Source organism: Corvus cornix, chromosome 3 (assembly GCF_000738735.6).
Source record: "Corvus cornix cornix isolate S_Up_H32 chromosome 3, ASM73873v5, whole genome shotgun sequence".
NCBI lineage: Eukaryota > Metazoa > Chordata > Aves > Passeriformes > Corvidae > Corvus > Corvus cornix.
Window position 1 is genome coordinate 57852106 of NC_047056.1, and position 144179 is coordinate 57996284.

At 39.3% G+C, this 144179-nt stretch overlaps 2 protein-coding genes across 4 annotated transcripts; both read left to right on the plus strand.

Moving 5' to 3' along the window:
- Positions 1–17597: 17597 nt before the first annotated feature.
- HBS1L (HBS1 like translational GTPase) lies at positions 17598–78558 on the plus strand. 3 transcript variants are annotated; one of them, XM_039568080.1, is made up of 18 exons: positions 17601–17750; positions 20333–20398; positions 22175–22312; positions 24467–24661; positions 53123–53231; positions 61437–61693; positions 62164–62329; positions 63377–63494; positions 66086–66232; positions 66885–66959; positions 67723–67840; positions 68027–68095; positions 71309–71413; positions 73420–73510; positions 75095–75203; positions 75800–75900; positions 76796–76940; positions 77894–78558. In XM_039568080.1, exons 1-18 carry the CDS (start codon positions 17639–17641, stop codon positions 77903–77905), a joined length of 2133 nt encoding a protein of 710 aa, XP_039424014.1. In that variant the 5' UTR covers positions 17601–17638; the 3' UTR covers positions 77906–78558. The 3 variants fall into 3 exon arrangements, with proteins under 3 accessions (XP_039424015.1, XP_039424014.1, XP_039424016.1); XM_039568082.1 differs by lacking the exons at positions 17601–17750; positions 20333–20398; positions 22175–22312; positions 24467–24661 and adding an exon at positions 35352–35432; XM_039568081.1 differs by lacking the exons at positions 53123–53231; positions 61437–61693; positions 62164–62329; ... (9 more) ...; positions 76796–76940; positions 77894–78558 and adding an exon at positions 25324–28305 and having other exon boundaries at positions 17598–17750.
- Positions 78559–80927: 2369 nt separating this feature from the next.
- ALDH8A1 (aldehyde dehydrogenase 8 family member A1) lies at positions 80928–93187 on the plus strand. Its single transcript, XM_010401292.4, has 7 exons — positions 80928–81119; positions 85671–85818; positions 86191–86346; positions 88086–88235; positions 88900–89156; positions 89967–90128; positions 91537–93187. Exons 1-7 carry the CDS (start codon positions 80982–80984, stop codon positions 91987–91989), a joined length of 1464 nt encoding a protein of 487 aa, XP_010399594.2. The 5' UTR covers positions 80928–80981; the 3' UTR covers positions 91990–93187.
- The last annotated feature ends 50992 nt before the right edge of the window (positions 93188–144179 follow it).

A 144179-nucleotide genomic window follows, 5' to 3' on the forward strand; every position in this document is an offset into this window, starting at 1 on the left:
AAGCAATCTTACCCACTAGAGCCCACTAGCATGCCTGTTTAGGGGCTTAAAAGGAAGAAGAAAACTAAATCACAGGTTTTTGATATGAAAAACTACCCAAACCATTTATTCACAAGAAGAAAAAAAGTTTTCGAAACAAGTACAGATTGTTATGATTGTTATCAGAGTTTTAAAAACGGCAGTGAATCATCAGAAGTCACTTACAGTGACTCATACTGTGGTCAGAGTTTTCATATGTCAAACAGGTATTTTTCTCAAAGAATACCTTCTGGTGTTTCTTTGTTTATATTCAGTTATTCAGAACATTGCTTCGTCTCTAGTCTTCTCCATGAGTCCATACTACGAACACATACACTTCCATCTGTCAGACTAGCCAATTGTGCAACACTATGTTCTGTACCTCTTCTAGTTCAGCTATTGCAAGCTTTGGATAGTCAAAGGCAGCTCAGCTGACCTTTCGATTACAGTGCGTAGGTACGCAAGAAGAACTCTTGCTGATTGCTATAGGATGGGTTGTGTGGCTTCTGCCCAAGCACGGAGAGCAGATTCTCTACCTCCTGCAACCTGGGCCTAATCCAGTGCCGACTGAAGCCCACTCATGTTTGACTTCACTGAGCTTTGGACCTGGATACTCCTGTAGAGTGTAGCAGCCATATTGTTATTTGACAATGCCCTCTATAACATAGTCAGGATGATTTTTGTTGTCTGCTGGAGCAATGTTAAGACACTTTTAAGAAGAAGGATGCAGTTGTGCTCCAGACTTCCTTCTTAGCTCCTGCCTTTACTAACCACCAGTGCAATGGCAGTTCTTAGAGGTTCAACAGCAACTAGGTGGGTAGGATTTCATTTTCCTGTAATGCACTGTTTAATATGGTACCATGCTACTTCCTTCAGGATATACGCCTAAAACCACTTCACCCCATTTTCAATAACACCTGTTAATTATTCGGTAGAATTTTTTATTTTGACTGTACTCAGTCTCTAGGGAAGAGTCTTGATGCAGATTTTAAAGATGACTTTCCACTTGGCTTGTGTTTTCATATTCTTTTCTAAGAATTTCTTTGGAATTTTTCAGTATTTTTACTATTAGTGAAGAATTGTAGCAAATAAATGTGATATATTAATGTTATTCCTTACACAAACATTTGCGAGATGTGAACATATATAAGAAAAGGACCAGAGTTTCTCTGAATACTTGTTTAGAAATTAAAACCTTTAAAAGAACAAATTTTTTAAAGTTTCTGTAGAAACTTTAAAAAAAATTCATTATTGGTTAATTTTAATGGTGTTCATAATATGGACTCATGGAGAAGAGTAAAGACAAGGAAATATCGTGAATAACTGAATATAAACAAAGAAACACCAGAAAGTTTTCTTTGAGAAAAATAACTGTTTGACATATGAAAACTCTGACCACAGGTAGTGACTTTTTTTTTTAGAGGAATTAATTGCTAGTTTAGTGATTTGGGGAGGAATATTCTTTACCAGTACAAATACAGTCTTTTACATAGGAGGCGTGATCCTTTATAAAGGTTCAATTTAAAATCAATAAAATTAAAGCTGTAATGCAGTTTTGCCGGTAGTTGCCACCACAGTCCTCCCTTCTTGCATTTTTGGAGAAATCAAGGATTTGCCATAAGGCGGAATAAGCATGTCTTGGAAACAATTCCTGGGGCACCACAGCGCTTCAGCTGGGCAGAGGAGTCAGGAGCACAGGCTAATCTACAGCAGTGACCAGGCTGACTCCCATGGCTCTTGCTAATGCTAGTCTTGTTTACAATTTTGTGCTTTGTTCAACTCCCCAAAGTTTACATAGCGTAACACTTGAAGAAGTGGCTGGACTTGAGGAAGCAGTCATTTTGAGACTCCTCTTCTGGTATGTTAGAACAAAACTGTGGAGACATGTAAGAATGTGGTCTATGGATGTGTTATCTCTGTTCTGGTTTGTGACAGGCTTTTGATCCCATGATGACTCATAAAAAAAAGACTTGGCAGAGAAGCCACGATGGGCCATGTGCCCCACTGGTGATAGCAATGAAAAAACAATGTCTTGGACTAAAAGTTTGTCTCAGCCTTTGTTTCAGAAGATACCTTTTTTTATCACTCTTTGCTTTGAAACGTACATTCTTACAACTAATTATGCTCAATTTTGGTCTTGTACTAATATATTAAAATGCTTCTGGGACAGTTATTCTTTTTTAATTGGACTTGAGATTTTTGTCAGTAGTCTGGAGAAAATTGATCATGCTAATAAAATTGAAATGATAATCAAATTTTCGGTGTGCCTATATTCTAAGCGCTGTAATAGTATGTTATCTTTGTTTATGCAAGTAAACATTTGAATGTTTAGAACTGATGCATTTACATATAAACATATTCCTTAGCTATTTTGTACACATACTTAATTGCATTTAAAGATGCATTTGGGGTATTTCTTCATGCATATGCTTATTGAATAGCTTACTGCATGCTGAATATTTCTGATTGCTGGGAGGTTTTGTATTTGTAATTAACAGGTGGTTCTATAAGCAAAGGAATTGATGGCTTCCTACAGATTTGAATCTTTTGTGCCTTAACCATTTTGACCACAATAGCCTGTCTCAACAATAATTTTTTCATGGCTGACCTGGTGAGATTGATGAGCTCTGTGGTCAGCCAATATATGTAGGTTCACTGGACAACAAGGTAAATATTTATTATAACTGCTGAGTTCTTCCTTTTGCTCTTCTGCAGTATTAATGTATGGTGCTATTCCACTAAGGAAGTCAATTCCAAGAAACAGTTAAGATCATAATTATCTTTGAGATACTTGCCACATTTTGAAATGTCTAGAAACTGGATAGTGAAATCAGAAGGTATGGGCAGGAGACATACAAAGGAAGAGATAGACCTCTGGACACAATCAAATGCACAATCAAATGCTCATTACCTTAGGAATTCAAGTTAAAAAAGGAAGAGGAAAATTTATGACATTTAACTTACAGTATCTACTGTAACTTTTCAACAGCTTGAGGACAGAGTTTGCCCCAGGTCCATGGTTACCCTGCAATCCATGTCCTGAAACTAAGTTCAACTGAAAAAGCAACAACTGAAATGACAAAGTGTTGCATGGCTTTACTGTTGCAAACAAAACCTTCCAAATAAAGAGCAGTAAATTACAGGTTTTTTCTACTTAGTCCTAGAGAAAGCTTGATATAATAGAGTAGGGAAATCTTACAATCACATGATGATGTGGGCTATAAATACATTACTCTCACACAGTGTTTCTTTCCTCTGATCTAGCCAGAATGACCTATAATTCTCTTTGCTTGGGTTGTTTTTAACTTGAAAAAAATTTTCAAAATTTCTGGTGCTTTTGTATTTCCTTGGCCTAACTTTAGGCTTTTTTTTCACTTTTTTCTTGTTTCTAGTATTTAAGGTCTCTTAGCACCTGTTGACTGTCTCATTTCCCACACTTTGTGTCATCATGTGATAACACCAGCTGAAGGGCTGCTTCTAAAAGAACAACCACAAAGGCAGACTGTGGTTTTGAGAAAGGCACATTTTGCAGAGTGACATTGGGTGACATCCAACACTATCATGATGCCACCTGCATCTATGTTTGAAGTAGTCTCAAAAGTAATATGAATCATGTCTGACTTTGTAGAAGTGTCAGAGGTCCAGTGTAGAAACTTGAAAAGAAAATTAGCTGCTTTTATAAAGAGGTCACTTACTAGCAAGCAAAAAGCAACACATTTTAAGCATTGAAGTCAATTACCTCCATTAGGATAATTTGAAGACCTAACCATATCATCACATACCATGACTCTTACTCCTTACCTCTTTCCCAAATACAACAGCCTCAAACTCTACAGAGTTTCCCATTTCCATCTCCACATTCCCATCCTACCTTGTGATCCCAGTAGCAGCTGTATGCACAGAAAGTCTTTTCGCTTGGAGCTGCCCTTCTTCAAGTACTGTGGACATCTTTCCTAAGACCTCATTCCCTGCTTTCAGACATATTGAGTGAAGAAGGAAGTGACACCTGCTGCCTACCTGAGAAGAAAATTCACCACCCTCATGGAAGAATTATGATTGGGCAGCAACAGTCAAAAACTCCCCCTTTCCTCCCCAAACAGCCAGACAATACTAGGACGGTATCACTAGGTGTCTTTCAATGTTCAAGTACTTCAGCTTGAAGGGCTGGGTCTTTCACATCATTGCTTCCTCCTAGAGAATATAATAGCTTTTGAAAGAGAGGTACTGCCATAAGGACACCCAAGCCATGAGAAATACTAAAAAAAAAATACCCAACCAAAAGATGCATAGATGACTAATTAAAAAATACTTTCTATTATCCCCCCCACATGAATGGGAACAATGAATGGCCTCCTCTGTCCACCTGAACCTGTGAAGAAAATTCAATGACATAAAAATTAACACTACACTTGAATTCATACTGAACATAGTAGGTCTTGATATGCTCCCCAACTCACAGCTCAGAAATAAAGTTGATTCTAAGACAGCTTCAGAAGACAGCTGTATAGAGTTGTGACCACTTTGCCTCCTTCAGAATAACTCATTCTCCTGTGAATGCTCAGGATTTTCAATTCTCAAAATGCTACTTTGTCATATTATTACAATTACAGTGATCCCACGATCAATTGCACCAGTTGCTAACACTTCCTCACACCTTACTTTCCTTGCGATGGACAACACCTGTCCCTTTCCTCAGCATGAACTGTCAGCACAGCTAGCTGTTAGCCTGCTTTTAAGGATAGCTACCACACCACATATTTACTTGGGAGAATAAACAGGAAACAAAATATGCAAGAACTGGGATGTAGGTTGAAAATATAAGAGTACACATCTTGGAGATCCTGAGACCCCCAGACAGTGGTGTATAAGATATGTTTATTAGATACACAGTAGTCAAGACAAATAGATGGGAGGAGTGGAGTATCTGGAGAGGGAGTGTTGCACAAATGACAGAGAAGTAAATTGCAGATGAAGAAACCTGAGAGTGGCTGCAAGCTTAGATAAAGGTCACTGAGTTTTTCTTACACATGCAAGTAAAACAGGGTAAGAGCTCGTACTTATGCACTCTTCTGCAGTTTCTGATACTTCCAAAGTTTTAGCACACTTTGATCCTTGACAACTAGCACTACTACCCCGGAAAATGTGTGGGTATCACAAAGTGGACAGCATGTTACACAAACCTTTCCCATTAGTTTTGGTTAAAATAAATCTGGTTGGGATAGGGTGGTGGGGATTTTTGGATCTCAGTTCAAGTCATGTCACATATTTTCTGGGTCAGTGCACAGTTTCCAGTCTAGTTTACCCCTAAATGTAGTCCAAAAAGCCTGTTGTAGAAAAGGAGGCAGAACAGAGTGGTCAGGGGTTGTTGGCTTCAGGCCTCGAGGTTTTTTTTGTCTTTCAGGCATTTACTCAAGAGATCAGGATAAAACAGTATATCTAAAAGCCATGCATCAATTCAAACAAGAACTGCTTCAGACAGTTTATGCAGGAGGCCAGATTATGTGATAACATTAGACTCTTCTTGATTTATAATCTGTAAAATGATCAGTATTCCTGGACAAGACAGAAAAGAATGCTTGTCAGAAAGGAGCAGTAAACTTGCACAGAAACCAGGTAAGTAATTTGTGTGAAGATGAAACTTGTCTCAAGGTTAAAAGTAGTTCCATTATTACTGAATGCCAGTGCTAAGTTATAAATCAGCAGGAACTTGTGTGTGGGTTAAAAATGAACATAAAATATTGTCTTCCAGGTCTCACTGCTGATACCAGGAAAAGCCTTACAGTCTTCATTGGCTGTTGAAAGAATCATAGTGAAGCACAGTATTTCTAGTTAAACAAATCACACACGTTATTCTTGGTAATTACTCATTGTCTTTTGCACACAGACCGGAGGTTTCATTCACCTTTTTTGTAAATGTTTTCTTGCTTTTGCAGAGATCAGTGTTTCATTTTGTGATTTTTATAAGGGGAGACATTTTGATTTTTCAGAATCAGGTGGGTTTTGAGAGCAGAGATGGAAATACTGAAATCAACTCATTTTTGTTTCTTAGTGGGAGGCCCACAGGAAAGAACAAAAACAAGTTTCCTCAGCTCAGACAAGTTTAGCAAGATAGTGTGAGCTGAGAGCTGAGACATATACACTGATCATCTGCAGGCCATGTATTTGATGAGCATAGAGCCCTTATTGTTGATGGTGTACAAATCCCTCAGGATTGTCACACCAATATTGTATAACCAACCACTTTGTGCTCAGTAGAAAGAATTTACACTAATGAATGGGGGCACTCTTTGAGAAATACTGTTATGTGAATTCTCATGTCCATGAATCAAACAATGAAAAAAAAAATATTGCATATAGAGTTAAAAAAAAATTTATTTACTGATGGTGGCTTAGCTATAATCCTTTATCAGAAGGGATTGTTGTAAATTGTGACTGCACTGTTAAGGTGATGGTGTTACACAGCTGCCTGCAGATCACCCACATTTGTGTGTGTGTCCCTAACAAACAAATACCTGAAGGCCACACTTGCTTCTTCCCATGATCCCGTCTGCCTATCCTGTCACTGAGCCATGTCAACATTGTTGTTCTACCTCCAACCACTTTGCCACTTGAAAGGCTAAGTGTGGGCTTCACTTCTTGCTCTTCCGGGCTAAGTTTAGCTCATGAGAGGCTGCTGAAATACAAACAGGTACCATGGAACTGGAACTCACTGCAGTTGTTAAGGGTGAAGCCAAGGTCACTGACAAACAGCAGGAAAACAACAGCTGAAGTCACAAACACCATTAATATAAGAGCGTTGCAACATATGGGAATGTACCTGTAGCTGGTTATACTCACAGAGGATGGATGAATGGATAGATGGATGGATAGACAGATGGATGGATTAATGTACAACACGATCCCCAGAATAAGCATGGCAGTACAGCTTCCCTTGCTGCTCATGCCTTCCCAACTCATGCCTTCCCTAACTCCTACCATCAGAAAGTGTAATAAAGAGTAGTTATAATCTAGCATTTGCACACTCTGACAACTGAGATCTACATTTTTAAGCACAAGCTTACTTTTCTTCACTCATCTGCTGACCTGTGGTTATACAAGTCTCTCCATACTTTGTTTTTCATTAGACATTTATCCTTCAAGTAAAGAAGGGAAACAAAGTAAATAGTAAACAGCTATGTCTGTGCTGCATAGAAATAGTAAGAATGATTGATTTTTAAAGAAATGATTTAATCAATTTGCTTTTAAAAGGTTTTAAAGATTTGGATTCTTTATTATTACAATTGCCCCTTTTCCTTGAAGATCTGGTCGTAGGGAGAATGTGTACAGAAGAATCCATTATTCCCTTCTTGCCTGGGGCTGCAATTATAATGTTAGGCCAGATAGTACTTATTACCTGCCTGCTTCCTGTTATTTTTGGAATGATCTTAAACAAGGTGAAAGTGCTTATTCAGGGTGTGGGAATAGGAAGATTTTATTTCACTTACCCAAATACAAACTCTGTATTTAGTCAGTATTTTACATGACAAGCTAAGGACCAAAATCAATTTATTTTTATGCGACTCTTACAATAATGTCAAATAAATTGGATGAGATCCTGAAATAACAAGAATTACACATCCTGTGGAAATCTGCAGATGTTGCATTGTCATTCTCAGCAAATGCTGTACACCATGTGGCAGTGCCTGCAAGCAGCTCTTTTTGCACTTTCTAACCCTCACAAAGTATTTACTGTTCACAGAGTCAAGTGTGTTATGTCTGTATTAGGCTCAGACTATAAATAGTCACATTGCTTATAACTGGAACAGATTGTTTTTTAGAGCATTCTCACGAAATACAACTTTAAATCAAAGCAACACATTCACCCTTTCATCAGCTAAAACTTTCTCCTCAATACAGCTGATGCAGAGATCACATTTAAACTATATTGAAAGTCTGTCTGTGTTTTGCTTCTTGTAACTGATACAAAGCACTATAAGAGACGAATTTAGCTTCCAGAGAGACAGGATAGCATTAAAACTAGCAATCTGTTTGAGTAAAACTGAATGTAGACCTAGTTTTACAGATTTTGCCCTTGCTGAAGGAAATATATGCAGTAATTTTGACTTTCCTCAATTATTATTTTCCTTTCTTCACGTATATATCTTTATTATGGCTGTATTTTTGTCCTCCATTCTCAATTGATTGATTTCTCCCTGGTTATTTACAACAGAAAAACATCCCAACAAGGTTTCATTTTGTGCCCTGGAAGCTCGGAACCAGCATGACTAACTATGGCTTCTTTAATTCACATTGGTAAGTAATACAGTTTTCTACTATTTCACACATAGCTTAGGATTCTTTTCAGAATGAGAGCATGATGTAAAAGAGAGAAAAATCAGTTCCTCTGGGTCTCTTCCTGAATAGAATTTTTTTTAGAAAGATATGGTAGCTGTATCCAGGTTATAAAGTGAAAGTTTTAAATCCTGTAAACTTAATGTGCAGTCACATTAAAGGTGTCTGCAGAGTCAAGAAATGATGCTCATTTGAACATTAATTTATTTCAGGAGCCTACAGAAGTCATGCAATGTGTACAAATGCCACTCTGCTGTAAGACTTAGAAGTGGACTTCCAATACATTGACAGTGTTTTGACTGGTCATAAATATATGTGTGTTTATTTTCATCTTTGAGATACCAATGTTTTACTGCTATTGCTCTTGTGTGTAATTTCTGGAGAAGAATCAGGATGTTCTCAGTAGGGTAAAAATACAAAAAAAAATTACAGACAATCCTTTTTCCAAAGAGCTTACAGATGGAGACAAGCATTTTTTTCCTGGTTGAAGAATAGTTACTTTTCAACATGCAAAAAGTTTTCTTAAAAACTTCAAATCGATTGATTGTAAAATATCTCTTTTTACTTCTTTGTTTTGAGAGGTGATAATTTTTCTTGATATGCACTCAAATATAATATGTCAACTCTGCTTGAAAATACTGGAAATAGTAATGTCTTTATTGCAAGGTGAAGTGCTCATACAGGCACACAGCAGTTGCTAAGTCCCCATGTTTTTGTATACTGGCAGACTCCCTCACCTGCCAAGGAAAAAAACCCAGTACCACACCCAGGCTTCTTTAAGGCCCTTCCCTTAGGCACAGTTCATTACCTGAAATGCAAATTTTACCACGCAGCAAAGCACAAGATATTTCCCCTGACTAAGGCTCCTACAATCGGGAGTCCACAGATCAAGCTGAGTTTCTTGGTCCTTAGCAGAACTCACTTGATGCCTTCCCCTTTGGTCAAATAATGGCTCAGGACTGGCTGGTTCCGGTGCTCCTCTCCCACATCCTCAGGCTCAAAGGGGCCCTTGGTTATTTGCCTCGTCTTTGCTATATTTCATTCTTTCTTTAATACGATCTTGTGTTGCCACAGATAACATCCATTGACATTTTCTCACTGCCTGAGAACATAGATAAGAAATTTACTATACCTATTATCTTTTGTTGCTCAGCTCATGGTTTCTCTAGCAGTAATAGGGTGTCTCTCTAACACAATTTACTCCAGTGGAACTTAATGTAAAATGTTGTACTTTTGTTCTACCAAAATCCTCTTATTTATATATTTTGTTGGTCTGGTTAGTGTCAAATTGATTCATGAAAGCGAATGCAATTATCTCCATTGACTTTCTGAAGGTTTGGACCAGGCCCCAAATGAATTTCTTTAAAAAGATGACCAGCATCTTGTAGTTGGACAGTATTCGTAGAATTCTGCTGTAGCTTTTATTGGGAATGAAATGTGGATTTCCTCATGAGCACAGCTGAACTAAATATTCTAGGAATATTTCCTAGAATAAATATTCTAGGAACTTCATAGGAATATTTTCTGTTCCTATTACAAAGGATGCCCTCATCCTGCTGGTAACATTTTCAATCATTCTAAACTTTCCTTTAACAGAATTACGTGACCAATACAGAGGGCTGGCATTGCATCATAGCTGTAAATTATGATGTCAAATTTTTGAAATCCAGCAAATTACTGATGCATCTAGCTAATGCTTCACCAGCATAAGGGTTGTGAGTGGCAAGTAGACATTTTATTATTAAATTTATTGCTACAGGATTAAAATGTGTTCTTGATTAAATTTCACTGAATACACTTGCAAGGTTGATGATACTGACTTAATTCACCCACTCTAAATCCTGCAGAGTGTCAATTATTAAACACTGAATAGAAGTAATTTCATTAAGTCCTGGATATCCTACCATCAACTGATGTAATGTGGAGAGTTTGCCACAATTTCTATTAAATACTTCAGGCTACAGGAATAGTTTATGTCAAATAAAACAAGCTATTTCACAAGCAGTGAAGGGATGAAACACAGATTCTTTTGCACTGTATCTGTTGTTCCCTAACTACTCTTCTCAGCTGTAACCAGAATTGCGTCTGTATCTGTGTGACCCATCACTGGGCCCACACTATGACTAATGTGAAACTCTGCATATATGCAGAGCATGTAACATTCACTTTTACATGTTTTTCCATCTGAGAGAGCACTAATTTGAGTCCCTCTTTTGCATCTTGCCACTGAATTTTATGATGATTAAATATATGAAAATTGGTTTTTTCATAAACTTTGCTTCTATAAAAGTTTGCAAACCCCTTCCCCCCAAAACCTCCCACAAAATTTACTAATGTAGAAGGAAAATTAAGTTAATTCTTTATTTCCATGAGTGCAGGGCAAAGAGAGACTTCATTGCTGCAAGGATCCCCTCCATTTAAAGATGATGCAGTTGATGCTGTAAGTCAGAGGTGTTAGTCTCTGGGGTTAGACAGGTATTGTCTGCAGGAATGATTGGTGCAAGGTACCAGTTAGAAGTATTGTGGGAAAATATTTTATCCATAGCAGAGAGACAGAACAAATCATTGTGTCCATGCATGGTTTGGAAAAAAAATTTACTTAAATGATAACTGAATTTGGCTTACACTGCAATGCTGTTGTGTCTTTTAGGGAATTCATTCCACGGATACAAACATAAAACACACGTGGACTTCAGTACAAAGATGAAAGCTCGCCACATCTGCAATCAGCAACAAAATCACATAAAACAATTATAATTTTAAGCACATTAAGCAAACTTTTATGTAGTTAACCTGTCCTAAGAGATAGCTCAGAAACTGAGACAATGTTCTTTTCAGATGGGATATTTTGGAGGTAGTATGATATTTAATTAGAACATCCACATCAGTTCAGCTCTGGACACCAGTATTAAAATATTGATTCATAAGGCCTAAGCCATGTTTGCTTTTGTGAAGCGCAGATAGGAAAAGTGGGGAGATGAGTAAGTTATCTCCAGTTAAACTGAAATCATGCTGTCATCCATGAAGCAGCTGCTGCAGCACCTTAAGACCAAAAGCTTACATGCTCCTGTTCATAATATGTGGTGTACAAACTTGGAAACTTTGGACCGGTAATTTTATTTTTTAATTGGTGTTTCTCCTTTACACTTTGTGGCTAATGTTCTCCTATTATCGAGGTCTTGCATATTTTAAGCACCCACCCAATTCTGTGGTATTATATGTATTTTTTTACGGTCTGAGTGACAAGTACATTGATATAAGTGAATCATCATTTTGCAGGCATAAATTTTTATCAGATCGGTTTTCTAATAGATTTCTACATTTAAGACAGTGCATCTGCCATAAAAGATTAGCTCATGGAAGATAGGACGTTGTTCTAATAGCAAATGATAGAATTTTATACTTTAAACATGTGAAGCAAACTAGATAGTAAATGAGCATCTTGTTAAGTAGTTTCTGGTTATCAGATAAAGAGAAAAAAACTGAACTAAAAGGATATTATTTTGCAAGATTTCCATTCCCTGCTAGTGTCACGGCTTTGTGCTGTAGGACTGCATTTGACTCTAGGATACACCAAATATAAGCAGGTGACAAAGCAAGAAATGCAAAATAAAAGGGCATCTGAAGTGCATTATATCCTGTGATTGCAGGATGAATTAGCAATACCTGCTATGGGATTCTTCAGTGTGCAGTACGTGAGAATTGGTTGAGAGATAAAGAGGGACTTGATAATTTCTTGAAGAATCACCCTTTGAAAGTGAAATTTTTGGGGGGAGACGAAACAAGGACGTCAGTCAAAGACTGGTGTATAGTATTAGTCTGAAGGAAGCCGCATTTCTTATTCATCATATGTTGCTACCTGACACACTTAATAACACCATATGAATCTTTTCAGCCTGATGTATCCCAGATTTACAGATTCAGTTCTGAGTCCCGTGTGAAGAAATGTGACTCAGGATAACCATGGACGTAGTGGATTTCTGAGAGAGGCAAGTACAGAGGGTTTCCCTGACTCAGTGGCCCAACATGTATAGCTGTGTTTGTCAAAGGCAGGTCCCAAAACCGTAAAACTGCAGAACACAGAAAACAAAATCAGAGTAATTCTAACATAATTCTTAGAATTTCACAAGCTGTCTTCCCAACAAGCTAAGTATTATTGTGCCTCCCAGAAGCATACGTGTCAGCATTTTTTATTTAAGGTCTCTATGAAGAGATCAGTAGTGGAGTGTCCCAGTCAGATTTGTGTCATGAATTATTCTATACAGAAAAGTGAGGGACTTTTCAAACTATGTTCACCCTACTTAGATCCTGGAAAATGTCTTTTGAGAAACATCACACAGGTATCCATAGCTGCAAATCAAAGTTCCATTGTTTTTTTTTTTTTCTACTACAGATGCAGTAGAAAAAGGCCTCATTGCTGTTACTGATTGCAGCTCTATGTCCAATTATCACAGATATATTGATGAGGACACAGTTTATGGTAGTAGCCAGGATCCATGACAAACTTTTAAAAGCAGTTGATAAATCAATGTATATAATCACACACAACAGAATGCTGCCTATATGCACAATAAATATATATATGTGTCATTATAAATTGCTTTAGTGTAGACACATGCATCATATTCAACCGAGTCATAATGACAGCCTTCTGTTTTGCCTCTTCCTTAGGTCTGCAGCTCCCTTAATTTATCCTGTCAGTCACCTGTAACAAGAAAAGTAGATGGAATCTCTAACATGAAGATTTTTATGCCTTGTAGAATTTTATATAGGCTTTAAATATTTACTGTGATCATGTTTAAGTATTCTTATCATCTACACAAGGATCTAAACCATTTGAATCTTGCTAATTTTTTTTGGCCATGATAATTTCTTTTGCCCATGAACTTTATAGTCTAATTCTGTGCTGAATGAAAATTATCTACTGTTATCAGGTTAAAATTTGCCTTCTTTCAGTTTCAGAGAAATTGACAAAAGCTTTCACTATGAGGAAAAAAAAGCCCAATTGTTATTTCTGAGCCATTCCTCGTATAAACTTCGGTCATGTTCCATTTTATACGTCTTCTCTGTAAGACAAACTCTTAATCCTTTTAATCTTTCTTCATATAAGAAATTTCCCATACCTCTGATGATTCTCATCACTTATCTCTCTCTGTACCAACAATAAACTTCATAGACCAACTAGAAGTGAATGCCACTCTGTTGTAATAAAATACTATTTTTATTCAGGGGTAAACCCAATAGATAATAGGTTTTCAGTGAGTGCTTCACAGTGGCTTTAGCTACCATGCTCTTGGCAACCATGCTTGAATTTGAACTCCTTCTCTTCCAGCTGTGTAGTTCAAGGCAGTTTCCCTCTTTGCAGAGACTGACCTTCCCTTTCTGGGCCAATATTTGGGTCACTACAGATGGGAAGCAGTCTGAGAGCAAGCAGGGAGGCAGCAGGGTGACAGGGGAATTTGGGATTGAAACCAAAGTGTTTCAGAAAGTATAGATGCAGCTAAAGTCACCAAAATATTTTATTCCTTATTGTAACAGGAAGTTTACATACTTGTCAGGAACACAAATGTGGTGGACTTGACAGCGTTAGGTTTATGGCTGAATTGGACTCAATAATCTTAAAGGTCTTTTCCAGTCTTAATGATTCTATGTTAAACTATACAAATAGGTTACTTTTCCAGATTGAATTGCCATTACATTACCATTTGCCATCAGCTGCCATCTAATTTAGCTGTTAATAAATCCTGTTGAAACTGCGTAAGGTTTTGACTTAACATAAATCACTCCCTTGTGAAACTTGTTGTTCTGCACTGATCCATTCCCAAAGAAATAATAAATATATTTAACAAGCTCATTCAGACTGGGGAAAATTGGAGACACTTGCTATTTACCATATGTACAAAATAATAATTTATTAATACTCTTTGTTTTCTAACTTTTAAATCGGCATCTGACTACATGGCATCATTTTAGACGAAAACAGACATGTATGGCTGCAGTTCTTTTGAGCTAGTTAGATCATTTACCAGCTGGAAATGTGTTTAGTGACATTAATAATACCTATATTTTAGAACTTAATACCCACACCTGGTAGTGTGGTAAAACATCTGGAATTATGCTGTTTTTTCCCAGACTAGGTCCTGCTTGACTTTGGTTTAAAAGGACAATACAATATTGAAGTAGACTGAGTATTTTGTAGCTAAGACTATTAAACTACTAAAAAGCTTGGTAATTTCACTTTAAGAAGAAATAACATCATTTGAAAGACCTTCCACTTATCCAAAATGAAATTATTAAATATTTTATTAACTGATTCTTACACTTACAAAAAAATAATCGTAGTGCTGGGGCTGGGAGTGCCCAGGAGATTGCTGAACAAAACAGGATTACCAGAAAGGCTGCCACCTGAATCGAGACCAGTGATCTTGGTTCACGTCTTAAGGCACACACCTTAAAGTAATATATAATCTCAGTGGGCAGGAAGGAAGTGAGTGCCGGAAGTTACCTAGTTAGCCATTCCTCAGTCAGAGCTGCTGGAGCCAGATTGGCGAGGTTCTCTGATGGTGCTCTAATTGCTGCTGAAGGAATAATGCTTAGTTACAGATTGCTTTGCTGTCAGATGAATAGTTTTCATGAACCTTGCATTCACATACAAGTAGCACGAACTGAGGTAGAGCTAGGGCTTGAGAACTAAAGCTTATTATTTCTTGAACTCCTTTCCCTAAAATAGTTACATAGGTCTCAGAATGAAGAAAAGGCAAGGAATGATCAGAGTGTATTTATGACTCTTTGAAGATACTACCATAACATGAAATAACTGTGCTCCTGTAAAAAATTGTTGTCTTTGGGTTCTTTTTCCTCAGGTCTCGTATGATATAACCTATTACACTTCAAATGAAGAAAAATAGCAACCTTTCAAGTTCACTGTTAATGCCATGGAAAGACTACATAGTATATCATGTCCTCCATTTGGCTTACCTTTATATTCACCTTTGTATTTTCACAACTGTTATTTATTTTGAACTAATTTTGAAGTCTTGAAAAAATGTTACATTTGACTATCAAACAAATGAAATGAGCATCATATCTGTGAAAGTCACAGCCACTGAAAATTAAGAGAGGCAATACAAAAAAATTCAAACATGAAAAATTTGTTATTTGATAAGCAGCTGGTAGTCTATGTAAAAAGCGTCAATAAGAAGAATAAAAGAAATATCTTTGCAACAGAATGGTCAGGTGTGAGAAATGAGAACTGTCACTACCTGAAAGAAAAAAAAAAAGCTAAATTTACATGATTAATATTTACTGGAGTTTTAACATTTGAGGAATGGGATCTAAGTAATTTAGAGGCGGGAAAGTGTGTCTTTTCCAAAGTAAAGCTGTTGGAGGCAGACTGGGAGGATGCTCTATAGTTGTAGTGATACAGTGTCTTAGGTTACTTCACTGAAGACTCAGAGAGCAGATGCTGGAATCAGGTTTTGAATTTAGAAGTGTGCTACCCTGGCCATAGCAATAATGGATGATAGCAAGTCTTCACTTTTGTATCTTCAGCTCATGTCAAGAGATTGGGATAGATAAGGATTAGCACAACTACTGTCAAACCTCTGCTGCAGAGAACATTTGGGACACTAAAGGTCAACAGGACACCAGTACTAACTAGAAATCTTTGTTTCCAATTCTGTTGTAATCCTAGCACCATACGAAAGCCACTGTATAGAACCTAAGCCTGTGAGCTGCATGTGCTTCTCTGTAGAAATTAGTTAGAAATATGCAAATAAGGTAATGAAACAATCTGCACCTTTGCATACAATTTGTATATGAACACAAACTTTGGCTTATGGTTAACAGTCCCTGCCTCTGGCGGTGACCAGGAAGGATGTGGAGCAGTAGATAGTGACAGTTTTGGCATGTGGGCAAGGACAAGACAATAGTTAGGTGGCAGTTACAGAAGGGCATGTGTGTTCGTAGGGATGTTTGGCGGTGTGCTGGGGTATCAGAGGACACCTGGAGCATGCAGCTGGCTGAAGGGGGCTCAATTTCTCATATTGTCAAGACTGGATGAAAAGATGGTAAATAAATTATTAAAGTTCTCAAAGATGAAGACACCTGACTTCAGAAATATTAATAGGATCACCGGCCTAGCAGCTCCCAAGCCCATAGATGAATGCAAGTATCTGGGGAACAACTGGGGCAGATACAGAAGCAGATTCTGTCAGAGCTGGAGCTCATGAACTGGGATCTCTATCCCAACTCCCTTTCTCACCAGAGCTTAAGGTGTTGTCTGCTTGTCCTTCTCTCTCTGCCCCAGCATGAGGAGTAGCTGTAGGGACATTCCTTGGTCATCTGAATCCTTGGCAGTGCAACTGCTCCTGCAGGCTGAAACTTGGTATTAGATGGTGTCACAGTAATGTGCCAATTAAGTCAGATCAAGGCTCCATGGAGCCTAATGGTTTGACATTTTGCTTCTTAACACTGCCAACAGCAATGCTAATTATTACAAATTGTATTTACCTACAGCAGTTCATCTAACCCTGGCCACTAGTCAGTCACCGGATTGTAATGGCTACTCGTCACCAACAAGCCAGGTCAATTGATCCAGAATTGAAAAAGGCCTTGTACTTAATTTCAAAGCCTTTCAAACTCTCTTCATGCGGTGGTGCACAAATCATAGACTTTGTTTCAGATGTGTTTAAATGACTATGCCCTTGGTGAACTTAGGCCAATCCACAACGCTCCCTTTTCATCGATGATGCAACCGTTTCTGAATAAGCTTTAAAACACTAGCTTACATCTGTGCATGTAACACTTCCCGTATCTGGCTTGAATCAAACCCATCACTGACAGAAAGTGGGCATCTCACACCTAGTTTTCCCTTGTAACTCACATTACTACACAGACAGATATCACAGGCAGACTCTGTACTACTAGACCCCATAGAATCGCAGCAGCACTTATTCACGTTGGAAGAGGCCTCCAAGATCATCGAGCCCAAACTTGAGCTGGGCTCCACCACGACATTTACACCTCAGCACCAAGTGCCACCTCCAGTCGCCACTTAAGCGTTCCGTCACCGGGCCGGCGCTTCCCGCCCTGCCTCAGCCGGGCCCGCGCGTGGGCGGAGCGCGAGCGCCCCAGGGAGCGGCCCCCGGCTCGGCGCGAGCCGCCGGCCCGAGGGCGCGAGGGAGCCGGGCGGGACCCGCCGCGCGCATGCCCAGCAGCGCTCGAGGGCGGAAGCGGTGCCCCGCGCGCCTGCGCAAGAGGCGATTCCGCAGGCGCCGCCGACTTCAACATGGCCGACCTAGGCCGGCCGCGCCAGCGCCACCGCGGGCGGGCGAGCGAGACCGCCGCCGCCATCGTCATGTCCCGGCACAGGAACGTCCGAGGATATAACTACGACGAAGGTAGCGGTTATGGCGAGCAGGTGCTGGTGGCAGAGCTGCGGGGCCCGCCCCAAATCTGGCCCCTCCACGCTGCCCCCGGCCCGCGCCCCTTCTACCGGCTGGGCCTCCCGTCCCGGTGGCCGCGGGCAGCAGGGTGTGGCGGGGCCCGCGCCGCGGTAGGGGAGGGCCCGGGGGCTGTCGGGGCGGTGGGAGGGGAGAAGCCGCCCCCTCACCTCCCCTCGGCGGGGGTTGGACGGGGCTCCGGGCGAGGCCTCTCCCCGCCCCGTTCCCGGCCCGTTTCACGCCGAGTGGAGGGTCCGGCACACGTGGCCGCTCTGCTATCCAGGATCTCCTCCTGCTGCCGGGGCCTCCCGGGACTTTCCACACGGGGAGAGCGTGGCCTTGCTACGCGGTCCAAGCCACAGCTGGGTTCTACCTGCGTTGCCTTGAGCTGCCCAAGTTTGACTGTGCTTTTCAACAGCGGCATTGGCTTGAAGAAAGCCTCAGTCAGTTGAAGCCATCCATCCTTAGTCTTGTAAAACTTAAAAATTGATATTCACGGCCAAACTCTAGTAAAGTATTGCTGATGTTAATAGATGGAGTCACCAGCTGTTACCTGAGGAAGAAATGTAATTCTTAAAGATGGAGTTGTGCATTTAGGGAATAACCTTTTTCAAGCAGCTGTCTCATTTTACTTAAGCTTGTGTGGAATGAACAAGTTCTTCTGTAAGAACTTGGCTTGTACCTGCACTTTCTTTGTGCCCTGGCCCCATTAACTTAGCCAAACTGTAAATCAGAGGGGTTTTTTTTCCACTCGAAGTCTTTACTTTTGTTGGCTTGGGCCATGGAGAAATGGACACACTTCAGTTGATACCGGTATTTTAAAGAACCCTTTGGTAAGAGCAGCGATTTTGTTGCTTCACTTTGTCAGATTATTAAAAAAAATGCAAGAAATGCTTCAGCCGGCCTCTGGGCTTCTGCTGAGTGACCAGACTACGCGGTTTATATGTATGATAGTAGCACAAATTGGGTTTTGCACTGCGATCTTGGAATTTCTTGGAAGTTGTAAATTCATGTGAGCTGTGCTGTGTGTTCCCACCTTGCAGTTTCTGCTTGTGTAAATTTGCCTAATATAGGCAAAATATTGGACTAGATTGGGAATTTTACTGCTTGATTTTTCATCCTCCAGAGACCATTTTTCATCACAGATTTGTTGAAAGTATTTCAGCTGAGTCTCTGCATTCATAAAGTTACGTGTGCAGTCCACTGAGTTAATTTCAGTGTTCATACACTCATCAGACTCTCTTTTAATGAGTTTTCTGAGATACACAGTAGTTTGCTGTAGCCATTAAGTTGCTGTTGCTATTGCTATTGGAAACCTGACTATGAGGTTACATGTCAGGTCTTGACCCTTGTACCATATACTACCACTGTAGTCACACAGAATCATTTATGGCCCAAATGAAGTAGACTTTGTGTCTTCTTCTCTGTTAAATGCTATATATTCTTTTTATGCTGCTTGTGATTCTGTAATGTCCAAATATAAGTTGCATTTCTAAACTAAATATTTACAGTATTTTTTGATTCCCTTTCATAGGAAGACTTCTGAGGCCTTAGATCTTCTGGTCTTCATTTGACCATGTTCCATTTTTTCCCCCTCCTTTCTGAGATATTGTGAATGTAACCAATGTGGTATTCCATCTGCAGATATGTTGGCAATACAGCTGGAATGCTTCAGTAGCTTCTACTCTTCTCTGTAATTTATGTGATTTTTAAATACTTTTTTTTATGGTCAGTGCATGTTGTGGTCCGTAAGTCTTTTAAAACAGTAAACAATAGATGTTACTTGTGAAATTGCCAAGTGCAGTAGTGTCTTTAATAATAGTTTGTTATTTTTTTCAGGTGTTTCCTTATTACTTAGTGAAAATTACACTTTTTTAAAGGATTGACATAATAGTAAGATTAGATTTTGGAGGGAAAGGTGCATAACTTACTCTTTGTATTTCTTGGTGCCTTTTTTTATGAGAAAAGAATATTTTTAAGTAACTGAATGAGATACTTGCTTTTTGCCTGAAACAATTTTGCGTGTTCAAAAGGGAATTGTGAATTGGGATTTTTGCCTTGCTGAATGTCATTTGAAAGGTGGATGGGTGTGAGGACAAAACGGAGAAGAAAGGTGAGGAGTGCATAGGAATGGAGTAGAAATGCTGATCCTGAGTTGTTGGAGTAGAAATTGCAGTTGAACTGTCTGTCTGGGGTTAAGACTGAGAGGTCAAGTAAAAATATCAAGAGAAGTGCCATTTTTGGAACTGGATTTGGTCTGTGAGGGCAGAGGAGATGCTGAAGGAGGAGGTGTGAAGTATGGTAGCTCTTGAAAATTTTCGGCCTAATAAATAGAGAATTAAATGTTAAAACATATTATTGTAATAAAATTTTATTACTGTAATGTAGAAGGTTACTTCTTACCTAGGTAAATAAACAGAACTTAACTGCACTTCTGGAATACAGGAAATGAATAATTTCATAAAACCTTATGCAAAACCTATGCTTTGAATTATTATTTAGAAATTGTGCAGATTAATTTTGCTGTTTTTGCCTCATAGACTTTGAAGATGATGATGTGTATGGCCAATCAGTAGAAGATGATTATTGCATTTCTCCTTCAACAGGTTGGTTCAGATAATTACATTCAAGTATTGTTCATTGATACCTGCTCTGATACTTATTTCTAAATTAAAACAATATTTAAAAGCTAGTGACACTTTTCAAAAGTGCCTAGTGGCCATAATCCTATTACAGTCAGTTACGTAGTGTTAGGCATTATACTTCTGAAAGTCTTATTAGACAGCTGGCCACATTTTGCATCCTATATGTGTATTGTCTTAGATGGTTGGAATGTACTTGGTAATGTGAAAATCTGGTCTGTGGGAATGTGTTGATAATCTTGAAACATTTGGTATCTTTTCATATGGTTAGTAGGATCTACCTGGGCTTAACAGTTGTTATTGTGCACCTGGTAGTTGTTCTATGCAACTTCGAGTAAATATGGGGTAGGGAGTCTTATTGTGGGTTGCAGTGCTGGTCATCTCGTGCAAGATCATGTGGAGCTAATCACCCTTCCAGCATTTGTAATGTTGCAAAGTAGGTTTAAAATAGTGATGGCTGTGTGCTTAGGTAAGGCATAATTGTAGTCACTCGGCTCAGCTGAATTCAGCCTGGCTGTAGAACATTTAAGTTGTGTTCTCCAGTCAAGTCTCTGACAAGATTATCAGTTTAGGGTTTCCCCAGATTTGGTGGCAATGTTTCTAGAGCTGAGTAGGCCCTGGAATTAGTACAGCTAGTGTTGACACAAAGCTGTGCTACTGCAGGTAGCTGGTTTGGATCCAGGTCCACTGTGACTGTGATGTAGTGTGTGACCTCTGGCCACAGGAACTTGAGATAATTTGTTCTTTAAAACTCTGGTCCTCTCTCATGCTCTCGATTTTAGTGATGAAAATGTGCTGTGTGTACTTTTTACTCAAGTATAGACTGATAAATGGCAAAATTAATTCCTGCCTGTGTACAGTAATTTTCCTAAGAACTCTTCATGTGTAAGCTTCAATTATAAAGTAATCTGATCTAGATTGTTTAACAATCTTAATAGTTGCTTCAGTTATGGGGATTGAATATGTAATGCTGTGTATGCATTTGGGAAACAGTTGCCAAGGCTGTACTACTTCTGGATATACACCTGCTTTCAGTATGGATTTCAGAGCTGCAGAGACTATTATATAAGGCAATTTGTTTACATTATGCTTTGCGCATTTCTGAGAGTATGGAATGACTGGGGCTCTTGTTCAGTGAGGAGTTTTATTTGTATATGCCTTAACATTGCTAAATCAGAGTGATGCCATGCACTTGTTTAAAGTTTTGTGTGAATATGCATTTTTACTCATGGGCTGTATTTCAAATGAAATTCTATGAAAGAAAGGATGTGTTCAACTCTGTTAAATTCTTACCAGTAATTTGACAGTGACATGCTGTAAGAGCAATGTTAATTTCGTGCTAACTTTTGAAAATTGAGACTGAGTTTAACAAAAATGGTTGAGTAAGGTTCTGAAGACATTAGGCCATAGATTTGTATAGAAAGTACTGTTTTTCAAACCTGGAGTATATTCTTTTTTCTAATGCTGAACTTTGCAGAATTACTGCATTCCATGGATACAAGGATATTGCCCAGCCTGTAGTTTCACTGTGATGAATTTATATATATTCCAGCATGAGCTGTTGTATGCTCTGTGCAGTCCTCAGGTAGTAGTAACTATACAGCAGTGTCTCACCACCCCCTTGAAACCACTGCAACAGTTCAGCATCCTAACTTATTTTACCTTTACTTGTGTTCTGCTTTTAAAGGAGGAAAAACATTTGACTTTTTTTTTTTTACTTTGTTTTTTTATCTAATGCAGCAGCTCAATTTATTTACTCCAGACGAGACAAACCAGCCACATTTGCTGAGCCATTAGAAGAAGAATATGGCTATGAAGGTACCGATGCTGCTGCTGATTGTTTTCCATCCACGCATCAGTTGACTGAAGTTGATAGAGGTAATTATGGAAAACAACTATCAGAATAACCTCTTGCATGAATTAAGGATTTACTAGAATAGTCTTAAATTAATGTTTCTTACTTGACTGACACGGCTCAGAATTCTGGAATCTTGTTATAAAGCAATACACTTCAGGAGCCTCCCTTCAGTGGTCATTCTTCAAGTTCGTAACTCCCTTTTGTGTACTACTTGTAACTTGGTTGCACACATTGAAACGTGTTCTTAGTTTCTTACTAGAAATAATGAGATTTCATGTGGAGACATTAGAACATCTGTACTGACAACTCAAGTCTTGACTTGAATATTATAAACTGAGTATTTGTAGAATGATTTTTTTTTTGTTGTTTTGCATTCCAAATTATAGCAATCAGCAGTATTTGAGAGGTTTTCAAAGTCTTGCATTTCCTTGAAAGAGTAGCCAATATTCTGTACAATCTTTTCTTATCCTGTTTTGAATTCATGAGACTTTTGTTTCCATTCAGTCTTGCAGCCGTGCATTCCACGTTTCAAGCTGAGTTCTGAGCTGAGTGGTTGGGGAAAAATACTTGCTTTTGTTTTTTAAGCTTGCTGCCTGATTGCTTAATTGCTTGCTTTGTGAAAAAGAGTCACAAGTCTCTTTTCTAAGTGTTAATAGTTAATGTAGTTTTTAATGTTTTGGAAATAATCAGGGTTATTTTTAAATGTTGATAAGATCTCACTAAAGTGTGTTGAAATTCAATACTTCAAAAACGTTGCAGAAAATTGTGAACAATTCTGAACAGTAAATTAGAAAGAATTTTGATTCTATGTCAAGTGAATTGGTAGAAGTTAAGCTAATGCTTAGAGATATGGTTGATTATGGTATATTGGGTAATAATATACATGTTTTTACAGCAGGAAATTAAGCTGTAGAGGGCGATTTGAAAGAATGAGCTAGTATAATGGTACAGGTGATCTAGACAATGCAGTCCTCTGGCTTTGCAGAACACTTTTGACACAGTCAGCTAAGAACTGCTATCGGGGCAGGAAGGAAAATAACATTTTGGACTATAAAAAAGAGGGAAAAGAAACCTCAAAATATCCACTCCTACTGTGAAAACAGCAGTGGTCTCACAAGACCTAATATGTTTGATACAGTATGTAGTGTTGGCCATTAATACAAAATTATTGATGTAGCCAGTGTGGCTGCAAAGAGTTTCACGAGGTTGTTCTTGTTGAGTATTAGATAGTAAAATGGCAACAAGCACGTTGTGCAGGGCTCTGCCCATACTTGTTTTGCAGGGCAGATGTCTGGGGAAGATTCACTTGCTATTTGAATTACAGGTAAAGGGTGCTAATATAAGTAACCTTGTAGAGGTTGGAATTCTGTGGTGTTGAATTCCTTTAAGCAAACTTCTTTAAACATCTTCCAGGAAGTGTTCAAATAAAAAGATGTAGTTGTCTTCCTGTTCTTCAGCTCCTGTTTTCTAAAATCTGAACTGGCAGCAACTGGACTATTCAGGAAGATTTTCTTGTGCTCTTTAGTGTTTGTATGGCTTCCAGTGAGTGGCAGCCTGGTGAATTTTCAGTCTCTTGTTGTGCAGCAAGTATCTTAGTAAATGCTTATAGTAGTTGCAGAAATACGCGCCAAAGAAAATTGATTTTATCAGCCAAAAATATATTACAATTTTAGAAAAAGTAAAGATTACAGGTAGTTTGAAACCTGGCATGTTGATCAGTTTTCAGTTAAGGCCTGAGGACCCTGAAAATGCTGTTGTACTTTGGGTGTTAATTGTAGCCTCTGTAAACACTTAAATGTGCTGTTCAGTGGGATTTTACGTTGACTTACTAAATTATTTTAGATAATTTTAAGGTGATTATTTGTATTTCTCCTCTGCAGTGAAGATACATATTTTACAACATCAACATATTTCAGTACTGAGACTTTCTAGAATAATAAATGGTAGTCAGTAAGATGTTCTTCATTGCAATATCTGAAATAGGTAAATGTTCTGCAAGGTGTGGGAACAAAGTTTATCAGGGCAATAAGTGAGATTGAAATTAATTTCTAAAGGTTTTAGCTCTTACTGTAATATTTTTCCCTTCTGTTCACTAGTCAGAGGTGTGGTGCTAGTGGTTAGGCCATTGAAGACATATTTTTGGGCAGCTTATAACAGTAATATGTTTCTTTCAGCCCGTCTTAATTCATGCCTTGATCAAATGAGAGAAGTTTTGGCAGAGTCCATACCAGAACAAGCAATGGTGCAAGCAGTACTGGATACTAAATTTGATGTACAAAAGGCTTTGGATCTTGTGCTTTCACAAGGCAGTAAGCAAAATGTGAAGACCAAGAATAAGGATGCTGTGATTTTAGCAAAGACTACAAAAGGTATACTTATATTTAATTGTTTACATTCAAGGTGATTCATTTCTATCTACAGTTTAATTTTGGCATTACAAACTGTGAAGACGCTTATCATAGCAATAGTCATTTCTTGGAAAATGAAAGAAGACTGACTTACTATATGTGTGTTCTAAAACATTTAAAGGAAACAGCTTTTCTTGAGCTAGAAGTCAAAATAACATCTCAGTGTCAGTTAAAATTCAAGCTGCGACCATCTACAGTTCATGATCAATTTCTGACTTACATGATTTAACTGAATTAATGCATGTCCTTAAATCTTTAATTTAAAGCATCTTTAAATTTTTAGTGCTTCTCTTGTTTATTTGATGAATTGACATCTCCCATCCCTAATACCTCCCTTTTTTGGTAGTGTCTCTATAGTAGCTTTCTTATTTTGATTTGTACTTAAATATTGGTAGTCTTTACTGGCATTCTCTACTAATTCTTACAGTTCTTTATGTATTTCAATAGATACCTGTAATTTAATTGTTGAACATTCCTTACCTTTGGATAACACTTAGTAATTAAATGCCTTTTCATGTTTCTTGATTTTTTTTTTTTTTGTTCCTGCTGTCAACTTTTAAAAAATGGGATATTTCATTGTGACTGGACTTCCATCTGAAAATTATTGGCTATTGTAAGGTAAGGAGACTTACATTGTTGTCCAGAAATGTGTATTGATACAGGCAATTTCTCTTGTGCAGTAGACAATTTTGCTGACAACACCAACAGACCTGGGTTTGGAAACTTGACAGCCAAAAGTGGTTCAGCTCTTTATTCTTTAACTACAAATTTTGAAAAATCTGATATACCTTCATGTGAAAGGAAAGGATTGAAATCCTCTTCACTTGTTCTGTCATCTGCGTTCAGTGAGGATTTGTGTAAAGGATCATTTTGTGAACCTGTGAATAAACAGGCAGAGAAGCAACTACCAGAAAATGCTAGTGCTGTAAATCTGGTTCCTGAGAGTGAAGATGTTCACTCTAGCATAGGAAATAACCCATTGAAATGCAAGGAAACACAGGACTTGAAATCCTTGCTGATACAGAGTGTGGTTTGTGATTCTCTGAGTCCTGAACACAGCATTCCTCTTGTTTCCTCAAAAACTTCTGATTGTAATAGTAATGCACATTTTTATAGTCCTCCATGTTTAACAAGTGCTTTAGGAAACTTGGCTCTTGATAATGAAGTCAGTCATACTGTAAATAAAAGGAATGAACTTCTTGAAAATTTTTCTTCACTTGCGCATAGTCGAAAACAAGAAAGCCCCTCTTCAGATATGGCTGCTTTGCCAGTGTTAAGACCTGGAAGCACATCATTGGCTGACTTGCTTCAGGAGCACCAGGAAAGCAGTGCTAGCCACTGTTACTCTTTGGCTGATCTTTACACCCAGTCAACAGCAAGTCTCACTGATAGGAAATTGGGAACCTCATCATTATCACAACTAGTAAGTCAACCCCAGACTTCAGGTGGGATGCCAGAGCTAACAGGATCTTTGTCTTCTCTAGCCCTTTCTAAAGTTTCTCCAATAAAGGAGGTTGAGAATTTATCACTCTCAGATTTAATAGCAGAGACCATTGAAATAGATAAAACTCAGCTGAGAACTGACTTGGCCACGCACAATGTAATTGAATTGAGGCCCTCCCAAGGAACCAACATTGATTTAAGTGTCCTTGTAAAAAATGCAGAGGTATCTACAGAGAAAAGTGTGGTAGGACAGTCAAATATACTAAGTCCTGAAACGAAACTTTTAAAAGAAAAACAAGGAAAATGTTCTGGTTTTGCCAAAACAAGCAGGAAACCCAAAAAAGGGCATGGTCTTAAGAGGCAGGATTTGTCCCTTTCATGGATAAAGGCACTGCGTGCAAGACCTTCAGCTTTTGCTTTAACCTTGTGCCTCCGTTATCCTCCAAAAGGATATAAGCAGCGCACAGTTGGGATACATAAAACTTTCCTATACAGTAGACAAGTACAAGATGTAAAACCCAAGGAAACTGGTCCTACAATAGCCATAACACCATTTGACTTCAAATCAGCATCTCCTGATGATATTGTGAAAGCTAACCAAAGGAAAGCTTTTACAAGACAGTAATGAGGGGAAAAAAAAAGCATCAGTATTAATATTGCATTATATTAAAAAAAATTATATAGGACCTATTTATGATCCAGAACTGACTTTTTAAAAAATTTTTTTAATTGACATATTACAGTTCTTGCTGATAGGCAGAAATTTGTATGTGAACTTTGAAAGTGTTGCACTGAATATCTCAATTTTTGCATAATTTTCACTGACAGTTTAACATTCTTAACTTTTGGAAAGTCTTGAACTTTACTGTATAGCTACTGCTTGTACAAAATTCTGTAAACACCATTAGACTTCTTGAAATACGGCTCTATGTGTTCAAGATACAGTTCATTGGGAAGAACAGTGAATGATTATTTTGTAAAGTAATTTACTTTTGCTATATGGTGTATAGTTTGGGGAGCAGGAGCCTCAGTTTATATTACAACTGTTTTATTAAATGTTCTTAAGGTTAGATATTCTGATAAAAGTATGTTATTAACCTGCCAGTCTTGTAATGGATGTTTCCAGTCAATGTCATTATTCTGTTTCTATCTTTATACTGATCACACTATTACAACAGAAATGCCTTTAGTTTTTAAAAGCCTCAAGGACCTCAGGTTTTGACACTTCTGGTTGTGGTAATACACGTGTAGGTTTTGATAGGACCAAATTTGTAGGGGAGCAAGCAATTAAATTGTTGTGCCCCCCGACTGCAATTAGCTATCAAAATGTGATATCCAGCATTTTAAACCAGCAATTTTATAGGTATGTACATGCTGCATGTATTTCATAAGAAGTTTCCCTAGGATTCTATTGTTTATTCTCAAGTCTTACAAAGAAGTACTGAAGTATCAGTTCTTACAACTGTAGCATGAGAGTCTCTGCTCAGTGGAAAAAAAAAATCAGGCAAAGCCTAAGTGCTATTCGTGTCTGCCTCTTGTCTTTTTTGAAGAAAACTTCCTTTAGAAATGGAAATGCATTCTCTTCTACTGTTTGCACCCATTGCTGTTACTTTGAATCCTTAGATGAAAGATCCAAATCAGAACATTCTGGACTTATTATGGTGCCCTGTTATTCAAATTAGTAGCTGCATGTATGTTTGAACTTTCCTTTTAGTACACATTATGACTTCTAATATATTTCCAGTGTCATTGTCAGTATTTTAGATTCAGAACAGCAATAATTTCAATAGAGATACTGCTGCAACTAGAAAATGTTTGTTCATACACTTAATTCGTGCTAAACTTGGCAGCTATGAAACAGTAGATATGACTTTCATCTAGTTTTAATCTAATTTTTGTTGAGCATGTTACATCAAAAAGAAGACAAACGCTTTAGGTTTATTCCTGACTCCAGGTTGCACTACAATTTTGTTTCTAAATAAAATAAAAGAAAACACGTTCCAGTTCTCTCAGGTACAAATTTAATGGTCTGTATATTTTGCTTTTTGTCTAGTTGTCTTGTCTGTCAGTTGTCATTTAGGACTAAGAGCAGTGTGATCTTTGACCTTGTGAATGAAATTAATGTTTATTAACCTAATTAATAAAAGTTTTATATAATTACAGTGCTGCAGTGTTTATGTTCTAGTTGACGTGTTAATCTAGCCATCTGTATCCTAACCTATTTGGGGTTCCTTTAAAGGATTAAATAATGCAATCTAGTGTACATACTATGATCTGATAAGTTCATTAGCAGGAGCATAATTGATTTCCTGAGAAGACTTTCCATAGAAGTCTGGTTTGATACTGATTGTAATACTGGTTGTTTTATTAATTAGTCATAATAGCAAATTCTACTGTGTCAAGAATATGAAATGCTTTTCAGTGATCTGTTTCTCTGAAGTTAATCCAAGCATTAACTTCCCCCTGCTTAAAAATCCAAGTCTGTTTTTCCTACTGACCAAAGGGTCCTATTAGCAGAGTTTGTAATTAAAGCTCACTTTTCCCAAAACCGTGTGTATTTTTCTAGTAGAGAAATTCTAATTTTTCAGCATAAAACATGAGTGCAAAGTTTGGCATTGTCATGCCTGTTATATTTGTAGGTGGTTTTGCTTTCCTGTGTTTCTAATACTCCAGACTTAATTAATGTCAATAGATATTTCTAATACATGTGGGTCTTTTAAAATTGAATAGCTTTGCTTTCCCATCTAAATCTTTTCTTATTTTCTCTGTCTAGCTTCTCTTTGGTTTTGGTCTGTTTTCTCATTTCCCTGGCTGCCCTTATGTGCATAAAACTTCTTATAATTTGTAATAGTTTTAGAGCATGAACTGGATATACAACTAAATATAATAAATATAATATCCTGTGGATACCATTGGAAAAAGTAGTAGGGGGCAGTGTGTAGTACTTGGAGCTCAGATTTGGCATAGTTTTCATGCAGATTAAAGTTTGAACAAGTGACAAGCTAAAGGGCATCAGCATTGTATGTTAATCATGGATCTTACTGTGGGATTGTTACCTTAGTAAACAACTTTGGATCTTGTTAGGTACCTAGATTTTCATATATAATTAGTTTTTCATTGGCATTTGACTGTGGTGTTCGTGGTCATGAAGGAGCAGTATATGCTGTTCAGGGTATAAGCAGTAGGGGAGGGATTTTTCTTCAGTTTGCAATCCTGAATCCTGAAATGAGCCTTGAATTAATACAGACCTGCAGGCTGAACATTGGAGAAGGTGCCTAAGTGGTGGGTAAACCTGAATTCCAGTTAATTTTCAGCAGAGATTTAATTTCATGCCTAGACAATTTTATAGTTTTGTTTTTCTAAACAAAAGGTATTGTGTCACTATATTTGCTTTTTAAATTAAACAGGTATTTTAATAGTTTCCTTAATTATTCCTTTAATTTTTTTACTGAGAATGAGGCTTATGGTATCAAGGACAGTTTTAATTGTGTTAGAATACTGCATGATAGGGTATGTGGCATTTTTGTGTAACAACTGTGTTTGGCCTTTGCACCAAAGGGTGTGTGCCTAATGAATGCTGGAATTCTAGTAAACTTAATCTGCCTATTTTAATATGGGTTGTGTTACTTGTTTTGGAATTCAAATATTAACATTGCAAAATACTTGTCTGTCTTTCCATATAAACAGAAAAAGATAATATTAAACTGCATAGACATACTGCTACTGTATAGTCCTAAGGCATTTAGTACATCAAATTTATTTTGTGCATAGTTTTTAAGTGGCTGCTGACTATTTTTAATACAAAATTGACTTCTGGATGTTGCTTTATATATGTAAATAAAATGCATATTATTAAAGGACTGAGTTAATTACAATTTCTTGTTAACTTACCTGATAGAGTTGAATGTTCTATAATGTTTGTATCTATTGTGGAAACAGACTCCAGTTCTTACCTGGGTTTGCATGGGCATTCTTTGCACAGAAGATTCCTTTGGAGAAGGCAAGGCAAAATCTATATGAACAGTTCTCAAGATCTTAAGTTTCACATGCAGCAAGCTGTTTGAATTTCTAGAAATGCTGCACAATATTTCAAAATCTTATTTCTAAGTGACTAATGGGTGCAGTGAGGTAGTCTTTGCAATCTTGTGTTTTTCCCTATTTCCTTACTGTGCCATTCAAAAACATTTTCCCATAATCAGCAATTTCTCAAAATCTGCACTTCTGCAAAAAGTTAAACAGCAACAACTACTACTGCAAAAATGAATATCTGTACAAAAGATTTGTATGAAGATAGGACACAACTCGTCTTTTTATGAAGCAAATGTGGTTTATTACAGTCCCATTATACAAGGGCAGTAGTTTACCTTTATGCAGGGGCTGTAGGTTAGGATTATACAAACATTCATTCACATCTGTTTCAAATCTAAAGTACTCGACTTCTCAAATTTTTAAAATCTCTTTGTGTTAGGTATTGATTATGGATCTATATTTCAAGCAAATACTTCATCAGATTGCAATTCATGTAGTAAAGGTAAACTTCCTCAGGTGCTGAAAGGGGGTGTTTTTCTGTTTTTTGGGTTGCGTTTTGGCTGGTTTTGGTTTTCTTTAAATTTTTTAAAAAAATTTTTTTATTTGAGTTGAATTTTTTAGATGTCTTACTTTTTTTTTTTTCTCTGAAATGTAGAAAGCTGATAAACTTAGATTTTATGTTCAATTTATTGTGTCCAGGCTTCTAATGAGATAATAGGAAATATTATTAGTCCAAGTTATCTGTCTGCACTGGAGAACAATGTTATGAAACAAAAAGCCAGTGGTGATTTATTTATTCATTTAAGCATGCATTTGTCTTCCCAAATTGCTATCTCAATGCAGTTCAGTGGGAATGGGTTTCTATTTTAATATTGCTGTATTATGCAGCCAGTTGCTTCTTTGTGTGGTCTGTGCACGTACACCATTTTACCAAAAAGTAAAAGCTAATTGCGGTTTGTGATTTTAGGTGATTCTTGAGATGAACAATCTGTATGAAACTGCTCATCAGCTTCTAGTGTCATCATGGAAGTGTGCTTTATCTGGTTTGTGGATTTGTTACATTGCATGCTTAAAAATGGCCCATTAGAAACAGTTGTCAGTGACTTCTGAGGTATGTCTGTAGTTTGTTGGTCAAATAATTGATTTGTATGCTTAGTGTTGGTAGGATTCCTTTAGAAAATAACCCATTGCCCTATAAGTTTCTGGTAATAGTAAGACCAGAAGATGACTAGAACGTGTAAAATGGTTGTAGTCTGTAGAGATTAAAATATGTGTTGAAAGAGAATCTTTGAACAATTTCTTAAGAATTAGACTTACGAAAACACAGTGAAAATTATTTTATTCTTTTTATAATGAAATTATGGAGATTTTAGAGAAGAGTTGTTTGTGAAGCGTTTACTCATCATCAGTGAGGTCCCGCTGACTGGAAGCTGGTGAGCATTGTCCTGATTTTCAAGATGGGCATTAAGGAGGACCCCAGAAACTACAGGCCTGTCAGTCTCACTTCAGTGCCTGATAAAGTTATGGAGGAGATTTTTCTGGGTGGTATTGAAAAACATCTGAAAGACAGCACAGTCTGCAGTCACAGCCAGCATGGCTTCATGAGAGGAAAATCCTGTCTGATTTTGTTTTATGACAAGGTAACCTGCCTAGTTGACCAAGGGAATGCAGTTGATGTAATCTTTTTGGATTTCAGTAAAGCTTTTGATACTGTCTCACAGGATCCTTCCTGATAAAAGGTCCAGCACACAGCTGGGTAAACACATCGTGAGATGGGTGAGCAGCTGGCTCATGGGTCGGGCACAAAGGGTTACAGTGAATGGGGTGACATCAGACATTGCTAGTGGGACTTCACGGGACTCCATCCTCGGGCCTGTGCTCTTCAACATCTTCATAAATTACTTGGAACACAGAACTGGAAGGGATAATGAGCGAGTTCACAGATGATAGAAAACTGGGAGGACCTGCTGACTCTTGAGGGCAGGGAGGTCCTGCAGACAGACCTCAATAAATTGGAGGGTTGAGCAGTTCTCAACCAAGTGAAGGTCAGCAAGGGAAAGTGTCAAATCCTGCACCTGAGATGGGACCACCCTGGCTGTATGTACAGACTGGGGAATGAGGGGCTGGAGAGCAGTGCCACAGAAAGGGACCTGGGGCTCCTGGTCAGTGGCAAGTTGAACATGAGCCAGCAGTGCCCTGGCAGCCAGGAGAGCCAAGCGTGTCCTGGGGAACATCAGGCACAGCATGGCCAGCCAGGCAAGGGAGGGGATTGTCCCACTCTGCTCTGCACTGGGACAGCCTCGCCTCGAGTGCTGGGGGCAGTTTTGGGGCCCACAATACAACAACATTAGAGATCATCCAAAGAATGATCTGGGTCTGGAGGTGAAGCTTTTTGAGGAGCAGCTAAAGTCACTCAGTCCGTTTAGCCTGGAGGAGACTGAGGACAGACCTCATCACAGTCTGCAGCTTCCTCATGAGGGGAAGAGGAGGGGCAGAGACTGATCTCTCTGGTGACCACTGACAGGACCTGAGGAAATAGCCTGAAGTTGTGTCAGGGGAGGTTCAGGTTAGATATAAGAAAAAGGTTTTTCACCCAGAGGGTGGCTGGGCATTGGAACAGGCTCCCCAGGGAAGTGGTGACAGCATCAGCCTTGACAGAGTTCAAGAGGTGTTTGGACAGTGCTCTCAGGCACATGGTGTGATTCTTGGGGATGGTACTGTGCAGGGCCAGGAGCTGGACTTGATCTCTGGGGGTCCCTTCCAACTCAGGATATTCTGTGATTTTGTGATCTTGTCAATGTATGGAGATAATAGCTGATGAAGACGGACATTATTTTAATATTTCAATTGGCTATTTTGAGTCTTTTTATCCATAACATGAAAGAATGAAACCTTAATACAGATTTCTCCTTTTGACTGGTGCGTATGTTCTTGACACGTGTAGAATTTCTCAGGTGTCTTTTGCTCTGGTATCAGTGATATTCAGAGATTGCAATTTGAAACACACTCTTGTAATAAGGTGCTCTTACTGGTAGTCAAAATAAGCAAAGATTTTTGTTTCAGGAGTTGTAGCTGGTATTTATGGATTCTCTGAGAAATCTTTCATAAAATTCAAATTTCTAAAAAGTATGTGTGTGAAAATGGTACCCTTAGTCAAAAAGATCTGCATTTTCTGCATCTTCGTTTCATTTCTGCATGTTTTTTTTCTGGCTAAACTACATTTTCATTTCTTTTTGCTTGTGTTAGTGTTAACAGAACAAACAGATACTGGTGAGTGAGCAAGGTTCTATTCCATTTCAGGCACCAATAATGGAATTGTTAACCACTTTATGACATTAAGATTTTTGATTTTAGTGATGCTTGAGCAAGAAGGAGGTCAGATGTCTGTAAATGTGCAGTCCTTGCAGGAAATAAAAAGTGCTGTGAACTGAGTCTCTTTGGTTTGATTGCCGTTGGGGCAGCAAGGAATCTAGAGTTGAGCTGTCTTTGTGGTGGCACTGGCCATTTTGTTTTATGGTAATTTCTCAAGAATAGCACCAAGAACAGGTCTATTTTTATAAATATTTAATAAGAAGCAAGCTTCACAGTAAAGAGTCAAAGTTGAAAGTAAGGCACAGGAAGCTGAAAAAAAGCCTTACTCATGACACGCCTGATAATCTGGGAGTAGTGCACATGTCTCACATTTAAATCTAGTTTTGTAGATACTGGGCTTTACTAGTTTCTTAATAGAGAAGCAGTTAATAGATGTTAATAGAGACACAGGTATTTCTTCACTGGCATGTATTTTTGATTTATGCTTTTTATTAATACTGCACATGTTCAGGATTTTGACATAACTGTTAATACAGTGTGGGCAGTTTCAAGAAAAGCACGAATAAAGTTGGCAGGTGCTTACCTTGCATTTTGTTAATGTTTCTTTTCATTTTCTGAATCTTTTTTTTTTGCCTCTCCTGTGTAAGTATCTTCTTCAATTTTGCTTTACACCAGTTGCAGTTAAAAATGAAAAAATCATACAAACATCACCACAGTGTGACTCGATGTCACTAGCTTTTTCTTTTCTGTCAGTTGAGTGCAGCAAGATTTGGTTTTGGTTCACAATGATAGGTGATTCTCTTTCCATGAACAAATACTTATTTGTCTTCTGTCTTTTTATGTTGCAGATGGACATTGTGATAGTAGTTACTTCCTAGTGCAAAGTGTCAGAATGCAGATTATTGTGCTTTAACAGATAACTTTTATCACTTCTGCTTGTGGTTAATGGACAAATGAAGTTGGGAGCCTTCAATGAATAAAAAAGCAACCAAACCCAGGCAAACTGATACTTTTGGATTTTATTTATAGGGAGAATTCCAAAGAGGAGCAAACATTCTGAAGGTTAATGGTGATGTACAATAAATTTTCATTAGCTTTAGAGTTCCTCAGGTTTTTCTGTCATTTATCATATAGGGCTCTGATGCTTTGATTTTGCGCATTTGAAAATCCATTCTTTATACATGGATATCTCAGAAGAAATTTTTATTCCCAACTTCAGTTGGCTGTGGTAACTTTTCTGTAGCATTACAATTCTCAAATGCCTGCTATAGAGATGAGGACCTGTTGTACTTAATTACACTGAGATATGCCATGCATTAAGTCTGTGACAAAGAAAATTGTTCTTTTCTCAGTGGAAATGTTTAAAATCTGACATGATATATCTTAAATCATGGAAAGTAAATGAGAATTTAGGACTTCCGTGTTTTGGGTAAGAAAAATATATACACAGACTTTGTGAAGTTACTGAATCTTGACACTGAGAGTGTACTGTGTGGGTTTTAGAAAGGAAGTGGCTTATTTCAGGGAAAAATGTGTCACCAGCAATGAAAAGTTTTTTAAAATCCTTTGAAATACATTTTTGAGATTCTCCTCATACATACTGTACACCTACACTGGAAAAAGTGACACTCCAGGCTTTTTCTGAGTTTTCCTTTATGGTCCTCTTAACACTAGTTACTTTTGTTAGGACAAAGTGTAAACCAATACAAAGTCAGTAATTTCTGTAGTTGAGTGTATCATGTATGAAAACTGGGTGTTTTGCTTGGAAGTGAAGGGAACTTGGATGAAACTAAAAATGATTGTGTCCTTTTTAGAACTTTGGGATTCCAGAAGAACCAGAGATCCTGGGGAAACCGTAGCTCCACTTGTTCTTACAGTGTCCTATCTCGGTCCATTCAGGTCACGGTAAAGATCAGCTATCACATGATTTTCTCGGTGTTGTTAGAAGGTAAAGTGAAGAATTTACTAAGTCCTCAGGTGGGATTGCTGGGGTGTCAGGAAGGTATAATTGGAGAGAGAATTCTTTTAAATCCTGCCTTAAGGATGAATTAATCACTGCTGCTGTAGTGCTATCATATACCAATTTAAAGATTGTAAATCCTACCTGAAGTTTGCACTTTGAGTGCTCAAAGCAAGGCTGTTGGGAATGCTGACACAGGAGTATTTCACAGTTGAAAACTAATGCATTTCAGCTCTAGAAACTAGTAAGACATCTAAATGTTAGAAGTGGCATATCCAATCCAACATAATGGGAGCAAAAGAAACAGTTTAAAATACATTACATACTGATAAAAAGGAGCTTGAGTGCTAACAGGAAACCTGGGAAAATTCAGAAAAGTAAAAGCCAGGAAGGTGTAAAAATGCAAGCATTAAACACAAAATTACTTCACAATGTCTGTTTATGCTAAGTGTCTTTCGCTACAAATACTGTCCCTTCCCTAGAAAATTTGTGTCATCAGTGCAAACTTCATCTCTGTACTGTCTTCTGGATGTGTTTCTGCAGTATTGTGGCTGACTCAGAATTGTTACAAAGCATATTAGTTGCATAGTCTAGTGTATTATGGCACGTACATATCAGACATAACAGAAGTGCCACCTCTTGTTGTACCTCTAGTTATATTTGAACTGTTTTCCTCTTGGGTGACAAGATTTTACCCATTTTTCATCATCTCAGTTTTTCAGTCTTCAGCGTGGACACTTAAAAATATGTGAAGTACCAGTTTCCTTCCTTGTGTAATACTTGTGATGATTGAAATGCCCATTAGAATTAAAACTCACGAGTCTACTGTCAGAATCCCTGGGAGAAAGTAGAAATTCATGCTTAAAATCCCAAGAGCTTGGAAAACCTAGCTAATTTTGTTGTAGAAAATACTTGTCTCTGTAGAAGTTGTAAAGCCATATTGTCAAAGACATGGAAGAGCTTTGAGTGGTTCTTGCTTCAGTTCTTTTTCTATGTTTTTACTGCCTATAAAAGCTCACCCTAAGTGGAAATTTTGTATCTAATTAATTCCAAAATATGAGTTGAAGTTATTTTGGGTACTCCTTGTTCAAGTCCCTGCTGCAACTTTTTGTGGTTTTAGAATCACATTTTCCTATTTTTAATGTTTTCCTCTTCCCTATTGCTGACCCACATAAACAGGAAAATGACTAACTTTGCTTGTCCACTAGGCAAGATGGCATAACTCTGTATACACCAAGTGCTGTGCTTAAGTTCAGAAAAGGAAAATAAGTGCTACCCAAAGATGTTAGATAAACATTTTTCAAGGCAAAAATGTACTTTAGATTTGAAGCTTTTGATGCTATTTTTAGGATAACATGTATGCAAGCAAACTATTACAAGATTGTAGATGCTATCTGTATGCTTACAGGTGCTACTGTAAATGTGAAGTGTAGAGAAAAACATCAAGCAATGAACTTGAGTCCATTCAGGTTCCTTTCTTAAGTCATGATAGAGTGAAATGCACTGCTTGAGTCTGGCAAATGAAATTTTTCTGGCGTTGATCCACATCTGATAAATCTTCCAGAGCTCATCTAAAACTATAGGCTGTACTTTACTATATTCAATTTTGCTTCTAAACTCAGATATGCAGCTTTTTATAAATCAGTTTATGTCTCTGAACTATTCTGGTAATGAAGAATAGAGTCTCAAGTGTTATGTTTCACATCACATATATATATATAGGTTGTTGTTCTCTAAATATGGGTCTCTCTTTTTCAGATTATGGTAATAATAGGTCTCAATTTTTTCTAGTCTTAATTAAACAAGTTCATCTTTGATAATGCTGGGGTTCAGATAAGTTTGGCTGATGCCGGATGAGTTCATAGGAAAATGTGGAGTAAATTTTCAGAGTAATTATATAAGTATTGCAAGTGTAGATAAGTAATGCAGATAATGTAAAATAGCTGCAGTTAAAAAGAGAAAACATTTCTTATGCTGAAGTATGGTCCAATTTTTATAAACTTTTCCTAAATTTTAATGCAGAGGTGATAAGGTTTTTAAACGTATTTTGTGTTTTTCAAATGTGTGCTGCTGTGTATGTCAAGTAGCTTTTTTGTACCTTGCTTACTTCAGCTTGGCCAGTATCTGTACTCTTCCTTGCAGTGATTTCCCTGATAAATACAGTTAGAGCTCAATTCTAGGATTTTATATCAGTTAGCCACTCAAAGGCCTGCTGTCAGCTTAATCATCAAATGAATGGTTGGTTCTCTAAATCTGTAGTAATGTCCATTGTTGCTGTTGCCATCCGTAATGTATTCCTTAGGGAATTATGTCTTTCTGGTATATAATGTGTTGTAACTAGGTGTTTGTACAAACTGCGTAGTGCACAGCAGTGGTCCAGGAAAACTTTGGGACATTTCAGATAGCTTAAGTTTAGTCTCTAAATTTGTAGTAATAGTTGTGTGAACTTTTTTTCAGTTATTTTTTTTTTTTCTGCTGATATGTTGGTTTTGGTACTGTGGAGATTCTGGACTGCAGATAAATTAAGTACCTTTGATCAGCCTGCTGCATTGATGCAGCTGAAGTTTGTTTTGCAAGTTAGATTCAGAGATCTTTACCAGATTCACACCTAGCATTCAAATATTCTTTATATTGCCAGTAAGATATTTAAATAAGAAAGAATGCTAAAGGTTTTTTTTTTTTTTCCTTTGTAATTTTAGTAGCCATTGCTTCCTCTTCATTTTTGCCCTTCCTCAAATGTACTCTATTTATGAACAGGACAAGATGACAGTGTGGCAAACTAATTCTGTTTATTTAGGAAATGAGTAGGGTACCTTCCATTAGAATTGAAGGAAGAGCAGAAATAGATGTTGAATGAAGCCTCTTGATCTTACAGTGAAGACAAAGAGAAGATTTCACAAAAATGGAACTAGAAGAAAATTACGTGAAGTAAAGTATGCCTTAGTAGTCTTTATCTAACAGTTTCCATTTCAAGCTGTGATAATATGGTCATCCTCTCCTGTAGGTGTATTTAGTTATTACTTGTCTTTTGTTAAAGATAGCTGCTGTTGATTAGGTTTGTGTGTGTGATAATTGAGCTTTGATCTGTGTAGCACTGAGGACAAAACTGAGATTGCACTCTTTCTTTCCAAAAGGCAGGAGTTGCTTGAGTTTAGGAGGTACATGCAAAAAAAAGTGTCCTTTACAGCACAGGAATACCCGGAAGGTCTACCAGCTAGAGAGGCTAGTGGTGATGTAGCTAATCATATCAGAAAAACTTGAGCTTTGAATATCAGTAGTAAGGTAGAATAAAATGCTGGTTCACCAGCGTAGTTATGAGCAGTCAAGGCTCTTCCAGTTGAGAGCAGTCACATGTGGAGTAACACAACTTCACATACCCCGTTATGTTATGGACAAATTACCAGAAACTGGTAGATACAAGTGTGACTGGACTCGAAGCCTCATTTCCTTTTGTTTCTCTTCTGATGTTCCAGCATGAGTGGCAAATAGCATTGAGAGGGGAAGATGTTTGAAATAGTATCTAATAAAAAAATAGTGAGAGCACCCTGCTAAATAATAGCACGTTGTGAAATGTAATCTCTAGTGTTGAACTGAGGGTTGTGAGCATATTGTAGAAACATTTGATGGTGCACCTACAACCTTTGGTTTCATGATGTAAGAACAGTGAAAACAAAATTCAGCTGGAAGGAGGAAATCTTAAGTGTTTTCTCCTGGTATTATGTTTTTAAAATTGAATCCCTCTAGAGTACTTAAACTGTCCCAGCTACATAGAAATAATTTATAAATCTAATATTTTAAAAATTATTTTAGGCTGAATCTGGTATAAGAAAAAGTGTTAAACTTTATGTAGCTTTTCTGAAATTTCTGTGAAAGAATTGTGATCCTGCAGTTATTTTTTTAACCCCCCCACTTAATATTTTGATGTTGAGTAATAATGCAAAATTGAACTAATAGCCTAAAACATCATCCCTTAATCTGAAATCTTGGAACAGTTAAGGAGGGGAAGAGTAGGTTGATCAATATTAGTCTTATTTGGAGAAAAAATGCAAAGGAGAAACAGCACTTTGTTAATTATTTTGCTTGGTTCTCTTCGGTGTTTTGCTTCATGATGTTACATTTAATCCTAGTAAAACAAGCACTATCAGAGGTGTGTGTTCACTCAGCATGTTTCCTTTGAACAGATTGTGTGAAATGTTTAACTTGACCTTATTTACATGTGCAAAGATCAATGTATTTTTAATTCCTTTTGTTTCCGATTTGTCCTTTCTTGACATTTATCCCTTCTGAATGGTAAAAATCTGAACATTTAACATTTTTACCTTCAAGGTAATTGTTCAAGTGACTTTTAAACATATGCATTTAACTGCTAAAGATTCAGTTTTCTAAAATAAACTCAGTGTATTATTTAACTTTTTACAAGGTTACACATTTTCAGTAGCTGCTTAAGTTTTGGATATTAAGGAATTAGTTGGAATAGCACAAGAGGTAGGATTTTCAAGTTACAGTACCTTTGAGCTATTCTGTTTTGTAAAATTGTAAATACCATCTCTCCTACTCTATCATGTTTATTACACCCCTGGTAATTAGGGGCCTATCAGCTCCTAGGTCTGGGAGTTCTATATTGGCACCTGTCAGAGGTACCTTTTCCATCATTCAGGTGTATTATTAGTTCATGTGCGATATTTACAGTAGTTAGATATTTATCTTACATGAAATACATGTGTGCACTGCTACAAATACCTGCTCTGAAAAAAATTCCAATTTTTTTGGGGGCACATGGGCGGGGCCACTCTGCTAGATTGCCTTAAAAAAGTGAGAGCATGTATTAGATGTAACATCTTAGTTCCTATTTCACTCCTTGGGTTTTGTTTTTTTTTGTTCCAGAGTAAAAGGTGTTGTTTATTCACTGAGATAGAGGCCTTGCATAGAACACCACTGTTTCTGAAGGCGAGCTTGTTAAGATGTCATTCTTGTGTTTTACTGGTTTTATCTTCACTGGAGCCTACCTTCCAGCATCATTATTTCCATTCTGGTTAATACTGTCAGCTTTTTCCTTGTCACTTTCCTGAATTTATTAAAATTGCTCCTGATCAAGAAACCCAAACACTATACGTTGTTTTCTGACAATTTGGAAAATGACTGGGTCTAATTTATTTGATCAAAGTGATATCTTTTAATGATTTTTATTTTGGGATTGAAAATAGCACACTTGTTTCACTGTATTATTGTTGGCAATGTTTTTTTGTGTTCTTGTATCTAGTTGTAGTTTTTAATCTAGGGAATTGTAATATTCTTTGGTACATTTTTAATATTATGAATATTTAGAGTATTATTTATGTTTCAGAAGAAAAAGTTCTGGAACTTTATTCATCTTTGTTCCTTAGCATTTTTTTCTTCATTAGCAGTTTTCTTTCTTAGTGAAAGCAGCACAATGTCCTGAAGCAATTCTTCTTGAGTTCAAATCTCCACTATGGCTATGGGCTCTAGACTTCAAGTGGCATTTAAGTATTTGTAGCAAAAATACAAGCTAGGTCTGCTTTTAGTTCTGTGTATGAACAAATACTGAACATAAAGATGGTTCTGAACTGAGGCTCACACCCAAAGCTGGTTAGTAGTTATAGTGAAGTGCTTTTTAGTGGGAAGGTTGTCTCTTGCCTAAGTAGAAAAAACCCACTCAAAAATATCAAGAGCCTGAACATTTACTGTGCTGCGGATGATACCCCTATCATCCACAGTTTCTGTCAGTTGTAGTAAAGATGGAACTTAGTTTTGCCAGATCCCAGAGAACTACCCTAACTACTGGCTGGGGGAGATGTGTCCAGCTATGTTGAGTAGGTGGTGGGCATGGCAAGAATGATCAAGAAGTCAGTTTCATCAAACCAAAAACCCCTCTTGAAATCTAAACTGTTTCACATGATGTGCTTCCATCTTTTCAGTTCCGTTTCTGCTGGCAATCCCATACCTCCACTCCTACTGTCTTTAATGAAATTTTAGTAAATACTGTCATTTCCTTTTATCTTCATTATAAATAAAGCTTTCAAAATGGGAGTATTTGTCTGACTTTTTGTAAAATATATAAGTAGAATACATCTATGTTTTGTCTTTTTAAGGGAAAAAACTCACAAACTGAAAGGGGACGTCTCTGAGGATTTGCTGTTTGATTACCATAACCATGCAAGCAGAAATGCAAAAGTAATTGTCAGTCAGTGAGTTTCTCCCTTGTACTCATGAACAACTCCTAGTTTTTGTTATTAAATGCATTTGTGTATCAGTTTATAGTAAGGGATGGGTGTTTGTGTATACACAGTATTATGAATAATTACTGTACTGCTGGACCTTGATTTTTTTTTTCTTTTAAACTATACTCAACCTGTTGAATACTTGCTTCTTTAAAATCACATCTTATGTAAGCCCCTGAACTGCTTTTTTCAATAACTGATAAATTTTTGATATATGATTAGACTTTTGGCATTCTGAAGCCACCAGTCTTCCTCTCTGGAATGTGCCTTACGCTGTGGCCTTGCCCTATGTGGTCTGCATTGCCATCTCTAAAATCATGGAACTAACTTTACAGAGAAACAAAAAAGCGAATGCGTGGACAAGTGAAATTTTCAAATTTGAGTTTTAAGACAAAAAATTATTGATTCGCCCACAGATACATCAGCTCTCTGGCCTGTTCAGGATCTAGTGTGATTGTAATGTCACCAGCAGAGTGGGAGGGTTGAGAATTCAGAGAACCTAAATTAAATAAGGCTTTAGCTAATCCTACCTAGAAGTTTTTACCACACTAAATTTTTGCAATTTTCTGTAACATAAAAATGTTAAAAATGTTGGCAGCTTTTACAATCATTGGCCAATAAATACATTTTCTTCTGCAACTTTTAAAGGCTACCTTATTAAGTTTCTGGAGAAAATTTGCAGAATGGTTGTGGAAAAGTTGAACAATTGTAAGATGGTTTTACTCTTCAAACACTGTCAGTTCTGTGTTTTTCATGTTCACTGTTCTTATATTTAAACTTCTGTTTCATACTGAAATAGTTTCAGTGCAAAAATAAAAGTCATGGATCAGGAAAGCTTTCTTTTTGTAAAATGCATTGCACTCCTTCAATACAATCAACAAGAGTGTACTTAAATAAATAACATTGACATGTAAAGGGCATGATGTTGTTTCTGAATTACCTGGATGATGTACAGGCAAATAGCACCATCCTCTGGCATTATAACGTTAGTTATTAATTAAACCTGAAATTGCTATTTGTTATTTTTGGAAATTCAATACAATTATGATAGAATGTACATATTGTACTTTCAGTTTTACATACTCATTTTGGGCCAGGGTTTAACAGAAATTCTGGTAATTTGCATGGACTCTGTGTTCTGTTCAATGAAGTGACTTGCTAAAGGGGATATCTTTTTCGGGTTATCCTGCCCATAGTGCTGACTCTGCTCTTTACATGACCATTTATGGCAGGAAGTTGCACTTCAGAAATACCGGACTGAGCTTTTTCTAAATCTCAGTGAAAGACAATTCACAGTCATTTAAGAAAAATTCGTTGAGTTAGAAAACACCACCAACGACCTATGGTTGTGTGTAAAGCTGCTGTAACAGAACAACTGCAAATATCTAATAAATTATTTTTATAGGAGATCGTAGCTTCAGTTACGGGTTGAGAATGGGTATCGTTGGCATTGCTAGAGTGCAGAGCAGTACACCTCCCACAAATTAGGTTTCAGTAGTTACAGGATGAGTTGTGCTGAGTTACGGTCATGTGAAGGACTGGATTTTAGTCCACTGAACTATAAGCAGTAGGTATGAGAAATACCACAGGGACATTTTTTTGAAAAACTTGGTGGATGAGAAAGTTGCTGTTTTCATTGTTGAATTCCTGTTGGACCTTTACGCATTTTTTGTATCGGAAACATCAAAAGGAGAGACAGCTGTTTGGGTGCTTTAAAAGAAAAAGTACACCACCCCTCAGTCTGCCTTTCTGTACAGGAGAACTCCGTTCTTTTACAGGGGAGGTGTTGGCTTAGTGAAACTGGAAATCTTAAGAGTTTTGCTATAGCATCAGTGCCTGTCTTTCCCCTAACAGATTAACCACGAATGCAAACCAGACCAGTTATCCATGTTTCTGGAAAGACTGTACCAATGGTCTACATATAGAATCTGGTCTGTGCATTTCTTTGCTATTGTGTGTTGCTTAAACATAATTTCATAGAAATTGGAATGTTGTATTAAGCATCCAAATATTTAGACATACAAGTTTAAGTTGTGAGAATGCTGAAAGCTCCCAGTTGTAATAGGCAAGAGTAAAGGCTTTCTATATAAAATATATTTGTACTCTGTTCTCTGAGACATGTTTCTGTAGCAACTTTAGATATACTAAATTAAATGTACAGCATTCAATGGAATGATTGCAATAAGGAGTCACTGGGAAAAAATAGTTTTAATAGGTGCTACTTGCAGGCTTGACTATACATAATTTAAATAAGTCCTGATGGCCAGAAAATTCTCACGGGAAGACATTTGTTTCAGGCGAGAGGAGCAAGAGAATGCAGCTGTAACTGACTGCTGGATTCTGTATCATTTGGCTTCATTCAGGGAGGTAGTATTGATGGCAAGAGACATGGTGAGACTCCAGAAGTTTTGGCTATGTTTCAGACAGGAAAGAAAATGTGTTGTTGCCTTGTTATAACATATTCCACTCCCTCTGCTTCAACCTGATCTAACATCAGTATCTGTGTCCTTCGAATCCTCTTACTTGTGTTCAGTTTTTTTGTTGAATTCGTCTTTGTGCTGTAAACACAGTATTTCCTCATGTCAGTCCACATTTTTTATTGCAGTTCATTTTTTCTACTTCATAATTGCAAAGTCCTTATCTAGCCATTCCCAGTTTCCTACCTATTTTTCCACTCATTGGCCATTATTATTTTCCATGTTTGCTCTTTTCCAGTCGTAGTTTGCATTCGCTTTCAGTTCTGCTCCTGTTCTGCTTACTTTGTTCATGTTTAGCTCTGCATGTAACTTGTCATTGAGTATGTGGCCTCTTACTTTCTCCCTCTCCTTACACAGAGCTTTTCCCCAAATTAGGTTGTTCACTATTACTGGCTTTTTTTTTTTTTCCCCCAGTCACTCTATCTCTCATTTCATCTTCTCTTCTTGATTGGTTTTCATTCTTCTAGTCTTTGTCCTTGATAATCTGTGTGTTTTGCTGCTTGCCAGTTCTCACTATATGTTTTTCTTCTCTTGCCCTCCAGTTTTGTTTGTTTTTATGATTTACCCAAGACAAATTTATGCCTCCAGTTTATTGATGTGGTAGGAAACTATGGAGACCATAGGAGAGGTAAAATTTGAGTTCAAGCGACACAGCTGTGTCCAGCCTGGACAAAAATAGTCGCAACAGCTACATACTGAATGTTAATGAAGTGTTTCTGGGATTTAGTTTTAAAAACTTAAGCCATAAGAGCATGTGCAAACTGTTTTCTAAGGAAAAAATCAAGTGGGTTTTCAGACTGTGGAAAGATCACTTGAAGGACTTAGTTTATGCAAATAATACTTTCCTTAGGTGCCATTTTAAAAAATCTCCTGTTGTATCTTTTGTCTTCCAGTTTCTCTGTTCTCCTGTTTGGAAGTAAAAAAAAAAAAAAAAAAAAAATCAGCCTCAGGCAGGAGCCTCATTTGAACACATTAATTTTTGGACTAGAGATGTCAACTTGCTGAAAGTTGCAAACATTGAAAGTAAAGCCAGAGAGGTGAGGAGTGCCAGCTGGCTGTAGCAGGCTGCCAGGCCTTCTCACTGTGGCTGCTGCACACCCAGTTGTTGCAGCTGCATGTAGCGAAGCAAACTGTTTCTGGAACTTCAGTCCTGGGGTAGCGAGTTGTGCTGTTTGTGTATTGTGGATCCCAGGAAACTGGCTCATGATGGAGAGACTCAGGAATATCACCACTCAAGAGCCTGCTGTATCCCTCTTCCCTCTTGCTGTATCAAACTTTAAGAACAAAACAAAAACATTCTTGTAGTTAGGTGCAAGTGGACATTTTTATTTTCAGCATTTTTCAGTGAAAATGCCTACTCCCAGTTTCATGAAAAAAAAAAAAATCATATTCACCATCTGAAACTTTGCAGAGAAGGTAATAGTTATAACAACGAGACCAAGTTACCTGGAAAGCCCCTGACTGTGGTTTCTATTAGGAAATAACCTTTCTTTTAAAAAGAAAAAGTTCAGTGTTCTTGTTTGGAGAATTGTTTTCAGTAGTATCTTTAGAATGGCTGTCTCTCATCACTGGGTGGTGACTTAGCAAGTTGCCTTTTCTATTATTTTGGACTGTTGCATTAGATTTGGAAGTGCTGTGGATATTCAGTAGCATCCACTTGCATATTGTGGTTCATAGTAGCATGTCATACAGTTTCCTAAAAATGGATGTTTTGAACCAGTATAATTTAAGTACTGAAGTTTGCATATGAAAGAAATTCTGGATGTTGAAGTTCTCACACATGCAGACTTTGTCACTGCTCTTACATCCAAAGGCATTTAATTGATGGGCTATAGGGATGATGCACAGCAAATTATATGCAAGCAGAATGTTTTAAAGGTTAGGAAACTGTCTAAATTTAGGAAATCTGGGATGTTCTGAGTTCTGTAGTCATGTTATGTACTGGTGGTACATTGTTGAGAGTCTTGGACTTCTGGTATTGTTCTCAGAATTGTGATATGTTGGTAATACTAATACCCAGTACCAATGCCACTGATGATACAGTGTGCTACATCCCAGTGTAAACTTAACTAAACTGTAAGTTGCCACAGTATCCTACAGCATTTTGTAGAATTTGACTTTCAAATAATTCAGTTGAATTACAAAACCAAAATAAATTATTTTCAGTAGCATATCTCTCTAATTTGACAAGTTTTGCTATTTCCTTATGTTATTTTTTCCCATGTGCTGTGAAATTTGAAGAGAGAAAAATAAAATTCTACTGTATTTAAGGCAAATTTAAAAATTAAAGGCTAGAAGCTTGTGAGGTTTATGGCATAAAAAGAAGAATGTAAACAATTTGAAGTTTTTCAGGTGGGTTATGTTACATGATGGATTTATTAGATGTTAATATAAACCCAGATATATGTGAGCAAACCGGTGATACATGTTTCTGGGCATGAAATTGTGTGTAACCAGATGCATATCTAACATCTACTTGACTCACTCGTCTATTTCAAAATATTTGAAATATTTTCACAATTGTAGGGCCTTAAAATTAGTTTAAAATCATAGCACAGCATATAGGAAGGGGAAATATTATCTTGAGAGGGGCCTGAGTTATTAGTTCTGCTTTTCAGATAAAACTGTCTTCTCATGATGTGCGCCAAACTCATGACATGGTGCACAAAGCCAGTGCCCTGTTTTCTTTTAAGTAATTGGCTGTTGCTGTATAATCAGCAGACAGAGATGCAAGTGGCTTGTTTGTGGTTATATAGAAAGTCTGTAGCAGAGGAAAGGATGCAAACCATAGCTTGTAGATTAGAAAGCATGGTGTTACATGTGTATTTTTTTTCATGGCAGTGCTGGTTTAGACAGCATTAGGAGGACCTGCTTAAGTAACTTTATTCTGTCAAGTATTCATTGAATGTAGGATCCTTAGCCTCATTCAAAATTGAAATAGTATGCAGCTGCCTTCAAGTGCACATGCAGTTTTGAAAAGAGACGAATCGATATTACCAATAAAAACGTCAGAAGCATGCAAGTGAAAAACTAACTGCATTCTGTCTACAGTTAATTGGAACATAATTCCCTTGAAAGTGTGATCCTTTGCCAGTGCTTATATACCATTAGTAATTGGTTTGTGAGTAGAGATGGGATTGCCATCTGAAAAAACATGGACTCAAGACATGCCTGACTTGTTGACATTTGCCTTTGTTTTTCATGCTGAATTCAGGCACATGAAACATTCTGGTTCATTGTATCAGAAACAGGCTTCTCTGTGCAATGGGGTAGTTGAGTGTAAAGTCTCACTACCAATTTGCAGTTTGATGAGTGAAAGACTAGTTGGGAGGAGAAGCTTACGTGTGTAGGAATTGAAAGCAGTGGCATTTTGTTTCTGCTGTTGAAAAGATATGGTCATCTGAACAAAGTCAGTGTGGATTTAAATACCCAGTGCTCATGTTCGTTTCTCCAAATTTGCCAATATCCATTTAGTGTCAATGTGTATTTCTTGAGAGAGTGGCTGTATAGCAGACTCCTCTTTTCATTCACCTCTAAACTACCTGGGAACAGACTAGACTGTCAGTCAACTCTTCCATTTACTGAAACCTTCCATACCTCTGTCATAGGTTAGCAAGCATAGTCCCGGAAGGGACGTCCTTGCTAAGGGGTGCTTACAGTTTCCTCTGGGAACTGATAGAACCTATCAGCTGGCCAGTTTGAATATGGACAATTCTCTAAGCCACTTAAAGTTGTGACCACCTCTGTGATCCACATTTAAGAATAGGCAAACTCCCCCTCCAAGCTCTCTCTCGTTTCCGGCGCTGGGACAGGTGGCTGCGGGGCCCGAGTGGGGGCCAGCGGGCCCGGCCAGGCCCTGCTTGGGCCAGGCCGGGCCGGGCCACGGCCATCCTGAAGCCATGGACCTGTTCCAGCCGTGGAACCCCCCCACTGCCTTGCCGTGGGCAGCTGGAGCGGCTCGTCTCTCCCCCCTCTCCACTTCGATAAGAAAAATTCAACATTCCAGCTGCAAAGCTGCAAGGCCGAGGTGAGATTAACTCTTTTATTGCTGTGAAGAGCTGAAAACCTGAGGGAAGAGAGAGAGGAGATGCTTAAAGCTGAAATTCTGTTGTGAAGCTATGATATATCAGAGTATCCTGTTGTAATTCCATGAAGATATGGGGGGTGGAGTGTTCAACTCGTAAGCAAAAGCACCTGCGCTGAGATAGGCAGATGCTGACGCAGCTGTAATTTCATGAGAAGTTTGGACAGGGAGAGATGAACCAGATGAGGACTTTTGCTCCAAACGGGAAAGGAGAAAACCTCAGTCCCTAGAGATGAACCAGATGAGGACTTTTGCTCCAAACGGGAAAGGAGGAAACCTCAGTCCCTAGAGATGCTCCCAGAGATAGTCCTAAAGATGAAGATGATGAAGACCCTTTGCTCCCAGGGAAGGAGAAGGGCCTCTGTTTTTGTTCCTGAACGGCTCAACCTTAAAATTGTACCCCAAAAAACTTCAAGAGTGGACCCTCGAAAGCAGTTGCGGGAAAAGCTGCAAGTCGGGGGAAAGGACTCACACGCAGGCAGAGAGACTCCTCTTCCTAAATGGACTGAACAATATTTGGAAGTGGGCGGCTGTCTCGTTGTGATAATGTTTTCATAGCATGAGCAAGAAGAGACTTCTCTTTCTAAATGGACTGAACAAGGTTATTATGGAAGTGGTAAACAGACTGAACATCTTAAGGGTTGTCTTTTTACATTGTCAGTGGGATAAGGGAGGAAGGTGGGGGGAGGAGGAGAGTTCTGAAGGTAGTATAATTTTTTTTTTCCCTCTTTTAGGTCTGTTAATAAACTTCTTTATATTCTTTCAAGTTTGGTGCCTGCTTTGCATTTCTCCTAATTCTTATCTCACAGCAGATAAACAGTAATGAGTATTTTGGACCAAACCACTACAACCTCCAACAGAATTAGAGAAAAGATCAATTTTTATCTTCCTGTTACTTTCAATCTCAAGTGTGTATATGAACCAAAACTGAAAAAAGGACTCATCAAGCCTGCTAGGTTTGATAATGTAGCCAGAGTAATCTTTGGATTTCTTTGTACAGATCTTCTACAGGTACTGCTTACAACCAGTTTTAGAAAAGAAATCCAAAGGGAGTTGCTCACAGTAAAGGAAGATGGTTGACTATATACTTTTGCTATTCCATCTTGAACATCTAGAGAGACTGTGTTAATTTTTAAAGACTGTCCCTATGTTTTATTTCTTTCCTGTGTATGTATGTGTCTGTGTCATGTTTATCAGCCTGCAGGTGCTTTATTGTGCCATCAGATTTTGGGGTTGAAGTTATATCAGGTGTCACTAGTAATACTTTTTGAAGTAATACTTTTTGACTAAGTCAAAAGTCTGTTTAAAGTCAGAAGACCAACTGGCAGTCACAGGAAAGGTAAAAAATCAGCCAAGAATAATACAAGAGAACTTTGTCAAAGTGTCATACCCTCCAGTTGTGCTGGAGTAATGGCAGTGCAGGCCTGTAACAGTTCCCTTTGGTGTTAGGCTCATCCCAGTTTAATACTGAGACAAGGTTCATCAGTACACGTTTAGTTTTGTAATACTGTTTGACTTGTAGCTACAGTGCGCTTTAGCCTAGGTACTCTGATGTTAGTGCAATCCAAATACCTCTCCGGAAGTTACTTCACTTAAAATAGGCTAGAAGTTTGGAGTTCTAAACATTCTGAATTGTGAGAACTATCATGCTGATAAGCCTTTAAGGTTTTACTTTTTTATTTTCAGTTTTAGTTTTTCTGGTTTATAAATGTATACTATGTGTTTTCATGGCAGGAAAACTTCTAAATTTTCCTAGTGTTACGTCAATCAGTGCATTTACTTGTAGGGATACACACCTAGATGTACTTCTTGCAATGCTAGAGTAGTGAAATGTAACAAGGAGGTATTGGGGCTTCTTTTGGAGTTTGTGAAAGATGTATCTGTTTTTATTTTATGTGTACTCTTGATTTAGGAAACATTGAATTACCTAGGTATGTGTTTGAGAATGTCCAAATGGCAGTAGGCATGAAGAACTTTATGAAGGCCTTCTTGGCAAAAATCTGTATATCCTTGTAAACCTTTCCCTTCAGGAGTTGTTTTTCCACAGCTGCTCTTGTCCTAATCAGATTGGGATTACTGCTTCTGCATTTTTTCTGGCTTTGTAGTGCACTTCAGTTGCTATAGGGTACCCTGCCTGTAGATTAAGAAGTGTTTTAAGAATTGTATCAGCTTTGTGCATTGACTTCCTTTTAGTTCCAAGGTGCAATTTAAGGATTTGCATGCAATCTGTTAAGTGCCAAATAGCTTTTGCTTTGCCTGCTAGAGCAGATAAGAATTTATCATGCAGTTTTCTCCGGTTCCCTATAGATTAGATAGTAAAGTATACTCCTTTCCCAGCCTTCTGTCCTTTGTAATGAAGCCATAATTATTAATCTTTAATGGCGCCTGCAATGCATAAAAGACAGACTTGGTCCTTATCTCAAGGTGCTGCTTGATTTTATTGTGTTTGGTTATAAAAACATTGAAGGCAGAAAATTGTATTTGATGCTTCTATCAGTAGTGTAACTAATAATTCTTGCCTTGTCTTTTCATCTGTTTGAATGTTGCCATTCTGGGATTATTTCTATGGTTTGATTTGTCTTTATATGATCCCAGTCTGTTTCCTTGTTCCACCTATGCTTTAGTATTTATATATTTATATAATTATTATTGTTACTGTTACCTATAAAACTAAAGTATATATATAAATAAAGGAAAAAAGCCACCCAAACTGTCAGTTTTAATGGACCATTATTGTTTTACTTTCTCGTGTTCTTTGTGATTTTAGTTTTGTATCATCTTTCCACTTGCAGTGTTTCCCAAATTCTAGTTTTAAGTTTATTTTTGTGTCAAATACTCCATTTGTTGAATGTATTTTGTCTTGTACAATTTCACTTTGAGTCTGTGTCAAACACTGCAGCACTACTTGTACAGAGTAAAGCTTAATTTCAAAATTGATTAGAGAAGGTATCTTTTGTAAAACCTTTGACGTTTGGAGTAGTAGATTGCAAGTTATTTTCAAGTTATGTAATATAAATTTGTCTTTTCTTTAAACTAATCTCATTTCAATTTAATTGTGTTTTACTAATTATTAGTTCTTTGCAGCCAGATTTCAAACATGTGTTTTTCTGAGAATTAACTGTAATTTAGCTTTCAAATTACATGTAAAGCAGTTGTGTTTACCTGTCAGTCAAAAATTATGTCTGCTTGAAAATTGTTAGAATTGAAGCAGAAAATATCATACCAATTTGGCAGCAAAAGTAATTTTTACTGTAACTGAAGTGTTTAAAAATGCCGTAGGGGATCTATTTAAGAGCTTGAAGATAGAACACAATCTTTGTGCTTAGCTAATAGTCCCTGTCCAATGAGAATTTTATATTCTGAATATTTATATTTGTTAGTTACATGATTTGAGATTCTTGTAAGCTGTGCTTTCTGCTGTTGTCTTTATTTCTCTTACTTTTGTTTCTTATTTACAGTGTAATTTGTATGCAACTATTAATAAAACTCATACAGGCTACTTCTTCCAGAGATCTGCAGGTGGCATATAAATAAAATAGCAGATAAGACAAATGAGGGAGATGAAGACCAAGTAGTCAGATAAATAAGAATGTCTCCATCTGTATTGTGACTGCTTGCTTTTTTGGTTTGTAGTTGTAGACGTGTCTGTGGTATTCTGTTTCCTTGTCTGAAATCTTCAGCAGCCTTGACCGCAACCATTTATGTAACCTGCAAACCAATATGATTTTGTGGTTTAAAGGTGTAGCCGTTGTGCTTTAGAAGGAAGCGCAGCATTAACATAAATGAGTGGGGCCAAATGGCTCCAATAGTTCATCCTAATGTAGTATATCTAAAATACTTGCAAGAGTAACTTGATATTCACTTGACTCTTGAGTATCCAAATTGGTCTGATACTGGAAGAGTAGTGGCATTTTTCTAGCTTTCAGATACACTTGTAGGTAAAGCATGTTTAAAAATTGCAGCTTAATTCTGAATTCGGGTTATTGTTTTGCTTTCTCATGTATGTAACATCCTTCAGAACACAATGTGCAGCTACTGTCACAAATGCTGTAAAGCAGGAAGTCTTTTTCCTTGAAGGAAGAAAGGATCCTAACATAATAACAAGGAAATTGTGGAAAGAAAATAACTAGTTTACTTCTTTTATAGAAACTCCTCCTCCGCAGAGTAAATAATTCGTCTTTTTTTTTACAGCTTGATAAGAAACTAATAGCAAGGTAGTGCTGTTAGTTGTGCAACTAGTTTCACAAAATTAAGAATGAACTTTAATTGTGTTTCCCTTTAAGTTATGGTAAAAGTTAATACCCTTAATGACTTAAGTTACTCAATTCTGGTAATTATTTCTAAATAACCTTTAAACTAGCTAACTTTGGAGTATTGCTTGGCTTCTTGAGTGTAATTCAGTACAAGACAACTCTGTTTACAGGTTTCAGGGAAGGCCTTACAGCCCACACATAGCTGGTGCTGCTGCTAGCATTCCCTGAGGTGGAAATATTTTTTTGCTTTACAATGTTAATAATGTTAAGGCAAAAGAAAAACTCTAAAGAAGAATTAATTCAATCATCTAGTGAGCAGCTGCAAAGTATTTCTTTATGCTTGTATTGTATGAAATGCTTCTGGCATCCTGCAGAGCTGCTTCTAGTAAAGCTCTTGGATAGTGTAGGTGTCAGGTGAATGCTTGGAGATTTTCACAATAGATCTAACTGTAGATTATTTCGATTAATTATGTAATATGTTCAAGTAAGATACTGAAATGTGAGAGTTGGTCATGAAGGACTGGCATCTTTGGGTTGGAGAGAAGTAATGGGACTTGTTAAACTTTGTATTTAATACCTGTTAGTCACAACCTTAAGTTCAAACTTACTTTTTGTCTATTACTAGGAAAAACAAGGGATTCCCAGTCAACCAGAATGGAATCTGAAATTGTGCCAAAAATTACCAAAATGACAGTGTCTGGAAAGAAACAATCTATGGGATTTGAAGTTCCATGGTAAGCCAAGCCCTCATACATCAAGGTACATCAGCAGCTCCTCTTTCAGACTGATGCACCTGTAGCAAGTTTTCTTCTTATTTTTTTCTATTTTTCACAGCAGTTTTAGTGTCTCTCTTCAGAACTAACCATCTCAGCTTCTTGTTTGACTCAGAATTACTTTCAGAAGATGGTACCTCACGTTTTGAATTTAACAAATCCTTTCACTATGAATAGTGCATAGAGATATCAGGTAGTCAGATTATTTAAACATCCGCTTCATAGAATACTGAACTTTCTTGGGGTTCGTTTATTTTAAATTTAGTTCTCTAAGTGGAATTATGAAATCAATAAATCTTAACTGTAATTGCTTGTTCTTCAAAGGAAGTAATATATTTAAGAATAGTTAATGGGGAAAACAATCACTTATGGCTGAACCTTGCCTTCCTCTGCAGCTTTTATTAACTTTAACAGGTGTCCAGGGTACAACTGTTGTAGAGTTCAGTCCTGCTTACGCTATAGCTAAATTAGAGTGGTTCTAATTTTATCCTGACTTGGAACTGTTGAGGGTGATGTCTCATGAGAGCAAGAAGACAGACATCTGGATCAGAGTCTACCTACAACAGTAGCTAGCAGTGAATAGTTAAAGAAATGTATAAGGACAGGGCATGTATTTTGGGAATGTGGTCCACAAAATATCACTGAGTAGTGTTCTGTGCCTCCCCACAATTTTTATTTTCTTTTTGGTTTTGTCTATTTCTATTAAGAAAGGTCAATGTATTTTTCTTACTTAGGTACCCTTATTCTGTTTTTGAGCCCAGTCTTATAATAGCCACCTAATCTGTGGCAAGAGATTCCATAGTTCATCCTGAGGTCAAAAAATTCTCAAGTGTAAGTGCCAACATCACACCTCATCCTTCAATGTTTGTGGTTCTGGTCTGGAAAGCATTTTTGGGAGTACAAGGGCAGCATGCTTTATTTTACAGTATCTTGTGCTTGTTTGATAACTGAGTGGAAAGCAAGCAGTTTCTGCTTAAGGACATTTAATACAGGGCGTGAAGCTGATGTCATTATTCCTTTATGCTGCTAAATGTCATTGCTAAAAAACATCACCTTCATTCAGTCTCCTTAGGTACAGTAAGCTCCAAATCAAAAATTTCTGTGACTTTCAAAATCTTTTGTCTGTACTGTTTGAGAGTTGCAATATATAAAGGAAGCATAATTTTTTTTCCCCTTGCTGTCTACTAATCAGTGTCTCTGGGTTTGAAAACTGGACTTGATCATGAAGTTTGGGGCACCTTCATCTCTTATGTTCCTACTAAACTTCTCAGAAGCTGGAGTTTTTCAAGGGGGCTTTCATGTAGTAATTTAATTTGGATAGAAGTTTATAAATAGAAAGGAATATTAAGTGAGTGAAGACAATCTGCCAGCTAGTTTTAAGTAGTTGTGATTGATTTTTTTTTTTTAGTCTGTCATAATGACTAATTTAAATGTTTGTTTCCAAAAAAGAGCAAATACAGAATTTGTATCTCTGATACTTAGCATGTGTGCCTGCTCCACAGGGAAGGAGGAGATAAGAAGAATGCTTCCTCATCTGTAGACTAAAGTAATTCTTGGACAGGCTAGTGATGACTCAGTCTCTGATGAAAGATGATTGTCTGCAACATGGTCCTCAGCCATTCTGCTTCTTTTCAGGGACACTGAAATAGTTTGTTTCATGCTTGCTTACAGTTCAGTGGCAGAAAAAAGACCAAGCCCTCATGACCTGTTGGTAAATGCTTTAGATAAATCCTTAATATTGCTCTTGTGAGGCCCCATCTCAAGTGCTGCATCCAATCCTGGGGCTTTCAGCACAGGAAAGACATGGACCTGTTTGGAGTGGGCCCAGAGGAGGCTACCAAGATTATTAGAGGGATGAAGCACCTCTCCTATGAAGACAGCCTGAGAAAAGCTGGGCTTGTTCGACCTGAAGAAGAGAATGCTTTGGGGTGACCTTATTGCAGCTTTCCAGTGCCTGAAGGGGATATATAAGAAAGATGGAGACAGACCTTTTGGAGGGTTTGTTCTGACAGGTATAATGGTTTTAAACTGCAAGAGAGTGTTGATCGTACGTAAGGAAGAAGTTTTTTACAGTGAGGATGTTAAAACACTGGAGCAGGTTACCCAAAGAAGTGGTGGATGCCCCAACCCTGGAAACTTTTAAATCAGACTGGACCAGGCTCTGAACAACCTGATCTAGTTGAAGTTGTCCCTGCTCATTGCAAGGGGTTTGGACTAGATGACATTTAAAGGCCCTTTCCAACCTAAACTATTCTGTCATTCTGTGCTTGTGAAGATGGTTTTTAATTCATCTCACTTAGTGGTACTGCTGAAATACTAACTGAAAACAAACTTCCCTTTACTGTAGAAATTGGATATACATTAGGTATTTAGCTTTAAGTGGGAGGAATAAGTAAAAAGTAGAATGATCTGTAAAAGAGCATGACATTTGGGGCACAGCCAATCAATGAATATGGAAGAAGATAGAATTTAAATGGCAAAGTTACTTGCATGTCTTAATGACCCCTGCTTCAAGGAGTCTGATGAAGGCCTCCTTTCTTTTTTTGTCCAACAGACTGCTGTGGAGGCACTGCCAAGGCCTATGGCTTTGACTTTATAGAAGCAGAGAATCATCTACTTCTAAACTTGAAAAACAAAACAAATCATGAACCTCCACCTCAATTCAATGAGTATTAGGATTGGTTTTTTTCTTCTGCAGTTACCTCCTGCATTAATAGCAGGATAGGGATAACCTGTTAGGGAGCAGAAGGAATCTGTGTTTATTAACTCCTAAGAAAGACTTGTTCCTTTGACCCTTATCATACCTTTTTTATGTTATTGTTTCATTGTTAATTTAATACAGGGTGTTTATAATAATACAGCTTTTTAAGTACATAGTTTATGTCACTGACCAAAAGCACTGGTATGAATTACTCAAAGCATTCTAACTGGATTCTAAAATGTCTTTGACTGCCCCCTACTTTCACCCCAAAATATTTGCATGGTGCTGGTGCAGATACCATTAGAAGGGGGTTGTATAGTATATATGAACTAGTTTTTGTTGTTACCACTGTGGGATCTTAAAGGTAATTTTTGGACCATGTTTTTAGAAGCAGCAACACTGGAGTAGCCAAGAAACCCATTCTTTGACTAGCTATTCAGTCTATGATTCAGTCTTTTTATGGGGCATAACCTCATATTGATCAGTGAATCTTATTTGAAATGGATGGATTATTAGGAGTCATTAATTGCTTTGAGCATTGATTGCCTTTGTTGCTGTGTGTTAGTGGGATTGGCTACAGAAAATGGAATTTGCTGGTAAACTGGTGCTCTAGCAAAACTGTTTACTAGGCTTTTTCTTTCTGTTAAGTAATAAAGGAAGTCAGAAGAAGTTGTGACCAAAAAGGGTTGATTATTTTAACTAGTATGACCAATATTTTGTAATTAATAATTTTGAAAGGGGAAATAAATGCAGACATTTCTGTAATGACTGTAAGTACTCCGAAAGAGTCGGTTCTGTAAAAATAATTCACCCAGCATCCAGACTAGAAGATTGAAATTAATGTTTAAAAGCTAAATTCTGAAGAGTTAATATTGAGCAGATAAGCTTTCAGGTTCCTCTTTGAATGCATAGTAGTGTGAACCTTTCAATACTTATGGGAGATTGAATGCCTTCTAACACATCTTATAACAACATACATTGTATTTTTTAATATTCCCCAGTAATGTAACCATAACATTTTATTCAGTTTACTGTTGTGGTCCTTGTTGGCAAGGCAGCATAGGAAGTTTCTGGCCTGGCAGTTTTAATTTTGACTAAATGTTGGCACTTGCCAGGCTTTGGTTTGTCTGCTGATTTCCAAAAGAGCTGTTTTGACATTTGTGTGTGAATTGCTGATGGTCAAGCTTTCTTGAGTACGTGATTGCAGTGGGCATACAAGGTTCATGATAGTTCTGTCCTTTCAAAGAAGTCGAGTTGCATAATCAATCAATGGCTCCATGTTACCAGCTAGCAGTGGCTGGCAAACTGAGACTGCTTTTGATAGTTCCATCGAGTTCTCAAACAACAATGCAAGCAATTGGTTAGGAAGTGGTCTTCCTCCAATATAAATTTTTCTTCATATGGTAGGTCATCATGGCTCAGACCAAGCTGGAACTTTGCTACCAAAAATGCTTTCTAGTGCAGTTGACTTGGTTATATCCTGAGCTGCCTGCACTAGTGACACACTAGGTACTGCCTTCTGACAGAAATTTTCAATTCAATAATTTTGGAAAACCTTGTGGGAAGAGGCTTGCTGAAGAGCATTTCCAATGTCATTCATTTTGTTTATTAACTGTCAGAAATGGAGCTCCTTAGCATTTTTCTGAGCCATTATGAAGCTTTTAATAAATTACTCATCTAGTTGCCGTGAGGCATAACAAACTGTCAGAGTCTTACTGTTGTTTTTCTCTTCATGTACTTCCATGAGACTGGAATTTCATCTGCCCACTTTCCTGTTTAGGTACCTAGCAATAAATTTGCTCTCCCTTTCCCTGACACTGGTCAGCAAGAAGCTGAATTATATTATTAGAGATACTCTGTAAGTAGATCATACGCTCTGTCCATTCTGGTGTTTCTTCTCTGGAATGGCAAGTCTAGGTTAATCATGGCACAAGTTGTTTCCAAGTTTCCAAAACACACTAATATCTGAAACTTTTAAAACTCTAGCAGTGTACTGACTGTTCAAATACTGTACCCTTGAAAAAATAGCAAGTCCTAATGATGGCTGGAGTCATGTTTCACTCATTTCATTTGTATCTAGCACTTTTTTCTTTGCACCACCCAAAATAAAAGCTATTTGGCAGCCTTAAGCAGTGGTGGTTGCAATAAAAGCTACTTAGAAATGAGAGAGTATTTACTGTTTCTGGCAATAACCATCGTTCTTTCAGGTGCTGTCATTAGTTTGAATTCTACCACACAAAATCCATCCTGTTTTGGGGAATCCTTACTGACATAGGCTTTGGCCTGCAGGAAGATCTTATTAGCATCTGGGATTAGAAAAAGAATAATTAGCTAACTTAATGACATAAAATTTAGAAGCTTACAAATAACCTCTCTTTGAAAATACATTCTTGTCTGTTAATAGGCTGATGTGACAATGCTTGAATATATTTTGGAAAGGTATAGAAAAACATGAGAGTTATGTTTTTGGGTCATACTGCTTTCAGCTTCATCTAAATAACTACCTTTTAATTTTCTTTTTTTCTTTTGAAAATTTGGTTTGGGAAGAAATGCAGACACTGAAAAGGAGAGAAAACTATTGCCAGCTGTAAAGGTTGCTTTGATATGAATTCTTACACAAATACTTTCCTCCAGAACTTCAAATATTAGACTTTCAAGGAAGAAAACTTGATACCAATGTAAAATACCATATTTGCATTACAGTGTGACCTTTGCATATTGGCACTAGTCCTGGTACTTCAATGTGAACATGCTAGATATTATGCTGAGACTGAAGTGAAGTTTGCCTGAAAAAAGGGAAAAAGATGGAAGAGTCTTAATCTTGATGAAAGTTGTCTAATGCAAATTAATTGTAAATACATGAGACTCTCATCAATGATTGAGACCAAAATTATTTGGTATACTTTACATCATTCAGATGATTTTAAATACGTTATTAAAATATGTAGAAAACTTTGTTACCACAATTCTCTGCAAATTTACCCTCTATCAGCTTGATTGTTTCCAGTCTGTTTTCATGAAGTAAAATTTTCCTGCAGAGACATTGGCAAAAATAATTGTTTTGCCATTCCTAAGTAGATTTTCAACTAAAACTTAATGTACTATTTAAGTAATTTTAGAAGCAGAGCCTTCTGTTCATCCTTATAGAAATGCACTTACCTTTTCCAGTAAAAGAAAGCATAAATGGTTGTAGTATATTTTTCCTGTGGAATAATTCATGTGTAATCAACGTTCTTCATAGCTACATGTAGAGCAGTGATGGCCAACTGTTGTTTTGGTTTAGAGAATGAAGTATTATAAAAGTTATTCAGCTTGTCAAGCTGCAATGTTATCTATAACATTGGAGCGGTAGTTGGTGATACAGAACACTTGGCTTTGTAGTGTGAATTCTGGAATGTCAAGACTGTGTGACCTAAGGCAATAGTTTGATATAAACTCGTCCTTCTCCTTCAAGTGGTTTACAATATTTTGATAGGGTAACTTCTTTTTAGAAAATACTTCAATGCAAAAATATAAATAGACTTTATGCATCTATATTTTATTTAATATCAAATAGGCTTTATACAGAATTGTCTATCCATTCTGCAGAAGCACAGGTACCATCTAAACCCCTGCAACCATCAAGGCTGGCATAAAACAGGTTGTTTGCTTAGCTAATTTGAGAAGCATGCCTGGGTATCCAGCCTTGAAGCAAGAGCCTGACCTTGGGTTTTGGAACTGTAGCCAAAAATATGAGTGTTGGAATTTCTGCTTTGGTCTCACAATCAAGAGAAAGACTTGGCTTTGGGCCTTATGAAAAGGTGTCAAAATCAATCAGTCTGCTGCAGTACTGATAACACAGGTGGGTTCTAAAACTGTGGGGAAGAAGGGAGAGCCACAAACCACTGATTATTACAGTATAATGAAAATCCCTACAAAACACTGTATTTAAAATTTTATCCAAGGGGAATAAGCTTCTTTCCCTGGAAAACTGGAAATCCTTTCAAGTTCAGTGCCATCATGCTGTGATGTCCCATGTTACTTAGTGCTGTAATGAGAGGCTAAGTTTGCATTTGACCTGAACGTTTATAATATTTAATATTTTAGATCATAACTCTTCAGTAGACTAGCATGTTTAGACTGTATTGTTCCATGAGATCTGTGTAATGGAAAGGGACTAATGCAGTGCAAATACGCCTACACAGACAGAAAATGAGAAGGAATGTCAAATAAAAGCTGAGATGTCACAATGTGGGATTCTAAAGTACCAAAACAAATAGTTTTGTTTGTAGAAATTGAAAAGATTAAAACTGGGTAGTTAATTGTGGCATGTAAACAGAAAGTGGAGAGTGAAGATCTCACTGTGGATGTGGAAACACTTGACTCTTTAGAGCCTGCATGAACCTGTTCCTGAGAAAGCAGTCTGTAGCATGATGGTACTGAACTTGAAAGGATTTCCAGTTTTCCAGGGAAAGAAGCTTCTTCCCCTTGGATAAAATTTTAAATACAGTGTTTTGTAGGGATTTTCATTATACTGTAATAATCAGTCGTTTGTATATTGACGTTTGCTGTGATAGAATGTTGGCACACCTGTAATAAGAGCTTCTGTTCCTGTCTTGTTGCTTACATTAATGCCTCACCATGCAGCTGTCAGGCAGTAAGAAAGCTTTTGCTGTCTTTAAAATGTTACTTAGTGTTTGTTTTTAGTGATCATCTTTGCTATGATAGATGAAGAATAATATTGTATATTCTCAGAAAGCTTGTGTAAATCAGGAAAATGTGTTCATTTACAAAATGGAGACAAAAAGAGAGAGTGTAAGAAAATAATATATTGAGGATTATTTACCATTAGGATTAGTATGGTGATCTGTGGGAGAACAAGGTGTTAGAAAAAGGGAGTTTGAGAATCCAAATCTCTTTAGTCCTAGGTGCCTTGTTTTATGCATGAAACAATTTTTTTCAATATTGATAAACCTTAAATTATCTGTTATGGTTCTATATAAGCATTGCACTTTAAATTGCAGCTTACACGTGCTTAATATCAACTCTTTATATTGTATTGCTGCTCTCACAATAGGACATCACTATATTCAGCTGCAGTAATTTAGTGTATGTGGAAACTGTTTCAGGATCCATGCTGCAAAGCTGACTTGGGCTCTTAGTTCAGAGGAGACCTGCTCTCTGTGGTTGTTCTGCATAATTGTCCTTTCCCTTCCTGGTAGAGTCGATGGAAAGCTTGTTTGTCTATTTCATATATTTTACAAGATTACTTCTTATCTTGCTTTTATAGACAGTGCTTTTCAGACAAGATGTTCAGAGCTGGTATATCTGCAGTTTGTATCCAGCTGCTTATCGGTTCCACCTTAATGGGCTTATCCCATACTCTAAGGGGCTTACACAATACTGAAGGGGAAACTCAATTTCTATCCTATATATCTATGTCTTCTTTGCCATTTGCATTCTTTGTGTTTTCTTTTTTTCCCTAGTGCGATTGCTGAGGAAAATGGCCACACTAACACACCTCAGAAAGGACTGTTACCTGAAGACGCCAGAGTAGCTTCTGGGGTACTTGAGGCTGTCTCAAAATCTACTCTTCCACCTCAAGTAGTGCAGGTTTCAGAAGAGCAGAATATGGTGCCTAGTCCAGCAAAAAAGTCAAGCAAGGCAAAACCACAAATAGATGTGAAAGCAGAGTTGGAGAAGAGACAAGGAGGAAAGCAACTGCTGAATTTGGTGGTAATAGGTAATACTGTAAAATTACATTTTTGACAAACATAAAGTTTAAAAAGTGCGTTGATTGAATCTGGAAGTGATACAGAAGCAAAACTGTCCGCACTCCGGGGAAGGAAAATCTCATACTGTTTTCAGTTGCATCTGCATTCTTTGGAGGGAGTACATTCAGATGCCTTTGACGTGGACAGTGATGTTGACTTGGCTTCCCTTTGAGCATACAGTAGAACATGTTTGGTTTGGTTTCATTGTTGCAGCGTGTTGTTTTTAGTATGAATTTGGAGGTGCTCTATGGCTGTCATGCTAACTGGCTGTTAAGGATAAACTGTCTCCCTGTGTCTCTGTCTCACAGGATTATGAAGTTCTGTGGATTACACAAGCATTATTAGTGCATGTGATGTTCATATGTTTAGTATATTTCCTGTGCTCTACCTAAGTTGCATAAATGAATAAAATTGCTATAATATTTATTTTCCTCCACAGGACATGTTGATGCAGGCAAAAGTACTTTAATGGGTCATTTGCTCTACCTTTTGGGAAATGTGAACAAAAGAACTATGCACAAATATGAACAGGAATCTAAAAAGGCTGGTAAAGCTTCATTTGCCTATGCATGGGTCTTGGATGAAACTGGTGAAGAAAGAGAAAGGTAGAAATACATTTTAATGGGAGTAACCTTTTTTCTCTGAAAGAACAGCACTTGTTAGAAAATATTAATGTAATAAACTAAGCGTTGAAATGTCAGTTCATCACATTTGACTTGTGTTACTTTTAAAATTAAATCTACAAATTAATTAAATTAGCAATTATATTTGTATGCTTTATAAAATGCCTTTATTGATTTGAAATATGAAATTTAAATTACATTTTTGTATTGAAGAAGTGAGTTTTCTGAATTGGTATTTTCAATTGATTTTATTTTCTCTTTGCTCTGAGATTTTTATTTTTAGAGAAAAACTTTCTGGAGTCATCTGTAAATCGTTGGGATTTTGGGGGGCTTGTTTTGTTGTTGGGATTTTTTGGTGATTGGAAGTAGCATACTAGAAGTATCTACTACTACAAGATGTTTTGTCTCTTGAAAGTTTCTATCTCTCTTAATTGTCTGTAAAGGGAGATGCAGATGACTAACCCAGATACAGACATGTACAGTAGACATTTGCATTTGATGAGATGAATCCTATCCTGTGTATCATGCAGAACATGTAGTGGTTAGTGAGGTGTGGAACTGAGGCCAAGCATGTTGTGATCCTTCCTTGGTAATTGGGAGGTCTGCCTGTGGATCTTTGCAAATATGTAACTGTATCTCTATAGTCCCATACCACTTTTTTTTTTTAAACTCAGCTATGTTTCTCTTACTCTGATGATACCTTTTTCTGAAGAACTAAATATCAAAAGTATAATTAGTAATGATTTAAATGTGCAGTTCAGTTTTCATGTTCTCGCTGTGCTTGTTGGGACACAGTCTGTGGGTGCATGGGGTTAGTACTGGGAATTTTGGGTGTTTTTCTTATGACTGGATTTACTAAAAGGCAGCTCTAGAGGTCTGCTCTTCCAACAAGCAGGTATCCCTATGGTGAAGGCTAAATCAGTGAAAGTTATGAAGTGTATAAGTGCATGGTTGTGTTTTTGATACTTCATGTCTCTGTGAAGTTTTCGAAGCAGTTTTAATGGTGTGTTGCATGTATGCTTGTTTAAGGGGAGTGACAATGGATGTGGGTATGACCAAATTTGAGACACCGACTAAAGTAATTACGCTGATGGATGCTCCAGGCCACAAAGACTTCATTCCAAATATGATCACAGGAGCTGCACAGGTAGAGATGGTCTCAAATGGTTTTTCCAATATTGTTTTTTTCTTTTAAAATCTAAGATCGAATGGAATCATTGATGGTGTTAGCATATCTTTGAGTTTTCTAAACTTAAAAAAGAAGGTGCTTGTTAAACATTAAAGGTAGTTGCATTTTTTTGATGCTAACATTTGGGAGGAGGGTTTTATTATGCAAGTAATTTAATAGTAAGTTTCAGTTTGATAAAATTGCAGTTGAGCTTTGAAAGCTATTTAGATGTGATATATGGCTACTCAGTGAGTAGTTCTGTGAAAGTCATCTTGTAGGTTAAGATTTTAAGTGATTTTGAGCTTAAAGAAAAAGGATTTATAGGTCAAACAAAACATTTTTCTGTTTTACAGTGTATTTTTTATGGGATGAGAAGACATAGATAACAAGGTTTATACAGAATGCATCTGTCTTGTCAAGAGGGTATTTGCAGAGACTGCATGTCACTTGTTTTAGGAACATTAGGCAAAGTCAAAAGTATTGGACACTACCCCTTGAATTAAGTATGGCACTCACCAGTAATCTATAGATTACTTATTTGTGGAAGTAATACATCAGAGGTGGGGGAAATTAACATGGTTACATGACATTAAATGAGTGATTTTATTTTTCTTCACTTAAAGGCATCCTTCTTTAAATAATAAAATTGATTCTCCAAAGTAGAGATTTAATAAAATTTTTTTTTCAAAAGCAAAGCTGTGTATAGGTTTTTGCTTTGTGTGTGTCACAACAGTCTGAAATATGGGTTATATCTTAAGATCTTTGTTGAGTACTTGGATGAGTACTGCTAGTATGATCTTACAGATAGAGAACTACACTGTAGGGAGACTGATTTTTCCCAAGTTCTGCTTTAGCTCTGAAGCAGAGCCTGAGTGAGAACTCAGACCTTGTGACCCAGTGGTTAGGCTGCAGAATAGTCAGAAGTTTGCAAATTATGGTGTAGTGCTTATACAGCCATCTATACAGTGGAATATATGTTGTAGCAATTTTATGAGTTTAAAAATTAGAAGTGTATCTTTAGTTTCAGAGCAGTGGAAAATGTTGACTCAGATGTGCTATTTTCTTTACAGTTGTTATTTAAATAGTTTTTTCGTTTGGGAGAAAAGTAACACAGGCCAGAAGTATTAAGAGAAGAGTTGCAAATCCCCCAGCAATTGTATCAGTTCAACAGAAGATGGTGCTGACCACATAAAGCTTGGTATCTTTGTGTTCCAGCTCTCAGGATGATGAGAGGCTGGTCTGTTCTGAAGCCTGTTAAGGAATCACTAAAACTTTGCAACTTTCCATTGCCTGTTAGAGTAGGCTCAGTGCTGAAGCAATGGCTGGAAATGGCTTTAGTGCCTTTTTATTGTGGAGAATGCTGTTAGGAGGTGAATCCCCAACTGCTGTTATGCAAAATGCAAATCAGCCTTATCAAGGCCAGCATCTGGCCTTTGATACACATTCAGTAAGTCCTGAGGTACTGTTTTTATAATTTATAATTTAGAAAATGCAGGATGTCTTCTTTTTTTTTTTTTTTTTGAAGGAGAAGTTCACTGCAATGCACTTCTGAGGCTGGGAGCTCTGGGGAAATTCATCAGTCATCCTTTTCCTGTTCTCACACTCCTGCTGTCTCTGAATGAGCTGTGGGGATTTCATGCCTAGGATGAGGCGAGGAGAGTTCAGAGTCAGGACTCAGTTCCTTTTCTTGGCATTCTGAAGCATGGGTGTTTAAGGAAAGGGAGAAAATACCACTTTTTCTTCCCTCTTTCCGTTATGTCCAACTCCTCAGGCCTATGAAATTGTCCTACACCTGCCTGTTGACACCAGTACCTTTGTTGTTCTTGTCTGTTGCCCTCACTTAGTACATGATGATGATCTAACTGGCAATTACTTACCAATGGAGGAAAAGTGCAAGAAATATTAGCAGCATTTAAGGCTAACAGCAAGAGCTGTGTTTTTTCCCAGTGCTTACATGCTGCATGACTTTCATGCAGCACTGTAGACTATATGCTCTTAATGCTTTGGTATTAGAGAGTTTGTCTAGGTGATAAAATAGGCTACTTTGTCTTTGCCACCTTGTGATTTTGGCACGCTCTAGTGTGTTGAGTGGACTGTGAAGCATCCACATCCAGCGTACAGCCAACTGGTTGTCCCAGTTGTATAGTGTGGGGATTTGTTTGCTATTTTTGCAGCTTCTCACTAACAAGGTGTCCAGACTGAGACAGGGGGAACTGGACACTGTGCTCATACGTTGTGTTCTAAAGCTTCTGAGCACAGGCTGCTTTTGTTTAGATCTGTGCAGCACGCACAGTGGGTAGATTGAAGGGCACAGGTTCCCCAAACCAGCAGTTGTCTTTTGTTTAACCAGGAGGTGCTGGTTTATGACATGAGATGACATAATGCCATAATATCTCAGCAAAGTGGGTATGATACAGATGGGACTGAGCAGTTTCAATTACCTTTGGAGCACATCAGGATCCCTCCTCTGTAAAGTACGTTGTGTGCGAAATGTTACTGATTGAGGTGTTTACCCAGATTATTTCCACCTTTTGACCACTTTTGATTTGTTTTTTTTCTTTCTAATGTAGGCTGATGTGGCAATTTTGGTTGTGGATGCCAGCAGAGGAGAGTTTGAGGCAGGATTTGAGACAGGTGGACAAACTCGAGAACATGGATTATTAGTGCGCTCTCTTGGAGTGACGCAGCTGGCTGTTGCAGTCAATAAAATGGACCAGGTACACGCTTAATTTCTGCGTTTAAGTGAAGGGCTTCTATCTAGATTTGTGGACAGTAAGTTTAAGGATCAGTATTGTGGAACTAATAATAAAGCATTGTTTTTTTGCTTTCCGGCTCTGTCCCTTATATTTAGACTTTACGATGCCATTCTTTTCATTTATGGGTGTATTTTCACAGTACACAAAAGGTTAATTCTGGTGCTAAAATGAGCAGGGGTCCCTTTTGTACTTGTGGAAATCTCACATAATGGTTGATCTCAGTGGCATCTCTAAGATCATCTTGGTGGTCATTCAGGTCAAGACCGCAGTAGTTTTATTTAAATGTGTAAAGTGTGTTAAAGATGACTATTTATGTTTTAAGTTATTACTGTGTTGAATATATCTTGCTGAGTCTGAATTTTGTGTAAACTTAAAAAAAAAAAGTTGCTGTTGAAATTAAAAGGGCTTGCCATTTTGGTGGTGTGTTGTTTGTGATCAGTAATTGCTAATGTGTATGCTCTTATATATTCAAGTATGAATGCACCTGGAAATCTCATGTTTATAAATACACATCTGTTGCTACTACAGAATTGATGACATGCAGCTGTATGTTCAAGTCATGGTTAAAAATCTATCATTTTATTATCATATCATAATCTGTGCTTTATTTTAGGTTAATTGGCAACAGGAAAGATTTCAGGAAATTACAAGTAAGCTTGGCCAATTTCTTAAGCAAGCTGGCTTTAAGGTAATACATTTATGATGCCTTCATTGCTTTGTTCAAGCATTTGGGTGGAATGAGCTTTTCCTACAGTCAGGTTATTTTGTGTCACTTTCCTGCTACTGCTACGTGTGCATAATATAGCAGATTCCTTTTCTTACTGGTAGGGTGACACTGAGCCCTGGATAAGGGTAGTCAGTTCTTTAATACTCTTTGTGTCATCATCTTTGTTTAGGTCTGTTGAATCTTTGGGGTACTCAGATCACTTGTAAGTTCTTGGGATTGTTGTTTACAAAGCAGAAGAGACCAAAAATGGGCTGTCCTAATGTTCACGATTACGTGGATGACAGTAGAGAGTTTTATACTGCAGCAGGTGTCAGTGTGGATTATGAGCTCATGAGAACCCTCTGCTCACGTTTTCTCAGTTCCAACTACTATTCGTTTGGACTGGGTGTGGTCTTCCTGCAATCTCTATGGATAAAGCAGCAATTCAAACCAAAGTTTTGCCTGTCAGACATGGATGAGTTTGTTACCTGAACTCAGTTTCTAGTTGTCAGTGTTGATATCATCATATTTAAGTATCTCCAACTCTTTTCTGGAGCAGAGTGATCAGGCAAGAGGTAACCACAAAGGAAACGGATCCACTGAGTAACCTGCTTTCTCCAGGGGAAATACAGATGTGACAAGTATTCAAGTTTAGATGTGTAATGTTGAAAAAATGCACCTTTTGTTTCTGCTAACAGATCCTGTTGTTAATGTATGCTTCACATCTGTTTGTTTTTTTCATTAGGAATCAGATGTGGCTTATGTTCCAACAAGTGGCCTTGGTGGTGAAAACCTAGTCACAAGGGGTCAGTCAAGTGACCTCACACAATGGTATAAAGGAAAGTGTTTGTTAGAGCAAATTGGTAAGTGCAATTTTCCTCACTTGAAAACTAATACATCTTAATCCTGTGTGTGTTAAAACTTTTATTTTGGGGAAAACGTGAGACAAAGTCATTGGAATGCAACATAATTAGTTTCTCTAACTGAGAAGTTGCTGAGATAGTCATTATATGCAGAAATTCTAAAAGATCTTATCAATTTATTTGCAGATTCTTTCAAACCACCACAGAGATCAGTGGATAAACCATTTAGACTGTGTGTTGCTGATGTTTTTAAAGGTTGGTTGTTTTTATATTTTTACCATCATTTCACTGATATTTAACACAAGTGTTGAAAAATGCTGTCAAAATAAGACTTAAAGTTGGAACTTCATGTATGTCAGTAGTCTTGGACCAGAATAGTAAGTTTTCAAGTACTATTCCTTGTCAGATTTTAAATAGTACTGCTGAAGGTGAAACACACTGGAAAAGAAATTGAGAATAATAATCTGCATGACCAGTTATTTGTCTATGTAATGGGTTCACAGTTCTGTGGGACAGAACGTGGGACTTTCCCAAACTGGTTCTACTGGACTAAATCAGTGTTTCTCAAAGTTTTTATTAGTGTAGCTTTGGGCTCTTTTGCTTTCCAGTCCTAGATTTTAAACAAGTTTGTCTTGTTTCTTTTCTGTTCATTGTTTTAGTTGTAAATAATGATACATTCCTTCAGTTTTGTATAAAAATTTGGGCAGGTGACGTGGAAGAAAAGGGTGGTGGTGGCTATTACAACCAGTCAAGGATTTAAGGCAGTGAGCTATTCCCTATCATTAATAAAGATAGGAACAGCAAGAAGTATAACCAGTTCTTATTTTGATTGTCTGGAGACAATAGACTGCCTCCAGCCTCTAAAATTTTCATGGTAAACTTGATTTATTTTTTTTTTCCATTTAGTCATGTACAGTTGGAGGTAACTTAGAAGAAATACGGTTTCTAGACCCATCCTGTTTGAAACATTCTGTAGGTCTCTTGAGGAATGTTGCAAACTAAATGACAGCATGATTTGAAATGTTGTAAATATTTGTAATCAAGTATTATTATTGAAGTTCATATTTTAAGAAATTTTGCTTGATATTTAGGGTGTTTATAGGGGAAGTACAAAAAAAATCAGATCAAAATACTGATAATAAATGGAAATAACCAAGTTTGTGCAATTTTCATGTGGGCCTTTGAAAAAACACTAGATATTCTACATGCCCTTGGTTAGCTGATTTTACTGAAGCCATAATGCTAAATATTGAAAACTTGCACGGGAATTTACCCTGATGTGATAGCACGGTTTTCTTCATCTATGCCATCACTGTGTTTATTTTTTATAATTTCATGAGCTGTGGGAAAGTGTTGTTAGGATTATTGATTGAGATCTTTCAACATACTATCACAGCTTTTCAGCTGCAATAATCATTTTTGTGTGGAGCAAAGTTTCACAAAATGAGCAATTTTGACTAAATCTGTTTTGCTAAAGTATGCAAAAAAATAATGACTTTGGAAGGGACTCAATTTACATATATAGGGTTTATCACTATATGCGGCCTTTTAGGTGTTTTTTTAGGCTATTTTTTCTTACCTTATGATCTCAAAACTTAATTAACTTTGATGCCACCAGAGGAAGTAGCTGCAGATACAAGTACATGAACCAACAGTTGGTCTCAGCTCTGTTCCAGTACCTGTGCATGCTCAGGAGGAGCTGTCCATAGAAGTGTGTAAAAAGTGAGAGTGCTGAGTGTACTCTTACATGGTTTGGAAAACCCCTTTCTGTATTAAGGCTGCCCACATATATGATTCACCTGCCCCAGGCAGATTTTAGCTGTTATCTGCCACAGGCCTCCTAATATTCATGCTCTCCAGGCAAACTATCTCTTGATCGAAGAGGTCCCTGTAAATCCCTTCACTGCTTCATCGGTCCCCACTTACCGTATTATAATTCTGCCTAGGGTATGACTGATCTAACCCTGAAAGAGCCTTGTCCATCAACCAAATCCTGAGGACAAAGAACATGCCCTGGCAGAACCCAAATACCATAATGCACAGAAATGGGGACATTTTTTATGCCCTGATTCTGTCCCCCACTGTCCATTTTGCACTTACACTGATTTCAGGGGGAACTGAAGGAACTTGACACCTTTCAGGAAGCAATCAGCATGGGAGTTGGTGAAGCTTCAAAGACCACATTGGTTTACCAAGCCAGACCTGGTGATGAGGGGAACAAAAGATAAATGGTTCTCAATTGTGTTTGGGAGTGGTTAAGAACCTGGAATTGGTTCATGTTTCTGGTTGACACCAGTGCTTGCAAAGCCAGCTTCAGGTTCTTTTGCGTTCCGTATTGAGGTGGTATCTGTAATGTGGCTTGGGTATTCTTTTTCTAGACAGGATCAACTTTGACAGTTTTCTGTTTGACATTTGATGTCATCTGTTAATTGTCTGTGTTCATATCATTTGCTGGAATGAATAGAGGAAAATTAGCACGCAGGCATACTGGTAATATTTTTCCAGGTAGAAAGATGGAAGCATTCATTACACGGAAGCATTCATCACTATCTGTGAAGAATGCAAAGAGCAAGTTGGTAGTAAGTGACCTCAAGATTTGAGATCAACTTGTTCTTTTGAATTCAGGTTTAAATTCAGCTTTTAATTTAATGTGAGACACAAAATACTAAGATATTTGCTTATATCACTGAATTCAGCAAAGGGTTATTTGCTGTTTGTGTGGATACTGAAAATGTCATTGTAGAATCAGTTCAGAGAGTTCTTTTTAAATAGACCTGCAAACACATGCTAAGAAGATGAGGCATTTGTTAAGGTGTATGTGCATAAATGTGCATGTGTAGCATATCTGTGGAAAGTAACTGGCATATCATTCAAATGATGAACAGTGTTAGGACATGAAGAAGAAAACTTTGCAGATCTTTTATTCAGAAATACTTAAATCATCTCCAGTTATAATAGTTTCTTGTGTTAAATAGGCCTCAATCATTCTTTGACTTTTCCAGGAGTAAAACTAATATGCAGACAGAGTATGTAGGTTTCTGACTCAGTTAAACAGTAAGTGGCATAGGAATTTGCACCTGTATGCATGAGAATTATTATGAGAGGTCTGTCATATGCCTTTAATCTGTAATTGTAGTGAGAAAGTGATAAATAATATTGCTAGAAATAAAGGGGCTTAGTCTAATACTGAAAAAACTAAAAAATATTTCTTTATGTACCTACATTTGTTTGAAAAAGAATGTTTCTTCCTTAGTTCTGAAAAATGTAAGATCTAGAGGTTTTGAATTTAATGTTTCATTTTCATTATGATGTGCAACTGGCTAACTTGCAAGTACTGAACACTCTGCTGGGAGGGGAAAAAGTCTTCATTATATTAAAAACTTGGCTATGCATTGATGAAGGACTAACTTGTCATGGGAAATGGACTGTATTATTAGGTTTTTGAAATTCTTGCTGTGTTTATTACAGACCAAGGGTCAGGATTTTGTGTGACTGGTAAAATAGAAGCAGGCTATATTCAAGTTGGAGAACGACTTCTGGCAATGCCTCCCAATGAAACTTGCACTGCAAAAGGTATAGTCTTCAGAAGCATGTTTACTTTCAGGTCAATACTGGGCTAGAAACAGTTACTGAAATGGTAACAGACTGTCAAACTGATACTAACTGTCAAACATAGATTGTGAAAGCATAAAACGAATTTCTTTAGATGTGACTGTGTCTGTATAAATATGTCTGTGAAGAGTATGTGAAATCTTGCATGCATTTTTTTTACCATATCAGATAATCCAAATGTTATATAGCCTTGTGGCTTTTGACATTGCTTTATGAAGAGCCTGTAAAAAGCATTTGAGTTCTAGCAATGTCTATAAAGATATTCAGTACAGGAATCATTAGTAATCAGCTTTACTGTGGAGTGTTTCTGCTGTTAGGAAGTGTGAGGATGTTGAACAACCTTTAGAAATTAATCTTACTAATTGGTTGTGAAAAAGCTTGAGAATTAAGTCATCACTCTTGTTTGATGTTGTAAGATTTGTCACTGATCCTTTCATAGTATCAAACTTTCAGGTCTTAAGCAGCTAGAAAAGAGAAGAAAATTGGATTTAAATTTCAATGTATTTGATTTCTGAAAAGAGGAATAGCTAGACATTAAGTGCTTAGCTGTTTCCTGATTAAGCTTGCTGTCTTTGTACTGCATAGTTGGTTTTGTTTCATATGCAAATAGAAAGATAAAATTATGATTTTCCTACATTGACCAGTGAATAAAAAATTGGGTCCTCGAGGTATGAATAGATTTTTGTATCTAAGTATTTAGCCTGAATTCAGCAATGTGTTGGTTTCGTTGTCTGTTCTGTTCCAAACCCAGCTTGTTCAATGCTAATTTGGGAAGCTCTTCAGTCTATCAACTTACACAGTTCTATGCACATTTTTCACATGCACAGGAATGTTACAATAATGTAGATGAATTTGGGTAGCAGACCACTGTAGTCACTCCTCTGTGTGGGGAGTGGAGGAAGTACCATGGAAAAAGATGTATTTTGTCTGAGTATCTCCAGCAGCATGATTCTATGGTTTTTCTTCTGTAATGCCTCTCTCATGACTGAAATGCAAATGAAGGTTGGGGATATTAGTTCATTAAGCATGTACTATTTATATTTAATGTAAAGAAGTAATAATTTAATTTAGCATACAGTATTTACTAAAGACAGTGTGCACATTAGGATTCAAGTTGTTCATTTCAAGAGGCTGAATTTCATTCATTCTGTGATAACGACAGATAGATGAAATAATTATCAATGCTGCTTAAAAAATGGTACTTAACGTGCTTATAGTTGAATCATGCTTTCTGGCATGTTTTTGGCAGGTGATTTTGGGAACAAATCTGCAAGTCAAGAGGTACAATCTGCAGCAAAATGGAACTAGATCCTATAAATATATGCAGTATTTCTAAAATACAGTTTTTTTCTTTCTTTCTTGGTGCCTACTAGAAACCTCAGAATGTTTAATCAGAGCTAATTAGTCTTGCCCTCACCCACCAACCAGGCTGTCTTTGAAAGAAATTAAAATACATAAAAATCAGAATTAAATTACTTGTAAAGGTGCTTTCTAATAGACGTGATGTTGCGAACAAAAGGCGTCAGTTACGCTTTTTTATGAAAGAGTCAGCAAACCCACTTAAGGTAAATGAAAGTTGACACAGTACCATTAAAGTATATGAAAGATGCGGTCTAGGGTGTGCGTGTGCCTCAAAGGGTGGGTGGGGCAGATACAGAGATATTAGTACTACAGCGTTTTCGGGATTGCGTCATCTGTGCCAGTGACAAGGGCCAGGTCCCCTCCTCTGGTTTAAATAAGGCCATGTTATGGTGCAGGGTGTGGTGAGAGAGAATAGCGAATCCTCACCAACGGGAAAGAAAAGCTTCCTTGGTCTTCTCAGTTAAAAAGCTTTTACTCTCAACCCATTCATACTGAAAATTGATGAGTAATGGTTGATGAAGCACAAATGGCCCAAACAGAGCTGTTTGTTTGTAGCTCAGAACCTAGGTACTTCACTGTGAGGTTCTGTTCTTACTCATTTCCAGGAATCACACTGCACGATGAACCAGTTGATTGGGCTGCAGCAGGAGATCACGTTAATCTCACTTTGACCGGCATGGATATCATCAAAATCAAGTGAGCAGAACTGGGTTTCAGTCTAAGTAACGGTTTGTTTTTAATGAAAAGCTATATAACTATTACACTGGGCTGTATTACAGCGGTTTACTTGAAGAATGATGTGGCTACCAGGATATTTAAAACCAAAGTGATGCATATCACCTGGCTTGCATGTACAAACGTTGGAAACATCTGCCACATGTGCAACGGCAGCCTCAGAAGAATACTGTCAGTTTTCATCCTTTGCCCTAGTGCTGACACCAGTAACCTTCCAAGCCCTTTTCTTGTAGACTAGTCCTTGGACATTTTAATTGCCAAATAAATTAAACCTGTGTTGCTAAACTAAACAGAAAATTTTTAAAGAACTTCTCAAATTATCAGTTATTCTAACGAGACACATCCAAACAACTGCCATTTTGTAGTAATGAGTAAATCTGTACAAGTGGAATTGATGGAAACTGCTTATTCAACACATTTAGCTGCTTGTAAGATTTGTTTTCCTAAATGTTTTGCTGAGGGGTGGTTTGATAGTGAGACACAGCAAATCTCCTTGTGTGTTTTCCAGTCTGTAGGTTTCATGCTAAGCATTAGCCCCAAGCTTTTAGGTGTCAGTTGTTGTTCAGGCCAGGTAACTGGATCCATAATTTGATCAGCTTCTTTACATTCCAGTTGGACTTCAGACAGCAAACTTTCAAGGTATTCTTTGAAAATCTTGCATTGATAGCTTTTCAAGTTTATACTCTGATTTAAGAGAAAAGTACAGGTATTCTGTATTGCTATATTGGGGTGGGATTCTTAGTGGTAAAAGGGTGAGGGAAGTCTTGTTCTATTTGTTGAATGAAGTCTTGAGTCAATTTGTTACCTTGATGTCATTCATCTTTTGGAGATCTGCTAGAGTTGTCAAGAAAAGCTGTGAATTTTCAAGTCCTCTTGATATTGATGAACTTTGATGTACATGTTTAATTGTCCTGTTTGTTCTCTTCCATCATGTTTTCCTGTGTGGGATTAATTTTCCTTTCATTTTAGATGGCTAAAACTAGCCCCTGTGAAAAAGCTATATGCTTACTAACTTGTAACAAGCAGCAGCTTTCTTGTGTTCTCCATGTAGAATTTTTTGGAAATGAGTGCTGCTGAGAGCTCAGGTTTTGAGTCCTGATCATGATGTTCCCTTCTTATCCAGAAAACATTTTAGCTACAGGCAGCAGTACTGCAATTTTGGGGACACTGCAGTATTTTATGCTATTGAACGGAAACACTGAATCTCTGAATGAAAGTTTAACTCTTAAAAATACCTACGCACAGGAAACAATGACATTTTCAGAAACTGATTATCAATGGACGTAATTGTTCACTGAACTAGACAGAGCCCTTCATGCATACACACAAAATAAGGTAGACATTGTCTAGGAACTCATTTTGTTACAGGCTTTAATACAGTGTTGCTGGATATCCATGCACCCACAACCCCCCTACCACCCCTGTTATATTAAAGTGGTGTTGCTTTTCCTTTGCTTGTCTTAATCACTGCACTGGAAAAGGGTAATTATTTAACGCTTTTATGTCAAGACACATCTGTTTGATTTTTTTTGTTCTCTCTTGTAGTGTGGGCTGTGTATTTTGTGATCCCAAGGAACCCATTAAAGCTTGCACTCGGTTCAGAGCTCGAGTTCTCATCTTCAATATTGAGGTTCCAATCACTAAAGGATTTCCTGTAAGTCTCTGTGAAAACTGTTCATGGCAGGTTGCTCAGGGCTTTTCTTCTCCGTGTTCTACCCCTGAATACGAGACACATTCAGAATCTAGAAGTGGTTCTGTCTCTCCAGAGGAAACTGATTCTTTTATAATTCAAAGTGGATAAAAGGGGCTACTGTGGCTGTCTATGCATATTTTTACTAGCTTTTAATACATAGCTGAGCCATTTCAGAGAATGTGAGTTTCATCACATCTAGGCTTTAGAAGCTCACATCTTGTGGAAATATAATGATGGACTCAAATGTAAGATACCTTTTAAAATAAGTATCAGTTCATGCTATAGAACTGCACTGAGTTGGCAAAAGCAAAACACTAAAGGATGAAAAATGTATTTATGATAACATAAAATATGGCCTTTGTGTCATATCAGTAATCATCACAAAGTTTAGGAACTAGGAACAGTTACTAGATGTGAGGCAGACACTCCTGTGAGAGAAGTTTTATAAGCATTTCTTTTAAAAAATCAGTCTTAAAAGAAGCAGCTGTTTTCAAGTATTAACACCTAGGATTGCTGAGTATTGTAGGATGTTTAATAACTGCAAAAAATGTTTTCAGGTGCTTTTACACTATCAAACAGTAAGTGAACCTGCTACTATTACAAGGCTGTTGAGTGTCCTGCACAAAAGCACTGGTGAAGTGACAAAGAAAAAACCTAAGTAAGTGTTTTGAATAGTTAATAATTACTCAAGAAATGGGTTGACTTTTAATACACAGTATGTCAAACAGGTTCTACTATGAATCAGTTGTATGTTATAAGAATACGCTTTTATTGTTTTAGTTGGTTTCGTGTTTGGATTTCAACGTGCTTTGCAAAGTGGAGAACCTCCTGCCCACTTGATAAATGTGGAGCACCTGAGAAGTGCAATGACTTAGGCCCAAGGTCACTTGCAGAATTAGGAATGAATCCTGGATCAGCAGCCCTTCACTTAAAGGGTTTTTTTTCTCTCTTTTTCTTTTTCAGTATTTCTTTTTTTAATGTCAAAGTATGGGATCCTTGCATAATTCTGGAGGTGGCTAAATGTCTAAAATATACGTGACTAGACAGCGTGTCAGTGCAAAAGAAATTTAATGAGTCTTCCCACAGAACTACAGTATCATCCCTCTAGTTATTTAAAGCTGTATTTGGGTAGAAATGCTGTTTTATACATACAACATTTTCAGAATAATCCTTTTCCAGAAATTGCATAGCTGAAACTGTTGCAGACTTCTACAAAGCAATGAATTGGTTTTTTATTCGTGGGGTTTGAAACAAGACTTGATTTCCACTTGACATGAAAAAACAGGTGTTAATGAGATAATTAGCTTCAAAACAATTTGTTAAATGCTGTGGTGAATGCCAAGAAGTTTTTGAAGAAAACTCAGATGCCTTATTAAAATGTATACTCCAGGCAAATGAGTTTTCAGTCTCATGGTTTGGATTATACTTGAAATCAAGCTTGATAACTATACTTTGGGCCTTTTAAGATGATTTTTTTCCATTTATTCAGTGTTGTTTTATTCATTTATCCATGCATCTATTTCTAATAGAGTTTTCTGCTTTTTTACCTGCAGGTTCTTGGCTAAAGGACAGAATGCTCTAATAGAACTACAAACTCAAAGACCTGTTGCTTTAGAGTTGTACAAAGATTTTAAAGAGCTGGGGAGGTTTATGTTACGCTACAGTGGTTCCACTATTGCTGCAGGAGTTGTTACAGAGGTATGGCATTTTTGTAATAGACTTTCTATACCGTAGAGGAACAACGATATGGTTAAGTCTTGTTTTACATCCTCTAGCCCAAAAAGCGAATTATTTCTGCTAAAAAAGAGACAGTGCTTCAGCAAGATGTGAGGAAAACTTGTCATGATTCCGTTTAATTTATTAGGAGTAAAAATTACTCTATTTAGAATTTCCCCTCTTCCCCCTTGAGTTAACATCAATCTTTTTGAAATCTGCCTGTATAAATATACTGGAAGCAGTTTGTAAATAAGATGTGTTGGCCATTTTTACTGTGTCTAGGTTGGGTCCAGTATCTTTTTCTGTTAAAATTAAAAACTATTGTACATTTGATTCTTACTTATGCCTAAAAACATTTTCTGATCCTGTGTGAGATGAAGCAAAGACTGTGGGGCTAAACATAAATGTTTTGTCTTCTACTGGAAGCAAAAAATATGAATGTCTCTCTATCTGTCCCTTTAAAAAGTCTTCCTGTGATTTAGACACATTAACCAAGTCCTAGTACTGAGAACTAAAGGCTGAGTCATTTAATGTCAAAACTTAGAGCACGAACATTTCTGGTTTCTCCATCCATGCATAGGAATGATGTGCTAGGTCAGCCAGAGGCATTATGGATCTGTCTGGTCTTAAATAAGATCCAGAAATAGGATGGATTGCACCCATTTTTCATTAAATTTAGGTTGAGGTGACTGGGGTTCTATTTAGATCTGCTATGTTTAGATCTAGACTAATGTTTGTAGAATTGGGACTAAATAAACTCTTCGATTTGTTATTTGGGAATTGCTACTTTAGTATCTGTCGTCTTGTTCTGAGAATTTAAGCGGAAAAGGAATTATTTTTTCCACAACTACATAATACTGAAAAACACTGTGATCATTTTACACTTAGTACTTAATTTTTCACCATAAGGTTTTTTCCATTTACTTGTATTTTAGATTAAAGAATGACAGCGGTGACAGAATTTCCACCGTCCAAGCAAAACTCAATCAGATATCCAAACTTCTGTTTAAGAATCCAATTATTTCAGTTGAAGGAACAAGTGCAATTAATTGGGGAGAAGATGGTGGTGACAAAAGTCAAATTGTGTGAGACATCTGGGGATCCCTTCATCAGTCTCTCCTGGTGCAGAACAAGATGCCAACTGACAAGGAACTGCAAGTGTTGCACTTCTTATCTCAAGAATCTCATATGTTTATCCATGTGGAATTTAGCCCTTAGAGAAGTTGATGGAAAAATATTAGAAAGTTGAATTAGAGAAAAAGATGATGAATTATCATGAAACAAACTCCTTACTTCCAGACATAAATTGTTTACATATTTTCTTTGGTTGCTTTTTTGCTGCACATTAATTCAGTAAAGTAACTTTATTGGTCTAATATATTTTTAGTTTTGAGTTGAATGCGTATTCAGGGAAAAAAAGAGAACTATTTACCTTGTTTTCAAGAGAACAGCATGTAGTATTATCATGGGATTGTTTTCCCTTTCCCAAAATTTATTTAAAAAAAAGAAATTTTCTTTTGCTGTGTAGTGGAAGCTGTGCCAACTTTGGCTAATTTTATTTTTTAAACAGTAAGAATAATAAAATTAATTTGTCTGAGCATTTTTGTCTCCTTCATCTTTTTTATTTAAACACTCCTAAATTGTGTTAAATTATTCTTCACTTACCATAACTGAGACGTTTCAGAGTAAACTTATGAGTTAAAATGCGAAACTGGCATCCAATTTGGCTTTCTGAAGAAATAATTTCAGTTTTTCTCATGTTACTCAGTGCAGCCACTGTGCATACACCTCTTTCATCCAGATTTAGTGCTCTTTTGAACAAAGGCTGACAGTTTAATCTTGTGGTATCTGCTAAAGCCAAATTGTGCTGACTTACTCCTGTAACTCCTTCCTGCTTTTCAGTAATGGGGCAAATGAAGTCTCCCAGCTGAAAGGAGGATCCTTCTGCCTCCTCCAGCTCAGAACAGACACACTTTACTACAACTTGGAAATTTTTTTTTTTGGGTAGGAATTTTGAGAGGATGTCAGATATTTCAGGACCTGCATATGAGTGCAGAGTGGAGACAATTCACCTTTGCCCAGAGTTAGTAGTGAGGGACAGGAACTGAAGCAGTTGCTCCAGAGCGTTGGTTGCTGTGGTTAACCAAAGGAAAGCTGTGTCCAGAGTTGTGAAGAACACAAAAATGCTGTTTGTTATTTAGTTCACAGTCCTTCATGGTCTGTACCTACTCTTCCCACGTGATTTTTTTTTTTGTAGATAACTTTTTTTGCACTTAGGTGTTTTAGCCCCAATTCAGCAGCTACCTGCACTTGACTACATAGATGAATTGTATTGTTGACTGCATGGATATTTGTAGAAGTATCAGCAATGCTTTATGTAGAAATGACTTCTGTAAAGTCTTACGAATCTGAAACACCTGAAAACTGTTACTGCCAAAACTGAAGCTATGAATTACCACTATTGTTATGTCTTTTTATAGACCAAAAATTGCACTTAAATATTTATCAGTTTCAACATGTGAAGGTTTTGGTGCCCTTGTTGGATTCCAGAGATTTATACTGCCAAGCTCCTGCATTGAACCTGTTCCACTTGAGCTTGCCTTCAAACTTTGAAAGTGTTTAGGTTGCTCTTAAGTCAGGGGACAGTTGCAGTCTTCAGTTTTAAGACTTGCATTAAGTTCCTTACTGTTTATGGACAAGGAAGTGTGATACAGGGTGAACCTCTGATAACTCTTCTCACACATGGTTGCATTAAATTTTGAGGCTCACTCTTCTGTGATAACAGAAAAGCTACTGCATGTTTTCCCAGTTTGCATCTTGGGAGAAGCATGGTATTACTTAATCCAGTTTCAACTTGACTGCATTACCTTTCAACACAGATTTGAACTCTGCCCGGAGGTGCTGCTTGGTTGAAGCATAAATGATTTGTTGTTGTGCAATAGAAGCATATCGCCTTTCTTCAGTCAAAATATTATTGCATGTTAATCCACGTGAAACTTGATGGCTTGGCAGTGGTCTAGGATGCAAAACCTTCCTGAACTGCTGATTGAGATACTAACAATCTCCTGATGAGAACATACTGCTCTCTGGGTGTAGTGCTTTTAATATCTCTGGAGAGCAAGGAGGTGGCATGCAATCAATCTTAAAGCAATTTGATAATCCTAAGCATTGTCTTGGAGAAAATGTCTTCTACACAGCTCTTACCAGGCAGTTTAGGTTCTTGGGAAGCTAATGAAAAAACTAATTTTGTGTAACAGGCTTCTCTGTAGTAAGGTGGCTTCCACTGGAATATCTATGGAAAGGAAAGCATGAAAGCCAGTGTCTTGCTTTTTTTGTGGGAAAAAAAAAGAGATTATTTTCTGACAACGTGTAATAGTGTACGAGGTACGATTGTGCTTCTCAGCTGTTTGAATTTAGGGGTCACTCAGCTGTTTGTATTGTTTGATGTTTGGGGATATCGGTGGAAGAGTTTCTTAGTGCTTAAAATCTTTTGGTTTGGTAGGTGCATTGGTTTTGGGGATAGAAGGAAAAGTATTGAGGATGACAAAACAGTGAACATAAGCTGCAGACATGCTGGTCTTAAGTGTCTTTTCTTGTGTCTGCTGACACTTAGAAGCAGGTTCCTGGCTAGGTGTTTGAGAGTTGAATTATTTTGTTTAGTTGTTGCAAAATGTCTACAAACTGTAACTTGAAAAACTGTTACAGGTAGAAATTCCCTTGTCATACTCTTCTTTTTATCTTTTTTTCAGTACTTTATTTCTTATAGACAGAGAAAAGCTGGTTTCCAGCAACTGTGCTGTTCTTCCCTCCTTGCTTTGACTCCTAGAAAAGAACCAAGTGTCACAGAAATACTAATTTTTCCCCTTTCCTGCTGTTGTCGGTCAGGGTTTGTTCCCACTTGTAAGTGGTGCAGGGAAGAGGGAGGGGGAGGAGTTCGGACTCGCTGTGCAAATACATACAGACATACTAATCTAAATTGATGCCTCACTGAAAAAGAATCACAGATGAAGCAAGCAGCCAACGATGGCTCACCCACAGGCTCTCTTAGTGCTGGAAAACTTCATTGGTGGCAAATTTGTTCCTTGTTCCTCCTACATAGACTCCTATAATCCATCCACCGGAGATGTCTATTGCAGGGTTCCAGACAGTGGCAAAGAAGAGGTGAGTACTCTCCACGGATACAAAGGAGTGAAAAATGTTAAATGCATGTAACAATAACCTTTTGGTGAGAGAAGCTGAAGGTGAGAGAACAGAAAAATGATGACTTCAATGCTTAAACAAGTAACTTTTTGATTATATTGTAGTATTGTGTAATCCACAGCTGCAGCAGCAAATGCTGTCATTTTTTTCATTTTGCTATTAGAAAGTTACGGTCTGGATTCTAAGCTGGTGTGAATCAACAAAGCTTCAGTAACTTGCATGGAGCTTCTTCAGCTCACATGGTGGGAGATGCCTTGTGCATAAGTTAACAATAACACCCAGACAGGCTGTAAATATAAACAATCTATAAGTGAGAAGAGTGTTTGTTGATCTTTTCTGTAAATAAATTTAGAGGCACCATATGCAACTAAATGTGTTCTTCCTTAGTGTCTTGATGATCTGCAGTTTTCATTTAAAAGGATTTTTGGCTTGGTGTCTCTTCTCTGAAGATGGTAAAAAGCTTCCAGACCTCTCTGGTTTTGAGATTAGCAGTTGGATATTCAGTGGCTGTGATAAGTGCATTTCCTTACAACATACCCTGCATCCATAGGATTTTCCTGGTCTTGTGCTCTCTACTGGGGTGAATGTTTCCTGGAACTTTGTACATATTCAGGTGTGGATGGGCAATGACATTCATCAAGGGTGCTGCAGTTTCATTGATACTACTTTATAGGGGGCCTACAAGTCTATGTCCAAAATAGTATTTCGGACTTACTGAAGGGGGAAGTGACTGTACAAGCTTGGATAGCACAGAGGGCTTGGAAAATATTGTCAAATACTGACAGCACTTTCAAAATGTATTTTTAAACAAACTACTACTGTGTGTAGCTGATCCCTTCACTTGCATTTCAGCCTTATTGACATCCTTTCTCTTTGCTTCTCTCTGCAGAAACCTTTGCACTGTAATTTCAACTGGGTAAATATTTGTTAGATGCTGATGACCAAGGGTTAAAGAGTAACAGGTTGGGTTTGTTGGAATACATCTGTGTAAGTTCATTTCTCTCTTAATTCTGCCTGAAAAGAATGCTGTTTTATGTGCAGGTGCAAATCTTCCTGTCCAATCATTTGCAAAATTGTTAAAACCAGAGAGATTCGAGAATGCCAGAGGCTGCTGGTTACTCTAGAGATCCAGTTCAAGCATCCTAAGAGTAATGGCTTGTCTCTTTTCAGCTTTCTGAGTCAGTGCATGTGTGTAGCAATGGGAACCCAGTTTAAAGACCTGTAGATTTGGTGAGTGCTTTAGTCGTGCCTTTAGACACCTGTACACAAAGGTTGGGCTCTGCAGAGCTGGCATCCGCTGGTGACTGATGAAATATGCTGAAGAAAATGCAGTCACATACTACTTGAGGTTATTTAGAGATATCAAAGTAAGCATCTGACCCGAGTTCAACAAAGGGCTCAGGATGCTGGTTTCTAGCAAGGCTTAACGTCCAGTTGCATATCTTCTTGGTTAATTTTAGTGGGAAGTTAGAAGGTGACGCAAGGGGAGACAGTGAGTCTGTTGCTGACCCTGGAGTTTAACACCAGGTCAGCTGCTGTGGCCATTTCAGCCACCTTCTGCCAAAAATGCCAAATGTATTTTTTTTCTAGGGGTTAGTTTGTTCCCCAGCTAGATGTCTTAAATTCTAAATAGCAGTACCACAGCAAGCTGAGTAGGTGCCCTGTATCTCCAAAAGACAGGCTGATGAGGACTAATTAGTGCTGACAAATACCTATTTTAAAAACACTTCTCTTTATGATGCCTTTTCCTGGTCTTAAAATCAAGAGTCATACATGGTTAGAAGGGGAAAAGGGATTTTACCTTGGTATTTATTTTAAGGATCCTTAGGTGCACACGTCCAGGTCAAATGCATCGAGATGCACCCCGCCGAGTCTATCTCTGTGTCCGCCTCCCCCCCGCCAACATTGGGTATAACATTATAGGTTTTACTAATTAGCATATCTATCAAAGATTCCCCAATGAGAGGCTCAAGTGAGCCCCCCTCCCCAAGGAACCTTCCCCTGGATTGTTCTATCTTGGTTTACAGAATCTGTTCTGGAGAGGACCTTGGGGTCTGGGGCACACTGATCCCTAGCTACGAAGCTTCTAAAATGTTTAGTCTCTTAGCTTGACAAACAAGCCCAAGAATGTAGGCAAAAAGCACTAAGAATACAGAAGTTGTAAAAAGGTATAACAGGGGTATAAAAGAAAAGGCAAAAATCTTCATGGCATCATGTAAAGAACCTGTCTCCTGCACATCATCCCCTGCAAAAGCAAACATCATGTCCTGAGGGCAGTTCAGTTTGGGGTATTTTGATAGCAATCTTTTACGATGGGTCTGGATTGTGTGTTGTTTCTCTGTGTCTGTCTTGTGCAGAAGAGGAAAGCAGAAGGAAGTGTTTCAGACACGAGTTCATAGTTGAATTCTTATGCGTGTTTTCTTTGTGGCTTGACTTTCTTTGCTGCTTTTTGCTAGTCAAACTAAGTAACTGTTTAACCTTTGTGTGCTCTCTTACTTCTCTACAAATCTCCTTTTTCCTCTTACTTTTTTTTAGATGAATCTACTGCCACTTAATTCCTTCCTCTGCTAGTGTTCTCTTGTGCCGTCTGTGAAGAAGCAACGTTTTTGTCCTTTTAAACCCACTGAAGGGTTAAAAATGCAGACAGTCTTGACTATCTCCTTTCCTGGGAGCACCTGGTGGAAAAGGCCACAGAGGAGAGGACAGATGAGCAGCATCAGCACCACAGGACGGGAGGGTGGAAGTACAAGTTAATTAGTGAAGGTGGTATGGTTTCACAGGGGGTGAACCTTTTCAGGGTAGCGTGGCATCTGCACTGGACTCACTCAGGAAGCTGCAGTTCCCCTTTCCCAGGCCTGGTTTGGTCCTGCTTCAGCTGTTCAGTGGCTGACAGCCTGTTGCCATTGGCACTTGAGCAGGAGGTTGTCGAACTACAGTCAAAAGAGAAGAGTCTGGGTTTCTGAGCATGGCCAGTGATCCATGTGACCCTCTGCATGTTGGTTTATTTCCCACCTTGCCATCTGTACTGGTGTTGTTCTGGCTTTCAAACTCTGGGCCTTAGTTTTACAGGGCCCATAAATTCTGATGTGTGTGGGAGGGGGAAGGAGAAGGGGTAGATAGATTTTATCTTTTTGCTTGCTTGAACTTTTGTGTCATTAGTAAAACATCTTTGGAGTATCTGTAAATTATTTTGTGATGGTTTTTATATGACCCGTCACAATCTGAAGGAACAAATTCGGAACTCAGTTTTGTGGAATTGGTGGAAAGGAGCCTTCAGTGACTTCATGGGAGCCAGCAATGTAGCAACATTCAGAGAGGTCATAATGGTCTGATTAATATTACATCAGCATCCTCCTAGTTATTGATTTTGGCAGATTTCCAAAACTGAAGAAATTCTATGAGCAAAATTTTGGGAAATCAGCTAAGACAGCTTTGACTAAATCACCACTTGGATGCATATATTGGACATTGGGAGTATTGAATAAGTGATACATAGGAAGCAAAAGTTGGGAAATAGGGCAGTTAATTAAAATATGGAAGGATATTGATGACCATCTTTAGTTAGCGTGAGACTGGTAAAAAGAAGGAACTGCTTATAAATCAACAGATGGCAGAGGCAGGTAACTTCCATTTAAGACTCCCGAGGAAATGATTGATAGGAGAGAAAGCCTTCTTCTGAATTTTAATCCTTTGAAGACGGATCTACTTTAGAAAAGTGCTGGTAATCTGCCACTGTTCAGAAATGTCAGGCTGAAGGACATGCAGCAGTCATGTACATCTCAAGCAAAATACTGATAAGAGTGATGTGCATATGTATAAATGCATGTAATGATGCTTATTTGTAGGCTTCCTTAGGTGTCTGATGAGAGAACTGACTAAATCCCGAGTTTAGAAAGGAACTTTTCTTTTCCTGTGAGGGCATTAATGAGTTTCTAGCTGTGATCAGGTAAGATAAAATTTTTCTCTGAGTGTCCATTCCCTAAATATATTCTTAGTCCTTGCTTGAACCAAATGGTGAAAATCAAGAGCTAGCAGACCATCCAGTCCATTTCTTCCCCAGCCCCTTACTTTCATCATTGCCTGGTGTGGCTGAAGTCCTGTGTTGCAAGGGTTGTGTGTATTTAGACTGAAGCTGCATTTGCTCTGGGGAGATTGTTGCTCTTTCCTCCATGAGAAACAAGATTCTTTTCTGTTTTGGCCAGTGGCGCTTGCTGGTGCCAGTTGATCAGTCCAGCATTTCTTCCAGGCCTGGATGGTGGCCCACAAGTTGCTGTAATTTGGAGAAAAGCAAGAGTTCCAGTGGAAGTTTCTTTTCTAGATATTCTGTTTCAACAACACTTCTTGAGTTATGGGATAGTGTCTTGATGACAATGGAGAAGCTCTAAGGAGTTGTCATCTTCCCAGCAATGTCAACTGGATTATTAGTCTCTAAACTATGAATTAATCTGCTGAGTGTTTGGTATTTTCTTAAGCCTTTCATTAGCATTCACCATCCCTCTTTTGCTTTTTTAGGTGGAAGCTGCTGTCAAAGCTGCCAAGGATGCCTTCCCAGTTTGGTCCTCAAAAAGTCCATTGGAAAGATCTCAGATCCTGAACAAATTGGCAGACCTGATTGAACATGACTTGGAAGCATTTGCACAAGCAGAGTCAAAAGATCAGGGTAAAAACTGGAACTGTTAATCTCAAATATAGTGTGCCTTGCTGAATATTGAAATGGAGGATTTGGATGAAATTTTTAGTGTGGTATGAACTGTTGGAGCAAATTGATGTGCGAGAACTTTGAGGATATTTTGGACTAGGGATTCCTGGGGCATTCTTGCTTTTCAGAATTGCTGACTTTGACTTCAGTTGTCAGATATTTGGAATGCATTACTAGAGGGGAGCTGTTGTTGACTATGGTTGCAGTGTGCTGGGATTACTTGGGCACAGGACAAAAGACATTTCCCAAAACATACACAAATCAACTTTCAGAGCAGACTACAAAGCACTGTTTCTGTCCATGATGACAGCAGCATGTTTGGTTTTGTTTCAGGAAAAACTATTACGTTTGCCAGAACAGTGGACATCCCTCGGGCCGTGCACAACTTCCGTTTCTTCGCCTCTTCCATCCTTCATCATGTCACAGAGTGCACCGAGATGCCAACCATGGGCTGTGTGCACTACACCTCGAGGGCACCTGTGGGAGTTGGTATGATGATCCTCACATGCTGAAAAGCTTGGCAGAATGTCTGCCTCAGTACGGGCTCAGCAAAGAAAAGATTTTTTTGAAAGCATTTATTGTCTCTGAGTTGTGTGCTAAACATGGGCTTGTCTGCCAAAGCATCAGCAACCTCATGTAAAATCAGTTATGCTACTTCATGGCAAAAAGAACGCATGTCTTAAAAAGCTTAGCCTATTGCTCTCACCTTCAAAATCTCGCTTGTGTTTTGTCTGTGTGTGTCTGTGGATGAGTATTACGGCTGTGGATCGGTGAGATGTGCAGAGAGCACTGAGCTGCTGCTCCTGTGGGGAGAGTGGGATCCCCCTCTCCTTTGGGAAAGCAGGAGTAGTTTGCAGTGAGTCTGTGGCCCGAGTGCACGTGGGTGAATAAACCACTCTAGCTGGGGAATTACAGAACTCGGCCACTAGATGCTGCTGCTGCTTCAGAAATAAAGGGGTTGTGCTGTGCTGACAAGTAACAGCGTGGCAATGATTTCATTATTAGGTTATGTTATATATATATATATAACAAAAATAACTTATTAAATATATATGAAGGCTCCACATTTACACTTGAATTACTTAAAACATAAAATCGGCTGACGTAGAGGACCTTTTAAAAAGTTTTCTTGAGCAGTGGAGGACATGACTTCTGGTAAAATTATTCTCATAAGGAAAAGTCCATCACTGCATCTACTCCATCAAACAGAAAGAAATCCTGTGGCTTTTGTGAGGAGTCACACCTGACAATTACAGATTTTTTTTTCCATAATTTTCTATAAATATCTAAAGTGAAAATATTCCTAAAAGCAATTACTGAAAATAATTCTGGTCTCAGCAATTCATGGGAACAACAGTGATAAATACAGTGATAAATTTTGGCACTCATAAGTTAGACTAAAATTTGTCTGGAAGATGTGTACTATATGCTATACATAGTTTGTTTAATACTAAAATAAAAAAATAAAAAACAGCTTTAAAGAGCAAGAGAAAGCAGGAATGATCTGAGCTGGTACATTCAGCCTGGAGAAGAGAAAGCTCTTGGGAGACCTACAAGAGAGATGAAGAGGGACTTTTTACAAGGGCATGTAGTGATAGGACAAGGGGTAATGGCTTTAAACTGAAGGAGGGTAGGTTTAGATTAGATATTAGGAAGAAATTCTTTACTGTGAGGGTGGTGAGGCACTGGAACAAGTTGTCTGGAGAAATGGACAATGCCCCAACCCTGGCATTGTTCAAGGCCAGGTCGGATGGGGCTTTGAGCAACCTGGTCTAGTGAAAGGTGTCCCTTGGGGCTTGGAACCAGATGATCTTTGAAGACCCTCACAACCCAAAACATTCTATAATTACTTTCACTTGCTCTTTGCTAACACAAAGTATTACCACAGACCAGTTGTTGTAAATGATTGTTATGGCTAACCTTGCATTAATGTTCATAGGAAACACTAAAAAACTTCCTGAGAATATAAAATTCTGCCCTGAAGAAGCAGCAAAACTTATTCAGAGAGTTCAGCTGGTCAATTTTAGAATCATTTGTACAGATCTTTTAAGAAGCTATCTCCCTGTGAGAAATGCTGCAAATTTATTATTGTACAAGTTGTCTGGAAATAAAAGCCATGGCCAAATTCCCTTCATAAAACTGAATTGGTGTATAAGTGCTTGAGGTCAGAGAAATGAGTTTTGTATCCCAGCAGACTGACCTCCTGTCTTTGTGTTTTTGTTTTGTAGCTGGTTTAATCAGTCCTTGGAATTTGCCACTGTATTTGTTGACTTGGAAAATAGCTCCTGCCATTGCATGTGGAAATACTGTGGTTGCCAAGCCAAGTGAGATGACATCTGTCACAGCCTGGATGATGTGCAAGCTCTTGGAGAAAGCAGGTAAGTCCCATAGCACTCTTAAGGAGGGGGAAAAGGGTGGAAATGCTTGTCTGTGCACCACTATTTTTTTTTGTTGTTGTTGTTGCAGAAAGCAGAAGGTGCTCAAAGGCTTTGGGAAAGACTGTTTGCTGTAGCTGAATGTTGTACTGGAGAACAAAAAGCTTTCTCTGTCCTCATTCTACCCTATCTTCCCCACCCCAGCTATTGCCCATTTTTTTCCATTATCTTCTGATGAAAAGTTTTTGTGTACATCCTTTGCCCCTCCTGCACTCCACTTAAGGATGTCCTAAGTCTGTGGCGCAAGCAAAGGAGCCGTGAGAGCATAAAAGACTGAGAATCAGCTCTTGGTAACTGTGTCATGGCTGTATTTGGTGCACTATTGATTAAAACTGGGAGGACAGTTGCTTTTTCCCTGAACGACTGAACACCATATCTCTGATGATGCATGTCAGACAAGCTTGATTAATTAGTGGAATTGGTTTTATCATTTAACCCATGAACCCCAGACCTGTTTAACGGCATGGATTTCAGGGTCAGTATTTGAAGTTCAGGGTCAGTATTTGTCACCCTCGAGCTGCTGGTTACTTTCTAACAAAACACAGGGAAGTGACCCCCTCCGAGTGACAGGAAGGGTCCGATGACTGTGTGCCTTTGTTCCCATCAGGGGTGCCTCCGGGGGTGGTGAATGTCGTGTTTGGAACGGGTGCCAAGGCAGGAGAGGCCCTGGTGTGCCACCCCGACGTGCCTCTGATCTCCTTCACGGGCAGCACGCTGACGGCCCAGCGGATCACGGAGAGAAGTGCTCCACACTGCAAGCGGCTCTCGCTGGAGCTGGGCGGCAAAAACCCCGCCATCGTCTTCGATGATGCTGACTTGAGCCAGTGCATCCCCACCACCGTGAGGTCCAGCTTTGCCAACCAGGTGCGTCCCACCCCTGTAACACATAAACCCCGCTGGCAGCAGGAGGGGCGTGTGCCTGAGGGTTTGTGTGCATGGGTGCATCTGCTTTTGGATCTGAACCTCAAATTGTCAAGGTCTGTTTCAAGACCGTGTGTGAGAAAATCCTAAGTAGAAAAATACAAAAACGGTTTCATTATTCCGCAAGGAGGGAAACAAAGTAATAAAAGGCTCTTTTTCGTGCTCTCCATCAGAAGATAATGAGGTGCTATTACTCGTGTCAAAGTAGATACATTTCTTACCTCTCAGGGAAGCAGCTGCTTTAAGACCCGCTGTGCAAGTAAGTGGGAAGCCTGCTGATTTGCTGGAATTCAGTTAGGGGACTCCCCCCAAAATTTTACCAGCATTGTTCTTCCCTCATCACTACCTGCGGGAGAGAACACCAAAGCCAGGAAATTGTATCTGGGCAAACGTTTAGAAAAATAGCTTGGTATCAGAGGGAGATTATCAGGAAATGAAGAGAGAGATCATTCAGAGTTGGAAATCATAATTCCCATTAAAAAATGTTGGAGAAGAAAAATATATAATCAATGAAAAACCTAGTTTATTTATGGTAGTGATTGCATGATCCTGATACTGTTTTGCCTTTTCCATCACTTTTCCTTTTTTATCTGGAAAAAAAATCCCACTTTGCAGTGCTGGTTAATGTAGTTTGCATTCCTGAGGTTGCAGAGACACAAGTGATCTGGGTTGTAATTCCTAGTACATATCAATAGTGCAATGTAATATGAACCAATATTGCTGATTTCTTGTTGGTTTCTTTCTTTTTGGTAGGGTGAGATCTGTCTTTGTACCTCCAGGATCTTTGTTCAGAGGGGAATATACAGTGAGTTTTTGAAGAGGTTTGTGGCAGAGGCCAAGAAGTGGAAGACTGGGAATCCCTCAGATCCTACAGTCGACGTGGGAGCACTAATAAGTAAAGAGCATCTAGAAAAGGTGATGTTACATGGACTTTTTGTGATTTCATGTCATCTTTTAGAGGGCTACAAAAGGTAGTGTCAGGAGTATATGGGAAAGGATCATGTCAGCTCTAGGATTAGCTCTGAGGGACGATAACTCAAAGCTATTGTAAGGCATCTTTTTAATGAGGTTTCTGTTGCCTGTGGCCTGGGATCATGTAATTACTCTGAAAAAATCAAACTCCCTGGAGAAAATAACTTAAAATGACAAAAGAATATTTCCTCCTGTTTGAATGGAATAATTCTAATGGTTTCTAAGTCCTAAATTTATTCTCACAAATCTTAGAGTTCAACAACATTTTCTTGGATTTTAATAGTCTATTTGCTAGGATCACTTATTTGCCTAATATGTTATTTCACAAGGTAAAAGTCTTATTTTTATATCACTCTGGCAAATTCTGGGTGTACAAAACACAATTCCCTAGAACTGCTTGCAGGAATTTGTAATGGTCTGTGTGTGGAGAGCAGCTGGTGCACAGTTAGATACAGTCTGCTTTAGTGGCTTATATGAAATGAATGCTGTGGTGTCAGAGTTCAGGGAGAGCAAATGCTCATATCCCAGAACTCTGACGCAAGAGGCAGACTGAAAAACCACAGTGTGAGAGAAAGCCAGACCTTTGATGTGCTTCCTGATGCCTCAGCAGGTTCTCCACATTCTCCTGTTCTGCAGTAGAGCGGTAGAAATACCCGCTTCCTGAGGTCCTTAGTCTGTAGCACCACAGAGAACTTCCAAGTTTAACCTACTAAGGTGGCTAAAAGAGGAAAAAGATAAGGAAACCTGTGGTATATCTGTGGTCTTTCTGTAAGGAGAGAAACCAGGCAACGACTGCAGAACAGCAGAAGCAGATCAACAGTACGTCCTACATGTTCAAGGTAGCAAGCTTATGCTAGCAGCAGCCATGGAAACATCTTTAATTATTTATTGATGAGATTTTCTGTAGCATTCATGGCTTCATCATCCTAGTGGCATGTAAACATTTAAAAAGCCTTGCCTGTGAGGCAGGAAAATCCCTTGGAGTAAATGAGTGAACCATGGCATGGGATATATGGCAAACTGCCCAGGCTCCTGGGAGAGGGGAGGGAGTCTCTGGGACCACTTGTGTTTTCACCAAGGGCCCTACTCTTTTGACAATACTTAGTGGGAAGGGCCAGCAGTGTTGCCTGCTAGGCTAGTAAGTGTTAGGAAAGAGAAAACCATTGTTTTTTCAGCAAGAAATACACAGCTTTGCATACAAAGAAACACAGCAACAAAAGTTAGGGAATGCTGCCCTCTGTTGTAAGAGGGCAGCATGTGCCAACTGGAGACATTTGGGGGCTCCTGCTGATGTGTGAACCCTCTGGCTTTGGTGTCCTTTAGCAGTGATGTTTTTCTGCTGCTTCCCCAGGTAAGGAACTATGTGAAGAAAGCCCAGGCTGAAGGAGCCAGAGTCCTCTGTGGAGAGGGAGTGGATCCTTTGGCCCTCCCACCTGGCAACCAGAAAGGCTATTTCATGTTGCCCACAGTTATTGCTGAAGTCAAGGATGAATCTTGTTGCATGCAAGAAGAGATTTTTGGTCCTGTGACATGTGTGGTAGCATTTGATACAGAAGAAGAGGTGATCAAAAGAGCCAACGGTGTGAAATATGGCTTGGCAGCCACGGTGTGGTCCGGCAACGTGGGACGTGTTCACAGGGTGGCACACAGGCTGCAGTCTGGATTGGTGTGGACCAACTGCTGGCTTGTGAGAGACCTGAACTTGCCATTTGGTGGGATGAAAGCCTCAGGCATAGGCAGGGAGGGAGCAAAGGATTCCTACGAGTTCTTCACTGAGGTCAAGACCATCACAATAAAGCACTGACATATATCAACAGAAGTATTTCAGAGTGAAATAAATGACAGCAATTTGAGTTATCAAAAATGGCTCCTTAGAGCACAGGCTACTATTGTGGCCATTCCTTCTTGATCTTTGGTCAAGTAATATCAGTGACAGCTGAAAATGATCATCCCAAATACTAATGTTAAAGGCAGCTTTTCATGAGGTTGGATTAGAAGATCAGTGTGGACTCCACAATCAACCCATCCCAAGCCAGATGACTTGCCTGTCTTACAGATCCTAAATCTTTTTGATATTCCTGTCTCAAAAATCTGTCCCTCTAAGGCAGATTGGAGAAAGAGTAATAGATGGTAGCTCTGGTTGGTGAATTACCTTCAGGGAGAAAGCAGCAAGCACGTGGTGAGGCTGATATTATAAAGGGGCATCAGCTCTATTTCACTCTGAACGGTGTGAAAATCTATCCATATTGCACTTCACTGATATCAGACAAGGATTGATACTATACTACACTGAAAGCCTGAGGAGCTACTTTTAACCTACTAAGTGGTTTTCAACCACGGGGTCATGACATTCACAGAGACAATAAATGTTTTAATTATAAACTTCTTTATAGTAGGGAGCTGAATGATCCTAATACCTGTTCTCTAACAGGTATTATCTAATTTTTGAAATTAAAGCCTTTTGTCACTTTGAGACCTCAGTGATGGTGGTTTTTACATCCCTGCACAAAAATATGGCTGCATGACAGACAACATCACTCTACATTAATAAAACCTAGAATTTCCTCCGAAGAGAACTAACTGTTGGAAATGTTTGTCACCAAAATGTAAAACCTCTTCCAACTCTTCCTCATTTGTTAGCAGAGATTTTTTTTAATCAAATATCTCACTTACTTACTTGTTTCCTTTCAACAAAAAGAGAAATAGGGTTGGATGCACCTCAGCATCTCTGGATGCCACCTGGTTGCAGGGCAGACCTAGCAGCCAGGCTGGAATTGTGGCATTTGGTGGAGTTGGTACAAGAACCTCCAGTTGAAGGCATGTTAGGGGAATACGTAAAAAATAGGCCTAGTGAATTGATGTATTTTGAAGAAGCATAAACATTTTGTTTTAGAAATGCCTAGGTCTATTCATGACCATGTGGTGGCAGCAGGACACCTGCTTTGGTGCTTTTTATCCCCTGTCACTCAGCTGGGAGGGGAATAAACAGCCATGTCAGTGCATGTTTCATTTTGCCAGTTTTTGGTTTTTTGTTTTTTTTTTTTTCTATTTACACATCCTGTTTGGAAGGGCAAAAGATCCCAAAAGCTGTGAAACACTTCATTAGTTGGGGGGTGATGGGGAGGGGTGCTAGGGGCAGACATTTTCAGCAACTGCAGATGGGATATTGCACAATTAGTAGAAATGGTTGGATACCTTCCCCCACCTGGGTCTAGTCTAGGTTCAGGTTTAATGAGATGAATTTGCTTTCAGATGATTTTATCTTTGCATTAGATGTGATGGGAGAGTTCTATATGTATTTCACATACTGGAGACAAAGGCCTGTGTGCCATCTACATGATTCTGGCCCAAGACATCAGTGGTGGAGTAGTAGATGGGGTGGGGCCAGAGCTCTGCAGGACCCCAGGTGTGGGGTATGGAGGTGGTGGCTGTGTGTCCAGCATGGCTCTGAAGGTTTCTCAGAGGTGAACTTCTGGGAAGCCCCATTCCATCATCCCTGTGTCCAGCACCTCAGAGAGGTAAGGGAGGTCTGCTGGTGCTAATGATGCTGCTTACTTTTGAGCAGGAGGAAGAGCCCATGTGAAGATACAAAATATTGTCCCTTTCTGTGTTTTCTGTCTCTAATGGATGGACTCCTTCTCTGGTTAATGTGCAGTTCAAGTGCCTTGCTTATTCTGCTATTTCTTGCCCTTTAAGATTAATAGACATTCATACGTACATGTACATGGGGGGAATTTTTTTTCTTGCCTGTAGTAAAGGGTACTTCTTGCATTTCCCATGCCCACCTCCAGCCTCAGGTCCTAGCCCCGAAGGGAGCTGCTGGTGCTTGTGCAGTGAAGCAGGTGCCATGGGACAGGTTGCCTGCTTGTACCAGGAGCTCTCTGTGGGCACACAGAATTTTCCTGTATACCGAGAGCTATACGCTTCCCCATGTTTTTTATTCAGATTGACTTCCAGTGTAGCAATGTGCATGGATAACTGTCTCATCTTACAGATGAAGCAGTCCAAGGACTTCTTCCTGCAGATAATGAAGGTGTCTATTGCAGCTGCTTTATTTCTGAGTTTTCTGCTCTCACTCTAAGTGGAGAGTGAAAAGAATATCCTGGAGGATGAGGCAGACTGATCCAAGTCATGAGGCTGACAGCTCTTGCAGAGCTCTTCAGGCTACACATTCTGGAATTTTCCAACATGACAGTAAAACTTTTTTTTTTGTAGACTGCCCTGGCTTGTGCATGAAATCATGTGGTTATTGTGAGGATTTGTTTAATTACTGTTATGTAAATCTCAAAGAGTTGCTCCATCTGTTAATTCTTATTGATGGAGTGAGTACAGTTCTGTTTAACACTAGAAGATTATCTCACTGGTGTGAGATGATTACTTTACATGGGGAGGTATTAATATATTTTCCACCTTTTACAGCTCTCAGTTAGCATAGGGCTATTTTTTTTCTATTTCAGATCTTTTCTCAACCTGTTTATGTCTGTATCCAGTTATTGTATAATGCTTGAAAGCAGCTTTGCTTAGGGAGACTCTGGATGTAGTTTGGAGAGGGGACACATCAGCTCTAATATTTATATTCAAATTGAGCTATGTCCATGTTCCCACAGTGTTTGTAACTTAGGCAAAGCAAGACATATTTGTAAAACTCTCAGGGATGAAAACAGACTTGACTTTTTGGGTCAAAGAAAGTTTTGTGCGTAACATAAATGTGCAGAATGAGAATGTAAATTAGGCTGGTTTTAAAACCCTAGCTTTGGTTTTCCAAACTTCAGAAAGCTGTACCTTAAGATTCAACTTCACAGGTAGAGTCAGATACTTAAGATTTTCCTCTTAATAACAACAAAAGAAGGAAAAAGAAAAAAAGACAGTGGGATTGTGAGGGAACTGTGAGGAGTTTCTTCCCAGGCTTGTCTTCAGGGCTGAGGTTTAAGTTTTTTCCCAGGCTTGAAGCTTGAGCTCAGCACCTGTCTCAGCTCTTGAAGGGATGCTGGCTGAAGTGTCCAAGTACTTGTCCTTGAGATTCTTATTAAATTCGTGGATTTTATGTGTGGTGGGAGAGTGAAAAAGGAAAATGGAATGAAATTTTCTTAGTCTTAGAATAAGACCAGGGTCTCACTTTCCACCCTAGTTGGTAATTAAATATGCTATAGAAAGCTAAATATAATGAATAAAGGAAACCAACAACAGTTGCAGGAAATTCTGGGACATTTTCTTCATTGAATTGTGTTCCCCTCCTTTCCAAGCATTTGTTTTTGCACTTGGAGGGCGATGTTTGTACTTAAGGGACAACAATGCCCAGGCGTTTTTCTAGAATACATCAAATCTCTGTTGGTAACACTTGTAATTTAGGTGAAGATCGAGGTATAAGGAGGAAAAGAGGGAAGCCCTGCAGTATTAAAACTGGTTAAACAGGATGCATCTTAATGCAGCTGAAGGCTAGTTATGCAGCCAGAAACTATGTGTATGGTGCTGCCTCCTGAAAAGGAGCAGCTGAAAAGGATTTGGAGATTATGAGGGAAAGCGTAATCAGTGTGAGAATACCAGCTCAGCCAAAGCAGCCCAACAGTGTAAAACTCGGCCTGAGCCCTGCTACATCATTGCAATTAACAGGAGAGCCAGCATGATCCTGGAGAGAATAAGCAGAAGTGTGCTGAATCTGCAAATAATGTTCACTTTTGTATGTAATATTACTGTCATGTTGTGCATCTAATTCTGTTCTCTTTAACAGAGAGATGTAGAGGGAGGAAAATTATTCCAAATTCTGAAAGAAGTCCTTCTAGTGTGGGACTTGGACAATGTGTTGCAACAACTTTTGGCTTCAAAAAACACCTGTTTTACCAAAACAGCTGGTGTGTATGTGTGTTCATATGCAGGGGAGCAATTGCAGGGGTCAGTGATGAGTTCAGAGTGGCAGATGAACACTCCTGGGGTGCTGTGTCAAAGAGCAAGTTTTGCCTCTTAAAACACAGGAGGTGGTAGAGCACACCGGACAGGTGGGTTCTCTGGTGGGTGACGAGTTAACCATGGCACAGCCTGCCCTGTAGCGTTTCCCTCTGGCACCAGGTGTCCTTAACAATATCCTAGAAAATGCAGATGCTTCCACAGAGGGGAGCACAAGGGTCCTGGAAGGGCAGTTGTTCAAGATGGAAAGGGGAAGATGGAAGTCATGACCTGTCAGGTGGATCAGGCTGAGGTTTCTCACCTGGTTGCAACCAGTCCGTTTTTGTCCTGCACCTTGGGAAGACGTGCTGGACCTTGCATCTTGGCTCAAGTGAAAGCAGGAATGCCTGGTCCAAGGAGCCCGCTGGGACATGAGGAGGTGACAGACAGATGCTGAGCTGCGGTGGAGCCTAAGGCAAAAGCACTTGTGCAGCTTCACCAAAGGCTTGTGGGGCCTTTGTGCAGTTACGTGAAAGATGAAATAAGAACATTTCTCTGTGTGTAAGAGCTTCTGTGGTGTGCCCAGACATGATAATGAAGGGGTCTGTAATATTACCCAAACCCACAAAAGGCTCCTTCCAGGGTATTGCTAGTGAGAACGATCTCCTGGTTTCAGAGAAATGGAAGTAATTATAGACTATTTATTGTGAAGTGAGGGCACACATTCATTCACAGGGTGCTAAACTTGTCCAATTAACTCTGAGCTCCTGAAATAATAATGAAAATAGTATGCTATCATTTTAATAACTGGATTTTCTCCCCCTTTGGGAACAGTGCATATTAAAGTAAGGGTCTATCCTTGGTTATGGAGAGATTTCGTGGTTTTCTTCAAGTTTGGCTGACCCAACAAAAAAGTCAGGCAAAAGTCACATTTTCTGCAGCTGTAAAATGGCATTTTCAAGAGTTGATGTTAAAAAAAAAAGAGGAAAGAAAAGGAACATTTCCTAATCTTGCCTTAATTTTTTAAAACTGATTTGTTTACGCTTACTTGGCTGCAGTGAATTGACTGTGTTTTACTGCTGAAATATGAGCTTTTATCCTCAGGATGAATGCTAAAACATTTGTTGGTGGAAACAGCAGAATGTCTGTCTGGGCTTCTCTTTGCAGTTCTTGTGGTGAAATATCCATATTTTCACATGAGTACTTGTTAGCTGAAAATGAGTAATTTCAGTCCTGCTGAATGGCTACATTTCAGCCACCCTTTTCCAAGGAGACACTGGAGCCAGTTTTCCAAGTAGAGGACATTGAGTAGGTATGATAAGATAGCCTTAGAAGTTTGATTAGGAAATTACCTCCTTCCTGTGCTGGTTTGCTTCCAGAACTGCACTAAGCTTTTGGAGGATGGAAAAGATACTTTTGTAACCCATAATTATATTCCTACAGTGAATCATTTTTTTTCCGAGTTGTCAGTTTTGCCTATTCAAATGCATAGTGTGGAGAGGTTTTTTTGGATCGTCAGACGTGTCTCTGGCCTTTGTGGCTTTGAGTTATATGGGACAGGGGTGAAAACCAGCATCCTGCAAGAGCCACATGCACCAGAGTTTGTTGGTGATTCGAAAAGAAATTTGCTGTTACAGCGCTGGGAGATTCTTCTATCAGTTGATCCCTCCAAGGAGCTTCAGGCTGCTTCCTCTGTTGGTGATATGTTTTGAAACCTTTGCTTTATGTTTAAAAAATAAGTATATGTATGTGCATAACTGTTCAGACATGCAGTTTCCATAGTGTGGTGCTTCAGTAAGAAGGGCAGGCTGAGGTATTTATCCAAGTGCTTCCAAAGAAAATCTCATTCTGGTCTGAGACCTCACTTTCCTGTTCAGTTTCTTTCCACGAGCAGCCTAAAAGAAAACAAGTTTTTCAGATTCCTGATCTCTTTATAGCACAACATGCTATGTATTTGTAGTGCTTAACACCATCCACTCATCTAAATAATAAAACTACCTTATTTTGAGAACAAGGGTTCAGGGAGGTAACATTCCTCTCAGCTGATACAAATCAATGTCTACTTTTGATCTTCAGCTGATGGTTTGGTTCACGTTTTGCTGTCATCCTACCTAAGACTCTCTTTTCCTCTCAGGATCTGACCAATACCTCTTTTCCCCAGTGGAATTAGAATATTGTTTACCAAAGCGAATTGTGCTTCTTTGCCTAAGAGATGTAGCTGTTCACCACTGAGGGAGGAAAATAATTCCTCCCATAGTTCTTCCTGAGGTTTGCCTAAGTTACTGCAGTTCATGAAGTTTGGATGTAAGGATGATAATGTTCTGTCCAAGGACAAAATACAGCAAGAAGTACATTTCAGTTTGATTTTTAAATATGCTCATTCTTTCTTTCCTTCCTAATTAATATTTAGAAATGTGCTGCTATGTACTCAGATTCACTTGTTGTTTTGCTCCTGCATACCACTTCTCACTAGTGTTAGTCAGTGATACGAAATATTTAATGGGCATGCTGTGCTGCAGAAACAGCATTTTTAGCAGGGCTGTTATGTGCTTGGACAGACACAAAAAAAAAATCACTTTTTGAGAAAGCTGTCAGAAATCTGCTTTTTGAACATCAAAACTGTGAGCCCTGAATACTGAAGAAAATGTCATAATGTTCCAGCCATATTTACTCCAATGTCCCATTTGGGTTACCTGTCAAAAATAGGTAGTGAAATCACAGCTCTGACTGAGATACAGCTGGGAAATACCAGTTTCTAAGCAACCCCTTAGGCTCCAGGTAAAACTCTGATAAATAATCCTACAGTTGGACAATTCCTCTGTTGTACGTTTTTTGTGCAGCATTGATCTGCTTTTTATGACGTTGGAAAAGATGGATTCTCATTATCTGTTCTTAGCACTTCCTTTAGAGGTCTTTCCACCTTCAAAGCAGTATATGAACTTTAGTTAATTAACCTTCTTTGCACATCTTACATCTGGAAGTGTGAAGCATTTTTCATCTTGCTGCTGAGGCAATTTAAGGACAGACTATACTGTAATGCCTGCAAGACATTTCTTTAAAGTGAGTTGAGGGTAATTTTCCCCCCATGCAGTCATGTTCTGAAAGGTTTGATTAATCTCACCAGAGAAGAAAGTTGCTTTGTAAGGGAGAGGCAGAATGTTCCTGGCTGAAATTTTCTTGCTTATTCCTTTCTTTGGTGGTAATATGATTTATGTTGTCTTCAGGCATCCTGGAAAACTAACTGCTGTAACTCAGAGAAGAAGGTGTCAGCTGGTGTGTACTCTGACTGGGTGTCTGGTAAGGATGAGTTAGAGCAGAGCAGAGGTAGGGAGAGTGAAAGATTTCAGTGTACATCACTGGGAGGTCAGACTCTTCAATTCAGGAAGGCTGGTTAGTTCTTGTTTCACTATAGATGAATCTTGTAAATCAATTTATATACCTCTAAATAATAAACATACTTAACAGCAGATGTAAAGAAGCAGAATATAAGTGAGGACTAGATAATTCAAATCATGTACACAGAGAAAAAGCAACTGCTGACACTCATCTGTGCACAGGAAAATAGTAAATCTACAGCAATATTCTGAACAATACAAAATTTTCTTTTGGATTTCACGGCCATGGAGTAGTGTAGGAACTTAATTTATTTTGGTTTTAGGAAACAGCCATTAAGGGCTGGAGTTGTACTGTCACTGGGATGCTGTCAGATTTTGATAGCTCTTGAAAGAGCTCTGTTCCTTGAAGCTAAGTCAGGTAATTTTTATGATTAATTCACAGCACTGATTCTCTTTCCACATGTGGCTACTTAGCTATCCTCAGAGTTAAATTTAAGAAATGTGAATACTCAAAGTAGTGACTGTGCATGGACTAAGCAAAGTAGTGACTGTGCATTATCAGAGCAGCAGCTGCATTAGGCATGCCAAATCAAGGTTGTCTCAACTAAACTGGAATTTGCCTGGGGTTTCACAAACCTCATGTGAAACTTGGTTTGTTTTTTTTTTATGTGGCCCTGAACAATTTGCCATGCTTTGAAGAGATGTGATTTCTGATCCTGTAGATCTCCATGCAGAACACTTGGTATCTGAAACATCAAGAACGGTAATAACTCTTATTTCTCTGTAGGGGAGATTGATACATACTTTGTTGAGTGAAAAATGTGAATGAGGAAAGTGCTCTCTAGTCCTAGGGAAGATGCTGAATGTAGCATTTGTTCTTCCAATGTCAATGGATGCCTTTTTACCATCAGGGACAATTTTGCTCTGGATGGGTAAGCATGGGGGTGAGCTCAGTCCAGCCCTGCAGAGCTGGGAGGACTCAGCCTGTTCTCATTACTTGGCTTCTGGTCATCACAATAGGAAATCTGGCCAAGCACAGCTCCAGCTCTTAACTTTCCACTTAGAGCTGCAATTCTCCCTGGAGCAGGATGGAGCAAAGGTAAAGAGACAGTCATTAGGCTGACCAAAGTATTGTTTAAAGGTGACTGTATATCTCAGATCAGGGGCAGTCTCATTTTCCCCCTTTCCCTCCAGGAGGTCAATATAGTTCATGGTCTCAGGCAGCAGTCACGCAGAGTGGCACTGCACCCTTTCCTCAGGATGCATCCCGTGCAGTCCAGTCTTTGTAAAGACCAGATCCTGAACTGAGAGGTGAGGGTCACATTGCCACACCTGGAAATGAGAAACCTTTTCTTACAGTTCTTGGAAATGTCAGGACTAAGTGATGAGCCCTGGGAAAAGGTGAGGGGAATCTCCCCACCCTATCCATGGACCTTTTGGCACCACACTGTGCGTTGTGAAACCCTGGGTGATAAAAGGAGCACTGCTATTTCTGTCTTTTGGCACTGCTGACTCCCTGCTGCAGGTTCACAGTGTTAAACCAGCTGTGAGCTGCTCCTGTGGAGCCATTGCGGTGGCGGCTGGGCCTTGTCCCTTGGTGGGAAGGCAGAGCTTGCCGTGCAGGAATGAGGAGTGGCTCGGGTTGGTAACAGCAATTCGTGACACATCCCCACCTTCTGGGAGGATAAAAATGGGCAGGGTCACACACTCTTTCCTCAACACCCTCATTACCTTGAAATGACACTTTCCAAAGGGGCATTGCTCTTGCCCTATGTGATTTAAAATGATGGCTCTATGCCATTTTTAGGGTGGTGCTTACTTCTACTGTAAAATGTTTTCATTGTGGTTATTTAGAGTTGTTTCCTCCACCACCCTTAATTCTGAGAAAACCATAGGTAAAATATGGAGAAATACTGGTAGAATTTACAGCCCAAGAGACTGACATTTACTTCTCCCCAAATGGAGGCAGATCAAGCAATGTCTTCTGCAGTAGTGCCTCAGCTCTGCCTTGCTAGGATTGAGAAGAAGAAACTCATTTTGTGTGCCCAGAAGCTACCAGCAAAGGTGCTGGCAGCCATGGTAATGCCAAGGCTTGGATCACACTCACTCACTTTGTGCTGCTCCTCAAAGAGGCACCGGACGGTAGAGGATTTGAGCTACAGCACTAACTTGAATCAGGACTGCAGTGATAGCCCAGGTGACAAAAACCTCTGCAATTTATAGCTGCTCCAAGGGCCCTGGGAACACTCAAGGCCAGATTGGAAGGGGTTCTGAGCAACCTGATTTAAATGCAGGTATCCCTGCTCATGACAGGGGGGTTGGACTAGATGACCTTTAAAAGTCCCTTCCAATCCAAACTGCTCCATGATTCTTTGATTTTGTGATCTGGGAGAGTGAATAAAAATATTGTTGCTATGAGGAGAAGGAGGTGTGTGTACACACTCACCACCCTCCTCCTTGTCCTGCACAGTGGGATTGCACCAGGGTCTTGTAGCCTCCCTTCCAATTATGAATCTCTTTTAACCCTTGAAGTGGCAGCAGGTCTTCCACTTGATACAGTGGTTAACTGCTGAGGGATGTATATAAACATGTTTACTCTTCCATAAATCCCGTTATCTGGAAATTCTTCACAGTAGCTGGCACTTCATTTCATGCTGCTTTTGCTCTTATTAGAGCTCAGAGAGAGTGACTGAGCATGTAAATAAACTCTCCAACAATTTTCCACCCCACTGTGGCCCACCCTCAGAGCACAAGCCTGCCATAAAAGCACTCTTATAAGGCAGCTGGAAAGCCATAAACATTCCAGTTCACTCCCTAAAAGCCTGTCATATTATTTTGCTCTTCTGTCCCTGTACACTTCCAGTCACATGTGTCTGCAAGTACTTGTGAAGTTGAGTGGACTTACAGAGCCAGCTTTGGATGGACACGGCAAGACATTGAGTAACTTTTGTTGTAATTTCCCAGACCCCTGCTTAGCCACCATATAAACTTGCCACCCTCTCTGCATTTAGCATCCAAATGTTCCAGGCTTCTCAATCCTTTCACATGAGTGTCTGGAAGCATTATGACTTCTGCCTCATGCCAACCTCACTTGCAGCTGGTAAGGAGAGGGCATGGAATTCCCTGATAAAGATTTATTTTTCATACATTCCATGAAGGTAAATTTATGGGAGAGCTAGGTACACAAAACTCCTGTTTTCTTGCTCCCAGGACAGCATGTCCAGTTTATTTAATGAAACATAAAACCAGTTTTTAATAGAAATGCCTGTATTTGTGGAGTAGGAACCCAGAATGGCTCTTCCCTGGAGCTGTTGGCCATGTTCACCTTCTCTAGCCTAGTATTTCTACCCATCAGTATGGATTTTCTTTTGCATCTAAAAATTTGGAGTTACTATGTGTAGATCGCATGAGGCTGTGGGTTTTCACATGGCTTCTTGGATGTTTTCAAAAGGTTAAAGCTGAGGGAGAAAATGGTGTCACTATCGAGGGAAAGGAAGGTCACACTTTTCCTATCGCTCTGTATCTGATTGCCTGCTCTCTCCTTCCTCTGCCCTTCCCAGACTATGAATAGGAAGCTCGGGGGTGTTTCCTGCAGGCCAGCTGTGGTATTGTTGCTGGAAAGTCTCAGTTACAAGTGAAGAGCACGGGCTGGATCAGAAGTGATGAGTTACTGGTGACTGATCTCAGCTGATGGGGGAAAAAATGACTCCTCAGTGAACTGGGCTGGTTCCCAAGAAAGAAATCCATCACTTTGGAAAAGAGATTCATGGAGTACATCCAGTAGCTCTGCTGGCCCCTGGACAGCGGTTTGCACTGAAGGCACCGGATGAGGCGTTTCGTTGTGTCATCGTGCATTATTTATATCTTCCGTTGACTAGCACGTTTGTTTCCCCAAAGCAGAGTGGGTGTATGATTTGCTATTTTTTATTCTTTATTAAGTTCTAAATATAAACCAGCCCCAAAGGGTGTGTAGAGCTGTCCTGCTGATTGATTTGGATGGGATGGGAGGAGGCTGAAGAACTACCCCTGCCCGCAGAGATCTTCTCCCCTTCTCAGCATTCACAAACTTCGGAGCCAAGAAAGGAATTTTCCTTTCTGCCTGGTGGCTCTTCACTTGAGGAATGGTTTGACTTAGTCTGCAAGATTGAGGCGGTTTTATATCTCTTACCTTAAGCACACCAAAAATTTTACCAAAATAATCATTTGCAGGGAGTGGTGGTAATGTATGTGTTTTTATGATTTTTCCTAGAGGAAAACTAAATTCTGACGGTTGTAAGCTTCTGTGGCAATACATAGCAAGGAAGACTAAGTTTAGGGGCATTTTAGTAGTGCTGAACTACAAATGAAATCTTCTGGAAGCAAGTTTGTTGATAGCTGTAGAAAACTTATCTGATTGATCACGTATATTAGGAAAGTATTCTCAGTTCTTTCCCTCCCGCTTTTATTATGTTTTTTTTCCCAATATTTTATGAAATTATATTTCAGGTTTGTAGTAATTTAAGTTTTAGAAGTGCAAAGTGATTTTTTAGGTTTTACAATTCTAATATGTATATAAATTGAAAAGAGAATGAATGAAACAGCTCTGCTATTTCTGCAAAAGCTGATTAATATTTAAACAAAAGGAACATCAAGTTCTCATACTGGGTCACATATACCCATTAAAACTGTGGAAGGTGAATGACTGGAGGGCCTTCCTACTTTTGAGTAGGAGACCCAAGATTTGTGACGAACATTTTCATGAGGCTTTCCTATGTGCCTGTCACAGATGATTTCCCAGCAAGTAGTTCTCAGGCATTTCTCTGGACAAGGAGAAGATATTGGTTTCCATCTCAGAGCTTATCTGTCTTTATCACTGGGGTCAGTGTCCAGTGTTAAAGACAGTGAAAGACTTCAAAAATATTTTAAAATCATAAGTAAGAATTCTTTAAAAAGTAGTTACTGTAGCTCACCAACTTCTAGAAATTAAATTTTGTTCTGATTATTAAAAATCCACTGTGTTCTCATCTTTTTACCATGGTGTTTTTCTTGTCCTCTTTGCCTCTGCAAGTTTGAAGTACAGAACAGCAAAAGGACAAAGCACTAAAAAGGTAGCAGGAAAGTTGTTCCTGTCAGGAACCCTTATGCCTAAGGTTTCAGATTCAGGTACTAGACCAGATCCAGATGTGATATACTTTGAAATATCAAATCTTTGGATATTTTCCTGAAATTGATGTCAACCTGTGCCTGTCAAAATGTCCAGACACTTCTAGTGACAGATTCTGTTGGGTTTCTTTTCAGCTTTCATTTTCTATGCTGAGACTTTCAACTAGTGTCTTTTAAATGGAAGGATTGGGACATTTACAGTTGTGTAAGACCTGACTCTAACATAATGAAATGGACCATAGACATCAGGCTTAATAAAACAGGATTTGACTGAGGAAAGGCAAGCCTGGTTACCGTGCATTAAAAAGCATAGCAGAATGAAAGTATGTAGGGAAAAGCAGTAAGCATTTTATCAGCTGAAAACTGGAAAAGTCCAGGTGATATGTTTTTGACAAGTCCAAAAATAGGTAGCAGACGCAAAAAAATTTTCCACTGGTGTGTTCCCATTTCAGAGCCAGCTAAGTTAAGCAGAGATAAAGTGGCTTTTTGGATCCACTGTAGCTCTTACTAACACTGTTCAGTCTTTTTGCTTGTTTACTTTTCTGTATTAACATGTGACCATTCTTTTATATGAAAACTGTCAGAATAAATACAGATTCCCTAGGAACATGTTATGGAAAGTACCCACCTTTTTTTTTTTTTCCAGCTATAATTTCAAAGTCTTAGCAAGTGTTTCTTGCTATCAGAGAAGTATTTGCATTGAATTTCAGGGATGTTTTCTGTTCCTTACTTTTGAAACAGAGCATCAGAGCTGCTTAATCCTAGGACACCCTTGGGACCTCAGTGTTTGTGGGGCTGTTGTCCTTTATAGCAGCTTGTATTCAGTTTGTATATAATGGCCATGTGCCTTTGTGGCAGGTGGTAACAAGACACTGAGTCCTTGATTATCCTAGAGTGATGTCAAGGAAAGACATCTGACATTTTTATGCTGAGCACAGTCACTGAAAGGGCAGAGGGAATAGCTGGAAGTTGCAAAAGCCCAGCTGTGCTTCAGCTGAATCATGAGGACACTGTTGGGGAACTGAGTTTTTCTCCTAAAATTCCCAAAAAGTAGTTCAGGACCAGCCTTGAGACCATCTTCTAAAAGCAGGTAGTTTAGGAGGTCTCAGGTTTTTCAGTATAGAAAATCGTTTCAGAAATTTGTATGACCTTGCCTGTGACCTCAAGGCTGAACAGTAACTTCTGTCTTCCTATTCTGTCTGCTTTGACTTTTTCATTTATTCTTTTCCACATATCTGTTTTTCCTTCTGACTCCTTGGGGATATTTTTCTGTTCTTGGTGGACGAGTTGGTACTATATTTGTTCTTTGCTCTATAAAGCTCTGATAAAAATTGAGTGCATATTGTGCACACACAAGAAGACTATAGACCTTTGATCATGGATTGGATATCCCTTATGACTGCTTTGATCATGATTAGCATTTGCATAATATAGTCCGTCAGGTGTTATTTATAGAGGAAGTGAGTTAAAAGATTTCTTTACCAAGGCAAAGATAGTTTCCTTGTAGGTTAAACACCTGTTCTACAGTGACATCTTTGGGGTGTTTGTTTGTACAGGGAGTCAATGTCTTGTTAATTCTGCAGTGCTAAGTGGCCTTCTAGAGCAAGCTGGACAATCATTGTCTTGGTGCTGCTTATCAGAGCTAATAAAGACTCACTGCAGTCTGCTGAGCCAGCAGGAGGAACAGTAGCAGCTAGTAAAAGAATTTAATTCTGAAGGTGTGAATCTTCACACGACAATCAAAACATTCTTCCTTTCAGCACAAGTGCTATGCTACTGATTATTGCCACAGCAACTATGTTGTATTGAGTTAAAGAAAATGTCTGTGTAGTGAGTTAACCACAGACTTACTTCTAAACAGAATTCTGATGGACGTCAGAGGACAACGTGCATGCTTAAATTTAAGTATATATTTAAGTACTTACTAGAGCTGAGCAGCTTGCAGAGATATTATTATGCCTGAAGACAAAATCTTAAATTTAGCTGGGTGGAGGTGCCTCTTTAATAATCCGTTGTGGCAATAAACAATGGAAATCATAATCTGGCATTCACAGTTAATAACCCACAGTTAAGGCTTGCTTATTTCAGAATTATATTTGGAAATGGGGGAAAATAAGAAGCTTTGCTAGAGCAAAACTTTAGGACACAATTAGCAAATAATGTAAGAAATAGCAAAGTTATTGCAGTGCTCAAGCAAGAGGATTGCTGTAGTCTTTAGTGGAAGCTGTCCTTGCTTGGTATCCTCTCAGCTATGGGGAAGTGAACAGCCTCACCCATGACAAGTTGAGCTGTCCGGGGTCAATGGCATCAAGAATTCAAAGTGAGGACACTTTGTCCCAGATACCCTTGGTGAGTTAGTGGCCATTGCCTCACACTTCCAAACACCTTTTTCCTAGTTTGCAGGCTACTCATGTGTGGTCAAGTGTTTTAAGGTGATTTGTTCATGCCTGGAACCTGGGCTTTTGATATCCACCAATCAGGTGTGTCTTGCTTTGTCTTTGTGCTGAGTCTGATAAACTTTGCTTTATCAGCTACTGGCATATGAATGTCTTCTTCCTGCTTAGTTTACTCACATTCAACATTTATCTTCAGAAATGGATTAAACATGAAAATGCACTTGTTACTCCTAGGATAAAACTATCCACACATGGGCAGTTAAACGTAATCACAGTGACAAGGGATGATGTTCTTTATGCAGCCAGGCAGACTGTGCATCCCCTTTGCCCCAAAGAGAACTTATTTCCACCCAGCAATAGGTGATATTAGGTGATCCTTGTCAACAAATTACCCCAAAACCAAAGTTGTACTGACTACTTGCCCTTCACGCAAAATAGAAAGGACATTTAAATACTCCTGTGCACAATGAAAGCTGTCTGCCCAGGTACAAAGGGGCAGACCAGCTTTTTGGGACGTGATAGTAAGGGAGATCCACTGGGAGAGGATGCAAATCCAGATGTAGAGGTACCTCTTGGAGGGTGCTTATTGTGTTAGAAAGGTGTCAGGCACCCCGTAGAAAAAGTGGGAAAGTATGCGCTGATTCCATTCCCATCGAGGCTGATGGGAGATTTATTCACTGGGCTCAGCACAGGCAGTCACTGGCTGACAGTGTATATCTTGGAAGAAAAACCACAGATCTTCCACTCATTTTTTGAATTCTGTCAAAAGCCCAGTAAAAGGAAATTGATTTCTAAGATGTTGGTTGGATTGTCTGCTGTGGTCTGTTTTAATAACTTGCGAATATGCAAAGCACCCTAAAAATCTTAATGAATCATACAGAAGATGTTTGGAGTAAGAAATCTACTATCTCTGTGTTACAGATGAGAAACTGGGGCACAGAGAAAATCAAAGATTTAGCTAGGCCCTTCGGTTTAATTTTTAATTATCACTTATCCTGTACAAAATTAGCCAGTTTAAAAAAGAAAGCTGTGTGAAACTGTTAGCTACAGAAGGTAGAGAAACTGGTTTACTAAGTAGAGTTTAATAAAAATAATATATTCATTCTTCTATTGGTGGATTTAAAATATGGTGCAGGGGATCAAATCAACTTATTTTTCTCCTGGTTAATATTTTTTTCCACCTTTTACACTACTTAGATACCAGGGCAATGAGGGGATGATATCATTATTGCTATAAAACCCAGAATAGAACATAACAAAGAAACTAGAATGGGTACAAAAATATCTAGAAATTGCCTTTTTTTACATTAAAACCCACTAGCTTAATGATCTTAAAGGACATCTTTTTGGGCTTTACAGCAGTGTAATTCCACTGCCCCTAGTTTAGTACCTCCTGATTTACACCAGTATGTGTAAATTATAAAATTGGGGTGTACTTGTATTTTGACTCTCTGTTGGCAGTTGGAAGGAAGCTCATTTTTTTCTAGGCTAGAATTTTAATATCTAAAGTTCATGGAGCAAGGAGGGCTTGAAGAACCTCATGCATTTGTCTAGGCTTTGCCTCTGGCCAGAGTAATTATACCTGTATTTTTATTAAATTTGTCAGTAAGGATCTCTGGTTGAAGGGAGTCCACTCTCAGGTGCCCTGTTCCCCTATCTCTACCTCTGCTGCTAAAGTGCTTTTTGCTAGCATGGAACCTGAATTCTCCTAACTGCAGATGAAGGTCATTCCATCTTCCTCCTACCCATGATAGGCAGGAAGATTTTATTTCTTCTCTCTTCAGTGGCTTTTAATATATTTTTAGGTAGTATTGCCTCATGCAAGTTTTCCTTGTATGCCATGCTTTCTGGATCTCTCATTGTTCACCGCTTTCCACTGGATTTCTTCACACGCATCATGAAGGTGACACCAAACCCTGGCTATGGTATCCAAGTGAGAGTGTGCCAGGACAGAGCAAGGCAAAAGGCTTACTTCCTACATGTCATGTAAGTTGAAAATTATGTGTTAGTGGTGAACATAGATCAGCTTTGAACTATTAAAGCTCTCAGGATCTGCTCCTCTACTATTCTAGAAGCCTGCTCGCCATTTTTTTTAATACACCATCTCAGACTCTGTACGTTCATGGTGTTTTTATGGCCCAATATGCAAACTAGTTTTCAGGAAAGTATTTCAACTTGAAGGAGAAAATGTTAGCTTTGGGAAAAGGTAAATGCTGCACTAGTGCATAAAAACTTGCTCAATCAAAAATGTACGAAAGCTTCTCTTTGGTTTTGCATTAGGAATTGCTCTTTCTCACTGAAAGAATATGGAAAAAAAACCATCTGTGGAAAACTATGAGCTATATTTGGCAATCCTAAATATTAGGCTTGTTGGCTGGTCTTCCTCTCAGTTAGGAATAAAGAAGATAAAACATGGATTTGCTGTTGAGGGAAAGGTAGCAGTCCCATATAGCACCTGCTGAAGCAGTGGACACACGTGGTGGTCATGCCAAAGTCACGACCATACAGCTGCATCCCATTCCCCACCTTTATGTGCAGCCTGAAGCTGTCTCCTGGCCAAGGGCAGCTACCCAGCAATACAAAAGGATGGGTTTCTTCAGGCCAAATGGGAGCAGAAATGAAATATGTGGAATTTCCCGGCATGTAGCCCAGTACTTAGCTCATGGGAATGTGTGCCTTCTGGAAGGCACCTACACCTGAACCTCAACTCACAGGACAGAGATAAATCAGATTTAGAGTAACTGCCAGCATACAGGGATCACTGTATATCATGAAGTCTTCTGTGATGAGAAACTTTGAGTTTATTTTCTTTAAAAAAAAGTTGCCTTCCCATTTTTGTAGCTTTTCACGCCTGTGAAATAAATATTTTGGGTTTAGCTATAGTTAACTATGTGTAGCCGAGACAGGTGAGCTGCAGTGCTGCAAAGCTCATGGTCAGAATCAGGACAGCTGTCATTTGGCGCAGCAGCCCCTGATTACACCTGGGAGCCCAAGTGCTGGCGAGCAGAACCCCAGCGGCACCTGCCCGGGCTGTGCTGCGCGTCACACGGCCCTGGGGACCCGCAAAGCCCGGTGTCACTGTGCGCTGGCTTGGCACCGAGGGGACACCCGGGACCCCGCGGAGGATGGCGGAGGTGGCCGCGGCTCCCACCCGAACCTCCGCGGCAGCGGCTGCCCGGGAGAGGGAAGCCTGTTCACACCCGCACCCCGTTACGGGAACAGGCTGCCTGCCAGCCTCCCTGCCCTGCCACGAGGGGCAATTTAGGTTGGTTTTGTTGTTTGGGTTTTTCCTTAACTTGAAGATATAATCTAGTGTGGTTTTCTTTCTTTCCTTTTTTTCCTTAAAGAAAGGAATCACTAGATGGCACTGCGTTACCGCAGCACAAGCCACCTCCCTCTGCCTCTAAGATGGATGAAAGACATCGCCTACCTTTGAGTTTTCAGCTGTCTGCTTTAATCTTTACCAGGAAACAAAATGAAAAAAATGCCAAACCTAAACCCCCACAAACCCACAGCCTTGGTCTGTGTCACTCAAATGTGATTTAGCACAGTTTTCCCTTCTCTATCCTCAGGGTTGCTAGCCCTGAATCATTTCTCTGTGGGACCTTCTGGTTAGAATAATAGACTTTATGAGACTTGATTTTTGTACTCTGTTCTTTTAGCTTGTTTTTCTCTCCCTGCTATCACAAATGTAAAGTACTCAGAAGGCTCCGTGAAAAAAAAAATGGGATTGGATATCTAGTTTAAGACTAAGATCCCCCAAATGCAAGTGATGTTTGGGAATGCTGGTCCCCAGATAAGCTTCTAAGTTCTTTTAACAAGTGAAAATAAAAACTAATGAGTGTGCTTAGCTACATGGACATAAACGGCTAATCAAGGGCCATTCACTGACATGTGAGTGTTGATAGCACTGTTCACTGAGATGTAGTTTCAATAAATTATTTTTATTATGTGCTGCAAATATCCTTAACCGGAGGCTTGACCAAAATTATCTTCAGCCTCCAGGCTTACAAAATTGAGGTGTCTCATGATGGCAGAGTTGCTTGCAATAATTAGCATTTTTATACATCCTTGAAATTCATAAATTCGCAGTTTAGAAGAAAAAGAGAATAAACGAATGAAAAAAATCATTACAATGCATAAAATGTTTACTGAAGCCTAAATGAAAAGGTTTTGGTCATTTCCACCTGATCAATCAATTCAATGAACCTTAATATTCTTGAAGAAACACCTAATGTTTCTTGCTGAGTAGTAGCACTTGGAAGGAGCTCATCTTTGCACTCTCAGAGAATCAGTCTCATTGTGCTGGTCTCTTTTATAGCTGCTGTAGCTGCAACACAATTACAGAGGGAAGAAATCTTATTGTTGTGAGGGAGACCAAGCTATTTACGGAATTTGCAAGAAATTGCACTGCACATGAAAATGTGATTCCTGGCTTAATGCTGCTTTAATCCATTTTTGTGTTGCAAGACCATTAAGATGAAAAGCATTTGAGTTTTGAATGTGAAAGTCTTGAAAGGAATGGAGTTTTGTGCCCAATTTACTCTCTTTTCTTGTTAAGAGGGTTGGTAAGGCTAGAGCTGCAGCCTGCTGATAACAAAGGATGATAGATTAGCTTTGTCAAGTAATGCATGTTTGTCAGCAGTCATTGGACATAGCTTTTCTTAATTATTTTATTGTATTTCCCCTTTAAATGCACAAATAGATATTTATTTCCATGAGATCTCATTGCAGTTGGAGGAGTGATAATTCTATATGCTTCATTCTCTCCATGGCAACTGTAAATAGGTCAAGCATGGGTGCAGCCTGGCACACAGCAGCTGTGGGAAGGCAGCTGCAGTGGTCTGCCCTCACAATGCCCTGCATTATCCTCACCTGGAGCTCCTGTGGATGATACTTCCTAGGGCTGCGGCCAAGAACTATCATGGAAGAGGGTTTTTTTAGTGGTCACTAAACCTTGAGCATGCCCTGGATCTGCGGCAGGTTGTGTTGGAGGCCACGTGCTTGGATACCTGGTGCTGCAGAGACCTGTGCTTTGTGTCTGTGTGATTGCAGCAGGTACATTATGGTGCTTTCCCATTTTGGTGCAGAGCCTGTCTCAAGCTGTGTCCCATGGCCAAGAGAGCCTGGGCTAAGGCAGTCTGAGGGAAGTACTCGGGGGGAAAAAAAGGATGGTGAGCACAAGAAAGGAAGGAGAGCTATGGGCACAAGGCATGCAGGCTTTGCTCAGTTGCAAAGTATGGTCATATTCAGCGCATTGGGATGCAGGGAGAACTCAGGACAGAGACACACAGAGAAAGAGCAGCGAGGAGGGGTGTCCTAATACTTTGGTGCAGGGGTACCTTGGCATTAGGCAACCCCGTTTAGATCTTGCATTATATGATTTGTGACGCTACTTACCTTCCACGTGGATAACCAGTTACGTTGTCTGAAGGTGGCATGATTCAGTGCTGCAGCAAAAATGGACAAGATGAAACAAGAATCACAAATGACCCAACTTTGCAATACTGTGAGAGTAATTCTAGACTGATTGTTGAGGGAGAAAACCCAGACATGTTATACATTACAATTATAGTAGCGCTAGACAGATGTAATGGAGACATCCATAGGAGTTTTGTAATAGGAGCACTGAGACCTATTCCCAAGGCCAAAATGCAACCTCAATTTCTGAACATCTGCCTATACAAACTGGGATGGGTAACTCAAACCTGGTCTCTGATCCCTGCAAGTTTTGACACAGTATCTTTTAATTCTCACAGCAGTCTTGATTGTTCAGTAGTTGGAGGGTGTCTGAAGCACAAGTCATCGATTTACCACTTACTGACTCCATTACAGACTGGGGTTAATTTGGTGCATGGGTGGATAGAGAAGAGCTTTCGGATGAGTTTCTTGCTCAGATAATCTAGTTTGAATATGCTAAAACCACTCTGCAAATCCAACTGACAGATGGTGAATTGGGACAGTCGAGATTTCACTTCAACACCGAACCAGGAGGGCAGTATGGGCACAACCTAGTGAGCACAGCAACAGTGGGTTGTGAGGGTCAAATGCTTCTCATGTCTAAATGGAGATGGTTTTGTTCTCAAGTCATTAAAAACTCAGCAGAGCTGTGGTTCCTTTGTCTGCAAATGTCTAAATGATCACTTAGCTCACCATGGCAGTTAATCTTTTTTTCTTTCTAAGATACGTGTCATGACACCATTGTTAGATCATTTTCCCTCAGGATATTCTTCATACTGTTTTTCTAACCTGTTAATTGAAAACCCCTTCTCTTCTGAGTCTCAAAACATATACATGAACTTTTGTGAGTCACACATACTCTTGTTTTTCAGCAACATGCAGTGGTTAAAATTATTCATTGATTTAAGGACAGCTAATGACAATTATTTCAAATAATGGTCGTTATTTCAAATAGTTTACAATTCCCTTCAGGTGCAGAACCCGAGTCACATAGAAGCTGATTTTGGAGGAGAGTAAAGCAGTAGCAATTTCATCTACACCAGTGCACGCAGTATGGGAGGAACTGGAGGCCGTTGTGCAGCAGGAAAGCCATGATGTAGTCTCCATCAGGGAAATGTGGTGGAGTGACCATCATGACTGGAGTGCTGCAGTGGGTGGCTACAAGCTCTTCACAGGGGACAGGAGAGGAAGGAGAGGCACTGGGGTGTCTCCGTACCTCAGGGAGTGTTTTGACTGCACAGAGCTTGAGGATAGTGATGATACGGTTGAGTGCCCAGGGCTGAGAATCAGGGCGAAGTCTGGTACGCCAGATATCCTGGTGGGAGTCTGTTACAGACCACCCAGCCAGGATGAAGAGGCAGATGGAGTATCCTGTAAGCAGCTGGATGATGTTTCACAGTTGCCAGACTTTGTTCTTGTGGGAGACTTTAACCTGCCAGTGTCTGCTTGAAACCAAACACAGTGGAAAGGAGGCAGTTTAGGAGGCTCCTGGGGCATTTGGAAGATGACTTCCTGACACAGCTGGTGAGGGAGCCTACAGGGGCAGTGTCCCACTAGACCTGCTCTTTATGAACAGAGAAGGGCTGGTGGGAGATGTCAGAGGCTGCTTTGGGCAGAATGACCACAAAGCTATAAGAGTTTTTGGTTCTTGGTGGATTAATGAAGTGGTAAGCAAAACCTCTACCTTGGACTTATGGATGATGGACTTTGGCCTGTCCAGGACACTGGTTCAGAGAGTCCCTTGGGAAGCAGTTCTTAATAATGAAAGGGTCCAGGAAGGCCAGATATACTTTAAGAAGGAAATATTAGAGATGCAGAGGCAGCCCGTCCGTATGTGACAAAAGACAAGATATCAGGGAAGATAAGCCTGGTTGAACTGGGAGTTTTCACAGGAACTCAGGGAAAAAAAGAGTTTTTTACCTTTAGAAGAAAGGGCAGGGAACTCAGGAAGAGTACAAAAGTGTTGTTGGATCACAGAGAGAGAAAATGAGAAAGGTGAAAGCTCAGCTAGAACACAATCTGTCCACTCTATGAGAGACAATAAAAAATGTTTTTATAAATACATTAACAGCAAAAGGAGGGAGGAAAATTTCCATTCTTTATTAGATGCAGGGGGTGGGACATTGTTGCCAAGGATGAGGAAAAGGCTGAAGTACTTAATGCCTTCTTTGCCTCAGTCTTTAACAGAAAGACCAGTTATCCTCAGGGCAACTGGCCCCTGAGTGGGTAGACAGAGATGGAGAGCAGAATGGACCCCCTGTAATCCAGGAGGAGGTAGTCAGTGACCTGCTTAGCCACTTAGACACTCAAAAGTCCATGGGGTTGGATGGAATCCACCTGAGGGTATTGAGGGAAGTGGCAGAAGAGCTTGCCAAGTCACTGTCCATCATTTATCATCAGTCGTGGCTAACCAGGGAGGTCCCAAATGACTGGAATCTGGCCAGTGTGACACCCATCCACAAGAAGGGCTGGAAGGAGGATCCAGGGAACTACAGACCTGTCAGCTTGACTTTGTTACTGAGGAAGGTTATGGAACAGATTGAGTGCTCTCATGTAGCACATACAGGACAACCGGGGGCTCAGACCCAGTCAGCACAGGTTTAAGAAGGCCAGGTCCTCCTTGACCAGCCTGATCTCCTTTTATGACCAGGTAACCCACCTGGTGGATGAAGGAAAGGCTGTGGATGTTGTCTACCTGGAATTCAGTACTGTCTTCCACAACACTCTCCTGGAGAAGCTGGCAGCCCACGTCTCGGACAGGTGCCCTGTTCGCTGGGTTAAGAATTGGCTGGATGGCCAAGCCCAGAGAGTGGTAATGAATGGGGCTGTATCCAGTTGGTGGCTGATCACTAGTGAGGGTTCCTCAAGGCTCAGTATTGGGCCCAGTCCTGTTTAATATCTTTTTTGATTATCTGGATGAGGGGATCGAGTGCAGCCTCAGCAAGTTCACAGAGAAAAAATTATCAGGTTAGCCTAGTTGATAGGTAGTTGCCAAAGGCAAGATGCACTTCATTCAGCTTTGGTTTCACTCCTACATCTTTTAGAGACAGATTCCAGAACCTATACCTTAAGAAGACAAATGTGGTGAGGTTCATAGGATTGTTAGAAGAAGAAATTTGTATTGGTAGGCTGGAAGGAATTCAAGGATGCTACTGTTACATTGGATCTGTGGAATATGGTTCAGATGAGAAGCTGTAGGGGCTTTCTGGATTTTTTTTTTTCCCCAGTATTTTGAGCAATAATATTATATCAAATTAAAAGTTTTTTAATCCTGGAACTTAGCTTCCTAATCCTTACCTTTGGAAATAGGATTGTTTCTGAGAAGAAGGAGTGTAATTTTGATCTAGAAGGAGTTTGTAGAATATGTATAGTTTGGGAGTGCATGACAACACAAAACCTTCCTGTAGCTTCTCTACACTTATTTTCATTCCACATAAAAGGCTTTGAAATAAATATAAAGAAAACATAATATCTGTTGTCTGCTTGGGGAAATTTAACATAATAGCATCTGTATGAAGGAAATTACATAAAAATGAGATGGCAGAAGTAATGGAGATTTAGATGAGAAGAAATCATGATGAGATAAGAAGATTGCTTCTCTGGCTGTGTATAAGAATAGAGTTCATCTATGAGATTTCTGTTGGTGAATCTAGATAATGGAATGAACATCATTTTCTTGCCTTTGGAGCTGGTAATTTCTATCCTTAGTGAGTGTATTGCTCATGTGTTTCCAAACATTATGCATGTCACAAATAATGTGAGTACGGAATTCAGCAAACATGATTGATATAAACATAAAGAAAATCAAAGTACATTTAAATCAGTTTAATGAATCACATCTTGACAAAAAAAGCAAGCAGATTATCAGAACAACTGGGAATCAGAAAAGCAAATCTTCAACAATATTTTGTGGCAATTATCTATTCTGAGATGCACAACTTACCAGCTAAATAGATTGGATATACTACAATAAAGTCTTAAATATGATTCTCTGTCAGTGCTGTGAACTGTACTGGTAAAAGCTGGCTGTGGGGACACAGTTTCTGATCCTGCAGATGCTGCTTAACTAGGCCAAATTTCATCTAAGTATTAGTGGGACAGCTTTTCTTCAGTGATATCAAATTTTTGTAGTGTGTGTTAGTGGTCAATGAAAAAAAAAAAAAGAAAAAAAATTGATGACTGCCATTCCCTGGCATTATTTCTGGTGTACACATGTTGCAAGTTTGGGTTTTTTGGTTTGTTTGTTTTACTGCAAATGGTAGCTCTGCTTTCATAGACCTGGAAGCTGTTCCACAGTACACTCTCAGTAGTCCAGTCTCAATGGAAAAGCATCATGTCAGTAGGCAACATACCTGAGAGGGAATATGGGATAGATACCCTGTTCTTGGTGCTGTTACGGCTCCCTGTAGTCCTGTGGGTGCACTTTGAGGTCCTGACACTATTTGGACTGGGAGTGGAGCCATGTTTCCAAAGCTGAGCCCTTCTCTTGATTTCTCTTCCTATAAAAGAAATGGGATGGGAGAATGGGCAGGGAGTTCTTTGCCGTAAACCCTCTGTTCTGAAATTCACTTTCTACTCTGTTTGGGAAGCACCACTCGAAGCAGCAGCAGTTGCTAGCTTTCAGGGCAAGCTGCATGTTCCTGCTTGCTTTCCAAACCAGGACTTCACTCCCACCCATCTTCCCTTCCCAATTTTAAGCTCCTTGCTTCCTTTTACACACCCTTAAGCAGCAGTTCACTCTCTGGCTTCTTTCTTTCCTTCTTCTCCTGTCTGCCAAAATGAGGAATCCAGTCCTATCTTTCTTCTTTCTTAATTGCTCTTCTTCTTTCACCTCAGGCGTAAATATGATCTAGCCTTCCTTCCATCCTAATCCAATGATCTCTACCTCATTCTGCCAAGTTCTTGGCATTTGCCTTGTCATTAAAGGCATGGTTATGTTGGTTGCTAATTGTTTCAACTCCCAGTTGCTGTGTGAGAACCATGAGGGATTTATCCAGCAGCTCCTGTGGAAGCATACATGCAGGCACTGTCAAGAACTGTTTCTGCCGCCTGCTCCATATTCTCCTGGAAGAGTTTTCTATACCAGTTGTTACATGTAGACCATGGACTGCGAACCACAAATCTTGACATCTGTTATGTGGGAGTGCCAAGAAAACTGAAGGGCTGGGGCTTTAGGTGGGACAGGTACATGCTGTGGAGTGTCTGCATAAGCTGAAAAGGAATATATGCTTGTTTAGAGAGAAGGGAAGGAGGGTTTGTACCTAAGATGCAGGAATGTGAACTGGTCATCCATAGTATTGTAGCTGTGCCTCACAATTTCCAACATTATATTAGCTTTATCTATGAAGCACTGTTCTCCATTTAAAACTAACTGTCTGGGAGCACAAAAGAACTTGTCGCTAAAACCATCGTAATCTTTTATAGGTGCATGAATCAGTAGCTTGAAATGATCACTTTCAGCATCAAGATTTACAATAGCTACCCTCCAAGCTTCATAATGCACTTGTTTTTCCTTTCTGAAATATCTGAAGAAGAACAGTGTTTCTAAAGGATACCAAGTAGCTGAATCCCCATTTCAGTGGCAATTGCATGTTTAACTTACTTAGACTGGTTTGAGAAAGTCAAACACACTGGAGAAAAACACTCCCAAGAAGAAAGTGCCTAGATGTTTAGTAGAGTCTCATTCACATTTGGAAAACTCCATGTGCTTTGTGTTTAGGCTATGCTTAGAATGGCTTGAGTAAACAATCAGAGCACATTTACATAATCAGTCCATGGATTGTGAGATCCCTGTTGACTCTGTTCCATTCTTCTGCTCTTTATAGCCATTGCCTATGCCCACATGGAAGGTTTACCGCTAATGTGCTTCTCTGGCTCAGGTGGCACACTTGTCTTATCAGTCAAGCTTTTATGAAGAAAGCAGTGCGTGTTATGTAGAAACCTGATGGAAACCTGGGTTCTGTTGTGCTGTGATGAGCTGTGCTCAATGCAAAAGCTTTCAGATGCAGTAGTAAAGCTTGTCCAAAAAGCAGGGAAACATGTTTTTTCAGATCAATCTTCGTAAGAGCTCCGTCAGTATGTGCTCACAGAGCTAGTCGTAAAAATGATGTGTCTGTGACTTGAATGCTTATTTATAGCCATATTTCATAGGTAAGCAGTATAATTTTTAACAGCTTTGAAAGAAAGATAGTTTGGGAGAGGCTCTCTGTTCAAACTGAGTGATCCAGGCCCCAAGCATTGAACTAGGCGCAAGTTATTTGAAGTTCGTCTCTTCTCTGTGCCATTGTTCTCTTGAAAGATGGGAGAGAGATCTCTTCCTACTCTTGTTTCTCCTTTTTCATGTTCTTTAGCTTTGTCTGTTTTCACTGTAACATCTTGGGACAGAGATTCAGATCCAATCCATCAAGATTACCTAAGATCTCAAATGACTTTCATAGGGGCAGATCTTCTATTCATCAACTGTACCTTTTTAGACTGAACATGAAGGGAATCTAACTTAGATGACAGACAGTAACAGTCAATACTCAAATTTGCTGAAGGTGGATACTCAGTTGCCCTATGTGGGCTCTCTAAGGACATCTGTAACTTAAATGATTGCTATGCCTAGAAGCATAAAATGTTTACTTCCTAGAATATGGGCTAGCTCTAATTTGTTTTAGACTTTATTGCTGATTGAAAATCTTAGAAAATATAAATATATTTATTCAAAAGACATCTGGACATAGACTTAGGCAACTAACTCTAGATGACCCTGCTTGAGGGGGGGGCTTTAGATAAGTTCACCTCCAGAGTTCCCATTCAACCTTGACCATACTGTGATTCTGGGAAATATAACAGAAATTAGAGCATAGAATGCAGAAGGGGGAAAGAAAACCTGTAATAGTGTGGTGGGATACACAGAAGCATTTACTGCTTTCTCATGAAGTGTTGGCTTCAATGTAAATGCAAAAGCCTTTGGGGTTTATGCTGACTGAGCTGTGAAATGTGGCAAGTAGCAAATGGGGATGACTGCAGCTCATGTTGCCTTTGGGTGGAAAAGATGCAGGCAGCAATTTGGGCCTTTGATGTATTGGGCCTTGTGTATATTGGTCCAGGAACAGAATCCCTTTGTCTCTGCCATACACTCATCCTTTATTTATGCCCTTTGTGGGCCTGACACTGAAACTCAGACAACATTATTTTACTCTAGCAATACATGTCTTAGTGGGAACTGTAAGTGAAAACAGGTTTTTTTTGCAATTTTTAGTCTCTGTATTAATCTAGTATAAAAATTGACAGTACTTAACCATCACCATATAGAACAATTTCCACTCCTTTGGATTAACATGGCCAGTTATTTCCTTACTTAATTTTTATGCCTTCCAAATTCTTACAGCCACCTCCATTTTAGAAGTTTTTTTGGCCAAATTAACTACATTTAATGATTTTATTCTTTCTGCATAGATCAGACTCACATAACTTTATACTCCAGGTATCAGTTGGAGGAGGTGAAGGAAGATAATATCATGGATTAACATTCCCACCCCATGTGTGCTCATCTTGTGGACAGATGGTCGAGAGAAGAGATTCTTAATATATTCTTGGATAAAAGCAGGTTGGTCAGGGCAGGAATGCTTCTTATCTCCTTTCAAACATCTATATGGCCCAACAGTGAGGATAGTCCAGGGGCTGGAACACCAGAATTCACAAGTAAATTCAGGAATGCCTAAATTTATATCCCTGCTTCATCTTCAACCACCTTTTTCCTATTACTGTTGGCAGACTACTCAGAGGGGCTTGTACTCAGGTTTTCTCAGTGCTGCAAGACCCAACTCCTTCAGGGCCACTCCAAGCAGTGAGTTGAAAGTGCAGGCTTCCTATGCTGTGTGCCAGGAGAAGCAGCCTCCTGTGTAGAGGCAACAATAAGCACAATACACTGGAAAGCTTTTGGCACCAGCATAGAGGGCCTTGTCAGAAGTGGATACTCACTTTACAGAATTCCTGTCTGTTCACACTTTTTCCTGAAGTGGTCTCATTGCTCAAATGTGGTATCAGACACTATGCATGAGTAGCTGCTGGACTACATTGAAAATATCCAAGACGACAAAGAGAAGAATTCGGCTCTTTGTGTAACTGGGAGCAAAGACTCAAGGTCTTCCTCATCTGGTGAGGTATCCCAACCATAGATAAAGTCTCCTGTCCCTTGGCTGGAAGGATATTGCTCTGCCCTTGGACTTTGGTCTGCTCATGGAGAGTGCACAAGGGACTGCCTTCCCTTCATCAGCTCACCTGGCAGATGGGGATAACAGTGCTTTGCTGTCTCTTAGGGGTTCCATAAGGATAAATGGATTAAAAGATTTTGTAGCGCTCAGAGATGTGTGATGGGAGCTCTGGAAGAAGTTAGGATCAGTAAACTGGCAGCAGAACAACAAAAGTTCTCCTCCTGTTTAATTACTGCAATATTGATGCTATCCTGAAAAGAGTATCTACCTCTTCCTAACAGAAATGATCAAAACAGCTTTCATTTTTGGAAAAGAAGCATTTCTCTTGAGCTGAAACAGCTTTTTTTTTTTTTTTTAATAGCAAACTTATGTTCAAAGGCTGGGATTTTAAAACTTTAATTTCCCTGGTTTTGGGCACACATACACAAAAAGAGGTCTGAACTGGCCAGTATTTGGGAAGAAATTCCAGTGTTGAGTTTTTTCACACTGATATTCCCTTAGAATATAGGGAATTCATTTGAAGTGTTGATTGTTTATTTGATGCCACCCAACAAATCAGTAGGAGCCAGCTTAAAAGCTTTGGCTTGTGTCTTTCAGCTTCACATCTTAACAACTTATGTGAGGAGAACTACAATCCTCAGAAGATTTATCAAGAGGCTCCTAGCCACACTGTTTTATACAGTGATGCTATTAACAAGCAATTGATTTTTACTGTGTCATAGTTGTATGTGTAGTAAAACGTGGTAACAGTTAAAATCCTTTCTTGACTCCAGCATGATAGCTTTGACTTCCTATTCTTCTCTTTCAGTTTTAGATCAACACCTGAGAACAGGAATTAAACTAATAATAAAATAATAATAGTGCAAAGTACATAGTTGGGTGAAGTCGTAAATTTTTCCTTAAGATCAAAATCCGAACTTTTTCCCCCTGTTGTAATCTAAAAACAATTAAGAATGTTGAAGCCCTCCTTGTTTTCCCCTTGTGCCCTTGATTTACTCTAATTCTCAGGGCATCAAACACCTGTGTTTGTCCTCTGTCACTCACTAGTATGGGTTGGATTAGAATCTGTAGGCTTTCTCTGTTTGAGAACAGTGCTTTCTTCCCCAGAGTTGTCAAGCTCGTGAAAGTGTTGATTTATTCTAATATCATATGTTGAAGTAGATGAATGATGAACATCACTATTCTTTTTTCAGATTAATGATCAGTTACACAGACATAATTAATATGCTCTACATTTGTTCTGTTCCTCCTGTTGCGCCCAAGCATAGTGTGGCTTTCATTTACTGGCTCTCTGCTGCTAGGGCTCTAGTGTAGGTAGTGTACTTTTCATGGTACAAGTCCAATTCAATTCAACTTGTTCTTTTTAGCCCCAAGGGGATATCTTCAAACACTTCTAATTCTCATACTGGTTCTTTCAACAGCATGCCTAACAAGCAGAGCTCATTTGGCTTAAGAGTGCTTAACATGGCTGTGTGGATTTATTTCAGCCAGCATATTGCCCATCAGGTTTTAATGTTCATCTTGAGAAGAAGAAATTGTCTCCTCAGATATTTGCAACAAAGATTACACTGGCATAAGGCAAAATGAGAAGTGTACTCAATTTTTGTCCTTCAATGTCTTGGGAAGTAACTTGCTCACAAGTAGAAAGCTCCTTGCTTTAATCATGTTGTAGTGTCTCTGTTATTTTAGCAATACAGGTTTTTCCTAAAACTAAAATGCAGACCTGAAAAAGTGAAATACAATGTGAAATAAGTGAAGCTGATCATCTGGGATAGCTTTGTATATAGAGCTATGCAAGCAAAACAGACAGAGGAAGAAAAATTGGTAGAGATCTGGTGGTTGAGGCTCTTCCTTATGATCCAAAATCAAGTCAAGGAGCCTGAAATCTTGAGACCTGGTGGGTGAGCTAGTGCTAGTTATGGCAAAATGCTCAAGAAGCTGAGATGCTGGAACATTTGATACCATTAGATACCCCAAAGGAAAAGTGGCAGGCCAAATTCTGGATAAGATCCTGTCTTTCCCTACAATTTGCCTAAAATTTCTTGGTTTTGACTGGTCAATAGTCTCCAATAAAATTAATTTTGTTGGGAAATTCCCCAGCAAGCATAATAATACCCTTACTGAATCACTGACGTGATAGCATATGAATGAGTAACAGCTCATTGCTCAAGTGGATAAAAGGACTGCAAACATCCAGAAAAGGCTACACTGAACTTTGCCACTCACTGGACACACGGCCTGAAGAGTGCCAATGTTTGTATTAAAGACTTGCTGACTCCATCAAATGCAGCCCTGTTGAACGACTTTGCCTAGATATCTTCACAGTCCTTCCTGCTGCTTTTTATTTTTCTTTACACAGATTTCGCATGAAGACAGAATAGGTTTTGCCCATGAATTCATCTGCTTCTCTGTTTGGTCACTGGCTGAACTCATCTCCTGTGAGAATGTTGTATTCCTCATTTCTGCTGTCACATGCTGGGGTTAGAGGATCTTTTATTTGTCCTCTCTGGATCACACAGGTGGAAGAACATTACAGTCCCCTTGCAGAGTCTGCTTTCTAACTGAAGTGACATTTTCTCTCCTGACTAGCTCTGGAGCCCATGGAAATGAATCCCAGCTAGGGTACCAGTCACAGAAATGGCTATAGTCATTGTTACAAATCCTGTCAGTTAATAATGTGAGGAGCTAAACAAGTCTCACCTGTCTCATCCTTCATGATATGGTGACCCAAGTTGGGAGAAACCAGAAAACAGGCAGGCAGGACTAACCCTGAAACAAATGCCCTGAAAATTAGGGCAGCACAGGTGTAAAACTAAAGGGGGGGGTCCTCAGGATCAGGAATGAAAAGACATGTTTTTTCTGACAAAGTTGAAAGGAATTTATGTGCATGAAATAAGCTTGACTTACATGCTCCTATACATAGATATTATATATATAATATGGATACGTAGGTAGGGCAGGTTCCTGTTCAAATATTACAGGTACTGTTAGTATTGTCTGACTGTTAAAAAGAGAGAGATTCAAAGGATTTAATATGTACATTATTTCTTTCTAGTTTCTTCCTTCCTTCATAAGTAGGAAATAAGAAGTGTCATTTTAAGGAGTATTACAAAGATAATATTAACAGACTTTCTCATAATATCTTAATTTTTTAGTAAAGCACCTGGGACTTGCAGAGTCCTGTAAGACATGTTAAAAAGCTCCTTAGTTCCTGCATGGCAGAGACATGGAGCTGCCTAAAGAACTCTCCAGCATGCTAGCTGTGTAAAGAATATAACACAGGATAATAATCGGCTTAGTGCAGCTTTTCTTTTCTTTTTCCCTCCTGGTGTCCCCTCTGGGTCCATAAGAGATTGACAAGGAAGCATGACTTTAAACCCTGACTAAATCTGTATCTTTCCAACGAGCATGTGGACACGTCTCTACCTCTTCTTTCCTTTTCACCAGATGGAATTTGGGACTTGGGAAATGTTTGGAGATGCTGCAGTTTAGAGCACAAGACTCTTATTTCAGACCTATAATGTGATTTTTCAGTTGTGTAACTCTGAAAGAGGAGGGATTTTAGGGCATTTCCAAGAGACAGCTCACAAGGCAGGAGCTGTGTTACCACACCTATAGAACAATAGGTGATTTGGAAGTCACTAGCATGAAAGAACCTAGAGTTTTTAAAACTCACCTCTTGAATCATGCAACATACAGTACTCAGTAGAGCTTAAGAGGTTAAGAGCTGCCCAAATCAAATACTCACTGCTCAGTAGCCCTGGAGAGCATTACCTGTAAATACTTTGGGGATTATAGGCATGCCAAGGAGGCAAAGGAGATGAAATATACTTCTGCCTTCAGAAGGGGAATTCATGTAATAGAATATATTCCTTTTATAGATAACACTGCTATTTAGGAAGTCCTGAAGTACATGATGTCTTTGCTGATTAAACTTCCTGTGTAAGCAAAATGTTCATAAAGTTACATAAGTGCATTTTTCTTACCTCCTTGCTGGCAGCAGCTATCTGGGTTTCTGGAGCACTGTGGCCCTTGCTTTGCCTCCATTTCTTGGTGAGGAAAGAGTGGAGGCAGAACAGGGAAACTGAGAGGTAAAGAGTGATGCTGTTGCACTAAATCCTTCTTTCTGTCTATCTATCTAACTCAAATCCTTTATTCCGTCTGCGTAACTCATATGTACTTCCACATCCTTCAGCTGGTTTAGACTCCCTGTGGCCTGATGGTTCCCACCTGAGGCTGTTAAATACAATCTTGATGAACTAAGTGTCTGAAGTAATTTCCCTTTTTATCCTTGGTGAGCTGAGCTGAAAAACCAAAACCACCTGTCCTAGTGGGCTTGAGCCTGTTAAGAGCTCTTTCCCTCCCACTTATACCCCAAAGTCTCTCTTTCCATACTGTGGGGCCGCTTTCCCATAATGTAACTTTCAATGTATTGGTGAGTGAAGTGTCAAGTTGTGAGACAGATGTTTGCCAGAGGGTGTCAGAGAGGCATCCTCTGCATCATCTTCTGCAAGAAGTTCAACAGAAACAATTGGGGTGGTGAGCATTGCAGGCATGTCCTCTAAGGGGAAAATTACGGGGGTAGTTTTGCTGCCCCTGGACTGACTTATCCCTTTGTTGGAGATCAGACCCTTGCCCTGAGTTTTCAGCCAATTTAAAGAGCGAGTCAAGGCAAGAGGAGTCTATTTCAAAGTTTCCATATTAATTATTATGAGTCAAAATAAAAATGAATTTAAGATTATTTGTTTTGCTGAAGTAATGATGTCCAGTGTGATCCATAGGTACCCTCTTGCTGGCCTTCTAAAGTTAAAACTTCTTCCAGATAAGGACCAAAACATGTACCAAGACACTTCTGCTGTTCTTGTATTTGTTTATTGTAATTCTTCTCTCATTTCCTTTTCTGCCAGCAGCCTTTGAATGCAAAGGAGAAAACTGTGGATCAAATTAAAGGAAAGAAAAAAAGATTTTTAAAGAAAATGGTGAGAGATCAGCAGTAGAGCGTATATGAAATCAAAGTTTCGTTGTGCATGGTTTTGCAATACAATTCCCTCTTAACAGCTGGATCATTGCCCTGCTGTTTATAGAAAGTCAATGTCCTCAGGGCTGAACCCTGTAAGGGATCTAGTGCACTTAGATAGGAGAGCTTAAAACATCCTGTGCAGGGTTTAAAAAGTCAAGACCAAAAGCTGCTACCAGCAGAGAACATTCAATCTGGAAATTAAGGAAGGGAAAAAAAGATATATAAAGAGAGGAGACACTTAAAAGACTCCAAAATCCCCTTGTTTTTTTACCAGTATTCTGTAACTATTATATTGGTTTTTTGAGTCACATATCTGGGGTGATGAGAATCTGCTGCATGGCTCGAGGAGCAACCAGGAGTGACACGCTCAGCACACTCTGGCCTTTTATTCTGAGTGAAGGGTAGAGATACAAACTGTGCTGCAAGCCCTTTGGCCCAAGAATCAGGAAAACCTGGTCTTTTGTTCTGTCTCTTCACAAATCAGCAGCAGCCCTCTTTCAGACAGTGCATGATGGAAGGGTCAATCACCTCCTCTTCAGTCTAAGCTTTTCTCTGTAGTGCCATTTGTCTCATTTTTGACAGTGATCAGCAGTTTTGCTCAGTGTATGTGGGACATTGCTGCAGACAATTTACAAACATCGGGGAAAGAAGGGAGTTGGTGGTGTTTTTGAATTCGCATAAGTTCTTCATTTTTTGTTGTTTATAATGAGTAGCTGAAAGACAAAATGGGTGTTTTGTTTCCTGATGTGCACAAATATTTGTTCAAAATAACTTAAATTGTTTACTGAAGTTACTCCATTTGAACATTTCTTTTTTAGGCATCATGTGAAAGCTCTTATTTCTTCCATGATGGATACTTGTCATCAACTCATGTGAATGTTTTGGCAAATCAGAGGATGGATTGTTCTGTTTTGCTTGCTTAGATTGTGAAATAGGAATATCCATAACATGACAGGGCATGAAAGAGCCTGGAATGAATTAAGGCTGTACTTTAATGAATGGGCTTTTAATTTAGCAGATTCCTTAGAAACAAGAGTGGTAAAGCCACTTTCAGTAAATCCAAAGTATGGTTGACACATACATTTTGTATGGGTGGGTACTGGCAGACAAGAGCTGATGATTCATCATTCCAGATGGACTGTTTTTCAGCAGATGAGTGTTCTAGCTATCATACTTCAATTGGGAGAACTGCTCTGGTGTAGAGCCAATAAAATACGATTATCTCAGCTCAAAACCTGGACAGATGAAAACATTCTCAAGCTGGATCTTGAAATCCTCCAACCAACATGTATCTCTCAGCCTTCACTGTAAAATAGGCAGGTTTCTACTTGCTAATTTTTTTGCTAAGCTGGGCTGAAGGTAACTAAGGCAATGGATATTCCATGATGAGCATGGAAAAACTGAGCAGGCATATGCAGGTGAAACAAGTGACAGTGCTTCATTCAAAGCTGTGTGTTAATTCAGATGGAGAGCCCCTCTAGGCAAACGTTGCACCTGACTGTTTTTGAAATTTTAAATGATAAACAAAGATAACACCTACCATCCATTCTTAAGAGAAAAATAGAGAGATCTGTATCCAAATGTGTGTATGAAGAGAAATGTTGTGACTGTGCATCTGTACTAAGTATTTAAAAACATTGAATTTTGCCAAGACAACTGTGCCAAAAAAAGTGGGTCATTAGAAAGCAAGATGTGTAAGGGAGCACATAAGATAAGTTGGATCATTTTGCTTTCCTGATCTTTTCAGGAAGTACAGGATAAATGTACTGTTTGTTCCTTAAGGGTTTAGTAACCCACTGACAGAACCTGATGTAGCTCTAACCATCTAGTATCTCATTATGATGCAGGCTTGCATCACTTTTTGCTTTCAGATGCATCTCAGAGAGTACCACCACATTCATGTGCCAGTGTGCATGGGAAGAGTTCAAGGCAACTGACATTCTCAGTGTGCTCCCATTCAGAGTGCACTTCAGAGAATACTGGAGCTGAGCCCTATAATCACAACCCCAAATAAACCTCTGGGATTTCTGATTGCCAACACGTCCCTCAGAAAGCCATCCAGTGCTAGTCTGGAGAAATGTTTTTGTGGGATATGTGACAAGAGCACTCTTAAGGGTATTTGTGCCCCTTTCCTGTGGCTAGTTTTTGTTGTTGAAGGTGCTAAGCATGGTTTTCAGTCCTTGGTGATCCCTTTGTGTTAGATTTTGTATTAACCTGCTGTTAGGCATCTAGTCCCAGCTACAGACACTGACTCATCACCATAGAAAGGCCTCCTACTGCTCAGTGAGGCAATGGACTGTGAACAATCTTACCGTCATCAATCAAAATTATTTCACAAACTTGTTCCTGGCTTTTGTTGACCCCATATTTTCAGAGCTGAGAATGCAAAATGCAAACTCTGCAGCCCAGGATGGAAAGTTTGTACTGGATAAGAGACACTGTTCCTTTTCACTCAAGTATGAGAGTATACTTGCAACCAGGTCTCTGGCATGACTACTTTGTGAGGTAAAAATGTAAAACCCTTGCATCTGTAAGTATGAACTCCATCTCTGAAGATGCTTTAACCTAATTAAACAGGTGGGTGACTGCTTCCAGTAAGAGCGCACAAAAATATGTGAACACAGCAGTAGACAACTTCTCTTATCTTTTTTATGACTTATGACGAGCTCAGATTTTTCACCCTAACATCTGCACAGCTCTTGCTGACCCTAATAAGAGCAATACCTAATGTGACTGTAGGTTTACCATGCATTGAAAGACACCAGCCAGTGCATCACATATGTTAGAGTGTCAGTGACTCAGTGACAAAATTAGTGTGCAGTAAACAAATGCCTGGAACTGGTAACTCCACCATGCAAACATTCCCATCTCCCCAGCTATGTTGTCTGACTTTTTCCATATTTAATAACATGTCATTACAATAGATAAAGGATGGAGGATACAAAACTCAGCAAGGGGTTAGCATGGAAATTAGATGCCAGAGTAGATATGATAAAGCACTTTATCACATTTAGCAAGACTGTCCATTCTAGTCTGACCATGATGTAGACTGGCACAAAATAACTGGAGGTTATTGACCTGACCTTTTTTGCATCTGACGTTGCTGCTTTTGAAAGCAAATGAGTTCTGGTGCCACGAGCTCATAGGGCTGCCAGTTTCTCAGCAGATTAGCATTGGCTGACCTTCTTTTTCAGAGTAGCTTGTGCAAACAGTCCCCTAATGATTCCCATAGATCACTTAAGTGGAGTGAAACGGACTGATGGAGGCAGTGAGTATTGAAATCTGGCACTGGCCCTCTGGTTGAGCAGGATCTGATGAGTGCTTGCATGTGCACTAGGCAGGAAAATGCCTGCTCCTTCTCAGTCTAGGAGAGAGGAAGGCTTATGTGGAAGTGCTGTGTGGCACAGGGCGTTGAGGAGCACACATCTGACTCCCTCTTGACTTTAAGTTTTAGATGCCTAGATATTGCCAGTCTTTCCCCCTAAGCAATGGCCTGCAGTGATGCTAAGAACCATGCAAAGATATTTTGCTCTGTAACCACATGTGGCACTTCCAGTTCTCTTCCTGTCACGTGTCAGGGACCGCTGCAGCCAGAGGCAGGCGGGGAAGATGAAAACATGGCTCCTTTCTACAGCCACTGTCAACCCATTGTCTTCTGACCTGAGCAGCCCTGGAAGCCTGAACTCCAATGATCTTGAAATATAAGATTTCTGCTTAGAAACAGAGCCAGCTGAGCTTTGGTTTTTCTAAGACCTTGATCTTCTTTACACCTGATGTAATAGGGGTAACCTTACATAAGCAAGGCATCACTGACTGTAACTGGAAGGCAAACAATCACGTAGAAAATGCCCTCTTGTTATGCTGCAATAATCTTGGGTGGTTTACTAGGGGTCACTATGGACTGGCTGCTTTGGTTAAATTGCCAGGTGATCCTAGTTGAACCCAACACTTTCTGAAGTACTGTAATTCTTCTTAGGCTGTGCATATTTTTCTGAACTGTTTGGGAAGTGCTACATGTATCTGTTCTCATGTGCTTTGTCTTCCTCTCTTCTTTACTTTTTTCTCCTACTCCACCCTCTTCCTTCCTTCCTGTCAAAACAATGACAGCTTATGTTTAGCAAAATGGGCAAAATTTTAGCAAAATTTAATATGGTAAAGATTTTTGACTGTCTCTAAATGTGTGCTTTCCTGTGCTGTCTAGTTCAGGGGTAAAAAGTACCTCCAGCTTTTTTCTCCCTGCTGCCTCTTGCCCATAAACTATTAAAACAAGACAATATATTCCTAACAGTTAAAATACCTCTTTATTTTTCAGATGTAAAAGCAGTGTCCTTCCTCACCCTCTATCCTCCCCCTGTACCAAAACAAAGCAAAGGCCAGTGGGGCCGGAGTGTGCAAATTCCACTGGCTTCCTCCTCAGCCATTCACCCCCTTCCCTCCCGCCGGGAGGTGAACACCATCCACACATCACTTGAGACAAGAACAATATAACACAATCTGTTTTCAGATTTTCTAAATATTTCCCAACTTCCATTGCAGGCTGTTGTCTCCACACTGTAAATTCATGCCAAGAACTCCCCAACAGCATTCTCCTCTGCCTTCCCAAATCACTTGGAGAGTAAACAAACCTTTCTCTGAGTCATTGATTTTTGCAAGAAAGCATTTTTATTCATTAAAAATGAAGGGAGAATGGCTAGAATGCACAATTTACTGGTCACAGCTCTTCAGTGAAAGCCGTAAGTAAGATCTTTGACAACACAGAAATGCTTTCACTTCTGTGTATTTCCACCTGTGAGCAGGATTTATCACTGCCTAGCAGTCAGGGTATGGCCGTGCTGGGGAGGAAACAACTATCTGGCAGTTTTCTACCCTCTCCAAGCCTATAAGGCCCTGGGACCTGTTGTTCCATCTATAACTGTTTTTTACTGCCTGAATGAAAAGCTTTTGAGGTAACAAGCAGTGTACACAGTGTAGGTGCACAGGACAATATGATGATCTGTATTGCAGTGAGCTATATTGAATGGCTCAGCCTAGCTGGGAATGTGTTAAATTAGTACTGGAAGAATTTAGCGGGTACTAGAATTAATTAGGAGGATTTTTTCTTTATTTGGAATTAAAAAAATGTAAGCTATCTAGCACCTAATCATTAAGTTGGACCATAGAAATTTTCAGTACATATCATCAGAAGTACTTAAAATGGTTTCAGTAAGGGCTAATACTTGTCTGTGAGGTCCTATACTCATGAGGTTGTATACTTGTGATAGAAGAAAAAGTGTGCCTTGCCCTGTATGAGTGCACTTTTACCTGGATATGACTACATTTTGAGCAGGCATAATCCTTGATTGCCTTCATTTATTTCCCCACTGTTGTAGCAATGTAGCACATTTGCATTTCTATTTTATTATCTGGCTCAAACCACCATTACTTTCTACTTTTTTAAAGTGCTACTGGAGGAAAAGTCCTACCATTTGGTGTTTGTGTTTCAGCTCTCCCACTCGTCACTGAGCTGTTCCAATACAGAAAGCACGATCCAGTGACTAAAGCAAAGAAAGAAGCTTAATAGAGAGTGGTTCTGTTTCCCAATAGGACATCAGTAGCTGTTACATAAAACACACAAACAACATTTTCAATTCTTTGAGCCATGATGTAAAAGAGTACATCTGCGCTGGGATGTGACTCAGTCTGCAGGTGCACAGCATCAGGAAAATAGACAGAGTTTCCTTTCATTCCATTCAAAAGCTTGTGTACCTGTAAGATTGTCTGATCTTTTGTCCCTAGCTGTATCACCTGGTTTAAAACGTAAAGAGGTCAGTATTCTTTCTGAGGTGTGGAGAGCTTGTATTTTCCACAGGTCTGAAAACAACTTGCCACTACCTGGTGCCTGAAACCTGAAAATCTGTGTCAATATGTCCTAATTTTGGCACCCAGATTGCGAGGCATCCAAGTTAAATGGCATCTGATAATTCTGACAGTTGGTCCAATTGCCTAACAGAAATAGACTACCACAAAGCTTAGTCTTTCATCCTTACAGAAATGTGTCAGGGTGCTTGTATATAGCTGATGTATTGATATGAAACATCAACCCTATTGCTGTGGAATAGTTGTTTTGCAAAATTGTCTATTACAAAATTAAATCATTGATCTTCGAGTGTTTCTTTGTTGGCTGGCTGTTTGCCTGATCCAGCTAGAAGCAGAATAGTATTTCTGTCTGCTTTGGACAGAGCTTGGGGTAAAGGTTGGTAGAGCCTGGATCTGCATCTGCATTGACGTGATCTGGTTTGAGCTGGAGATAATTCTTCATCCTGAAGTTCTCTGTCACTGTTCACGGCACGTGTTTCACTCTAATAAGGCCTATTTCTAATGTTCATTAACAAGAAAATTTCACTGTGACTACCTGCAAAGGTAGTGAAGAGTGATAGGAAATGCCGTTATTTTTCCTCAGGGAACTCTGAAGACCACCAAGCAGGCAAGTAAGACAAGACATGGCAGGAGAAGCAGAACATGTTTATGATAACTTCTGGGTGTAGGACCAAGGACTGGATCCATTCACCATCTCTGCACAACTTGAAATCTATCCCAGTCTCTGGAGATTCAGAGCATCAAGTGTACTAAAGATATGTTGCAGACTCGAGTCTGCTTGCTCAGGCAGTCTGTGTGAATCAGAGGCAGGTCCAGGATTCACCACAGGTCTCCCAGAAGACATGGCAATAATTTCCAGATGTAATTTTCTTTCTTGGACTCAGGGGATGCTGCCATCTCTTAAGTGTTTGAACTCAGGCTGTGAGTTGTAGGTGCATGACTTGGGAAGATTTGGGTCAAACAAAGCCTGAAATGTGGGCAAAAAGTCCACATGCTCCTCAGTCATGAGGAGCAAAAACTTTATGTCTGTACTTGAATCTGCTCCCATTTCTACTTACCAGTTTGTGATGGCCTTTTAGCAGCATTCACTTCAGGTTTCTCCCCCAGTATGATCTAAAATAGGGCTGTTGGCTCTCTGGGCCATGAAGGCAATTCCTTTTGAGGCACTCTACTGCTAAGCCTGCTCGATAGCTCTCAAGAGGAGTGTGAAGACTGTTTTTACAGCTGAATATGGTGCACGGGTTGAAATGCGAGCCTTTCATCTTAGAGGTTCCCTACCACATGTTTTTGTTATGAAGAACAAGGTCAGGTCTTCCAAAGTTTAGTGCTACATAACCAAGAGTTTGCATAGGGCTTTAGAAAAACAAAGGAATCTACAATATTATAAAAACAGAACCTGTGCTTTTATACAATGAGCTAAAGTAAATACATTGCTGTTTAACAGCTGATTTGGAAAGTCCTTCTCACAGTTTCTGTAGACTTAAAACCCAAAGCCTAGGAGTATGAAGACTTTTTGAAGAAACTAAATGACTCTAACCATGGTGGACAATTTCATGCAGATGATGAACTGACTGTTTAGAATAGTTCCTGTGCTGCAGGAGTATTTGCTTCTCTGTTTTCCATCTCCTTCAAGCAAACTGCCTGCACAGAGCTGGGACAGTCCTGTCAGGGAGTGATCAATGTGCTGCCACATACCATCTGCAACTCTGGAATTTGCTTCTCCCACCCACACCACGGTGGTTTCACAGAGTGCTTTCTTGTACTGTAGCAGGGACAGCCTCCTCAGGACATGTTTTTCTTAGTCACATGGATTTGTCAGCCTTTTTTCCTAATCAAATGAGCTTTTCATTGTGTAGTCAGCATTGGATAAGCACAAGGGCTTGCAGATGACTCTTCAAGGAGACTTTCAGTGTGTTTAATTTACTGCTTATGATTTCTTTCCTAGAAGCATATCTTACTTCCCCATTTAGACTGAACAGCAGTTCCCTGGCACCTGTCCTGGGAGAAAATGACAGTGTGATCCTTTATCAGCAGTGAGCAGTATTTCATGTGAATAAAACCATGCTGTCAAAGGACTGTGCAGGGGTGGATAGATGGTGAAAATCTGTGGGACAGCATGAGGAATTAGCATGTGGGCAGTGTGGCCCACTTATTTGTTGTAGAGACCTGGCAGGATCTGGTCCTGTCGGACAGAGCCTGAGCTTACATGGACCAGTAGAGCTCTGCTACATTCAATGGCACTACAGCAGTTTATGAATCATGACTTGTTTTTCTTTTTTAGTATCCTGCTCCCTGGTGACTGCTCTGACTTGCTAATCTTTTTCGTGAAGGTGCATTTCCTAGCTGTTAAATGTCAAATTATCCAGATTAAAAAAACCTGCCAGTAAGGCTTTGGTTTGCATTGCTGTTGGTAATTAAAGAGCAATAGTACGTGGCTGCACCATCCTCAGGGGCTTCATCTCCTCATCATGTTAATGGTTGATTATATCATAGAGACCCACTGCATGGAGACTATTCCCTCTTGAAAAATTGCTCTCTCCTCTAAAACAGAGGACCTGTCTCAGAAGAGAGGCATTTTGTAAGGCTGGTCAAATTCTTCAAAAGATCTTGAATTTTGGGAGGACTATAACACAACATCTCTGCTTTGTTAGTATCATGTGGGGACAGTACCCATGTCCTGGGGACTGCCAGGCTTGTGGCATCACTGTGGACAGCTTCAGTCTGTGAGCAACCATCTTGCTGCTGGTATTGTGACCCACTGCTGGTGAGCCTGACCTCTCCAGAGTGGGAGCATGAAGTGCAGCACAGTCTGCTTGTTGGGCTGCCTGAGGAAGCTTGTTCAAAGCTGGAGGCATTCACTGCTACACTGTGCTCCATAGTCTGGGCATGTGCTAATTATCTGGAACAGCTAGAAGAATATTCAGAAGAGGGAACCCGAGGTCACAAGAAGACAGTACTGGTCCACTGTTTTCAACCAGTTTCAGTAAGTTTTCCCACTTCTCCACTAAAAATCTGTTTGGGGGAAAAAAAAAAAAACCCAAACATTTTTTTTTTAGTTCCTCTGTTTTTGCAATTACAAATAAAAATGTAAGCATGTATGTGGCCCTCTTGAATCACATTTTCTTATAGCTCTATTGAATTGGGTTCTTCCAAACACAAACAAAAGTCTTTTCAGAAATATATTTTTCCACTAATGTTTCCCATCAGACTTCTGCAGGCATTCAAAGAGTAAGTGTGTAAATAAAGGAGAGAAATAACAATGCCAAACAATGCTGAATTTCTGGAGGCTGTGGGTTAAAAAGAGAAGTGTTTTGACAGCTAATTGAAATGTAAGTGGTGTCTTTCTGGTATGCTACTTCACCATTTGTTCTCTCTTCACTTTAACAGGCCTTTATTGATTACTGTGGCAGATTTGTACTGTAAATGGAATCTGAAGGTTACTTTTTTGTCCCCTAATCAGTGGCTACATATATTTCGTATCTGTCTATCTTACATACTTCACAAATCAATGCCTGGAAAAATCATGTTCCGGTATAGTTGTCTACAAAGGTGAAATAGCATTAGTTATTTTTTAAATAATAAATTTCAGCATCAGAATAAATTCTTCACCTAGATATGCAGAAAACTCCATTACTGCTGCATGACCAGCATGTCTGAATCTAGAGATGAACTCAGCTTCACAAGTCTTATAAGCTCCCTCTGAGCCTGCAGCCAGGTCAGCCGTCTCTGCCCTTCTGAAGTGGGAGTACTTCAAGTCTTACCTGTGGAAAATCTCTTTCAAATTCAGCTGGCAGCTGAAGATCTCTTCTGGCTTGGGTTTTTCAGATTCCCATCTGCAGGGAGCACCATAAGGTCCCACATGTCCTCTTGCTTCCCTGTCCCAGTCCCACATGTTTCAGGGGCTGTTTCCCTCTGGGATTTGGACCACTTGTGCATTATTGAAAAGCTCATTTCCCAACTGCACACACGCCTCTAAGACTTTTGCTTATTAGCTAAGATTTTTAGTCAAAAGGGGAGGGTTTATGAACCTGATAGAATCTGACAAGATGTATATCTTCTACACAGTTAATTTCTCATCAACCACAGTTCATTTTTTATCAACCAAACCATTCCTATAAACAACTGTTAATTTCTAATTTTCAGTATATTTTCCTCCTCCTTTTTCCTTCCTCATGCTGTTACCAGAGCTTCTTGTGTCAATATGAACTTTGGTGGCAAAGTTCATTTCCATGCTCCATGATACCCTTGATTTTATAACCATATGAAACATCACATCCATACCATGAAGAGTGGCAGGCTGCCATTCTGGTCCTTAGTCTCCAAACTGAATTTGCCACCCAGTTCCACAGGGCATGTAAAACCACATCTGTGCCATTTCCTCTCTGACCGCCACGCTGTTGCCGGTGGGGCTGGAGGGCTACAGGTGCATTTCCCCCATCACAAGTTTGTACCACTACTTCTCTTGATTTTGGCAGTGTTTTGTATGCCAGTGCTGGTAACTTTATCAAGCAGAAGTGAAATCTCACTGGAATGTGGGATCACGCTTGTCTTTCCATCACACTCCAATATTGTTAGTCATAAACTCCTGGTGTAGTTTGCCATAACTCTGCCTGAAATTGATGTCAGCTATGTCAGTTAAATGAATTGCCTCACTTTCTGTTTTAGTAAAAAATAAAACACTGACATATTTCTGAAATTTTCACTCGTAACTGAAAATTTCTCAACAGCTAACACCTCATCCATCACTTTTGGCACTCCTTGGTATGCATTATCTCGATCTACTCATCCATTTCTCTCCAATTAAAATTCTATAATATTCTTCCTACTTGGTTGCAAATTAACTGGAAGTATTTCATTGTCATCAGTCAGCTTGTTCTTGATTTTCCTCAAATTAGCTATTTGAAAACAGAAGTGTGAGCACTACTGATTGGAACTTTCTCTGTTTCCTTTAATTCGGTCACGATTCCTGCTTATGAAGCAAGGGTAAGTGGTTCAGGGGAAAATGACCTGTTCATCCATATGTTGTACCCAGGAAATTGTTACTCTTTGGATTCAGTACTCATTATATCCTTATTGCTATAATAAGGTCAATAGCAGCAATAGAAAGTTGTCAGCTAATGTTTTAGAAAAAGACTCATATTTCACTAATTGCTGCATGCTATTCAATAACATACCCTGAATTTTCAGATTCATGTCATAAGAGACAGACATAAAGGTGTGACTTCTCCTTTTGGCCTGTCTTAGCACGCAGGACCCTGCCTGAACCTTGTATATCAGGATGTTGTTCAACACTAATAACTCCCAGTCTGAGACCCTCCTGAAATGGATCTCTGTGTGTGAGTTTTAGAGCACTAGGAACAACCAGTAAAGGTAAAAGTAAGGAATATGGTACCACTTGAGGTGATGTTTCTCAGATTATATTCTCCAGCTCTTCATTTTGCCCCTCATCTCCTGATGTCTTTTTTCCCAGACTTTCAGCTTCCCTTATACACATTCCCTCTGCTTTTTTCTACTCCGTCAGTCTCATACAGTGCTGGGCACTGTGAAGTGGGCTGATAGAGCTCACCTCTTCTGGGAGCACTTGCTTTACCAGTCCATGTGAGTGCCCTAAACTCCTGGGAACTACATTATGCAGCAGCCCAGAGCCACAGGTAGGCTACAGTGGGCAACCTGGACAGTTAACACAGGGCATCAAATGACATCTGCAAGTGGGAAATGTAAAACTTGTTCATTCCTTAGCTATAAATAATAACAAATTCCTTCAAAAACTGAGTATATCCTCTCTGTCATTGTTCTTTATTTCCGCTGCAAATAACTTGCAACAATAAAAATGAAGGGATGCCAAATTTGTGTGGCTCCTCAAAGTAAGTTCTTTACTTGAAATGAAATTCAGTTGAAAAGCCTGGCCCTCCTCCCCAGCATTTTTGCAGGCCAGATGGGTTACTGCTGTCCTTCAACATGGAGCCATCCTTAGAGTGTGATGCTCCTTTTTCCTCATGAATCTGAAAGAAAGGAATGAGAAACTTTATGTCTCCCTGCTGTCTTGCAAAAACTTTCCCTGCTATCTCCTCTGGGTGAAGTCCCTTAAGGCCATATACATAATGATCTGCTCACTGGTTTTGGCTAATATCCTACTCTCCAGAGCCATTCAGTCATTGCTGACTTTCCTTACAGTTCTGTCCTCAGGTTCCTCAGACTTTTCTTCCTTTCTCACTAACAAGCATTCATTATTTCTCCCTTAAGCTTCCCAGTATCCCACGGTGGATTTTTGCAACTTTTAATTTCCCAGGAGGTATATGAAAGGTCTACAAGTAAAACGCTTTGCTTGCTCTTATCTGGGAGATTACAGAGGGGAATCGGATAAAAGCAGGGGTTGAATACTCAATGCTTTGCCATTGTCAGCAACAATGCACTTTTGGTAGAAAATGCCATTATCCTTATGCAGTGGGGTTTTAAAAACTTTTAAAAGGCACAAAAAATTGAAGAATCAAATTCTTTGGGCATTGCACTCTGCTGCCCTGAAGTTCGTTTTAATTTCACTGGAAGCAGAGGAAGGAAATAGAGTGACTGGATCCCTGCACTCCCATAAAATATTCAACAAAGAGAGACTGTCCTTATTACATACCTGTTTCCCCCTCATTGTGAGAGCGGGAGGGGGATGTGGAGGACATGACTCCCCGTCAGCAGCATAATGAGGTGAACAGGCTGGCTTGGTCTGCTGCTGTTCCCAGGCTGTGCGGCGGGAAGCTGGGATTCACACGGACGTCTCAGTTCCTCTGGCCTTTTTAAAATTGGTAATTGTGAACATCATCCACACTAACTACTTTTGAGAAGTTGCAATGGGTATCCTTATGAGAACATTGGACTGTGTTCACAATTAAAGATTACCTAGAGGATAAAGCTGGCCTTTTCTTTTTGGAAAACACGGATTGAATTCTGACAAAACACATTTTTCCTTGTTTCTTTTGATGTACCCTTATGCTATGACATGAATAAATTACACAGTGGGAAGTAAATGAGAAGATTTCATACTGATAACTGTGTCTGTGCTTTAGTTTTCCTTGTTGTTTTGCTTCACCATATTCCCTGCTCTAAATAAGTATATGAAGTTACACACCTCTACTCTGTCATAGTATAAAATGGCCCTTCTTTTCCAGATGGAATTTTCTTGTCCCATGAAGCTGATCTTCATTCTTTTTGGAAAGGCCTTGAGAAATGCAGAATTGTGCTTAGAAATGTAGAGATGGTAGATGAAATAATGTTAAATGTCTGTCTCAAGTCCCTATGCTTGTACCTGTAACTAGAAAAGTTGGAAGTTAACCTCAGAATTTCACTGCCAGCCCTTTTACATACTTTCACACTTTCCTCTATTAAATGTTACTGATTTCAGGTTGCATTTCATAATAACCATTACTCCAGGGGGTGAACTGTGTGACTGTGAAAACCAGCTCTGAGCTCCTGCTGGTAACAAGAATGTGCTGGTCACAGGCCAGATTGCTTAAATTGCCATGAGGATCCTGCACATCCTCCTCATGAGCCACAAGGCAGCCAGGCTGCGCTCAGTGATGGATTGACTCTGTGCCTGGTGTGCTCCTGCTGCCACCAGACAGCCACAGCTAAGCTTTGCTGTTTGTTTCCACTTGGTGAGGGAGAAGCCAGACCAGTTTGGATGGCCCAAAGGAAGGAGAGTATTGCCATTTGAGAGACTGGTATATTAGTATAGGGCATAGTCTGAAGTCTTGTGGCATTTTTCATTTTATTTCTACTCATGTTAGGTGGGAAGGGAAGATTCAGATTGAACCTGTGCTTGTGACATGTATTCCAAGGGCTCTGGTTACCCTGGTCCTGCTTCTAGCCTGGCAATGAATCTCTCTGCTGCTGTTGTAAGGTCCTGTTATCCCTTTGTGCCAGTGTACAGAGCACGACATGGTCTTCAGCAGGGAAGTGGGAATTTCAGCAGGGAATTTCATGACTGCAGGAGCATGGCAAGGTTTCACTCACTCACATCTGCAAATGGCTTTGATTATTTCTCAAGGAAAAAATAATGACATAAAGCTAAATACTGTCAATAGTCAAAATTGGCACTCACCTTTATAACCCGATTAATAACCAAATGTTTTAGTTTAATTACTCTATATTGCACTGTAAAGGCATATATGTCTTACTGACAGTATAATCAGGTTACCCTCCCAAACAACCTTCTGTGCCCATAGTTAATTGCATAAAAATTTAAAATTTGCAAAATCAGGTTTTGGGATTAAAAGACAAAACTGTCAGTTATGTCTCTGAGGACTGCCTTTTTTCTGTAACTGTGGCTTGGAGGATTTCAAAAGTTTCTTTTATTACTTAGCTTGATTGGTGAACCTAATGGTCATTTTGATTTTTTGTCTAATGCTTGATAATTTCTAAACTCCCAGATGCTTCCAGAAAAACAAGTTTCCTTGAAACAGTGTGCCTCAGTAACAATAGTTTATCATAGGAAACTGTAGAAAGCTTATGGGTTTGAAGCAGAACTGATTTTCTTTCCAGTCCTCTTAGAGCCAAACATTACATACAAAAAATGAATCCATGAAATTTCCATTGTTCCCGTGAGATTGGAATTTCAACTGTAGGAAAAACATTTCTATAATACCTGATCAATCATAACACAGTTCAGTGACCTGCTTATGGTCAGGTTAACTATCCTTATGCTTCCTTATCTCTTTCAAGGACAATCTTCTGTGAAAGTCAGCCCTGCACTGGAAGCTGGCAGCTTTCTCGCTCCTGGGAGGTGGAACCAGGCTCTAACAGCCACTGCCTGCCAGCTGCCAGCCAGAGGCACAGCATCCCATACAGCATCCCCTACAGAAACGCATACCCACACACACATATACATATATAAAAATATATGCATATATATATATATATATATATATAAAATAGGATTCCCTTTGTAAGGCTCCTGCTCTGATGCTGTGCTTTTTGATAGAAATTCAGATCCTCTCGGTTTGGTTGCAGGCGTTCCAATCCATGTCACCAGAGCAGAGTGATGCTGTGGGTGACATTGCTGTGTGAGCATCATTTTGCTTTCTCCACCCCTCCAGCACGCCTCTGACGTGGTACACTTGTCAGGCAGGGAAGGTGCAATGCTCTGGAAGATCCTCGCAATCACAAGCCTGATATATAGAGGCCTCCCACAGAGAGACTAAAATATCTCTGTTACCTCATTGCTGGGGATTACACTTGCAATAATAACATAAAAATGAGAATCAGAAGCAGCCCAGAGAGCAGAGTGCTCCTCACCGGGTGTGCTCAGGAAGCGGCAGTGGTAAAGAAATGCTGCAGTGTTACACTTTATTGTACACCTTTGTCTTACAAGCTCACTAAGAGAGCTGTTCCATGACATAAAGGCTTTCTGTTGTCTGCATTATCACAGGTTTTCTGCTTGTATCAGTAGGTATATGAAAATCCCATTGTTTGTCATAGCTGACATTTGCCATAAAATGATGTAGTAGATCCGTAAGAAAACCAGCATCTGTACTTACATCTCTTCCCCTCTGATGAGGCATATGCTCATTTTTAAGGGTCTCTGCCATAGTGTTGGTGGATCATGCCTCCTCAAAGGCTGCAGAATGATCACCCCTAATGCAAAGGCTAAACACTGAGAGCTGCAGAGTTTTTCTGATGCCAGGCGACTTTATGAGAAGCTGTAGAGAGATGACAGCATGCAGGAAAACACCCAGGCATTTCACAATTATATTTGCTGTACAGGTGTATTTTGACAACTAAAGAAGCCCTGGATATGCTCTGGCTCCCTTCTGCCATGCAGAGGAACTCTGAGGTGTAAGGGAGTGGGGTCACAACCATGTCTTCTTTTAACATTGAGCTAGGACATAACTGAGGAGAGCACATGGTCCCATCCTGGGAAGTGCTCATTCATTCCACATATCTTATAAAGATTGCCCATAAAATCTTTCATCTGAGCTATATTATTTACTTCCATGTTCATGATAAATTATACCTAGAGTACATTCTGACATGGCTTATATCAGAATGTATGCAAACACGCTGCCATTCATTCATTGGTCTGGCTGACAGGACTGGGTGTAAGAAAAACAGAGGAGCCTCCATTGTAACTTAGACAAAGCCAGCAGCAGCCAAGATTAATCTGTGTGCAGTTTAATGCTGTGGCAGAAAACTGTGTTGTAGATGTGGTTTTAGGAAGGTTATCTGGAGTCTTATGAGTACTGCCAGCACTTGGAAACTGAAATTCAATTCTGCCCCCAGAGTTTGGGAAGTTCTCAAAGTTTTCAACATCTGATTCACATTTTGATTAACCATCTATTTTTGGATATGTCTCTTCTCACTGGAAATGATGTGGATCAAGTCTTTTTCTCTCATTATTGGGAGTAGTCTCTCATCAAAACTAACTATTTCATAATTTCCTGGTAGTTCTGGGGGCTGCCAGTGTGGTGCGAAAAGCAATAGTCAGGATAGTTATGTTGTTCTTCAGAGAATGTGTCCTTCTTAGGCAAGGAGTACTGTATGGGTGGTAAGACACTCTCTGCTACTGTATTTGGTGGATTCATGTCACTGTCATACCCTCATGAACATATAGGGAGGCTCAGCAAATCCTCAGGGGACAGCGGCTGTGAAAATTTTTAGTGTGTGGAATTAGAATCAATTGGACTCTGAACCCTGCCTCATACTGCCCTGTGTCTGGCAGATTGTGTAAGCACATGAAAGGCTTTTTGTCCATCTATAACTCTAGTCATTAACCAAGGGACAGACAATTATGGTAAGCAACATAATAATCTTAAATTCCAGAGATGATTGCATATGACACCAGAGAAACAGGGGATTATCCAGTGTTTGTCTAGTAGAAAACAGACCACTGAGGAATCAGGTAGCAATGAAACATGAAAAGAAGCCTTTATGCAAAACCAGCTGTTATGTTTCATGCAAACCTAGGCATCAGTGGCCCTCTTATGGTCCTCATAGCTGCTCTTGGTTTCATATATTCCACTGACTGCACACAGTGGAACTGATGGTTTCTCTTAGGCATACGTGTCTGCTTTCCATCATTAAAAACTCTGTTTTTAAGAGAGCAGAAGCTGTTCTGATTTTTCCTTTGAATTAACACTCTTTCATGAAAACTGCTTTATAATAGCCCCAGTATCAAGCTAGAAGTGGATGTCTCTGCAAAGTGCTTTTAGATAGTGCTTACATCAGTGCAGCTCTGCTAGGAAGGCAGACTTCCAAGGAGAACTGTAACGCAGGAGGATCAGAGCACAGAACGGTGATATAAATGTTTCTTAATTGAATTCAGTTTCTCTAGGCACTGCAGTCATTTGTTATTTATGAAATGCACTTCCATGCTATTTGCATACACATTTGGCCATCCTTTCTTCTAGGATTGGAGAGTATGTATAATCTCTCTCCTTTATTAAGGGGTGACATCTGCTACAATGTCACCTAGACCCATTGAGCAGGCTCAAAGCTGGCATCAGGGAATGACAGTGCTGACAGCAACTGCTGAGCATGAGGGTAAGACGTGAAGCTGGCTCAGAAGAGGTTGTGATATGTGGGGGGGGGTCACAGGACCCGAGCAAGGGAACATCTGGACTTGGATTAAAGGAACATCGCAATTACTCAGCACAATTTAAAGCAGCCATTAAAAGCCAGCATGGGAATAAAAGGTAAAAGTGTTCTGTGGAAAAATGAAGCTTTCATGCCACCACTCTTCTTGGTCTCCAACAGTGCTGCTTAGTTCATTGGAGTAGTTTATGGGTTGTGCTTCCTGTCAGCCCTATGAGGTGGCTTGGGTGGGTGTTGGGGAATGGGCAGGTGAGGCAGCACAGAGCTCTCTAATCTGCTGTTTGAGAGGCGAGGTTACTGACTGCAGTGTAGGCATAGCACTGTTTTAATTGGCAAAGGTAGGAGATATTCACAAGTGCTCTGCAAAACCTGTGATCCGCTTTGGTATAGAAGATTTTTACCATTCACTATACTTCAGTGCAAATCTTGCCTCCATATTTTAAAGTTTAAACTTCAATGCACCAAATTGCCAAAATGTTATTTTCCGTCTGTAATATACGGACCAGCAGAAGTCATCAGAGGAATTTTAGGGCAAGTGAATGTTATGCCAGCTGAAGTAATCTTGCTTTTTTTTTTAGAGAGGATTGCATCTTAACAGGATGAATAATATAATGAGTCTCTTGGCTTGTTACCAATCAGAAGAGTGAAATTTCATAATCTATCACTATTTTGGAAGGTGAATGACAGTACCAGATGTACAACATTGGTGACTCAGATCTTAGGAAAGTAATTAATAATGTTAGCTGAACAATTTAAAATCTGGTTTTAAAGAGGTGCTTGAAAGACAATAGCACAATTCCTCACAATAGAGGCTCAAAGAATTGCAGTAACTATTGACAGAAGAACTCTGCTCCAGGACCCTCTTGAAAATCTCTGTAACAAATGGTGGGCCCCATAGCAAAACTTTTAGGAAATACAAGACTATGTTAGACATAACATTGTCCAAGACTTTGGCTCAATTACAAGTACTGGAGCATTACAAATAATACCCAGAGGTCAGAATAATTCCTTTTTTCATGAAGTATATAGCTCAGGAAGTTCAGCAGTAAGAAAGTAAAAAGTTCTGTTGATAGACCTGACTGAATAGAACCTATGGTTACTGTGAACTTGCTTCTTCTTTAATGTAG

Excerpts from the sequence above, each read along its gene's own strand:
- HBS1L (XM_039568080.1), top strand. The coding sequence starts at position 17,639 with ATGGCCGACCTAGGCCGGCCGCGCCAGCGCCACCGCGGGCGGGCGAGC. Across the intron at positions 66,233-66,884 it reads CAGTCAATAAAATGGACCAG|GTTAATTGGCAACAGGAAAG; the intron begins GTACACGCTTAA and ends GCTTTATTTTAG. Across the intron at positions 75,901-76,795 it reads GTGACAAAGAAAAAACCTAA|GTTCTTGGCTAAAGGACAGA; the intron begins GTAAGTGTTTTG and ends TTTTACCTGCAG.
- ALDH8A1 (XM_010401292.4), top strand. The coding sequence starts at position 80,982 with ATGGCTCACCCACAGGCTCTCTTAGTGCTGGAAAACTTCATTGGTGGC. Across the intron at positions 81,120-85,670 it reads CAGACAGTGGCAAAGAAGAG|GTGGAAGCTGCTGTCAAAGC; the intron begins GTGAGTACTCTC and ends TTGCTTTTTTAG. Across the intron at positions 90,129-91,536 it reads GTAAAGAGCATCTAGAAAAG|GTAAGGAACTATGTGAAGAA; the intron begins GTGATGTTACAT and ends CTGCTTCCCCAG.